Below are 144179 nucleotides of genomic sequence, written 5' to 3' on the forward strand. Positions count from 1 at the left end.
AGATCTTTAAGCATGAAAGTGAATTTACAGATTTTTTTCAAAGGCATTTAATAAGACATCCTTGTACAATTAGCATCCCTTTTTCCCTGTTTTCTTTTGGCATCACTTAACATAGAATCTGTAGGGGTTTTTTTCTGAATTATTTTGAAAAAAAAAATGTAGCAGAATTTTGGCACTTTTCTTAAGAATATGTTGTATATCAACTACAAAACCTAATCATGATCTACTGTGTAGCTGATAATGATACCAGATTTTGTAATTTTTTGGTGAGTACATTATTTTTACACTTCTGCTAAATTGTAATTCATTACTCTGGAAATGGTATTACCTCACCTGTAAATAATTTACAGTTGGTGTTCTCATATAATGATTTTGTAATAGCCGACATTTACAAATTTGCAACAATCATTTCTGTAACTTATATTATTTGATACTAATTTTAAAGCAGTTAAGGGAAAAAATGTAATTGTGTATGCAGTTCTGGATTGACTCTCTAGATGTATTTTTATATTCAAAACCAGAAGATATATTAGTGCACTGCAAAAGAATTCCAAATGCTTCCCTGACTTTCTGCTGTTTAAAAGAAATACTCATCCTAATTGTCATACCTCTTTTGTGTTTTTTAGTATGTTCTGTTGTAGTCTTACCTACAGACCAACTGTCTTAGTCTTGGAATTGTTAGCACCTAAATTATTATTACATTTATAAGAGTAAAATGTTCTGAGGCTTATATGCCAGGTTACCGTGACATGTGAAGTTGTCTGGGGTTTTGTTAGTGACCGCTTCCAACTTGACGGATTCTTGTTTGTACCAAGGAAGCACTGCATCACCATTGCTATAAAAATTTACGTGGAATGGTGCTGTGGTGGTAATGAGCAAATCTCCAGCTGTAAGCGATTAATGTCTTATCTCAAGTGTGTGCTGTTTTGAAGAAGATTTCTGGACAGAGGTGCACTTCTTGGAATCTACCAGGTTTGAGGCTGTACTTGTGTACTTTAGATTTTGGGGTATTTTTTCAATTTTTTTAATTATTTTTTATTATGTTATTTGGAGCTTCACCTTATGTATCTAGAATTAACTTGGTTGTCTACTGAGTGTCTGTTCACTTGTATGGCAGCTATGAGTGCATCCTAATTGACTGTTAGTAATTGGATTCTTTGAAGCTTAAACAGCAAAGTGCAGTTCTTAATACATGGCTAATCCCTGGTCTTTTCATGTGGAGCAGTATGATCCATTGTGAAATAATTCAGTATGTGAAAGAAAGGAAAAGGTTAGTGATCTAAAAATGACAGCATGAGGTTTGTGCTTTATCAGTTGATCTATTGGAAAAGAAAAAACATGATTGCTGCAGGCGAGTGAGAAATGTGGTTGCTTTCTGCATGTTTCTAGGCATGGTAAGCCTGCAAAGGGAAATTTGGATTTTCAAGATACTGATAGCTTGAAAATGCAGTATAAATATTTATCAGTTAGATGACACTGAGCACTGAATTGCATGGTTGATTATCTATCACGGGCCTCTTTCAAAAGGCCTCGTGTTACTGATGCAACCGTGTTGTTGAATTGTATATTTTTATGGAACAACTAATGTTTAAAGTATTGAGACCAAAATCACTAGTTAGACCAATCGTGGATGTGTTTTAATTTAATTGTAAGATACTAGAGATTTGTTTTAGAGCTATATATAAATATATATATTAAGGAGAGGTATGGATACAAGATAGAAATGTGCATTTTAAAACCTGTATCCCTCTTGTTACTGAACAAAGATATGTGCTTTGTTACTCTACAGAAGTATCTACTCTAGTGCAGCTAGAGCTGCTAAATGCAGTAGCATTTTCATTCTGAATTGTAGCGTTTGGATACAGTTTGTCAACTACTACAAAATGTGGGGAGGTATATCTGGGCATATAAATCGTACGTGTAGAATTTAATTAAAAGTTTTCAAATTGCAACAGCAACAAAAAATCCGATAAACAGATAACTCATTAACAGTCATCTTTAGTACTATGAAAATCCTGTAATATTAAGGATGGGATGGATTAAAATATGCCAAGAAACTTGGTCTCTCTTACTACTGAGCAGTGCCTGTACTGTGTTCATATGCAGTCCCTACACTTCCCATCCTTGGGTATGCAAATGGATTAAGAAGTATCATTTCTGCAGATAACTTCTGCATTTATTGCTGCTGTGAGGGATCTTTGGGTTTTATCAACAGAAAAATAAAAGTTAAATTTCATGTGCATTGTGTTTGTGCTTTTTTTTTTTTTCCAACTTTCCATTTTGGGTCCTGTTTTCCGACTGCTGTAATTGTGTGTTTATCATCTCTAGGGCATAACATAAACACCTTGCATGTGTGTGGGCGTCTGAAGAGGAAAACTAAATCTGTTATTAGTTTGTTCTCCTGATTGCTTACAGATCTTCCCTTTTCTACCCCAATATTTTGTGATACATTTCAGAAGAAAATCCAAGAGTGCTACGAAGTATCTATAATACCTTGCACCTCCTGCATTTTTGAGACTTCCTTAGCTGCATAAATGTACATGATGCGTATTATTCTGAGTCAGATATTATCTTTTAATTGTTTGAAGCAAGTATCTCAAGTAATGAGATGTCGAATTTCTGTAATTCCTTGTTTAAAGACCTTGTAAGGTTGCCAGCTCCTTAGAATAATGTGCCCGGAGTTCTGAACTGAGGTAAAGGAAGGAGAAAATGCTTAGTTCTGAATGTAAAAAACACTTTTGTAAATGTAGGTAGGCTGGACTGCAAATTGAAAATATATGAAAAAAATATAGGAATATTTTTATTTGATGCACAGAACTGATAACACATGAACTGGAAATAAAAACACATTCTCAATTTTATTTTAAAACCAGATTATTTCCATGATCTGGCTTATGCAGTGGCTGTCTCTGTTCTGCTAAATATGGTTCAGGGTTATAAACTGAATTTCAAAATAAGACTTGTAACACTGAGCCGAAGACTGACTGAAATTAATGTAATTTCATAACGTAAAAAACCAGTAGTTTATCTACGTCATGTTTTTCATTGCAATTACAGGCTTAAAAACAACTGAAAAAATTGGTAGAACATATTTTGTTTCTGATTTAATCTGTGATCTAGCAGTCAACATCCAAACAAGCTGGAAAAGTATATTGTCCAAGCTAATATCCCACCTTAAACATGCATGGACTGAGCAGAACCAAACTTAAACGAAATAAAACAAGCAGCCTCAGTGTTTTACTGCAAAATTATTTTCCTCTAATCATTTCTTCAGGAGGCTGATGCTGGATGCAAAAGAGTTTTTATCTTAATTTAAACCTCAAAATGCTAATTTGGAAAAGTAAAATTTCCATGTATCTGAGCCTGCTGACATATTGACATAAACTGATGAAATTTGCAACTTCTGTCACCCTCTTGTCCTTGATTATGGGTATTCACTGGTGCTGGTACTTGCTGGTTTTTGACCTTGTACAGAGCCATTTCAGTCCAGTAAGTGAGAAGAAACTGGTGGGTTTTGTGTCAGGTTTTTTGAGTCTATTTCCATTGATGTAAGTGAACTCAAAAAGCAAAGCGCTTGGTCAAAGGAATTGCATTGGTGTGAGGAAAGGGTGAGACCAGGGCGGGTAGTCAAGCTGATGGGAATTTTGGAAGCCCCAGAAACGGAGCAGTCTGGGTTTCTGTGGTCCTTTGCCTCGGAAAATCCTGCTCAGAAGCTGTTTTTTGAGAAAAGCCTGAGTTGCAGAGCTCACTTTGATAGGGAAAGTGTCCTCGGCCTAGAGGGCCTGAAGCCAAGTGTGCCTCGGGATAAAACTGGTCAGTGGTTCTAATTGTTCAAAAAAAAAATCAGGGAAACCTTTAAAAATAAAATTAGCATTGAATTTGAGGTTTTCATGTGCTACTGTTTCTTGTTTCAGAGACCCATCCTAGGTCGAGAGTCACAAAATCACGAAAAGTGGAGCGAACTCTTTGGATCCTCAAATTTTTTGTTGTTTGGTTTGTTTTGTGGAGGTTTTTTTTGGTTGGTTTGTTTGAGTTGTGGTTTTGGGGTTTTTTTTGTGTTTGTTTGGGGTGTTTTTTTAAGTAAACAGGGTATTTTATTAGTAACAAAGGCTTAAAATATTTAAAATAAAGTCTTCTGCTCAGACACCTACTAATCATTTCTTCCCAGCTCCTCAAAGAAAAATGAAGCTGCCTTGTCACACAATGCAAGACTGAGGAGACTGGATCTATTAATTCCAAACTGAACAATCCTCAGAGACCTTTATGACCTTTGTATCTGTTTAATTGGGTAGTTTGATGTATTGATAAATCTTGCTTATGTAGAAAGCATAAGTTAATGTAAAAGCTGGAGTAAGATGGATACGTTCCACTATTGCTGGGCATTTGTGTTCAGCCTGATAAAACCTTACACTGAAACGATGTATCCTGTTGAGAAATGGTTTAAAAAGTTGTTTAAATGTTTAAAAGGTTGATTTCTCCCTTTAAAGTAAATATCTTCCCCCTTCCTCCCATTTTCACCTTTTTTTTAAAAAAAAAAGGTACATTTTCCTGGCTGGTTTATCAATTTTGATAGCAGAGAGGCAAACATGTCTAAGAATCACTCATGTTTTTCTATGGAGTTTCTGGCTTTTTTTCCCATCATGTCATCTGATTTTGGCACTCAGACATACGTTCTTCCATGGTTCGTTCTGATTTTTCCTTGGCTGTCTAGAAAATAGGTCTGTAGAAGTGGGGGAAAAAAACAAAAAAAACCACCACCACCAAAAAAAGTAATCTTCCCGAACAGTGCAAGACTTTTGTGTAATTCCAAAGGTAAGTAAAAGCACCTGTACCCGGTTCTTATCTAATCGCAGCTCAGCTTCTCTGCTCGAGCTGTTCTGTAGCATTGTCTGAACAAAATCTAATCTGTGGTGGAGCCTGGATGGCAAACAGCAGGGAAATCAGTCATCGGGCCTTTCACCTGCTCCAGGTAGCTGGAAGTAAAAGGCAAAATTAGTGATTTATTGTATTCCTGGCATTGCAGTAGCGCCCAGAAGTCCTGGGTTTGAATCGGGATCCTATTGTGTTTTGCAGTGTACAAACACAGAACAAATCGTTTGGCTCCAGAGAGCCTCAACCTGTTGCTAAGAAATCGTAGGTTTTGTGGCTGGTGTTTCAGAGCTAAGCAAGATTAAACAAAGCAAGCAAACCTAGAAAATTAAATAATATTTTTTGCAGTTTGATCTGCAATTTCAACTGGGGCAATTTTTTGTACTCCTCAGAGGAAAAAAACCAACAACAAAAAAAGTGAGAATGCCCCTTGCCATGAGTAGACAGCTTGAGATGCAAATACCTGCTCTGGTATTTGTATTAAAACTTGCTATTTTTTTGGCAGGCTTATGACCGTAATCTTACTGAAGCCAAGAGCCTGCAGTAGCCACGCGATATTTTTTTTTTTCAGTCATCTCCATGATAAATGTGGAGTCCCTAAGAAATTGTACTTGTGTTGCTGTTTTGTGAAAGTATTAAATGTGTGTAACGTGTGCTGCTGGTGTTAGACGTGGGTCACGCTGCAATTTAACTACGTAGAGCCACAGCTTTAGATAAACATGGGGACATATTCAAATGGAAGAGCAAGAGTAATTCTAATTAGGCAGAATGCAGCTGGGTAAGTTAAAAAAAAAAAAGCATCACGATTAGAAAGGATTGCAGTTACTAATGTGAAGTGATGGTTGAGTCTTTGAAGTTTCTGCTACCTATTAAGTGTTGCCAAATACATTTGTCACCTGGTCCTATATATATATATCTATATATATATATATCTATATATATATCTGTCTCCATCCCTCTCTCTCAATATCTAATAGCAGAGAAGATACCATAAAAATATTTCCAAAAAAGACTTGGCTGCCTCCAACCAAGCCAACCCCCGTGGTGGAGGAATGTCTGTGGCTTCTAAAGGATTTATTTGCCTGGATTTTGCGCTGCGGCATACACCCCATCTGCAAATATTGAAGGCGAGGGGTGCTGCCTGGCCAAAGCTGTAACAACCCGTCTCCTGCAAGTGAAAAGCAGGACTGTTCTCTGGGTGAACAATAGTTCTCTGGCATTTGTAGCTTTTTGGCTTGTTTTGCAGGTGCGGTCACTTCGGCATTAGGCTCATGCTACAGAACAAAACTTGAACCTCTGTGTTGCGAGCCAGGTAGAAATTACGGGAAATGACTAAGCAGGCAGCAAAAAATGACAAGGATAAAAGATTGGCGGGGAGGATAAGATAAAATAGGCCCAAAATTACTAGTGTACATTTATGTCCCAAATGTTGCAGGTAGCTCAGTAGCTGATGATCAATCTTAATTCTTAGCAGTTTGCTTCTCTTCTTCCCCTGATAATACAGACTTTGCCAAAGTCTATTGAGTCAGTTGCCTTGTAACTATGAGAGCATTTCAAAAGGACGGTCTAAAGTCAGTCCTACAGAAAATAAGGCACCCACAGATTAGTAATGTTTGTACTACTCCAAAATATTAACAAAAATAAAATTTTTGTTCCACTGCAGCATTTGAGTCAGAAACAAAGAACAATACAAAGTGTTAGAGGAATCGCGTGCTCTAACGAAACCAAACCGCTTCTGTTCATCTGCAAGGCTCCAGGTAGGGGAATAAATCAGTCTTGTGCAGTGACCTTGTCGTCTCGGAGAACACACCAAAATAATGTATCTAGCATGTGCGCAACGTGATTTAAACCAATACACTGCATGCCGGAATGTTATGGGGCTAATTTATCCTAATAGGAAATTCAACTCAAAACCTATGGGGAGTGTATCCACTCGGTCTTCATCAGAGTTATTCTGATATCTGTGACTTAAAAATAAATCATTTGTTAGCCCTGCACTGAAAAATCATTCATTGCCAAATGATCACATTATGATTAATTGTTCCCTTATAAGTTAACATGTATTTCTCCACATGTCTTTTTTTTTCCAGAGCATTTGGCTTATTCTGTGGTGAAGATTGGTAATGTATCAAATTGAGTTTTCTTTGATAAAGAACTTAAACAAGTTCTTACTTCTTTCTCTCTAACACAGAAGCTTTAATAATATTTTGCTAAACGGCTTAGGATTGTGAGCATGTTCTGGGAATAATTTATCATCGAAGTTTACTCCTTTACATTACTTGGGCTCCACTATAATTCTTCAAAATAGGGTTTAAGTAGGATTTAAAGCTACATAATCCTTAAGATGGTCCTCTGCAAAGCCAGATTTCACCCTTAAAGCACTGGTTTGGTTAGGTTTTTTAATTCATAGTGTCATGTCTTGCCTTAAACGTTTTACTGGTCAGCGTGTTAGTGGCTTATAAAAAAGGTTAAAAACAGGCTGTCTGACTTAAAAAATAAAATTCTTGGGTTTATTTCCTGTGGAGGGTCTTGGAGAAAAGGGGTATCAGGGCGGGCTGGGCGAGTGTTCACCCCCGACAGATGCTGCCAGAGAACCCCTGCCTGGCTTCTCAAGTCAAGGGCTCTTCTTACTACTTCTCAGTTGGCCACATATAATGAAATATGCCCAAAATGCATAGAACACGTGGCAGTGGATACATGTGTTGCCTTTTCAGCAATTGAGCCAGGATACGTCTGGCTTTGAGCTATTGGGTTTTGGTTTTGCTGATTGTTTCCCTGTTCGGCTCTCGGTAACGGTGGCTCTGTCCTCACCGAATTACTTCTTTGTAACCCCTTTTGTGCAAAGTATTTGCTCGTCGTATATAAACCGTCTGGTCATGAGCTGATTTCATTTTGGCTATCATTCAATTTGTCTTAATGTTAAAAGTATTGCATGCTAGAATGTCTACAGAAAATCTTGGTTGCGCTGTGTAATAAATATTTTCCATAAGAAATTTAATCTTTAGAACAAGGACCCACCCGCATTTTAGCACAGATCGTTCCCATTTCTTTAAATTGAGTGAGGGTCCATTCCATTAGCTCAGCGTAACTCAGAAACTTGTTGAATTACCGCAAACTGCACACAAATCTAAGTGATGCTCAAATCTCAACCAGCGTATCGGTGAGGAGGCAAGCGGGGGGATGGAGAGAAGTTGCCCCATTGGGATATTCTGCCAAGGGCCTGGAGTTTGGGGAGAAATCATCCAGAAGCAGGAGAAGCCAGGATCCTGCCCAGGTTATCAGGTTGCCCATCACGCCTCGAGGTTGTGGGCAGTGGACTGAGGAGCTGGTACTCAATACTTCTTGCCTTACATCTGCCTTCATACAGTGAGACAAAGATGTGCTGCACTCTCTGTTGACAGCAGGATATCATACTGCCTTTAAAAGAAGATGCACAATATGAATTATAGCCTTTTTTTCATTATTTTATTGCAACTATCTAGATGGAATACAGATTTCCATGAATATTGGGCTAAACCCCAACCTTACATCCTAGTTATTCTGCCCTAAATTGCTTTTTCATTACTGTACAGTTACCTGTTTTCAGCAGATCATTGGGTCAGAGTGTTAAGATAATATTAGTTTGTTATGTTATGATGCTATTACATTATAGTGGGAAATGGTCTCCCTTTTATTTACAAGGGAATACATAGTACTTGGAGACTCTCTGGACTGTCCTTTCTTTTATATTTATTCAATTTACTGGAAGTGTTGGAATTACCTGTCTGGTGTTATTCTCCTGTATTTATGGTGTAACATGCCTTTGCTATTCACAGCCCAGCTCACTGGATTCTGGGGGCAGCTTTTGGGGTAACTGAGCAAGGATAGATGGATTCACCAGGCCAGACTGCAAAATACTTTACACTCTGGACCATCCAGGCAATCCATATACAGAAACAGCGTCAGAGGCACTCTACTTTCAGCTTAAAAAAGCCTTAGCATATAGATTTTTATTACCTAAATAAACCAGCTTTGCAATTAACATTATGGTTTTCCATACAAAGGAAAATAAAACCAATAAGTGCCTGCACAAGAAGAAAGAAAGAAATGTGGGCTGTTGATGGAGAGGAGAACAGTGCAGAGACAGAGGTTGAAAAAAATAAGGAAAGGACAAGTTAATTTGCCAGAATGAGTTATGGATTAACTGGAAGCAGCAAAGAAATATTGTCGGAATGGAAAGGGCAAGTGGATTGCTTGCAGGGTGGGAGTTTGGGAGATGGAGACTTGAAGTAGCCCTTGTAAGGGGAAAACAACCGAAGTGATGCTGGGAAAAGAACGTGGAAGACCTCTTAAAATAGAGAAACGGAAATCAGTAGATTGAAACCAGGAGAGGATTAAGAGGAAAAGCTAAGCTAGTCCAGTGTTTCAAAGGGTGAAAAAACCAAACCAAACCAAACCAAAAAAACCCCAGTGTTTTGTTGTTCTGCTTTTACTAGAAATCTTTCACCCATACTTTTTTTTTTTTTCCCCAGAAGTTCTGCAGGTGCTGCAGGTCCAGTACTGCTGTACAAAGTATGCTCCATGCTACTATTCATCTTCCTAAGGCCGTGCAGGCACCAAGGGCTGCTTCTGCTCCATTATTTTTGCTTAGTGAAGTGAGACTGTTTGCAGAGCAAGTATAAACACTTTGCAATTTTTCTTTGCCAGCTGGGAAAAAAAGGGTTTGGTTTTTCTTATCTGGGTTCATTTGGGTCTGTTTTGCAGAAGTATTTCTAGAAATAATTACTTTTAATTTTTTTTCCTGCTATTCTGGTTTCTACCCCTCCATCGCTGTCCCTGAGCTCAGGCACAGTGACAGTGACATGAATGTGCAGTGTCTTTGGCCCTGACAGTTGTTAGAACAATGAGGTTTTGACTTGATGCATTTCCTCAGCCAAGATCAATGAAGGAGAAGGACAAAAGGTAAGCATTTGTGTCTACATATGTACGGCAAAGCTTTCTCATACGCTGGTAAATGCAGCTTCGGTGAGAACTTTGTACTGCTCGCAAGGTATAGGACAAGCACACAGCAAGTTATTGAAATGACTTTATTTTTGCAGTGATGAATGATGATGTTCATACAAAATCAGTGCATCGGGAACAGGATTCCCAGTCTGGAAGACAATAATATTTTTAGCAACTAGGTAAAACAGTGCTAACATTTTTAGGAGGGAATTAACAATGGAAAAAACAATGGGGATAAATGTGGGAAATAGAGGCTGGAAGTTCTGTATTTCTAGGATCCCCAGTGTGTACTTCAAATTCTTGAGCATGAATTATTTTAAATCTTCAAGTCTCCACTGTTTGCATGCCTGATTTTTAAACTTCACCAAATAATTGCTTTTAGGCTGACAGTTTTCTTCTTTTCTTCTGCCTTGGCCAGCGCAAGGGAGGCAGGATTAGCCCAGACCGCAGCCCCACGTGGAGAGTGTCCTCTGCCGCGTCCGTGTCAGAAAGGGTGGCCCTTGGCGAGGAAAGGCGTAAGGTACGGACCCCTCAACTCCTGGCGCCCCTGAGCAGGCATCAGAGCACCCATGCCAGGCCAGGGTTGCTGTGATTGCTGCCTGGGAGCAAGTCTGGCTCATCCCCGATGCGTTTGACTCGCCGTCTGCGTGCGGCTATTTTGGATTTTTCGGATGTGATTGCAGCAACTCGAGTGCCGCTGTCTTGAGTGAAACCCTTGCCCGGTTGTTCTTGCTTTGTGTTGAGGGTTCATTCACCATCGCAAACTTGCTCATGGCTTTGGGGAAGCCGGCGCAGCTCAGTGTGCGCACGGCGATGTGGTTCATCCCATTTCCCTGCTGCGGTGGAGCAGGTTGTCAGTCACTTACCTGTTTCTGTGCTCCTCCATCATCCACAAAATGAAGGGAACGATACCTATGCGCCTTTGTAGTGGCAGAGGGGCTTAGGAAAGCTCTGATTTCTAGTGGGCTGTTCAGGTTGGGCTGCGCAAGTACCTGCCTGGGTGTGATTCAGCAGGCACAGCCAGGCAGGCAACACCCCAGGCTGGTTCAGAGCATCCAAACAAGACATGTAAAGTAGATGGTGTGAGTGTTTGCCACCCGGGCAGGCTCCGGTGCCTTCGCAGTGCTTGCTTCAGCCGGGTCTGTCAGCTCAGAGCTCGTAATGGGGTCTGGACCAGAGGGAACCCCCAGTGAGAGGTCCCAACTGGTGTTACCCAAGCGCTGCTGTGGCATCTCCAGTAAGATACAGTGATTGCACGGACCACAGTGCAGAAGTGAGCCGAACATGTAGCAGGCGGGTTTCTGGTGGTAGCTGCAGGTTAGAACCATGTAAAAAAAAAAAAAAATTGGTTAAAGTGAATAGCAGCACATACGGTGATGGAGAGTCCTAACTGCAAGGATAGGTGGGTGTTCAGTTTTGTTTATTATTTTCTCAAGACAATAAGGAAAAGAGGACACAGACTGGCTGCTGACACAGGTTTGGATGCAATATACAGATTTTATAAAAGCCAGCTACCATCGGTGGCGTTTTGTGGGCCGGGGAAGCAGTTCTTTAAAAGCAACTCGGTTTTGGTGAGAGTTTGTGATGCAGTCATGCCTGCTTGACGTTATAATATTAACAGGAGAGTGAAATGCTTCAAGTCTATGAGGAAGAGCAACGGCGTGGCACCGGGTCCCTGCTCCGGGAGGACGGACGTGCTGCCTTTGTCACCGTGAGCTAGAGGCTGGAGCAGGGGGGTACGGTCTACCGCGGTGGCGCTGCCGCCGTTCGCAGGGCCAGCCCGGCCCCGCGGCTCCTCGGCTCATTCGGTCACGTTTCTGCAACCGAGAGCACCCGGCGGGCACCGGGACGCGGGTCCCCAGGGGTCGCGGAGCGTCCCCGGGAGCGCGGGGCCCCCCGCCGCGGGGCAGCCCCGCCCCCCGCACCTATTGGCTGCGACCGAGCCCTGCTTTGCATATTTGCCAGCTCTGCGCCAATCGGGGCGCGGGGGTGGCTGCCTCATTAGCATATGCACCTCGGCGCTGGGCGCAAAGCAGCCGCCGCTCGCAGCGAGCGAGGGCCGGGAGGGGTGGGCGGGCGCCGCGGGCAGCCCCGCCGCAGGCAGCCGCAGGGCCGGGGCGCACGGCTCCCCGGGGACCGCCACCCGCCGGCAGCGGCGCGGGAGAGCCGGCCATGGCCGCCCCCGCGCGGTACCTGCTGGGCTGAGATGAGCGGCGGCGACGGGCGCTGCGGGCGTTGGATGGGACGGGCGGGCGGCGGAGGACTGGCTTCCCGGGCGCGCCGCTGAGGCAGCCCCAGGGCCGCGCCGGCCAGAGGCGCCTTTTTATTTTATTTTTTTTTATTTTATTTTTTTAAATATATTTTTCTGCCAGCCGGTGGCGGGGCTCGGTGCGCGGAGAGCGCCGGCGGAGAGCGGCAGGCCGAGCCGAGCCGGAGGAGGCTGGCCGGCGCTCGGCGATGCGGTGCCTCGCTCTGCTCGGCCTCGTCGCCTGGGGCCTGGGGAGCTGGGCCGGGCCCAGCGGCGGAGCGTCCCCCCCGCCCTGCCCGGCCTCCTGCAGCTGCGACGGCGACCGCGGCGTGGACTGCTCCGGGCGGGGGCTGGCGGCCGTGCCCCCGGGACTCAGCGCCTTCACGCACGCCCTGTGAGTCGGGGCGGGGGGCGGGCAGGTAGCCGCGGTGGGGCCGGGGGAGGGCGGGCGCTTTGTCCCTTCTCTATTGAAGAAAAACCTCGGTAATGGCGTGTTTATGTATTGGCGGTGTGGGTGTAACGCGGCCGCCGCGCTCCCCGCCGGCTCGTCCCCCGGGGGTGGCCTGTGGGCAGCGGCGGGGCCCGGCCCCCGCGGGGCAGGTGAGGGCGGCGGGGGCCGGAGGCGCCGCCTGGCCCCGGGCCCGGCCGCCTCTCCCCCGCTCCTCGGAACCTCGCGGGGGGCGGAGGCCGGGCAGACCCCTCCGAAAGCCCCAAGGGATCGGCCTCAGACGTCTAAAAGGCCAGGAGGGGAGGTGGGGGGAACTGCCGGGGTCCTGTGGCCCTTGTGGGAGCGAGACAGGGGATCCCGGTGGGTTTGGGGAGGTCCCGGTGCCGTCCCGAGGCGGGGGAAGCGCCGCCCGCACATGTGTGCGCGATCTCCTGGCACTAAAGCGCCTTTTTCTGCAGTCTGGAGCACCTTTCTCTTCAGTTTTCCTCAGAAACCGGTTCCTAGGCTAGCCGATCTTCTCCCAAAAGTCGAGGCTTTTTCGGTCCGCAGCTTGCTTAAATCCAGTTAAATAAAGATGCCTTCCCTTCTACAAAATCTTTTCGTATGAGATGCACAGCTGAACTTTGAGTAAAACCAGCGTAAACAAGACTCGGGAGCTTTGTCAAGTTTTGCTTGTGGATGGAGGAAAATAACAAACTCTCAAACCAGTTTCTCTGGTGTCCTGTGACACCAGAAACCAGGCACAACCTGGTGGATCTTGTGTTGAGCTTCGGTATATTTTTATAATATAACCTTAACTGAGGAATGAAGCATCTCTTCTGTAGAGACATGACCGAAGAGGGATTTGCAGCTTTCAATATGGTAGTTTTGCTAATCCACAAACCTGTTAAGTTTCACAATAAAACCTGTCAGTCTTGCCCCACTTCTCAGCAAAGATTTCTCAGGCTGGAGCGAGGTCTCGTATGGGCCAGCGGTCAGGTCTGCTCTCATTAGAGCTTCGCTGCCTTTACAACATGCAGCACAGAGCGCGCTACAGCAAATTACGGCGCGTGGTTTCAGATCGGTTCTGAACTGCTGCGTTGTCAAAATACAGTAGTAGTGTATGCCTCTGAAAATGTCACTTTTTTTTTTTTCCCCCGTCTCTTTGTTTGCCTACACTTAATATGCAAAGGGAGTGTGATTCTTAGTTACTGGAGGTTTTGTTTACTGAGCAGGTCTCCAGTTTCTTGTACCTGTTTGGGCTTTTTTTTTTTTTTTTTAAGTTGTTCAGGCTGGGTGGAGAAAGATTACTGGGCCTTTTCCTTGTGTGGTACTTGATGAATGGCAAAAGTTACAGGTCTCAGTTGCTACCTGTGCTTCAATATTTTCTTCCTTTTTGTGCTTATATGGTGTTAGCGGGAGCTGACTTTGTGGTGGTTTTTCTGTGGCAGAAACAGTGGTTTGTGAGCGGTTTGGGTAGGGAGTCATGATCTGCCATTGTGAAGCCTTTGGACTTGCTGGTAAACTGTCTTCTCTCTCCTCCACAGATAAAACAGGGACATTACCTAATTTCATAAAGTACTTGAAGCCTATCTGATAAAAGCCACGCTTAAGTGCGAGGTTTTATGGCTACTACGTTGTCTGGCCGTCTTGCAAAACAGGCTCGGTACATCCCTGCGTGTCTGCAACCTGGCATTCGTTGTCTTATGGGTACAAGTTGTCACAGCCAACACCCTTTAAAGATAAGGTTGCCAAAGAGTTTCAGTTTTTAAGTTCCTCCTTTCTGTGCAGGTAAATTTCCAAAAGCTGACTTAAGGCTCACAGCAAAAGTGCACGCACCTCAGGGTGTTTTGGGATGAGTTTGTGTTGCTGTTGGTTTTGCGTTCTGGAGCAGAAGCTTTTAACTATCTCATTCTGTGGCAGTGAAGGATACTCTTGGTCCCCATTTGGTTTTAGTTCCTGTTTCCTTATTTGCAGAAGGAAAAAAATAGGTGGCTTCGTGGCACTTCAGCATTTGAATGGTCTGTGTTGTAGCCAGGCCACTGGAAGTTTAGGGTATGTAGAAAACAGTTTCGTAAGCAATAGAAAACTAATTTCTGACCTGCTTGGGCTGCGCTATGTATAGTTTTGCCAGAGAAGCTGAGTTGGCTTGTGTGGAGGAAAAAAAAAAGAAAATAAAATCACACCCCCTAGCTGACATGTTTGTGTCATGGCAAAGCATCTTAGCTACATGCAGAGAAGAAAGCTTTTTTTTTATGCTTCGTGTCAGGCAGCATAACGATGCCAGGAAATCCCCTTAGCATTGCTATGGGGCTTTTTTTTATTATAGCCATAGCAGCAGAGACTCTGTAGCGTAGAGGTGGCTGAGAAAGTGTTACAAGCGATGCTCTGCGATACTAAAGCAAAGTAGTGCCTGCATTTTTGCTTTACCTAGGAGAAAGCAACTGAAGAAAAGTTGCTCACGAGTAACTCGAGTTGGCAGTGGATGAGTTTCAAGGCAACTGAGAGACATGGAAGGGGGTGGGTACTTAATTTTTACTACTGTTTTCCTGCAGTCTTAATTTCTTTCCATTGATTTTAATAATTTAACATAATTTCCAAGGTGTATTTTTAAAATACAGCCATGTTTCTTGGGCTGCCATGAATGGCCAGGCAGTGATTTCTGTAGAGTCTCAAGAGTATATCCTTTCAGGTTCCACTTCTCTTATTTATCTTTTTTCAGCTCTTGACTGATCTGCTCATTCCTTGCTTACTGTAGTGATTAGAAAGTTCCTCCAAACACAGCAGATTTATTTTTTTTGTGGAACATGCATTGAATAGCCACTCCACTGCATTCATACTTGGCTAAACATATTATAACATAATGCTGGGGTGCAAGGAGGGAAGGTCTGAGGTGATAGCAAGGGGGTTGTATCGTTACCGAAATACAGTGTGATCACACGAAGGTAGTTGCATCAGACTGAGCAGCTTGGAAAGACCGAGTATCTGCTTGTTACTTTTGAGTCATCAGTGCGCTTTGAGAGATGGAATTTGAATAAAGAAAGGTGGGTATGTCGTCCTAACCACAGTCACCTTGGTGAGGAGATTGTTTTTTGGAGTGCTGGGAAAAGAGAGAGGTGGCAGCACTAGATCCAGACTCTCGGAGGGGCTGGAGGGGATGGGCTGGATGAGAAGGAACGCTGAGCGAGTCAGGAGGGCACAACCAGGGATAATTACTTGATACTTTTACTGTAGGCGGCCATTTGTTCTGTATAATTTAGGTAGGTGTTTATGTAACTCTTAATTACCAGCTGCTTGTTTTTCTGTTTATGAAGGTTGTGATTTTGCTTTGTTGCAAAATAACTGTCGTCTAGCAAGTTGAGGTGCCTGTGCAAGAATGTGAAAATGTTGTTTGTTTGGGCTTTTTAATCAATGCAGTACGCTCCTGATCTTTGCTGTGATATTTCATGTGCTAGAAAACATCCATGTTAGTGGAAGAAAGTTACGATAGGGCATAGACGTACTTGTGGTTCTCAGGAGTATCAGTTTGAGAATTCAAATTCCAGTTTCAGAGGTTTAAATACTTGTCTGAGTCTTGTGCAGGAGACGAAAACCAGATAATTCTAGATAATGACTTTGGAGAAATCTTACGTGGGCCTGGCTGTTTTTTAGGGGCTTGCCTGACAACCATGAGGAATGTAATCCCTTCTCAGTGCCTGCTATTATATTTTGGGCACTTGAAATACGAAAACAGCACAGATAATTTTCCTTCTAGTGCTTCTTGCTTGTATTTTTAGGGAATGACAGGGGTCCCTTGCTTTAATTTTACTTTCTTTGAGTTGTGAAAGGAGGGCTTGCGAGCCCCGGCTGCCCTAGAGAGCAGACGGTTAGGATGAAACCATCATCTTGGTCTTTTGTTTTTTATTACTCATTTAACCTTACACTGTCTGTCTTTTGCTGTGCTGTGTTATGCTCTAGCTTTATAAGATCAAGATGTGGCAGTTGAAAAGGTTCCTTTTTTACTTGTTTCATACCCCAGGTTGCTTCAGCAACTGCAGAGAGTTGATTATTGTATTTTCAGTGTGCAGACTATCTGGAAGTACCTACACTGTCTCACGCTTGAGTTTGAGTTAGATGTCCTGCTCTGTTTATGGCAAAATGATGTGATTCTATTTGGATTCAGCAGAGCTTGCGCATTTTTGTTTGCCTTTTCATCTGGCACTTTTATTTTTTTTTTTTTTTTTGTCGGATGGCGGGGAAACGCAGTAGGTAGATGTGAGATGTCGTCTTCTAATCTGTCCGGTACCAACACGCAGATCTTGAGCATCCCGCCGTGGGCAGATAAGCACAGCAAGGATCTGGCTGAGGGCTTGTGAATGCTGTCTAGCAGAGTTGTTATGGTGAAGAGTAAAGATGTCCAGACATGACCTTGAGTCTGGAAAATGTAGCATAATTGCAGTCCTCCTGAGATAGAAAAGCCTTATCTAATTAGAGGTTTGAAGGTTTTACAGTTACACTGTTGAGTTTTTCACTTGCCTGTGCCATATGCTGGTGATGTGGTGGCAAGTAATAAAAAACGTATTCTCGCTTTTAAAAAGCATGCTTTCCATACTTCTTTTGGAAAGATGCGATCATGTCATTTTAATAGGAATATTCCTATTAGTTGGCAGGGTTGTTGTTATATTTGTATGGGCCTGTGAAATCCCATGGGTGGGGGGAACTCGAGTTTCTGGTGACTGGACCAGAGCCCATTGGCTCCAGTGACGGTCCCTCCAGCAGATTTCACCCAAGAACTGGAGTCTTGGTGATTCATTTTAAACTGGCTGATTTGCCTGTTGGTCTTGTTTACAAAAAAAAAAATAGTAGACACTCTTAGGTAGTGCACAGAAAAGTGAAGTTGTTGTTGTTTCAAAGTTTGTTAAATATTTTTTACCCTTTTAATGTTCTCTATTGGCAGGAAATTTGGTGTTTTCCTCTTTTCCTTTTTTTTTTCCTCCCCCCAAAACCCCAGTGCCCTGCCACAGCACGTAATTTGTCAGGTATTTGGCCTTTATTTTGTACATTGAGCTCATTTGTATCAGCAATATGTCATTTATTGTTTGATGCTGACTGTCAGAGACTCCTAAGTGTGACTTTGGGGAATAAATACTGAGATAAGTCTGCAGCATGGAAAAAAGTTGGACTTTAGTGTAAGCAAGTTTATGCTAGTAAATAATTACCTTTTCAGTTCTTGAGAGGAATTTACTAGTAACTATCTGCTCGAGTTGGAAAATATGGAAGCTGTAATATAAGGACTGAAAAACAAAACAAAACCCAAAGAAACCTCCTCCGCAAGGAACTTTATTTGTTTTGTATTCTACATCTAAGCCAGCAATTTTTGCAGAACACAAGCTCTTATTTACTTGGAGAAAATTACTGGCCTAGATTTTGGAAGGGCTGAGCACCCATCTCTCATTTTAGAGAGCACGGGAGCGACTCCAAATATCAGAGACCCTCCTCTTGTCCATCCCTGTGCTTTTCCTTAAAGCTCGTTCCTTAAGCTGGTTCCTCTTGTGGGGAATGGGCAGGAGCTGATGTTGTGTTTATGTTCAGCAGGATTTGCCAACAAACTCGGGTTTGCCTGCTCCGTGTTTTGCAAACAAGCAAGGGAGTGGATGGGGCTGGTCAGCTGCAGCGCGGCCGCATGGGACTCCATGGCCAGCACTTATTCTATTAAGGGATGAATGTGTTTCAGGCAGCAGCTCCGTGCTGCCAAGTTGTGGTTTTGGGGTTCTTTACGGAAGAAGCAGAAAGTGAAAAATAGCTTGAGGAAGAATTCGAGATCTGTGTGATCCTAGAAATAGGAGAGAAAGGTGGGAGGGGGTATGTAAGAGAGGATAAGAGGAGAAGAAGCTGTTCCTATTTGAAGAAACCTGTAAACTGAGGCAACGGAGTTTTAAATGTTACGAACCTTTGCTAACAGAGGTATCACCAGCATTTCATGGCTTAGAGGTCCCTGGCCATCCTCCCCACCTGGTAAACTCACCATCTGCTGCAGCAGCGACCCAGGATTTTGCTCCAGGGAAATAAATACGCTTCTGTAGCTTTTCATACCCGCCTTGCAGGTACAGCTGCAGCTTTCTGATAAGATGTTCTCAGACTTTGGTCTGAAGAGAGATTTCTGGTCATGTGCTGTTGGTTCTTGCTGCTCTCCCACCGCCAGCTCGCCTTGCATGACCCTTTTGGGAAGGCGGAGGCAGCTGTGACGTTCCCTTTGCTGACAGATGGGCACCCGGTCCCCTGGATGCAAAATTACATGTGGCCATGGCTGTGACAGGACAAGAAAGTCTTGGCGTTACTATATAAATACTGTCCTCCCTATAAACATGTTTAAAAGCCCCCCCCCCCTTTTTTTTTCCTAGAACCAGGCCCAGATTTATTCAGTGTTGTGTTCCAAGTAGGGTTGGTATTTCCAAATCAGAACATTTAAGCATTAGATGTATGGGTGCCTGGAAAGCATAATGAAATCACGCAGAAATGGCATGTGATCTACCTGGCAAAACAGTTGACCTTTTTGCTTTTTTTTTTTTAAGAGTGCTGAGTTACTGCAGCTGTCAGTGAGTTTCACTGAAGTTGAAAGTTTCCAATATTTTCAAATCGTATGTCATTTATTTTAAAATACATAGCTGGAATAGCAGAATGCGTTTTATTTTACTGTTGAATGATTTAACTGTTACAGAATTTTGACAAGGTCACAACTTTCCACTTCCCAGAAACATATTATTGTCACTGAAAGATTAGGGGAAATCTGTATTTCAGTTTTGCCCTGAATTTGAAAGCACATTCTTCATACAGCCGATCAGCTTACATTATTAATGGTATACATCTTTTACAAAACAACAGAGGACTGCAGTGATCTCAAAAATAACAGTTTAAAGTAGGCGTCTGAAAACTGTCGTTGGATTGGAGTATATAACAGCAAACTGATGGCGTTACATGTAATGCCAGTCAGCATGATAACTTGTTTTTAAAAATGTAGATAGCTATTTTTGAGCAGGTGATGTTGAAATATATTCCCTGGTGGACTGGGGTCTGACATTTGTGAGGGATGTCTTTGTTTTTGGAAAGTAAGAATATCACCTCATGAATTTGTATCAGCCTTGTTTTCTTGGTGTTGTTTTTTTTAAATACTTGCTGTTTATCCTTACTGAGTTATAGGAAAGTAGTTTTTTTTCTTAGGTGGCCTGTTTCAGTCATACAGTGTGTTTTGGAGTTAATAAAACTTTGTTGGCTAAGCTTTGGACACTATTTTTTTAAAAAAACCTGTTAAGCATATTATTCAATATGTCTCATTTAATTCGATGTCTTCTCCAAGGAAAGACAGTCTTCATAGCATGGCAGAAATAAAAATGAATTCCTTAGGCTTCCCTTGTATGCTTTTTGCATTTCTGTTTGATGAGTACAATTCAGTAAGGAAATGTGTAAAGTATTGTTCTTATCTTCCACATGCTCATTACATTTTTCACTATTGAATAAAGTCTCTTGTGTTTCTCAAGTGATAGCAGTTTAAAACACTTAAAATGTAGCCAGATGTTTGTTGGTATAACTGAAACATTTAAGGTGTGTTGCTGAAATTTTATGCTTGGTGTTCATCAGTCTAGGTTGTTTTTGCTGTTAATGTTGTTCAAATCTAATATTGATAAATACACGTTATTAAAAATCTTGTTTTATAACTTTATTGCTTGTAGGTAATTCAGATGATGGTTGGTGGTTTTTGACAACTCAACCTGGAGATTTTGACACAGTGAAGATGTAATTTTAGCCTGAACTCTCTTTCCTTTTTTTTCTTTTTTTTTTTTTTTTGTTTTGGTACTTTTTTTAATCTGAAGTTAAGAAAATATTAAAGTCAATTATTCTCCTCATGGGTAGGAAGACTATTATAAAGCTTAAGAACTCAGTTACTATATATGTTTTTAAAGGTGATAAATTCCTATAAGCCTTGCATTTAAATGCAGGAGGAGCCTCCATCCACCGACATAATCTGGAACAAGGGCTAGAAGTCAGGTAGAATGTGCTCTTTGGGGCAGAAAAAAAAGAATTTTTTTCTTTCCTTTCTAAAGAGACCAAGTGCTAGTTCTTTATCTTCAGGAAAAAATGAAGAAAAATCCAAAGTCAGGTGAAGCTGAGAGCACTCTGAGAAGTCAGGCCAGTTTTAAAGTGGTGTACATGCTCCTTTTCTCTCCCCAAACAATCCTGGAGGAATGTGAGGTCTTGCAAAGACTTTTTATCACCCTAAAATTTTTTGAGCAAGTGTGTTTGGATTTTTAAATGGTACACAATTACCAGTGAATCATAAATGGATGTGCAATTTCAGAGGTATGCAGGGGAGGCCTAAACCTGTTTAATTTAGCCTAATAATGCAGTTGTTTATTTTATAACCTTGTCCTGCGAAAATGTGTTTTTGTTTGGGAGTTTTCCCGTTACCTTCTTGACATCTGCATGGTTACAAATGAATAGCCTGACCCGGTGACCCGGTGGGGAGATCGGCGTGGCCGAGCTTTCAATAGGCATGTCGCTGACAAAGGGAACATATGGAATATCTCATTCCCGTCTTTGCAAGCCCCGTACGGGGCTGGAAGGGCAGAGGGATCGGAGGCTTCAGACTTCACGGTAGATCGGTGAGGGAGTCGCGGGGTTTGCTGCAAGCCGTCAAGATGCTCTTGCCGAAGGTGACGGAGTTTGCGTGACGCCGTGTTTTGCTGTGGGACCAGGACCCCAGATGTAGAACAAAGAATCACAGAATGGTTTGGGTTGGAAGGGACCTTCAAAGCTCATCCAGTGCCACCCCTGCCATGAGCAGGGCCATCTGCACCAGCTCAGGTTGCTCAGAGCCCCGTCCAGCCTGGCCTGGGATGTCTCCAGGGATGGGGCATCCACCACCTCTCTGGGCAACCTGGGACAGTGTTTCACTCCCCTCCTTGTAGAAAATTTCCTTCTCATGTTTAGCCTGAATTTCCCTGCTTTTAGTTTAAAACCATTACCCCTTGTCCTATCGAAAGAATTGATAGGAAGCCATTCTGGTGTTGCAATATTATTAATGTGACCTTGCAGCAGAGTTCACCGTGGCCGCGTTTCATTCTTCCCAATAAGTGATACCAAGCTATGGTTTTTCTGAGCTGTGGTCGTTGGTATTTGGTGTTCAGTAGATGCAGGAGATGTGAGTGTAGATGCGAGGGTCCTACTGACACGTACCTTGGGGTCTGTGTCCCTCTATGCTTGTTATGTCCCCTTTCAAAGCACAAAATGGGAGTGACTGTTCCCTGTCATCCACGCAGGACACCACAGGGTGTTTGCTTGGAAAGCGAGACTTTGTTTCTCCTGCACTTGGGGCTTTGGGATTGTGGCAGGAAAGCAGGGATGGTTTGCTGCTCTTGGAGGGAGAAGATGGTGCAAGTCAGGAGAGGACATCTGGGCAAGCTTGCTGCTCTTTGTCTGTTCAAAGCACCTGGTGGTGTCTAGCTTCAATCCGTTCGTTACTAAAATTACATGTAAGGGATGTCCTGGCTGACGTTTATAAAATTCCATTTCATATGTTCTTAAAAATAACTCTTGCTTGGGAAGCTCCCTTGCTGTTTTTCTAAATGCTGATCTGTAACCGTAGCAGATGTAGTTGGAAAAGTGAAGGGACACTGAAACCTGTGGGTTTGATGCGCAGGCCTTTCTCCTTGGGGCAGTGGATCTTTCTATGTGGAAACCTGCCTGGTGTTCTTCACTGGCCAGAACTGGTGGAGCTGGCCTTGGCTCAATTCTTGTATGTAAAAGCTGTGAAGGTTCAGTCGTCTTTTTCTGGTGCCGTGGTTGAAATCCCTAGAAGTGTCTTGGGTTTTTAAGTAGGGGAAACCTTGTCTGGACTGGGAAATGTGCTTGTAGCTCTTTCAGCAGATCTCTGAGCCCTTGAACTGACTGAAGGGAGCCCCACGCTGTTTGGAAGGTTGACATGTTTAGGCCCAGACTTACAGGTTCTTTGAGGTAATTTTGCGAAGCCACCACCAGCAGCAACCTGCAAACTCCTCATTCATCTTTTAGTGGCAATTTCACCCTGCTCTGGTGAGGCACTAAGTGCTCACCCTGCTGTGTTTTTTCTGGGTGTCTCCTTGGGCTCTTGTTGGTCTTAATGGAATTATGGAGGAAAGCTGAGCTGGGGACAGAAAATGTCATGGTCCCGTGTAAGGGGCTCTGCCCTGAGAACATAGCTGCTAATGGTTTGGATCTGGACAGGCTTCTGCCTTTTGGTACTTTTTTTACTGCTTTTGGTTTTAATGCTTGAGTTAAAAAAAAAAAAAAAAAAAAGTATGTGCTAATATTGACTAAACTGTTAATATTTTACAGAACCAGTGTGAGTCTTGCTAGGTGTAGAAAATCCATTTCTTTTCCAAGGGCAAATCTGCTGGCTCTGTGCTAAGTATTTAGTGGAGGCATCAAATCTCTTCAGTGTCCAGGTCAATTAATCATTTATTTAGAATTGACTTGCTCTTGCTTGACATCTCATTTTCAAAAAATTTCAACTAGTTTGTTTACATGTTTTTTTTTTTTTTTTTTTTTTTAATGTGCTTCCTGCAAAGACAGTCTCCAGTTTCCATACCAAAAATATACAGTATCTTGATGTTTAGGAGTTTGAAGCATGGTTTTGATTTGTTTTGAGGATAACAAATGGCACATGTTTATTGTTTCAGCAGAAGCTTCTGCAATTGTGCAGCAAGGCCAGTTTTCCTCCTAAAGATAAACCCTTTTTCAACTCTCCTGAGTACTTGTGCCAGTCAAATAAATTACAGCATGTTCAGAAGATAATGCTATGTTTAAACAATAATATATCAGGAATCCTGCTTAAGAGTAGGACTTCTTGTATTGTCATTGTGTCTTCATTTACATAAGATTTTTTTTTCCCTAATAACTTATTGTGTCAATGCGAGAAATTCTGTAATGTACATCAGATCGCGTGTTTCCACATACCATGGATATTTACCTTGCCAAATATATTCCCCATTTCCTTCAAGCAAATATTAGTCATGGCAAAAATGGCCAGGGAGTCACCTACGTGGAGCTGGATCTGTTGAATGGCTAAACAAGCAACAGGTACTATTCTGAACTTCAGTTGGCTTTTTAAAATAAGAGCTTGTGTCTTTTCTTCCTGCCCTGTTTGTGTGTTACAGCATCACTGAGGAGTTACCCTGTTCCAGAGTACTTCTCTTCAACAGGTGCTAGTTGAACATTGGATTTTGCTGATAGCTCCTGTGTGACCAGTCTCTGCTGGTTTTTCACAGTTTTGAGGTACTGGGGAAACTGAGGATTCTACATGATGTTTATAACATATGTACTTATTAAAAAACAAAACAAAACACTTCTTCGAAAAGGTGATAGGTTAGTAGCCATTGTGCTGTTATGAAGAAAAAGGACTACAAGTATGTAGTGCCTATAACCACTCATCTCATGTACTACATTGTAATTGTTGGTGCCCTTCTTAAATTACTATGTCAAATTGAAAAGCAGCTTCTGGCTTTAAGAGAACAGGTGAATCACGGTGTGAATCAACGGTGAAAATGCAGAGGTATTTTTGTATATGACCGTTTTCAGTGTCATAAAAGTCCTTTGCACCTATGATTTAAAGAAAAAAAAAAAAAACCATTGAGGAGTAGGATCTTGCTTGAGGATTTAAGCCTTGCCGGTGTGTTTGCATTGCAGTGCCAGCCTTGTGTGTGGCAGTGGGGAGGATCCAGACACCGTTCTGTTCAGCTCTGTTGTACATCCCTGGAAATCTGTTGGGATGTAGAGACAGCCAGCTTTGAAAGTTAATCTAAAGGCTTTGCTAAAAGGGTTAAGAGGCAAGGTATGAAGTTTTAATGCTTGGTAAAGGAGGTGGAAGGGTTCTCACAGCAGAACAATGCCAGCAGATGCTGTTTTTGAGGCTGATAGCAGATCTCTTAATGCATATCTACAAGATTACTGGGAAAGCCTTAAGGTCTGTCTGTGTTACGCATTTTGTTCTTTCCTTTCGGAGCTCAAACACACAAGCATGGCCTTGAAAGGGATTGCTTCTTAACTTGTCTTTATGGTGCAGTCTCTTCTTGGTTTAGATCTTCCTGAAATGCATAGGATGTTAGAAATCGCTTTATGTTTTGCTTTATCTTTTAAAAACAGCACATAGTTTATTTTCAGAGAATACAGCAGATCATCCAAGAAGCTTCAGCAAATAACAACCAAAAGTGTGTGTGATTAAAAACCATCTTGTCCGCGTTGCTGGTGTCTTAGAAAAGGCTCTTTCCCCCAGATACACAACTCAGGACGAGGAGATTCTATTACAGCTTTTCTTCACCAGCTTTTCAGGGTTGTGCAAATGACTTTCATTAAGTTTTCACACAATAGCCCAAGGCTTTTGAGGAAGGACTAGGCTAGAAACTCATCTCACTTATTCCCGTATGTTGCGTTCATTTAGACAAGGAAGTTTCCAAAACACCGTGGCAGTTGAAGCACAAGAGGCATCTTGAACAGTGAAAATCTTGGTCATATTTTAAGCATTTTTAGCTGTTAAAAAGATACAATCTGTGGAAAGATTAATGAGTAATAAATGAACTATGTTGGATCCAGGCTTGCAGAATGCAGTTTAACTGCTTTAGGTTTCAGCACACTCATTTAATTACTGGGTTACTGAAGGTTTTCTCCACTGTGGGGGAGATGCACGTGTGTGGATGGGAAACACGTACATTTATTCAATGAATCAAGTTTGGGGATGTACTGCCTTCCTCTTGCCTAAACAATCCCGCTTTAGATTTACCCCCTGCCTTAATTGCCTTTCGAGAAGACTGTAGATAGGTCTTGCTATCACTTACACTTGATTACTTCAGTGTTCACTTCCCCTATGTGATTTAACATGCACAAGCTTAATTATTCTTTTCTGGCCTAGGGAGAGATTTCCTTCCAATAATTACCTTCACTGCCTTTTCCCCTTCTGCACATTAGTTTGTTTGAAGAAATGTAGTTTCTCGGTAAGCAACTCCAAACAAGGCAGTGCCTGGAGCTGTCTTGGAAATGTAATTTATACCTTTTACGTCGCATGTTAAGCTTCGTTTTGCTGAAACCCAGCTACTAGATGTACTGAATTAGCAAGCTCTGAACATTTCTCCCCTTAGTAAAGGCAGTACAAAGCACCAGTTTACGCTGCACTTTGATACTGTAGTGGGGTGATACAGGTAAAAAGGGCATTTCAGTTAGCAAATAACATCCATTAATTGAACTTTTTCTTTTTACCAGCAGCCGTTGTTTAGTCATACACTATTTAAATGTCAAAAGAGAATGACTCCTTATGAGATGAACATGATGCAATGCTGCCAGACTGATTGCTCCTCTGATAGCAAAGAAATTACATATTTAATCTTGGGGAGATTTCTCAGGGTTATATCCTTCTGATTGCTTCTCATGGTGTCCTCCCTAATATATAGTATGGAGGAAAAGAACACACAAATAACAAAGAACAACAGGAATAAAGCACATAAATTCTTTGTTAAAATCTTTTTTGTTTTAACTTGGTGGTAGAATGGAGGTATAACTGCTGATTTCTCGGAATGGGTGGTACAGAATTAGTTTGAAAAGCTTTGTCTTCTGCAACTTATATTAATGTGTAATTATACAAAATACAATCTGATATGTCAAAGGGATGGGGATGCTTCCTCTTGACCATGTTTACTGTAAATAGTCCTTACGTTATTATAACTATTTTGTGGTAAATATAATGAAAAGTAGGAAAAGGTTCCATTTGTCTTGGACCCCTGAATATCTAGTGCTCTTATTAAGATGGAATAGTTATTTAATTCTACTATTAATTACACACTAAGTAAATATATTTGTGAAATTGACTGTATTCATGTATGTGGAAAAAAGAAACTGTTTTGAACATGACAAAGCTATGTATGTTTTCACATTGCACTGCCTTCTTCATTATATCCTGATGTTTGTTTAAAAATAGATGAAAAGAGGTCATGGTCTGAATGTTTTCTCACTTTTTATTTTAAGGTAATCTCTTAAAGCTGTAATCTCTGATCCATTGCAGAATTAGTTGGCCCTCAAGTAAAAGTTGAAATAAATTACTACGCCTGCTTCGTACTTTTCAGATTGGTAGCAAATATAAGATATGTTGGTATTGTGGGATCTGACGCTGTAATTACAGAGCACTCCTTCATTTCTGGTAGCTTAAATACTGATGTTAATAGGTGTATTGTTATTAAAAACAAAAAGAAGGTATTGTTTGCCAGTTTCAGTAAAAACCTTTTCACCCTCTCAACTTTCAGGAGGTTAATTTTTTTTTTTTAATGGTATCTTCACAGTTTTGCTGATGGTAGAGAAATGGATGTGTTGATGGTTGTAAATGATGAAATGGGTAATGGGAAAACAGGATGCGAGTACCACTAAGGTGTCCGTATTAGGGGCAGGTTTTGAGCTGCATGGCAAGTTTTACTGGCCCCAATTTACTGATTCAGTAAACCCCGTAGTCTTTCAAAGCAAAAGAAACTGGACCTCTTTGAAATAAGTGAGAACAAGAAAAACCAGACCTTTTTTATTAATGGAGCTTGGGAGGGGTATTTTTTTGTCCACCTTGCATCCATTGTAGTTGTCTTCACTGCAACATAGGTTTATACATCAAAAAGGAATTTGCATTGACCAGCGGCCTTTAGGTGAGAGCTGGAGTGTATTTCCTTGCCTATAGGATAGCTATGATGAAGTTAAATATATGCCCATGTTTGTTGTCTCCATGCCCTTGTCTCCTTGGCTTCACAAGCCCTATTTTCTTCTTGGAGTTCATCTGTAAAATACACATTGCTGGAAAGATCTGTGTGCTAGAAATACAGGCAGATTACTTGATTGCCTTTCGTGGGTCTCTTGCTTTTCCATCGCACATGCCTTGGATGTGTTTATATAAAAAAATTGATCCTGTGTACATGATTAAACTTGACAAGCCTTAATCTCTGTTGCTAAGAGTGTGGGCTGGAGAGTTAATGTGGTAGGTCTTTGTTTTTCATGTAAATACTTGCAATGTTCTGTTTGCTTTAAGTATGCTGGTTTTTTTCCTTGACAGTTTAGTGATTAAAATCTACTCAATTTTAAATAGGTGTAGTAATGTAAGTACTGAGAACAGAGTTAAACTGAAGAGAGAACTTAACCTTTTCAAGAAAATTACTAGTAATAAGTACTTCTTTGGCTTATTTATAATGGCAAGTGATGGCTATTGGGTTTTCTTGGCTGAGGGTTCCTGTGAAAGACTTCATTTGCTTGTTATATACCTTTTCCTTAAAAATTAGAAAATATGCTGGGGTTTTTTATTGGTCTATATTCTTCGGTCAGCAATGATAAGTATAATTATTTTTATTCATGTTAGGGCAGAATCCCAAAGTCCAGAGCTGTAGTGCTAAATCTGGTTAGTACAACTATCCAGTTTGGGATGTGATTCCTAATCAAGTCATGCTGGTGAGCGCCTCTGATGACCGGACAGTTTTTTGAGGTTTGGTGTTTTTTGTTTTTTGTTTTTTTTTAAGACCCTAGCAGGTTTTAGATTTTTATCAGCACAGTATGAATTTGGGCTGTAGCTGATGCATTGGATGCACTCAGGATGACATTCGGTGCTTGTTTTCAGAATTTAAATGTCTTTTCTTGCTCTTTGCTGCTGGAGAGGAGTCCCTCTTGAACTGGTGTGGTAAATAATCACAGAAATTGTCAATAATAGAACTTGAGAGCAAACTCCTGCTTGGTCGATATTGAAGCTCTATCAAGGTCAGTGATACAACATGTTCTGATAAAGGCTTGTGAACAGGCTTTCCAAAAATGCGTGATTGGATTTAAGCCTTCAAAACCAAGTCATGCAGACATTGTGTGTGGGTTGGCGTTTTTTTTTTTAATTTTAGTACAGTTACATCATATTTTCTTGCAATAGGAGGAAACAAGAACACCATGTAGGACAGGTGATAGTCATGTATTATTTGTTTGGGTCTTAATTCAGTGCTCTAAGCTAAGATTAGAAGAGATTTTGGTGTATAATACCTAAATAGGCAGTCTCATTTTTGAAAAGCAAAATCATTTGAGTGCTGCTGCTAGATTACCATGCCTGAGAGACAAATTACTTCCTTGACTATGTGAATACAAATACAAGCAGCTAACTCTTTGGTATATTTTAAAAAAAATAATAATAAAAAAAGGTCTAAGCTGATTTATACCCAGTTGCATTTTGCCTTGATGCATGAAGTCTTTATAGCAAGTGGTGCTTGTTAAAGAATGCCTGCTGGATACGTAGGTAGCGTGGAGGAGGATTTGAAACCGTTACTTTTTGTGTTCGCTCAGATTGGTGTTTGTAATAAAAACGTCTTTGTTCTGTTCCCTCTTCTTGTTGTGCGGAGCGGCTGTCAGTTGTAAAAAGGCCATTCCGTTTTCCCGCAGGAGAGGGAGCATTTTGGAGATCACCAGATCCTCAACCTGTGGTTCTTTGGCGTGAAAAATACCCTCTGCGAATGATTTTGGTAGTTTTTGGCCACACCTTCTATTGCTGGGCCGGCCTGCGAGGAAGCCGCCTGTGTCCTGTGGTCATGGGACGACGGAGAGAGACGGCGTTGGGTGGTGGCTTCGGTGGGTGGTGGTTGTACCCAATGCTGCCCCTGCTCCCTTCACCGCATGCACTGGGTGCCGCACAAAAATCAGTTCACCTGCTGCTCAGACTGGTTTGCAATGGAAAAGGGCTAGATGAATAGGTTTCCACAAAGTAGCCTGCACCCACAAGGGTGATATTTCACTGGCGTTTTCATAAAACTGTTTCATTGCCTATTCATGGCCGGGGAAGAAGTCCTTCAAGACAAGAGCTGCTGTTTGCTCAAATATTGCAAGTTTCTGTAGCATTTCTGTGAAGCAGAGAGTGCCTACACTGCTGAAAAGCAGAGGTTAGTCCTCAAATGTCCTGTTTGATATACAAACATTAGTATTGCATAAGTTCACTTATAAATAATGAAGTACAGGTTACCGTCAGGTGTGTTAAATGCAAGCGGATATTTAATTGTATGCCAGGCCACTAAACCCAGCAGGGTATATATAATACACCATATATATATATATATATGTACACACACACACCTTAGCCTTTGCAAGCTCCGATTTTCAGACAATGCCGGTGCGTCAAATGATTTCCCTGCGTTCTGCGGTCCTTTCTCAGCTCTGCTGCAGGATGCCCAGGGATGTTTCATTTTTATCCACACACGTTGTTCCACTTGCCTTCGTTTTTTGGGAGCTGCTGGTTTGCGATGGATTTGGGGGAGCTGTTGTGGTTATACAAGAATTATGACTCGCCTGTATTTATTTATTTTTTCTTGAAGTAGCGAGGGACTTAGAGTGGGCACAGTATGCTTGAACTTCTTTTTGTTGAGGATAATATTTAAAAGCTAAAATGTAACAGTATTTCAGTTGTGAATGCATGGAAGTTGTGTGTACTGCTTAATGTGTTTCAGAAATCCCTGTTACTTTTCTTCCTTAAATACAAGAAAACAGGCGTGTAATGCCTCATTGAAAGGAGCCTGTAGGGGTGCTTTGTGAGGGTCTTAATTAAGGGCTTTGAAAGACTAAACAAAAGGAAAAAGAAAATGCTACAGGGTTATTGTTATTCCAGCCCATTGGCTCGGGGAGCTGGCCATCCATTGGTGCCTTCTGTCCATTTGGGAGCTGAATGACACTTTTGTTCGTGGTTAACAGAGGTGAAAGAAGCCAATTATTGCCTGTCTTTTCCACAGAGCAGCTGCAGACGGATTTCACTGCAGGCAAATATGGACTTTTCTGCCACAAGGATGGTTGTGATGACAGTTATTTTTGTGGAATTGTATGAAAGAAAACAGATTTTTTTTTTTTTTTTCCTCCCCTCCCACCTCTAGTGACTTGTGTAGATGTTTATTGAAAACTACTGTGAATATGCTGGCGTGGAATGGGAACGTGTAAAGGGCCGGATTCCCCGCGCTAACAGCGTCATTGCCTTTTTCTCTGGGCATGTGAGAGAGTGAGGTTTTTGGATTTCTTTTTCTCCTCTTATTTTTTTTTTTTCTTTGCAATTGCAGCTAATTTTAACTACAGGGTTTTTCTAATTGGTGTGCAATGGGCATTAACCCTCTGGCTGCCAGCTTGCTGCTTTGTGTGCGGTGGTGCTGGAGGGACAATGTCTGCAGGTTAGCAGGATAGCAGGAGGTCCTACAGCGACACAATCAATGTCTGCATGCCATTAGGGACCTCAGAAAGTGTCTCCGTGCCTGAAACTTGCTGCCCCTTCTCCCACATCTCTGTCGCTTGGTCCAGTGTATCGTAAAACCTTTTCCCACAGCTCTTGCTTTTATAATTCAAAATTTATTCCTTTCCCTCCCCATTGGTTGAGCCTCTAGATGTGTGATAAGACTCGGCTGATGAAGAACCATGTTCATGGGTTTGATTCTGGAGAAGTCTCCTCCAGTTCGAGGCAAATTGTGAGTAAGGAGCCATGTCTCAGAGTTGATCCATCTTAGTTTGTTAGGCTGAAAGACCTCTCGACATGTTAGCTGCTGTGGTTGTGGTAGGTTGCTTGTGGTGGCCTCTTTGCCCAGCCGTCTAAAATCTGCATTTTGGCATAGTTCATAATAATAGTAGTAAAAAAAGGAAAGAAAAAGGTGGTGTTCCTCATCTTAGGTGGCTTTCGCCTGCTGGTGAAAACAGTATGCCTTTTGTCCCCTGACCTTTGGGCATGAGGACATTCGTCCTTCATCTCGCAGTGCATACAGATGAGTTTTTGTGCCTTCAGTTGGTTTGTCTTCATCCAGACTGGCTGTTTTCCCTTACAGATTTTTTTTTACTCGATGGCTCATCACCTGCAGATGTGACTGTTCCTGCCTGTTCCTGCTGTATTGCCAACCCACACTCACCCAAATTAGTCGTGTCCCCCTTGAACTTAGCACGGCACAGGCAACCTCTTCAACCTAGAACTAGTCTGTTCTTTCTTAGAGGAACAGTTGGTGGCCAAATTTGGAAAGCAATGGAGTAATGACTTTCTTTTGTTTCATGTTGTGGTTTTTTATTGTTTTTTTGTTTGGTGGTTTTTTGTTTCGTGGGGGTTTTTTGTTTGTGTGTTGTTTTTTCCTGCTCAAATGCCCATACCACTAGCTAGTTTATTACTGCAAGCTTTAGGAGAAAAAAAACCCCAGCGTTCTACATATGCACACCACGGGTGCTGCTGTCACTGGATCCTGAACTTAATGCATATTATTATATGTTGCTTTAAGATAACAGCACATGCACATTGGAGATGGGGGAAAAAAGCAAAAGCTGCACAACTTTGACCACCAAGGAAAGAGTTGTGCTTTTTCACACCAAGGCAAAGTGTACGTCAAGTTTTGCTTCTTGAAATGAAATATTAGTTCTGTGATAAGTTGGATAAGAACGAGATAATTCCCGACACTTTCATTATACAGGGAAAATAAAATCGGTTTTGAATACTTCCCTGGCGTCCCTTGCTCAATCTGGTGCTACTGAAGTAGAAGCCGAAGCTGTTCTCTAGGAGTGTCCTGATGGAGGTTTTGGGCAGCTTTCATTTCGATTCGTGTCTAAGGTTCATTGGAAGGTGAGGTGGATGCTCAGCCAGCCCCTTCACTTGGCCATAAGGGACTCGATCATACATCTCAGATAAATCAAAAAGAGGAATGTAGCTGAAACCAGTATAACCCAAAAGGAATGGGGAGCTTATATGAAGGTAGCGAGGCTGTTTGATTCTTGTATTTAGCCACATGTCTTTTCCTTTATCATTTGTTGAAGGGACCGTTTCACGAGTGAAACGCGAGGGTTGTGTGTTAGCACATCCGCGTTGCCATGCGGGAGACTTCAGGCAGACTTTAGTCCTTCAAATGTCATAAAGTGGAAATTTCTGTTAAAATACTATGTGATAATTGACGATCTAGAATTTCCAAGACATAAGTTTTACTCATCAAACCTGCTCGTGCTATGTCAGCTACTTTAAGATGCCTTGAAAAGTGCTGCATGAAAGCATGTTTGGTTCTATAAAGGCCATTCCAGGTGCTGCCATGAAATCTATTTTGACACTAGAAAGCTGTACTGTGCACTTTTTTTTAGTTTTCCCACAGTATATAGGTAATTATAGTGCTGTATTGCAGAAAAAGATTTTTTTTTTTCCCCAGAAATAATTTTTAGTTACATCCAAGTTACAGGTTACATTTAAGTGAAAAAATTCTTAAATGCTAAAGCTGTTGTATATAGGTTTGGACTGATTGAAATGTTTACATTTTGTCTTCTGACTTCATCGTATCAGTGTCTGTGTTCATACACCAATTTCATTTTGCTTTTTTTGTGTTTAACCTTCTAAAAATGTCGGGCTTACCCAGACTTTTGAGGATCGGGTTGCTTTCTAAACATTGGGTGGGACAGACAAGGAGACCAAAATAAACCAGAAGAAAATGAATAAAATTCATAGCACTTAGAGTTACTAAAGCTGTCATTTTTATGAAATTGGGTTTGTAGCTGTTCATGTTCTCATTTTGCAACAGAGCAAAAACACAGAGTGAAAATGCAACAGAAGATTTTTGTATGAATATGTATGTGTAATGATAGCACTGCTTTTATATCAGTGTAAACAGATTTAAGTGCCGGGCTCTGTCTGGACAGCTCAGAAACATCAATAGGTTTATCCTCCACCTTCCTCTCAGAGATGCAGAAAAGATTATTCTCCTTTGAACCTGGGATTTGGGAAGGGGAATCAACCTGTCCAAACCCACAAAATGAGTCTGTGCCGGGGCCAGGGACTGAACCTCGGCAGGTCTGTGTCCGGGAGCTTTCGGTGTGAAAAGTTTGTTGTAGTAAATACTGTGTTGCCAGGCGGAGGGAGATGTGGTGTCCTTGGAGTCCAAAGGGTGAGCCTGGCGAGGCCGTTCGAGTTTTATGGAATTGCCCTTGAAGCTGTTAAATAGAACGAAACGTGCCTTGTAGGTGTTTGTGGTTACACAGCAGGGACCTGGGACTGCATAGCGGGGGGGATCCAGATCTCATTGAACTGGTTAGATGACATAGTTTGGTGATGTTCCGTGTGTTTCCGCAGTGGTTGTTCACAGAAGTTTTCGATAAGGAAAAAATGCTTGAGAACTTCCTCAATAGTAATGAACAAACCTTGGCTTGGGTCGTGTGTGACGTGTCTGTGTCGGGTTTAGCAACGTGTGCTTTAAATTAAAACTCGGATATGCGTCTAACCTGGGGCTGACTTACGTCATTAAAGAAAAATCAAAGTTAGAGTCGTTTGAAAATGACATAGTTACCTTGGTGGTTGATGGTTCAACATGACTCCGCGATGGTGAGGACAACTGTTGCAACTGACGATTCTGCTCTATTTTAACTTGGTGTTAAACCAAGTTAAACTTTATTTACTTAAAACATGACAAATGCTTTTCTGTAAAATTCCTTTAGGGAATCTGGTGTTGATTTCCTTGAAGGTGTAGTTACATGTTATGTTTCCTTTTGGTGCAAAGTTCCCACTGTCTCATTCATTGCCTTTCCTCATTTCTGCTACGATTTCAGTTTGCTGCCCCACATTTGTGCTGGTACAGCTCTCTATGAGGCAATGCTCTACGGAGGACTGCTAACCCCGTCTGATTAAAAAAAACCCCACAAACAAACAAAAAGACCAAAATCAGAAATGGGTTTGTTTAAATCCAGGTTATTATAATGACCTGATTCCAGCATACTGCCCATAAACAGTTCCACCATTGAGATGGGAAGTAAAGGGATTAGAAACCAATCTTCTTCATCAGAAAGAAAAAAATATCGTGCAGTTGTACCCTGAGGGGTGTAGTAGGTTGAAGCCTTAAGCATGTAACCTGTTGCTACAGTCTCCTTTTGCCTTCATGTGTGAGGACCTATGGATTAAATACAAACAAATAAAACCCCAAAAAACCTTTCTCCTTACCTTTACTGGTCTTTAGAAATAATCTCAAGTCTTGTTGGAAAGCATGGTTTACATGCACACGTTTGGGCTACGCTGATCCCAGGTTCAAGTCCCTTACCTGTAGAGTTATTCCAGCCAGTTTACTGGGACTATTGTTACATGAGATGAAGACATTGAAGTATTCATCGTGGTTTCCCATACCTGTAAGATGTGCCAGTGAAGCACAAAAGCATCGCTAAAAGCAGGACAGCATTTTGAACGCTTGCACCCAAATGCTCCACTGCCACGTTCACAACTTGCCTTGGCTTTGCCTGTAGGCCCAGCTGTGGTATCTTGAGACAGGAGACAAGCTGGATAAAGTGCAGAAAGACATGCGATCGGCATAAAAGAATTACATTGCTTAGATTTGATCTCCGTCAACAACTGCCGTGCTAGTTGCAGGGCATGGTGGGTCTGCCTGGCAAAGATGCTTTGCAGTGGCCCTTTGAAAAATGTTGGTCCTTACAGATTTTAGCTGCTCTCCTGAAGTCTCCCTGTAGCGTGTGTTACCTCAAGTGGCCGTGAATCTCAGGGGATTACCACCAGATACTTAACATGAATTTTCCGATGTTTTAATCTATAGTTACTTTTGGAGTTGTCTTGGATAACCATGTTACTTTCCATAAATATTTTTCAAAGACTTTCAAGTGGGAGAGTAGCTGTGGTGTAACCACGCCGAGATATTCCCTACAAAGGGTTTGGGTGTTGGTTACAGATCGGGGATGGGGATGATCTGAGTTCCCACTGGGATTTGTCCATGGACTTCTTGCACAGGCTGGTTATTGGCATTTTGTGATGGATACTCCTAGGTCTAGGAGGAGTATCCCGGCACAGGTTTGCCCTCACTTATTGATTAATGTGCCTGTCACACTCACAGCCTGATGATTTTTTTTTTTTTTTTTTTTTTTCTTCCCCTGTACTCAATTCCCTGGTGTTAACTGTATTCCGGAGAGCAAATAATTACAAACCCATGAATAACGCATAATTTTAGTCTCTGCTATAAATAATCTCCAACTATGTAAGGGCAATACTCTTGCACTGAAAGACACTTTGTTTCCTCCTCCGGTTTACAATAAGCCCTTCCGTAATCTGCACAAAACGTGTGACTCTTAAAAATTAACTGAAGAGCGTGTTAACTTGCGCTATATTCCCATTCCAGGGTACGATCTCTTTCATAATAATGCAGTGGAATTTTTTTCTGGGTTAATTCCCCACCATGTGTCAACATAGGCCATTAACCGTATGTGTGATTGCTTAATGGCTGGCCTGCAGTGACTCAAATACCAGTGCAAAATAGGTCTTTGCATACAAGTATTGTTCTCTCTAAGATCTTGATGATGGCTTGATTGGCACATGAATAGGGTACATTAGAGCTAGTTACTGTGCCTGAAAGAAAGCTAAGACATCATGTTGGAAGAAAAAAAACCCACCAGGTTGATGTGATGTGGGAAGGAGGAGGCAGGAGAAATAACTTACAAATGCGGTGGGAAAGAGGGGGATGTTACTTCTCTTGCAGGAACAGACCTGTCCGACATTTTTTTAGCCTTTCTGTGGCTGTCAGTGAAAATGTTGTCGATCCTGCTTCAGCAAAATGCTAAAGGATGACTGGAATCAACAGGATTTGTATGCTTTTTAGTATAGCTACTGAAAAAGGGCTCCACGTACCCCATTTTCCCTTAGGAAAAAGTTCTTCACGGAAAGGGTTGTCAGGCATTGGACAGGCTGCCCAGGGCAGTGGTGGAGTCACTCTTGCCTGGAGGGGTTTAAAAGGTGTTTAGATGAGGTTCTTAGGGACATGGTTTAGTGCCAGAGTTAGGTTATGGTTGGACTTGATGATCCTGAGGGTCTCTTCCAACTGAAATGATTCTATCATTTCTTGTCGCTTCTGAGTATCTCTCACCCCTCCAGTAGCCAGGGGTTGGTGGGCAGTCTGAAGTTTGATTTCTTCCATGAAAGAGCAGGTTAAAGTGCTTCATGTGAGTGGTCACACAAACGTTCCGGTTAGTTTGAGCCACAGAAAAGTGGATGGAAACATTGCATGTAAACTGCTTGTATAGCTGGTAGAGCGTGATTTCTTTCCATCGCTGCCAAATGGAGTGAAACCTACACATCTAGCGAACTAGAAGCTGTCGGAGCATTCTCCTGTCCTGTTTCCCTGCTTAAAAAAACCCCACCACAACAACAACGTAATTCATTTCTTTTGAGAAGGACATGGTGGGCAGTAGCTGGGCATAGCACATGAGAGCAGCACTGGGGGGGACTGCAGGCTCTGCTGGTGACTCTGGGCAGGTTTTTCCCTCCCGTGCTGTTTGTCTTGCCCATTTAAGCCTCAAACTCTTCCAGGTGAGGAGTGTCCCCATCTCTGTGTTTGTACAGCGCTGCTCATGTTGACACGTTGAACTAGGGCCCTTGGCTGCTTGTTGCAATACAAACAGCAGGTGATAAGGCGTTGTGCTCATTAGAGAGATAGCATTGGGTACTTAGGAAATGGCAAGTGTGTTTGCTGGGTGGGAATGCAACCTGTGTCTTGTTTAGCCGGTCGCAGGAGATGTTGACTAAGGCTTTAAGTATTTGGATATTTCATTTCTTACAAGAATGTTTCCTTGAAGAAGTGGAAAAGGAAACATGCACATAAATGAAAAAAATGGCCGATAGGCTTTTTGTGACTGCAGAATGGCCTGTGAATACAGAAGGGATTTCTGTGCTTTTAAGTGCTGGAGGTCCCCGTGGACATGTCAGAGGCAGTAGGACCATATTTGAGATTGTTGGGGAGAGATGGAAAGCAGAAGAATCTACAGTAATGCAAAAATTAGTTCTAAATCTTCCATTTTGTTTTATCATTAACAACTTTGTCTTAAAAGAAGCAATAGGTGAAGATCAGAAGGAGAAAAATGTGAGGCTTGGAGGATGTGGGACAGTCGATGATGCGGAGTCCAGGCTGTTGGTGTCCCCAGAGGTGCCCTCGGATGGGGAGATGGGCACAGGTAGTTGTATGGACCTTAACAGAGGTTGGGGGAATGTAAATTTTAAATACAATACCAGTCTAACATATTGGGACATTAGCGTGCTATCCCCATATAAATGTTAGCTAATAGTATAGGCTGAGGTAGCCATCCTTGCAGTAATAAATGTAAGTAGTATGTAAAAGGTAAGAAATGAATTACTCAGCATATTACTTCATTTTTTTTTTAACTCAAACACAGTTGCAACCTCAAACACTTTCCAAGTGTAGGCTCCTCTGTAAACATATTTCCTTTGCCTGATATTTATTTGCCTCCTGTTTGTGATTTTTAGCTGTTGGGGCTGGCGTGTCTGCATGGGATGTACATCCTTGAATGTCTGCTGCGTTCATTGGATTCACAGTGTGGGCAGTCACTGTTCAAAGCAGCAGTTGTCAAGTGCTTCTGGAAGAGAATTGTTTGCTTCTTGTTATCAGGAAGATATAGTAAAACAAAACACAACAAACCCTGAACTTTTTTTTAATTGAGTGTATTTAATTAGAGTTTCCTTGCTGATCCTCTAGGCTTTCTATGCTTTCATTACATACCGAATATGATTAAGACATGGGGCAGTATTAATGCAAACTTATTTACTCCATCCCTTCAGTGGTTTTATGTTCATCCTGAAGGAACGGACTAAATAGGAAAGTAGGTCTAAAATAGGGTTATAACTCAACTCCTGTTCTCCCCTGGGAGTGCCCGCTGAGCTGGGTGATCTGGTTGAAAATTACTTTGGTTTTCATCATATGAGCATGTTCCTACAAGGAGTTGGGCACTGAATGTGTTGCTTCGAGACTGTAGCACCACAATACAGCTTGGATTGGTCTCACTGTGAGTTCCCCTGAATTATTATTATTATTTTTTTTTTCTCTCCCCCCCTGCCCACCCTCAGCTCCAGCCCCTCTGCCTCTCCGGCTGCCACTGCACCAGTTTCCCTGGTTAATGCAGTTGTGACCTGGACCAAATTCAAAGCACCGACCATCGCCATACAGCCACATGTACTTCTGTCCCTTTTTTTGGATAATCGGCAAAGAATTGTTGGTCTGGTGTGCTAAGAAAAATGTATTTGTTGCTTTGTCTTTTGGGTCTTCACAGATGTTAACATAATAGACACTTTACCCCACATATAAATGGTCCCAGTGGTAATGGGTGGCTAATTGCTGCTGAGTATTTGACTTGCATTTGCAATAACCTGGCTTATTTAATGTAATTTCTAAAAATATTAACAGCTCCAGCTTTTCCTAGTACTACTGAAGCTGGGTCAGGGTTACTACCTGGGGAATTTTACATAAGATTAAGACCTTTTACCTAATAGTTTTATATAAGTAGGTAGGAGGGTTTTATTCAAATATAGATAGCTTTGCCTAAATCACTTTGTAAGTGTTATAATTAAACAACTTGGTGGCAGAGGGCCCAGACCTTGGAAAAGACTGAATGGAGCCTACAGTATTACATGCTATTATCTATCAGCAAACAGGTTAAGCTTGCTCAGAGGGAGTATTTTATAGGATTTTAAAGGTGCCTTGTTGAAACATGATCTTCTTTCCTTCAACAAACACTCTTCTCTCTCCCCTTCTCTCTCTCCCTTCCCTTCTAAACCTCACAAAAGATGGAGCTTAGGTGGAGAGCCAAAAAGAAGTTAATTATGAAGTGACAGGGAGCACAGGGGAATATTTTGATTTTATTTTTCAAGTGGCCAATCTGGACAGGGTTTGATTGGGATCTACTTTTTCTTTTCCACAGCTAGATATTTCACGTCTTGCCAGCTTAACACCTCTCTTTACCAAGCGGAGTATTTCAGGTTGTTCGCTCGCCTTCGGATGGAGCACACGGACGCGATGGGGAAGGTGCATGTGCCCCAAGTTCAGTGCAGATCCAAGTGTTGATGGCCGAAGCTGCAAGGCAGGACAGAAGGAGTAGCACTGGCATCTCCTGTGGGTTTTAGGAGATGTGCCCGCACACCAGAGCTGGGTAGCGAGGGAGATTTGTTTTCCTAATGTGTGCGCATCTTTTGGCTGGGGAGATGCGGTGAAGAATGGTAGGTCTTGTCAAAAAAAGGTTGTTGCAGCTGAATGCCCCTTAGTCCTGAGAGAACAACAGAATTTTCCTTTTCGACGTCTGTTAGTTATCGTGGGTCTTTAGCTTTCATTCTCTGCCCATATCCTGGGCTAATTTATTTGTTGGTTTTGCCAGTCCTCAGGAAATCATGTAGCCCTGTAGCCCTCCTCAGGAAATCATGTTTCCCATTTTGTGGTCCCTCTTTGTTGTTGCAGCTTTTCTTCTCTTGCAAGAATTTCTGTCCCCCTCCTCTGTTTCCATCATCTCTTGTCAGCTCTCCGTTCTAGCCAGAATCCTGCTCTGGCCCTGGGTAAGAAAGACATTTAGGGTAAATCTAACAAGGCTCAGGCTACTTCATGTAGAGGCAGTACTTCGACGCTGTGACATGCTGCGCGTTTTATCTACTTCTCTTTTGCGTGATATCACTGGTAAAAGCTGTGACCAAAGCCACTGTCTAAAGATAAGAGTTTCTTTTTTAAAGCGTGAGAGAATTGGTAAGGTGCCGTTAAAGATATGAAGTCTTTCTGCTCGTCCTGAAAGCTGGGGAAGTTTGTCTTTGGTTAGCGGTGGAATAAAGAATCCTTAGAAAAAACAAACCAACAAAAACCAACAAAACACAACCAAAACTTTCCGTCAGGAGCTGGAATTCTTGCACGGAATGAGTATAAGAAAAAAACTTAAGTGCATTATATTGTCTAGTTCAGATTTCTGAAGTCCCCGCTGCTGGCTGCTTTAAGAGTAGTGTAAATCGCTTTACACGGAGAGGGGACATCATGCTGTGTGTTTTAACTATGTCCAGCAAAGCTGCTTTCTACCAAATTATTTTATCTCATTTGATGCCTATTTTCAACAGAGAGAGGTTTTCATAGCTCTTAGCATCCTTGCTGGTTAGTACACATACAAGTATTTTTAAAGATGTGTTAGGTAGAAGCAGGGGACTTGCTAAACGAAGCTGGCAATGAAGATTAAATTAGTTGTCAGAATAACCTAAAGGGATCTCCTGAGGCAGGCTGAAGACAGAAAATAGCAAATAGCTGCTGGAGTGCTGTGGCTTTATTTTCACTGTTAGCCTGTAGAAATTAGTCTCTGCAGTACCTGGGATGGTAAAGTAGCGCTTTCAGAAGTAGTTTGAACAAACCTAATCTTTTTTTTTTTTTCCTGTGGTACCTTCCTGGAAGAAGCACAAAACTCCTGACCAAGTGTGTGAGCCATATTTATTGTTCAAAACTGCAGGAGGGAGCAGAGTTGTGTTGATATTCTGGTGTTGGCATCTCTCCTACCTGAAATGGCGAAACTAATCCTAACTCTAAGGCTGTGATTCACGTTATCCCCGCGATGCAGCCTCTTCTTGCTCAAGAGGTTACCACCTTGGGCTGCTCATCGGTTTGGTTTCGATGCCAGCTCCTCGCCCAATCGTGCCCTGACCTGCCTCCCTTAAACTTGAAGATTTAGCCTGGCTGCTTCGTTACAGATAAGCCTGATTAATGGCAAACTGCTGAAGGGTGCAGGTCTACCCCTGGCTTCTCCTTTGTTTTCCTGACACATCTACAGAGTGAAAATCACGGCAGCCCCATCCTCATTTTTCTCCTCCTTCAAGCTGTTGTGTCTGTTTTGAGCTTTCCGGGGAAAAGGTCCCAAATATAAGCCTGAGGCTGAGTTTAATTTCAAGACAGAGCTTTAGGTTGCTGGGGCTGACAGATCCTGCTGTGAAGTGATGAAAGAGCAAGAAATTTAAGATAAGCCTTTCGGATACTGAGTCTGAACTTGAGTATACCAGAAAAATTTAGGGCAAATGTGTGGGGTTTTTGGGGCTTTCTTCCATTTGTTGTGTGGTGAGGTGTTTTGGTGTGGTGGTTTTTTGTTTGGTTTTGTTTTTGTTTTTTCTTTTCAGTAACAATCAAAAGGTTTGTAGGTGTTGTGCTGTTCTTAGGGGATTTATGTCTGGATGTAATAACCTGATCCCGAATGGGCCCTTCAGCACAGTCCTGCTGAAATGGGGCACCAGACAGCGGCTGACGTGATCCTGCGTTTGTGTGACAGCATCATTCCTGTGGACACTGCTAGAGGTTGGGAAAACACTCTTAGGTATTTGTTTTGTTTGTTCTTAGAACTTTATTTTATATATTAGGACCTTAAATGAGATCTGGGCTCATAGACCTGAGCTTCTTCTGGTAGAGGGGGAGGAACATGTGGAATAAGGCAGCTTCTCAGTGGAGATTGCTTTGACGTACCCAAGATCTGTAGTAATATTTTATATTTATTATGCAGGCAGCATCCTTGATTCTGCATGCACTGTTTTTATTTATTTTTTTTTTTATTTTTTAAATTCTAGAAGTAGTAAAAATGAATATTTTCTTAAGTGAAAGTACTAGAGATTTGGCAAGGACTGTTTTTGTTTTGGGCAGTGATTTTTTTGGAGGGGGAATATTTGCCATTATTTTGCCATAATATATGGTGCTAGTCCACTTCTGTTGTAATTCTCCTATAAAGCATGCATTATTAAAAGTATTTTCCAAATTGAATATACAGAATTTTTTAGAGAGTAGTTATTAATTCATTTAATTTTAGCGATATGGGTATCTGTTTGCTAGTATTGTTTGTAAATGCTTGTATTGAAGCTTGTAAACTACTTAATATTTTACTACCAGTAAATAGTGCCCATGAACTCATCCTTTTACTGAGGTTATTCTGTGCTCTTGGGAAAAAAAAGAATATATATTTTTTAAAAAGCCCCAAGTTTGTAATTTCGATTTATACAATTTTTTTGTGGTTGTTTTCCCCCTTCTGTATTGGTTGTTCTTTTGCTGATAGTGCACTTCAGGTAAGGTTCATGTGTTTTGACCTTCTCATCCCCTAATTTTTTCTAGCAGTTTTTCGAAGTGTGACCTATCCAAGTCTGATGACTGAGGCATTGACAATCAGTTTGCGATTTCTCCAGCAAAACTGCTTTTACATAATATTTTTAATGAAACAAAAATGGATTTAAAACTTGTATGGGGGTCATTAAGAAACTCTGAGAGTTGCTGTCTGGATGTTCTCCAAAGTCTTTGAATCAGTGCTTATTTACTGAGTAGGAGTTACTATTATGTATAACAAAGGCAAATACAGAAACTTTGTAATAATTCCATCTTTTTAGTGAGCCATCATGAGAAGCAGTCTCATTTTCATCATAATGCTAAAGACAGAATCATGATGTGTCTCTCTGACTGTTTTTGTTATAAATTCAGTTTCACTGAAAATAAATGTCAGTAGAATTTGTGGATATTGATGATGCTTCTCAAATCTTCATTATGTTTCATGCTTACAGCCAAAGAGTCTACTCCCCATATTAAAATTGTAGATATTGACACTTGGAGCTACAAGCAAAAAATAGTCTTTACTAATTTCAGATTACACAGAATTTGCATGGCAGCCATGTCATGTGGCTACATGATTTCCATTGACTTCTTTGAGGATCGCGTGTGACACTTCTGAAAATCAGGCATTTACAGCTCAAGAACCTTCAAGACCACTGCGTTAAGGTGGACGTGATTTCTTATTTGTGTCCTAAAGGGCTATCACATAGTGGTCGTGGTCACAAATCCTTGACAAAATGATGTATAACCATTCATAAAGTGCTTTCTGGTGATATGTACTGCTGACCTATTTTTACTGCCACCATTTAATACGGTATGCACCATTATAGGGTTTTATATCACCTGGGTAGTCTTTCAAGAGAGTTGCGATCTTCTTGCACTGGTTACTAGTTCTTAGGGTTCATGTAGGGTCCCCATCCCCTTCTCACCCTTCCGCCCTCTTCATAAATGCTTCCCAGTTGACATGGAAGGGATGTGTAGTCATCTGGAAGGGAGAGGACAAGCCGGGATGTGCGAAACGCGTGTATTCATGACAATTTGACAAATGTATGTGAGGAGTAGGGAGAACAGAAGTTGCGGTCTCCCGTGAAGCGAACAGCTGACGATTCATGTATCTGATACTTTTATTTTTCTACACAAGAAGAAAAAACGTCCTCCACAGCAACTGCAGCATCTCGGGGTACCCAAGTTGCCGCTGGGATACAAAGCACCTCTTAAAACACATGGGCTGTGGAGTTCAGAAGTAAATCATCTCCGGTTCAGCTCCTTCTGAAGCTTAGTGAAGGAGTCCCATGTGCCACAGGGGATTTTCTTGGTCATCTCTCACCGTTGGGTTGGTCTTGTGTGTGGCGAACCCTATTTTGATCTGTGCTCTTGAGCTGCATTAGTAAAGTCTTAACAGCTGCTGAGGAATAACTCTTGGTTTATGGTGGGGTATGAGAGATGGAGCGTTGGTCTACTGTTTAATAAACATTTAGTTTAAAGAAATGATTGCACCTAGATTCAACGTAAAAGTGCAATGGTCACGTTGGTGGCTGTGAGGAGCAGCAGAGCAGCTGTCAGTCACTTGTTAATCTTGACATAAGTTCACGGACATTAGTTGACACTGTCAGCTGCTGTGGGGGAGAAATATTTTTTTTTCCCCAGTAACTATGGGTTTTTTTTTATAGTGCATTCTGTTGTCAGTATAAATAAGGAAATTTTTTTAGATGAGCAATGTTAGACATTATGGTCTGGCAATGGGAGGAATAATGCGGGCACTCCTCGCAGAAAGTGGTTTAATTACCTGCCGCGATGTTTTTGGTCGGTTATATGGTACTGACGTGGCATTCGGTTTGTCACAGCACGAAAGAAGCACAAATGTCCCAAGATACCGTCTCCTCAAAAGTGTCACCAACCCCTCCACGTGTTCCTTGTTCCCCTTGGGGACCTGACTTTGAACCTCCCAAGGTTGGCACCAGGTCCTGGTGGGACCCATGAAGATATCCTGACCGTGAAACTTTTTAATTTCTCAAGGAGACTGTTTTTGCTGCTGCAAAATGGTTCTTCAGGGATTTGTGCCCTTCCAGCATAGCAGGGAGAGTCCAAATTGACCTTTCCCCACCTCATCAGAAGTGATAATTCCAGTTGAGGAACATGTTTGAAAGAGAAAAAGGTTTGGAAGATGGGAAGCAGAAGGAAGGTGGGAGGGCGTACTCACCAGTCTCACTGAATTGCTCATTAAACTTCATAAAACAAAAAAAAAAAGGCAGTAACTAAGTGGAAAGTAAGAACTTGGCTTATGTCATGAATTGTTAGGCAGTTATTAGTTTAATTATCGAACTGAATTGTTTTCGTGCTACTTTTACTCACACTGAGTAACAACTTGCTTTAGGACCGGATTATCTGTGCTGGTTCTGTAGGTGTGAACTGAGGTGATGGCACCGGGTTTGCCACTTGGGGAAGAAAAGAGCCGAGCAGGTCTGCATACCTGTCGTGTAAGCACTTGCTGCCCGCCTGTCTCTGCTCATGGACGGAGGATGAAATCTGCTTAAAACTATTACCTCGAGGACTTCTATAGGTTTTGTAGTAAAAAAAAAAAGACTGTGGTAGAGCTAAGACATGTTTCTGCTGTTCTTGTCAGTTGTTCCAAAAGCCGTGTTTGCCAGAAACTCTTTAATAAGTCCCAATGCGTGTATTTTTTTTTTTTTTAAAATACATTGTGGGATGAAAATTTGCGTGGTGGGTGGTCACAATCTTTCTTTTTTTTTTCTTTATTTTTTTTCCTGTGCTGTGGTTTTAGAGCGGTCTTAATCATCTGTGTTAAAATTGTATGCATGTGTAAGTTGGTAAAAATTAGTACTTGGGGATAACAGTAATGTAGAGCCTCCTCCATACAGGCATATGCTGTAGTTTCACAGTAACTTTTTTGCTTAGAGATATCAGAAAACTTTTTTGTTGGCTTCCCATTATATGGGTCTCTGCTGTGACTGGATTCTCAAACTGCAGTGCTTTGAAAGTTAAACATGCAAATTTCTAGGAAGAAATTCTGTGTCATGCTAGAATAACTTTTTCTGTTATCATAGCATCTGATTAGGCTTTTTCTCCTCCTTTTCCTAGAGTGTAGAAATCCCTTACTGTTCGTTGGTTAATCTGTATTTCTTCTTCCCCAGGGATATCAGCATGAATAACATCACAAGGCTACCAGAGGATGCATTCAAGAACTTTCCCTACTTGGAAGAGCTGTAAGTGTTTTACAGACGTTAAAGTTTTGCTGCAACATCACATGGCTGCATAAAGTGGGAAGTGGGTGGGGAAAGAAATATTGTCGAGTTGAGCTGTGAACAGAGAAAGCAATTATACTTTAAAAAAAAAAAAAAAAATCTGTACATGTTTGGAAACCGGAACAGTAAATGCTACTTACAAGGGACTTTTTACGATAATTATTTTAATCATGGCTAGAGTGATGACAAACACTAATTACAGTGTTATCCAAAGATAACACGAGAGGTGTGTAATTACCATTGTTTCCGAGGGAGCTACAGTATAACTGTTGCATAAGTTCTATAAAATAGATGTTGTTCAGTTTACTGAGCAGCTTGTTCCCATTGCCCCTGTGGGCTGCAGATGCAGCGCTCACTAACCCATCCTGATCTGTATCAGAAATTCCAGTTCTGTGGTTACAGGGCTTCTTGTTCCGGGTTTCTCTGGCAGAAATTCTCTCTCCAGTTCCCGTCTCGCTCTTGTTCCACTCTTTTTAGGTTTCTTTTTAGGTTTTACTTGGGTGATACTTGGACTTCTGAATCCACAAGTTTCCTTATCTATGAAGGGAGGGTAATGGTTCAACCTTTGCTAGAGTGCATTGTGGATTTCCAGTAATGAGCAATAGATAAGACAGAACTACTGCAATCTCACAGTGTCAAAGTAGCATTTCTCATATCAAACAGCATTTAAAATACCAAGTAAGGTTGTCCTTATTTGTGACTTTGGCTAGACTGGATCTATGAATGCTACGCTGAGATTTTTTTCAATAAATGCACCTTAAGGAAAGAACAGCTCGTTTCCCTAAAGAGACAAACCCCTGTGAAATAGGGAAGCGTTGTTCCAACTTTACGGATGAGGAAACAGCAGCAGAGAATGAAAGCCATTTGTAGAGGGTACAGGATAAATTAACCCCATAGCAAAACTACAGATAAAGCCCAGAACCTTTTGACTCTGGTTATTTGCTATAACCAACACAACCACCGCACCTCACTGGAACAAGGATATTGAGAAATTGATAAGAGACGAATCGCTTGTTTCTGAAGAAAGACTTGCATTCCTGAAAGCTGCTCAGTTTTTTCTCCTTGCATCCCAGCTACACTGGTTGGTCTAATAAGGTGGTTTACCTCTCTGTACAGTTTTGGTCTCTCTTATATCCTGATAATGTAGCAGCTGCTGTTACTAATACACTTAAATAACTGATTTTTCTCTGGTTCTTAAGTAGTCTTGACTTAGGTTAGTACAATTGTGAAGCTCAGTTGAGCTTATTTGTGTCAGATGAATTGTATGCGATATCTTATTTCATGCTTAACAGGTTCTGGTTTATTCCCTCTGATTTTAGCTTTGCTTGAGTTTGCAGTATAACCAAGAATACATCATGAAGGAAAACAGATTTACCAGGATTTTAGATGGTGTGTGTGTGCGATTTGACACAATTTAAGAAAGGCTCTATGGCATAAGTTTTGAATTAAAAAAACCAAACAGAAAAATAGAACATGGGGAAGGTTTCCTTGGCTCAGAATATATATGTGATATATATATAATGTAATACTAGCCAACATTCCCTTTGTGTTTTATAATAGGCACTGCTGTATGTCTGTACACTTTGTTAGACTATATTCGTAGTCCAGGGTTTTTTTCCAAATTCTTTATAATCATATTTCACACCAAAAATTGAACAAAAACCTCAAACAATTCTGTTTCCCCAACTTCAGATGACTGTGGGAGTCTTCATTTTTTCCCTATAAGTAATTAAGCAATAAAACCTAACTGCTGGGTGTGCGTATTGTGTAACTTCCATAAACCCTGGGGTGTGTCAGGAGGTGAAGAGAAAAGGCAGAGCCTTCAGCCATCGTCTGCTGTGATTCTTGCCCAAGAGCCATTTGCTGCGTGTACCTCGTTGTCCCCCTTAAATCCAGCATTTCAGTTTGCAAAAAATAAAAAATAGGCTAGCGTTAAGCTCAGAATTATATGTGCACACCTAGAAGCTTTAAATCATTCCTAGCATGCTTAATTGAGATGTTAAAGCAACTTCTGGAGAGAAAAAAGAAAACATTCATTTTGCAGCAAAAATGATACTTGCCAAATGTTTGGACATATTCAAAGCAATCTTAATTCCTTAGTAAAATAGGAGGAAAAAATAGTTTTTTCATTGTATGTTCAAGTTACATCCTAGAGCTGCAGAGGTGGGAAATGACCAGCATCAGACATGGCACATTTTTGCTTCGTTCTGCCCATTCCTTTTTCTCCGTGGGCCAGGGTACACAAAATTTTTGGTCTTTACATTTGCTGGTTGTGGACAGAAAAAAAAAAAAAATCCCAACTGTTGTACTGCCCACTGTACAATCACAATTTTCCCTCTCCACTCTAAGATGATTTTCAAACTTTCTTCCTGGCTTTTATTTGTAGTTGAACAGATCCAAATTCTGACTGCGGGGCATTAGCAAAGTTACTTTTTCAGCATAAGAACTTTGGTGTGAGTCTTCATGCCGAAGAAGAAGAGGCAGAGTTGAAGCAAAGTGGTGTTGAAATCTATGCCAGAAGTGACTTTTCCATCTAGATATTTTCCCGAGAATTACACGCCTAAAGCAAATAAAAATCCCACAAACTGAATGGGAGTGCAGTAAGTACCCACAGCACCATGGGCTCCAGTAGTTCTTAATCCAGGGGACAGCCCAGACACCTTTCTCTTCGTACCACACTTTAGTCCTGCTCTTTGTCAAATGGAGATGAGCCTCTGACAGAGTGACCTAATTAATATTGCAAAACAGCATCACAGAATTTAATTGAATGTAAATGGGAGGCAATTAGATGTATTATGTAGGTAACCTGAGTTTTACGTAGTGCACATACGGAGAGTATAGGACTAAAAAATGCAGTAGGAGTCAAGTGGGGCTTGTCATTTCCTTAATGCAATGAATTGTTTGATAGTCTGGAGAGACTTCACAGGATTGTTTTTTGAATCCTAAAATGAACACTAATGAAAAAAAGTGAAAGAAGCAGTATACCAGAATTGTAAAAGCTGGCTGCTCGATTAAAAGATGGAGACATCACAGAACGGGGAGAGACCTGGGTGCTTTGATATATGCATCCCATGCTGATTTTAGATGTGCCGGGTTATCGGAGACTCCACCACAATACTGGCAGGTCTGATGCAGATGGGAGAGCGATGGCCACCTGGAGTGACCGCTGGGACCAGGTGGAAGAGAACATCTGAAATGGCACCAAGCGGCCGTGTTTAGGGAACCGACTCACCTCCAAAGTATGACTTTTGCAGATAAAATCTGAGGTTTTGTACCTTTGAGATAGTGTCCTACCTGGATATTCCAGCTTGTCTGTGGGCATCACCGTTGGGTGATGTGCCCCGCTTCACAGCCTCGTCATGCGTCTCACCCCATAGCACACTTACCCTATGTCTGTAGGATTCTTGCGCTATTTATAAATGTTATAAAAATTCTCCATCTCTGTGTAACTGATACCCATCTGGAAGTAATTTGCACATGATTGAAACATTAATGGCCGGAGTCAGGGAGGAGCAGACCACCAAGGGTTTTTGCCACAGCAGTTAATGAAGTGTATTCTCCAGAAAATGTTAGTGTAAATATGCTGCAGCCCTGAACTTGAGATGGAAACTAAAAATCCTTGAAGAACTTGGCCACAGTTTTCTAACCACACCTTGAAGTATTTATAGAAAGCTAGAAGGGGGAAATATAGTTAGATGATGCAGTGTTTTTAGAAAGCAGAAACCGTTTTCCAGGGTGAATTTTCAACGAGAAGAGCCAGGCTGTGTTGTGTTTTGATGCTCTTCTAAATGGTTGCAGTTCCTTTAAAGTTATCGAAAGTTGTCTGGAGGATTTCAACTGTACTATTTCCTTTCACTTTATTTGTGAATGATCTCCTGGATTAATTAAAAGGGCACTCTCGTCAAGCAAGGCAAATCAGAACGATTTTTATTGTTGGCCAGTTTTTCAGTCTGGCTTCAGAAACTCAAACCACTTGAATAAAGCAAAAGTTTCCTCAGCTTAATGACCCTGTTTTGAGGGAGATGCTCTCTGGCTGTTGGGGCTTTGAAGGCCATTATCCAACCCAGTAATACTGCAAGGAAAAAAATCATCCCTCCTGGAGGCACCAAGAGACAGCAGCGCTCGGTTATCTTCCTGTGTGCTGATGTGCTTCTGGTTTTTGTTCATATATGATATGAAGCAGTCTCTCTTCTGTGACACTACCCTCAAATCCTTTTTTTTTTTTTTAATCCAGCAAGGGCAAACTTTATTAAGGTTTTTATTTAATAGCTGGTGGAAATGGTTAGGGAAATACAGTGATTAAAGGAAGTTTTAGGGCAATAGAAGTTTTCTCAATGCTAATTTGCTTTTTGAGAGTTGGATAAACAGCAAACAAGAGACAGTGCATGTGCAACTGTGATTTTTCAGGAAAAGAAATGGTACAACTGAGAATTTGCTTGACTGTTCAATTATATCTATGCTAATTACAGCACTAAGAGATCTACTTAAACATCTCAAGCCCCCCGTTCCCCCCCCACCAGAGTCTCTGATCATGGCTTTTAATTGACAAAGTATATTTTAAGAACATGAGGGTTAATTAAAATGCACGCTGGCAGTGAAAACGAGGTGTTTTTGCCATAAGGTTGTAATCAGGAAGTATCTTGAAGGGAAATGTCTGGAGTTATTTTTCCTCTCGGCTGCAGCTGAAGATGACCACCTGGCTGAGATGGTGCAGCTGCTTTTGTAGTCTCTATTTCGGTGTGTAATTCAGATGGTCCCCTTCCTTCTAATTTCTGCATCAGCGCCGAGTTGTATTATCCTTGGGGAGAGGAGGGGGAGTGTTTGTCTTTTTTATGACTTTGGTTTTATGAATAAGGCATGTCTTGGAGTTCTGCCAAGGCCACCAAGGCTGAGCTGTTAGTTAGGGATGCGGCGTCTTTCCTCACCTGGCTGTGGAGTGTTTGCTGGAAGGAGGTTTTTGTCCTTCAGTGCCAGCTCTTTTAAAATAATGTTTTCAAGGTAGTGTGTGAACGTTGACGAGATGGTGCAATTCCTCTCCCTTTCATAAACATGAATAGTTTCAGGATTTGTAGTGGGGAGCTGGAGACAAAGGGCTTGTTTTGAGTAGAAAAGGTAAGGATGAATCTTCATGAGAAAAGTTGTCCTGATGCTTTGTGTTAGTCAACATGTGGTAACTGGGGCTGTGGTTAAACATCCTCTTGTGAAACAAGCTGGAATGATTGGAGAAGTTACCACCCTGTATCTGTCCATTCAGCCCCACCAGCAGAGCCTGAGGAGCAAACCAAGAGCTCTCTTCAGCTTCTTCGCTATAAAGGCAGCAACTGTAGACGTCCTCTGTTGGTATTTCAAAAATAGCCGGCTGACATTGGATTGGAAGCCGATGAGCGCTCCTCATCCATCTGCCAGCCCCGAATATTTGAACAGCTGGAGGAGGCAATTTCCTCAGTTGCTCCAACTTGAATTCCAAGAGGTAAAGCTCTAATGAAGAAAATGCAAGGTGTAGCTTTCACGTGTGGTAGCAAGCACGGAGCGTGAGCTTCGACTTGACTAACTACATTAGGAACGATTCTCTGCCTTGTGAGCGCCGGAGCTTTAGAAAGCGCGTCGGCGTGTCATGACTTGCACCTTCGAATTCTAGTCAAGACAAACCTTTAGGCAAAGACTCCCAAGTAGAATTAACCACAGTCAGCTAAGATATTTTTAAACATCACCTACTTGGTCTGTGCTAGATGCTAAATGATGTTTAAAAACACGTTGGCCAACCTGTGTTTAATTAATGTTTTCTTATCTATGTGAGCTCTAAATCAGCTTGATTCTGGATGAGTTTCAATCCTGCTGGTATAAGAATAATATTTCTGTAGCTTAGGATGTTCTTGCTGTGCTTAACAGTTGTATATTTTTCCACTTTGTGGAGACAGATGCAAGTAGGTAGAGTAAATTCCATTGTTTTTAGAAGATGAGGAAGTTTCTTTCCAGTTTGTTTCTACATGTTAATTTAAAAAGTTGGCATGGTTGTGTGTAAGGATCCCAAGACTGGTTATTCTGCTGTAAGTACTTTTAGAGGGAAACGAAACTTTATCTGTTGCCTTTGAGTTTCAGTGTTCAGCTTTATTTTCACACACAGAAGCTGGCTTAGCTCAATGGCCTGGGGGCCGAACTTTGCAGTGCTGCACTTCAAGACTCGTCCTACGAGCCTGAATTTATTATGCTGCCCGAGCTGCCAGGTTGGGGCTGTCTGAACGTATAAACCAGATAAGAAACTTCTGGAGGCTGAGCGGGAGCCTCGGCAGCTCTCAGGTTGGGTCTCTTGTACCGTGCCGTCCATCGCCTCGGTTCGGTGCCAGGAGTTGGAGTGTGGGACAGAAGATGTACATGTGCAGGCAGCTGGTTCCAGGCTTAAACCTCAAGAAGAGTCACAGGTAGCTCTGCAAAAACCTTAGACAGAAAACCAGAAAAACCCAATCTGATATGTCGGAGGTAAATGGCATCCCTCTGAGAAAGTAATTAGTTGGTCTGAATGCATTCTGTCATAGTGCCATGCTGTGACACTCTTATGTTACTGTAAGAAGACATGGTGAGGAAATAACTGATTCTTTTAGCTCTTTTCCTTGCCTCCTCTTGGGTGGCTGTATTTTGGTTTATTTTTTGAGTACTGAGGTACTCTTCCCTCATTAGCCCTGGCAGATTTTATTCTGGCACAAAAGTAACTTGTACTCATGTAAAAATATTTTCCTGCCCTTCCTATGTAAAAGCAAAATTTTAGATTATCCTGATAAAATATTTGCTCCCTTTTTTCTCTCTCCCAGCTAGGGAAAAGTTAAGAGTTGACCTAGCTCTGAAACAAAGAATCCTATTGAAAATTACTCTCATTTTTTGAAGGTGTCTATAAAACCTGGGTCTTGTATTTGCCCAGTATGTATCTGACGTGGTTAGAAAACTGGTAACAGAGGTTTAATCACCAAATATACGTAGGCTGGATCCACTTCCACGTTTTGCAGCATCACTTGTTAGGTGTGTGGTCTTTCAAAAGATTCCGTGCCTGAAAAACCAATAAATGCCAGGGAAGAGACAGGCTTTATGGACAGATCGAAGCAACTTTGAGGATTTACTATATCAACAGTCATTTTTTTGCACCTTCATCCACGTATTTCATGATCTTGGAAATGTTCTGAGCATCCAAATAGCACCATCTGCTAAAAGCACAAGTCTGTAGTTGATTCTATTGTTGTATCCTGTGATCAAAACAATTTGGTTATTTTAATCTCCGTGTCTCTGCTTTACAGACTAGGTAAGTGAAACGTATTTATATAATAGCTAGGAAGGAGCATGTTGGAGTGGAAGATGAAGTTGGTATTGAATCCGCAGATCCTTCTCAGAGCGTCGGAGCCCTCAGAACTGGACTGTCAACCACAAACCCCCTCTGCTTTCTCAGCAGTGGACCCAACACTATGGAAATCATTCCCATAGCACAGTGAAGTGCCCCGGTCCCTCAGCATCCACAGTGAAAGGACAAGTTAATGTTAGATGTGGCTTTTTGAGGGGACAGCAAGAAGAAAGAAAATCCCCAAAACCACCATATTCCACCACTGGAGTATTTAAGTTTGGGCATCATGGTGAAGAACGTGGAATATTTGTCTCGGGCAACTCCTTGAGTAAACACGATGGCATCTGTAGTGATTGCTACTTGTGTGGTGAGGAATTAGAGGTGAAGCAGAGGAAGATCATGACGACGATGTGCAAAGGCAATTAGGGAGAAGAAGATGCTTTTTATAAAATGTGTTCTGCTTTCTGTTTTGGAGATAGGAAGAATCAAAGTTACATACTGCAACAGCTTGTTGTTACTGCTCTAGACCAGTCTTCAAGACAGCACAATATTGTTGCTTATTTTTAAGACGTGACCAATACAGAAAAATCTGTGCAAAGTTCTGTTTTGCTGGAGAATACTAACTGGGATGACAGAGACAGCTTGCTTCAGCAGCACATAATGTATAACTATTTTAGTTTATATCTATTTCCTTAGGTTCAGGTGTTATAGGCTGTGGTCTCTTCTTCAAGGAGGTCTTGCCCAAATACAGACACTACTTGCGAATAGGATGATAGTACATGTTTTGCATGGATGGGAGTGCTTGCGTTCAAAATCCATCATAATTTGTTTTCCCATTAACAAGGAAAAAAAGTATTCTTTGATAGTCTATGAAAAGGAATATCGTAGAGCCATATTCCGTGTTGGAGTGGGTGCTGGCGACTCTTGCTGACAACAGTAGAACTTATGGACAGGCATCAGATTTCTTTCGATCAGTTTAGTTTACTTGGACATTTAAACTTTTTAGTCCAGAATGCATTTTGAAAACAAGCCATCACCTTTAAGTTCAGTAGAACTCTGGGAAAGCTGTAAATGCTGGAAAGGCTCAGGATGAGAAGTGCTGCTCAGCTGGATGGAACTGGTGCAGTCTCAGGGCTGGCTGTAGCAACAAGTTTCCTTTTTCAGTCCTGATGTGTCTTGGCTTACTCATGATTATTTATCGACAGTGGCTGAGGTTCTATGATGCTGAAACTGCTGCATCTAAAGTAGAAGGGGGCAAATGCATTTTTCCATTAGTAGCAGCAGAATAAAATATCCGTTTAGTTATGCTAAAACTTCGAACCTTAATGAATAAATTGTAGCATAATACCATGTGTCATCTGTTAAGAAAATGGAATTCCACTCCAAACTGGCTGCTTTTGTGGAATGGGTGGAACCTGAAGCTCTTTTCTTCTGTTTGAGAAAATTTAATCCATGATTCTCAGCATGTGTATCTATGAGGCATTTTCAAAGGTTACTTCTGTTGCAGGAGAAGTAAAATTTAAACCCTGAAAAAGTTGTTGTTAGGGGATGGCAGAACAGTTTGATGTAGGACAGCAAAAAAGTAAAGAAACTGCAGAAATGCACATGGGGAAGCAATGGAGTATGTTCCAGTGGGATGAAAATAAGTAGATAGAAGATGGAGAATTACAAAGAGATGTTCAGTGGGCAGAGAGACAGTGGAAGATGGTCTGCAAGGGACCGTGGAAGGTTCAGCCTTCACTAGATCTTGAATTAGGAGTCTCGGGTCTTACTAGAAAGCAACTAATGTAGAAATAAAAATAATAAATCAGATGGTTTATTATGACATGTCAGGATTGCAGTGTGTGTCAGTATTGGGATTTTCAGTGAGGAATTAAGGTTACAGTTCATCCATGGAAAAAGCAGCCAGTGTGGTGTTGTCACAGATGAGATGGACAGCTAAGGTTGGGAGGATCCCACAATATCACCGAGTGGAAAAAAACAAACCCCAAAAAAGCAAACAACCCGTTAAAAACACTCTCCCCAGGTGTGCATGTGTGTGCACGAGATCTTCAGAAGGACACGAGACCCAGTTCTTTTCTCAAGTAACCTGAGGTTCACCACCCACCATCTGGGATGCAAGACAAGCAGAGAGGTTTCCAAGAAGTTTATGTTGCATCCTGTCAAAATGAGAGCGATGGTTTTAATTATTATGGACAAAAATGTATCCCTGGGACATCCTCCCTGATTTTGGAGTGACACCAGTGATTAACTTGGCTCCATTAACCTGCAGTTGGTTTGCCAGGCTCACAATTGCAGAAGTTTTGATTTCCCAAAAGAGAGAAAACAGTCTTTGCTGCTTTCGGAGGAGTTTCAGTGCATGGAGCTCTGCTTGCTGTGTACTCTGGGAATGAGATACCGTGGCAGATTATTCCCCAGCCAGATGGTATCCTGATTTCTGTAATAACAACAAGGTGTGCTCTGCATCTGGAGATCACTTACTGTGTCACTTAAAATAATGATTAGAGAGTGTTGCTCACTTACCAATATGACAGGATAGCAGAAGGATTTTGTCATCTGTATGCCCTGCTCTGTTAACCTGCTATGCTGAAATTGATTTTGTCTATTTGAATTTGTCTGGAGTTGCAGAAGTGGTGTCCCATTGAAACATTTTTTTAAAATAGAAATAGAGAGTTATAACTTTCAAAACTAAGCAATTACAAGGAGATTGCCAACCTAGAAGAAGATACTAGTGTGGTCACACATTACAGCGGTGATGCTGCAGAAGCCTCCGAGGTGTAACTCGGCTGGGTTAATTCAGGATATTTGCAGATTTGCAGTCCTGGGCAGAGTTTCCAAACAAGGGGAACAGCGATGGAATTAGCAGGAAAAGTCTTGGTTGGTGTGATGCTCATTTGAAAGGCAGCGAATTAAGTTTTTGTGGCCTATAGCATAACGGGGCACTTTACAGTCGTTTATTAAATTAAGTCTTTGTGGGTGAATCTGTTTTACAGTCCTCTGCCTTTTAGAAAAAGAGCTCAAAGTAATGGTATTGCGCCTTGACTCGATAACTACAGATGGACTTTCAGACCAGGTTTCTGAGATTTTCAACTCAAAATGAAGGGAAGGATGGGTACTCGGCTCTCGATTAGTGTAACTGTAGGGCTGTCTTCAGGTGCTGCTTCATCACAGTTTGGAGTTGTCTCACTGTGGGGAAGTTTCCAGGGTTGGTCCCAAGCAAGTTTCCACAAGGACCTTTATGTTGTGCTGGAGTCTGGGTTTTGGTAAAGCTGTTGTTTTCCTTAGCCTATTTGCCATGTGTGTGAGAGAGAAAGAAACAGAGGTGCTTTTAAAATATTTGTTTTAAACATTATATATAAAAATCTGAATGTAACTATTTTTGAGACGTGCTGGAAGGAGATACGTGGAAAACCCAACTGGGTGATTTCAGTGGCGTCTTAATTCACACATTGTACGTGCGCTGTATTATACGCTATTAGTTTTTCATTTCTCTTTAAAATGAGCCTGGTTAGGTAAACAGAAATCTTGCCGTCCAGCTGCAGCAGAGGGAAGCGTGTCAGGAGCGGTGCGTGAGATGCTGGAGAGTTGCAGAGAAAACCTCCTGAACAAGCAGCCGCGCTCCCCGGGGCCAGGACGCGAATGATAAATGTCCGTTTGGCAAACTGATTCTTAGCAAAGCCTTTGCACACTTGGCCAGTTGTATCCTGTTTCCTGGAAGGATGCCAGATGGAGGAGAAACGGAAATGTCATGGATTGCAGGTTGTTGGTTTTATTATTGTTGGTTTTATTATTATTATTATTATTGGTTTTTTTCTGTTGGTTGCAAAAAGGCTGAATAAACAGGAGTTGCCTTGAGGTAGGTGAAGTCTCGCTATTCAAGCGCTATTCGGCTGTATTTCGTTTCCAGTGCTCTGCAGTTGTGTTGGTGAGACTCAGCGAGGCTGGGGAAGGCTGTTCAACTGGATTTAGTTTAGCTTTTTTAAAACAAACCGTAAACCCCGGGCTCTTTGAGTGGAGGGAGAAGTTAGAGCAGATGCCGCGCACCAGCCCGATTATCTCGGCAGAGCCGCCGCTTTTTGGTGCACGTGGTAGGGAATCAACATCGCCTCGTAGTGTTTGAGTGCCAAAATCATGAGGTGCTGGAGCCTCAGTTGAAATTTTACTTGATTTAAGGTTTTCGATTGTGATGTTTCAAACGCTTCTTTAGAACAGGCATGTGTTTTGCAGGTCACTAGCTCTCTGGTGTAGAGACCCAGCATGTTTCATTGGTATTTCTATTTACGGTGAACTTGGGGAAATTGTTAAAAAGAAAGCTGCGAAATATTGCAGATCTCCCTCCACATCCCCCCAGATAAAGTTAATGTAGTTGATTTGGGCAGCTACTGATGACAAAATGAATTGGGGGCGGAGGAGGGTGTTTAGTTGCCATCTAGAATTTTTAATTGATGTTAGAAATTGAGTATTTGAAAAATCATGTGAGAGCTCCAAAATCCCAGGGTTGTTTGTAGACAGGAGATTTCAAGAAGTAAGTATACATTGATTCTCTTTATTTTATTTCTAGTTTCAGAGCTGTTTGGTTATACACATCTTCTCCTTTGGTTTATAAATCAAACCATCTACCTTTGACAAATGGTTTTGATAAACATAACTCGCATGCTCTCTATCAGGCAGCATTTTATTAAGTCATTAATTCTTTTGCAAGCAGATTTATGTAGGCATCAGATGCTTTGGGTAATCTCTTTTATGTAGTTAGAAACAGAGACCAAGATAAAAAAGTAATAATATTGCTATGTTCTGACAGGCTGATATTTTAGGTGACGCTCTTGTTTCCTTCATTTGCCTATTTGAAATAGTATTTTCCCCTTAGTGTGGCTACTTGCTTCACAGTGCCCTGTAACAGCAGAGGTGGGTTTGATAATCTGTGACCTTTGCCCAAACACATTGACTGTTTATTATTAACACTTACTGCGTTGTACACAGTATTTCCAGCAGCTGATTTCATTGTACAACCTTCCCTAGCGTTGCTTTTGCTTCTCTTGGCTATGAAAACAAGTCTGAAAGCAAATACTTTGGCTAAAATGATGGCATCTGTTGGCAGCTCTCGATTACCAGGTGTTCTGCATTATTGTCTTTTACCCTTAATAAAATACCTCGTGTCACAACTATTAGCAGCTCAGCAAAGGTTGGACCACACAGGGTCTGCTGGGCAGGATAGAGGTGAAAAGGTTGAAGGAAAAAAGGAGCAGGAGAAGGGGGTGGAATGAGCTGTTTGAAAGCAGCTGTTTTGGCTGCTCTTTCTGCTTTCCTGCTTTGTGTTTTTCAGCATCTCCTGTATTTATTACTTTTAATATCATGGTGGTTTTAACAATTTGTGTTAGTGTCTGACAGTCCGAGCTTGAAACTGAAACCACATCTTGCGAGGGAGCGAATACAGCCGAGGATCCCGCTCCTTTTCTCCATCCCAAACCAGTTTTATTTCCTGAAAAATAGCTGACCGAAAAGATGAAAGGTGACGTTTCTATAATGTCAGCAGGCATCCTGTTAGTTGTCAGCACCGTGAACATACACCTGCTTGTGAATATCGTCTTCACATTTGGGATTCTTCACACGAGCATCTAGCTATTTTTTACAGAACTGCATAGTTTCTTTAGAAACTGCTGCATAGATTAAAACCACATGGGTACCAGAGCATGTGTTTCAGCAGAACGATGCTGAAAGCCGGAGGGTCATGTCGATAGTTAGTAAATGCACTTGTACCGTAAGATTCTTTATCACTCTGGGGTGTGTTTTGGTTTTGGTGGGTTTTGGTGGTGTGGTGGTGGTTTGTTTGGGTTTTGGTGGTTTGCTTGGGTTTTGTTTTGTTTTTTCTTTTTGTTTGGGTTTTTGTTTTTGGTGGTGGTTGTTGTTTTGGGGGTTTTTTTGTTGGTGTTTTTTTTTTTTTTTCCCCAGCTTGTTTGCAAAAATATATCCATGAGGCTGCGTAATGCATTCTTGTAGTTAAAAGTGTGCAATGACTGAAATAACTGTTGCAAACTTGGAGGATAATGAATATGGCATAATTGAATGCAAAATGCATAATTGCTTGCAAGTTTTCATATATCGATGATTTTTCCTTGTTAGGTGGTTGTAGAAGTACTGTATTTTGTGACTGAAATTATTATTGCAATTTTTTTCCAGGCGACTGGCTGGCAATGACCTCTCTTTTATCCATCCGAAGGCCTTGTCTGGGTTGAAAGAACTCAAAGTTCTGTAAGTAATTGGTTTTTAGAGCTTCATAGCTCGCTGTTTGCTTGCTTAGTGCACAGCCAGCCTGTCTACTGGGAGGCTGGAGGAAATTTTTTTTTTGAGTCCCCTCTCAATTATAGTGCTCCTACTTTTTTTTTTTTAGTCAAGGCTTGCTCTAAGTGGTGATGATGAGCAGTGGTGAACTTGACTAAACCGTAATTACGGCATTTAATTAGAATGCTTACTCGTTTCTGATGTATATATTGTAGCAGAAGAATCCTAAGAAGGAAAAAAATCCTAAAAAGGACGTGTAAATATTTGTTATCCTCCACCCTCTGAGTTTACTGCATCGGGTACCCTGACACGCCAGGTACTTAAATGTAAAACACTCTTTGACCTTGGAGTCATCCCCTATGGGTAACAGAAATAATTTCCATAGGTCGACGCTGCTTTAGGTGAAAATGACTTATTATTAGGAAAAAAGTTTTAATTAAAAAAAGGTTAGAGTTGTATGCCCTGTTTCCCATATCTTTTTTCCCTTTCCGAGATAAGAATTATTAATTTCCACTATTTTCCCATAGTTAAGGACAAAAAGAGCTTGCTGCTGTTTGAGATTTAAAAAAATCTGTATCCAGAAATTGTGGCATTTATGCTGACTTAAATATTTCCAGTGACTAGTAGGGTAATAGATAGTCAATTAAACAGTTAATTAAACAGATAATTTAAAAAAAATAATTGAAAAGGACCCTGAGGTTGTAAAGAAACAGTCATAAACAGGGTATGGATTAGGAAACTGCCCACCTGCAATACTGCTTAATGATGCTTTTTAAATTGAAGACAGTGTCAAGGCTCTTGAAGGTAACTCTGCCGGGACACCCAACACTGGAGATGCCTGAAATTCCAGCAGTTCTTGAAAAATTTGGGACTTGGATATTAATTAACAGTTAACTTATTTGTCTAATTGCATTTTAACCCGCTACGCACCAAAATCTAACAATATTTTATAATGTGTGGAATCTCAGTTATTTGCATTGTCATTATAAAATAACTCATCGTGCAATGATATGTCGTCCCATAAGAGAAGTTCTTTAAAAAAACCTCAGTATAACTTAATTCAGCTTGGCTCTGGTTTCATTCTGTGTCTTTAAAGTTGTGCTTTGTTGTGAACACACTTTATAAATCAGATTGTTAATGCGTTCTTTGTTGATGGGTCTTTGAGAAAAATGAGAGGTTCATGTGTTTTGGAGCATGCATAGTGTGATTTCACAAGAAAATAATAAAATGTCATTCATTGTAGCAAATTTGTGTTACTATGAAGTTGTTCATCCTCTTCAGTGGGTTCCCAGGGGAATTTCAGTGTATTAGGTCAGAGGCTTGTTCTCTGCAAATTAATGAAGTTAATTAATGAGTCGTAAATAAAACCGAAACAGACCATTTTCTTGTTTCACCTTTGCCTTTGGGTATCTGGACTTAATAATTCTGAAAGCTTTTATGTACACCAGAAATCTGTGAAACCATAGTGGGACCATGGGCTCTTCTATCACCTCTACTGTTGATAAAGATTATTGTCAAATTCTACTTTACTAACACAGTGGATTTTACAGGACCCTACAGAACAATCAGCTGAAGACTGTACCTAATGAGGCCATCAGAGGATTAAGCGGTTTACAGTCCTTGTAAGTTTTCTTACTTTGCTTTTTTTCATGTGTTGTTCTCCAAGTTCCACTTTCAGTCACTTTGTACCTGTTTGTTTCATTCTGTAGAGTTTTGAAGTATAGTCGTGTATGTGTAGTAATGTACCTGGACTTCCTGATATTGCAGTTTCAACTGGAGCAAAGTTTCCCATGTAAAGTTCATAAGAAATTTTAATTGTCATTTTTGGGGTGACCCAAATCCAAACTCTTTCAAAACCCAAACCCAGCGACCGGATTGCTGTATAAATGCAATGGTGGGGGAGTTAAACGTTTATCGTCCTTCTTGCGTGTCCTAAGGTGTTTAAGCAATTTTAAAATGTTGTGCAAAAATGAATCATGCCCAAGTCTTTTGTATCCAGAGGAGGGAAATTGGTTTCTGGGAAAGGAGTATTGCTTGAGACATGCATTGTATTGGTTTTACTGGAAGGTGTTGAAATCACATAGACAGTTATGAACACCTCAGCCATTATTGCGAGTTGCTCATAAGATATTTCGTATGTGCTTATACTATCTCATGGCTTATTATGTTTTATAAAGCATCTTAATCAGACCTTAATAGTTAGTTACAGCTCTCTAGGTGGTAGATGCTTATCACGGTGGTGAGGAGGTGGAGGGGGGAAGGGCTGCAAATTTTTTCCTCCTTTCTGCTTATCTACAGAGAGAATGGGCAGATTATCTCTTCCCTCTGTGCCAAAATTCAGATTTCTGGCCTAAGATCCTGTTTCTCTCAGTGTTGCATCAGATTATGGAATAGGTTTGTTGGGGGAGGAAAAAAAACAGTTTTGCAAAATATCTTTGCAAAGTCTTGCGCAACTCTTGCCAAGGTGCTTTCTGCGTTCCCCGGGCTTGGATCCCGGTCACTACCTGCTCGGATATTCCCGCCTTTAACACGTGAAAAAAGCACAGTAAGGAGCATGGGGCAGAACAAGGTTGGCTGCGTGATGTGAATAACCCTTCAGTAATTGCGTTTATGGGGGTTTTTTAACCCTCCAAACCCAACAAAAAATAAAACAAACAAAAAACCCCAACCAAACAAAAAACCAAACCATAAACCAGCTCCTTCCTGGATTTCAGCATTCCTATGATGACAAAAAAGAAACTACTTCAGTAAATACTCTTGTTGTCTACAGATCATCCATTTCAGTTTCAATGAATGTGCTTTGTTCTCTACTTATATACAGTAATGTTTAGTCTCTAATTAAAGTTTAAAATATAAAATCTCCAGTTGCTGGTTTGAGAATTTTATGTGCAGAAGGGAAGGGACAAAATTAAGGAGAAAAAAATGAATGTATGAATTAAGCCACCGTGTCTCTCTTTTTAAAAATTTATATATTTTAATATGATTGGAAAGAGAGCGGTTAGAGCCATTTAAAAAAAAAAAAAGGACATTTTAGTTGTTGGAAAAAATCATGGAATGATTATGTAATATTGTATAATGTAACCAGTATAATTGCTTGACATAACATCACTGTAATTAAAATGTAATAGTAACAATTTAAAGTGTGGTGAGGCTTCTCTTTCTGGGAGCTTCCATGTTCATAAGCAAATGATAAACTATCAATTTTAGGAAGGTAAAAAGGATTAAATTGAGCTAATAAGCAGAAAGCTACTTGTTACATCTTTTTCTGAGGAAAACCTGATTGATATTTTTTTCAAAATAACTGCTCGAAACCCAGTCTGGAAGCTGTCGGTGTCAGAACCTCAGAAAGATTTTATTTGATTTTATTTTATTTTTCTTCCATTGGTGTGAATTGTGTTTAGGTTTGTCCCTCTGAATTCCTGAGGAGGATCTGTCTGCACTGCAAGATCACCATAATTTGTTAAAATCAGCAGCAATTGGGAAATAAATTGTATTTTCAAGATAAGTGTACTGGGAAACATAAAGCATTTTTCCTGTGCAATTTCTTTACTTCACCAGAATGCATTTCTGTCATTTTAATGAATTTCAGGAAAACTTTGTTTTATTGCATCACTCATAAAATTACAGTGTAAGTATGCATATCACCTACTAATGTAGGGAGCACCTTCTGGTGAAGGAACGTAGAACTGGTCCTCTGAGCTTTGTGCTTGAACATGGAGATATAAGTGCCAGTATGCTGCCTTATTTATTTAAAAACAACAACAAAACCCAACCCAAAACTAAATAAATAAATAAGGAAAAAGTGGTTTTCCCCCTCAAAGGAATTTGTGTAAAAAAAAAAAAAAAAATAAAAAATATATATATATATATATATATATATTTAGAGCTCCTGAGCTGCTGTGACTTTCTTCTAAAACAAATAACTCTTTGCAGAATATGTTAGAAAAACCTGCTTCTAACTTCTTGATATATAATCTCCATGCAAACCCTGCAAGTTTAAACATCTCTTAACCGACTCTTTTGGCAGTTTCCCAGTTTGCTCTGAGTAGGCTTTAGGGGGAATTTTTTCTTGGTGAAGACACAAATTACTTGCTCATAAAACTGTAGAGTATATTGATAATCATTTGGGTTGCAGGTCCTGTAGAACTACGCTGTTTCTCTTTATGTGCTCCAATTTCTGGCTGCGTAGGATGGCGGTTGCCACACTATGTATTAATGTATGTATTAACCAGCCCAGTAAACCTACCTGTGTGGAAATAAAGATGGTTACAGGAGCTTCATGATCTCTAATGTTTATATTACAGCTGGCGAGGAGCCAGCCTGGTTCAGAATACTAAACAACAGCTCTTTATTTTCTGTTTACATTGGATATTTTCCCAGCTTTGGCCTCCACCAGGGACTTAGAACAGAGTCTTTATTTATGGAAGTGAAATTTAGCAAAATGAAAAGAGTTTCAGTGAGGGGAGACTTGCTGTCAAGCACCCCAGAGAAGTTTTATCTGGCAGGATGTGTTCTCGGTGCGAGATGTCGTGATATCTAACGAAGAGGCACACTTTGTACCTTAGATCTGGAAATGGTGTCGGAGAGGTTTATTGGTGATCCAAGGGCCATAGGGAGAGCCGGAGGCAGGAAGGTGTTTTGGCGTCCGTGGAGCCCAAAAGTACCTTTTTTTTAGGTGCTTTAATGCAAGAAGCATATTTGACAGCGATGACTATTTGTTTTGGTAGCACCACTTGTTCTGAGCTTTGTGGGGGTTTGTAAAATGGTTCTGTAAACTACAGCAACTTCTAGGATTGCTCTAATTCACCCTAGACACCCAGCTACATAGGAATTTTAAGTCATAGCATAGAATATTCTACTACAGTCCTCACTGTGTGACAAATACTTGAACTACGTTACTCAAAAAAAGACTTTCAGATGCTTTGAAACGGAGAACTGTGTTCCATTTAAACTCAAAATACCCGATCGCTGCTAATTTTAGTGGGTGTTTGCCATCAAATCCATGAGTCGTTTTTGAAAGCTTGTCAATAAATGCTAATGTATTAGAGACTATTTATTGTAATTGTAGTTCAGGAGTCACCAAGGTTTTGTCCCTGCACGTGTGCCCATATGCAGGGAATATTAGAGCAGCAATACAGGGTGTTTCAAAAAGATGGACCCAATTGGAAATCACTGTATCTCTTTTTCGTGTGGGGATATGTCAAAGACTGTGTTTTTGTGCCACAATTAGCGACTAATCTGGATGAGCTCAAAACCAGAATCACCACAGCGGTGACCTCAGTGGAAGAAGAGACTTCGAGAGGTGTTTGGGACAAATTCAGCTATTGTCTCTGTTGTCCATGCAGCAGATAGAGAGAACATTTATAAAAAACATTTACAGAAAGGTTACTAAAACTTGATAACTCATTAAAGCTTTTGTAAAGTAACATCTTGCGGTAGTGAAATATACTGCTTTGAAATTGGGTCCGTCTTTTTGAAACACCCTGAGGTTCAAAGCGCTGCAGCTACGTTGCTATGTCGGAATCCCAGATCTGTGGGTATCGGGACCGTGCCAGCCTGGTATTCGACGGTAATAGCTCCTGCTTTTCTCTTTCCGTGGGTGTTCACCTGAGCTGCAGGGTCAGTGTCTCCGGGTGTGTGGTCAGTGGTGATTTTCTGTGGTACCCAGGACTGGTTCTGGCTCCCGAGTCAGGTTTACTCCCAGCATCCGCGCGGGATCATAACCAGTTTTGCAGTTGCCGTCCTATCTCAGTGGCTAGAGCAGGCTTGAGGCAGAAACATGTTGAACTGGAATGTGATTATTAATATGTTTTCTGGGAGAGAGAATTGGTTTGGCCCAGGCAGGAAAGACTGGGGTGCTGGTGTGGGACTGGGAGAAATGAGAGCAGCATCTTGCTTTGCAGTATAAGGATGTGTGGTAAAAGGGTGGTGACAGGGCACGGAGGCACATTGCAGTCAGGACTCATTTAAAATACGTGCTGTAGCACGTATCTGCTACAGCCTTGCATTTCTAGCTTTCTCTTCTTTTAGGAAGGATGCCTTATACAGATCAAGTTACGCCTGTATTTATTAAGAAAAAAAAATCCACACAAACCAAGCAAAAAACCCCAAATAACACCACCAACAAAACAAAATCTAGAAACATTCTGCTGGTACCACAATGAAACCACACAGCTTTAAGTGGTAATTCATGTTGGTGGCAATTTTAGTAACGTAAACCATTGAAGCACATTGAAATATGTCGAAATGTGGAGAGGACAATGCAAATGTTGTCTTGTATCAAAAAATACGCAGTTCTACTCGTAACTCTGCTAGTTTCTCTTGAAGTGCGTTTGATGGCTTCTGTTGACAATTTTGTGCTTCTGCATTATGTGTATTTGAAGGCCAGGGCTATCCGCAAGGATAATCCTGCCTGTGAGACTGGAAGATCTTAATTAAGAGCAACGACCAGATGAAGTTAAGAAGCATTCTATGGTCTTACATGCAGTATGTGCCTTTCAGAGCGGTACGTGGTTTATCAGCTAACTAACTTTGAATGGATCCCATCTTCTCTAGAGGTGGTTAGTTCCCTGCTTCGCTGTTATTAAAGTGTTAAAGGGGACCAGCCCTCAAGTGAGCCTGTGTTAAGCTATAGCATGAAACTATTGGCGCCAGAATGGGAAAGGAAAAAATTCACACACATTTTCTTTTTAATCTGCAAAAACAATACAAACTTAAATATGCTGAATATGCCTTTTCTTCCTTGCATTTTTTGTTTTTAAAGAATGTATAAGAGCTCTCCTGAGCATGTTTGATTATGCTGAAAAATCTTCAAATATGCAGCAGTTTAAATATGCTGCTTTGTGAACTTTACTTGCTAAATGACAGGAATCTCATTTTTCTGTGCCATGTTCACCTTCAGAAGCTGTTCTGGTTTTCTTGAAAATGAGGTATGGCTGTTTCTTGTGAGCTTCAGGAATCTCTGGGATTTTTGTAGCTTTTTTCTTCTTTAACTGTCTGGGCTTGCTTAAGGAATTGCTGATGTTTAAATAAAAATGAGGAAATTGTTTAGAAACAGAGTGGTCAGAAAGTTCACTGGGATGGTGGAAGTTACACAGCATGTAGGTAAAGATGGATGAATCCTGTATGGGTAATTTGCAGCAAACTTTGTATGATCTCTGGCTGCTATCATCTTAAACGTTTAAATGGAAGAACTAGATGTGCCGGCACATGGATACAGGTGGTTGAAATAGCTTTGGCATGTATCAGTAGTTTCTGAGAGCTTCTGTAATGTTGTCTCTGAATAAAGCAAATCCTTGTATTGGTGTTTTCGACACATAAGGTACAGAGCTTGATTTAGTGAGCAAACGCACTGAGTATTTTAAAGTACCTCTGTTAACACGGTGGGTTTATTGCCCTGCATTGTAGCAGAATTTCCGAGGTACCAGGGTTATCAGTACTCAACTTCAAAACCTAAAAATCTACTCCATTGTTATTTGAGTGATTTCTTTGTGGTTTTTGAAGGAGCACTTTAAAGAGCGAAGTTCTTTAATGATTGCCATTGAGCGGAAGTGGTTTAACACAAGAGTCAGGAGTGATTTTATTAACATCAGTGTTAAACTCTTGCTATTAGTATAAGGCTGTTAAAATTTCCCAGTCACTGGAGCCTGGAAGGCTGAGCGTGGTCACAGATGAGATCTGTCAAGGCTGCCAGCCAGGATGGGACAGTAGCTGCAAACCAATCTGTGACAGTCTCCTATTCCCAGGCAAACAGCGTGAACAAAATGCATGGCAGTACATTCATAATTAATATTATTACTAAGGTGATGTTTACGAGATGTATCTCGCATCCACAATACGCAGGTGGGCTTTGCAGTGAGGAGCACGACCGGCTTCTCGTGGAGGGTCTACAGCCACGGCCACCGGTGCTCTGGTGGTTTGTCCCAGGACAGCCAGGGTTGACCATGATGTGGTCAACTGAGCTTTGTGCTTGGCTTTCCCCGTCACATTGCTGCTCCCTCTGGAGCGGCTGGGATCACGCTAAGCTGCAGGTTTTCGCTCCTGCTCTGGTGGGGAGGCACCATCGCTGCCTGACACCTGGTGTCGTTTGGAGGGTGGGAAAGAAATGAGGCAGCACAGGAGGGACTGGGGAGCAGGAGGAGACGTGCAAGTGTGGTCCTGGCAGCCTCCCCGATGCCACCCACCAGGGATGCGGGCTGGAAGGTGCTGGCTCTGAGCAGCACTGCTGGCCAGTCCAAAACGCCACGGTATCTTGGTGTGCAATAAGAGGAGTGTGACCAGGAGGTCGAGGGAAGTTGTCCTTCCCCTCTACTCTGCCCTGGTGAGGCTGCATCTGCGTCCAGTTCTGGGCTCCCCAGTTTAAGGACAAGGAATTACTGGAGGGAGTCCAGCAGAGGGCTACAAAAATGATGAGGGGTCTGGAGCACCTTTCTTATGAAGAGAGACGAGAGAGCTGGGTCTGTTCAGCCTGGAGAAGAGAAGCTGAGAGGGGATCTCATCAATGTTCATAAAAATCTCAAGGGTGGGCGTCAAGAGGATGGGACCAGACTCCTTTCAGTGGTTCCCAATGATAGGATGAGGGGCAACGGGCACAGACTGAAGCCCAGGAGGTTCCATCTGAATAGGAGGAGAAACTTCTTTACTCTGAGGGTGCCAGAGCCCTGGAACAGGCTGCCCAGAGAGGTTGTGGAATCTCCTTCTCTGAAGACATTCAGACCCCCCTGGACACCTTCCTCTGTGATCTGCTCTGGTGAACCTGCTTTAGCAGGTGGGTTGGACTGGATGATCTCCAGAGGTCCCTTCCAAATCCAACCACTCTGTGATTCTGCGAGTATCTTTTCCTTTTTAGCTTTTTTAACCCTGTAGGTAGATGCTGTGCCCAGGAACGGTGCTGCTGTGCCCACTTCATTGGCAAACACCTGCTTTTGTGCAAGTGTCTGGCACGGCAGGTTCTGCTGAGGTTTGGTGTGGTGCAGGGATGCTTCTGAGACCAGGAGGAGGGGGCTTGGCTGGCTTCTGGGAGATCCTGGGGAAAGAATGAGGAGATTGGGTGATTTTATTTTATTTATTTATTTATTTTTAATCTCGCAGTGCTCCAGGAATGAAAAACATTATCAAAGTTTTTTCCTGACTTTCCTCCCCACACACTGTAATGTATTGAAAAAGCAGGATGCCGTGTGGTGCCAACTCCCACGTATCTGCTCTCCATACACTCGCGTAATCCTGGCAGGCTGAGCCTGAGATTTGTAGTGAAAAGCTTTATGAAAATATGCTGGAGTCAGAATGGTAATTTGGTGTGTGTTTGTATTACTATATAAATATTTAAAAACCCATATACGTGTGTCTGTTAGACTTTGGAACTTTAATTCATTGGATTCGAGGTAGGAGTTCATATTAGTTTTACAGTTTCCTTACAGCTGACTTAATTGCTTGAAGACCTTTAAGTTGCTATGTTCTTCACTTGTTTTAACAATATGTGAAGTATTAATACAGAGGCTGCTGAATATACAGGTTTCTACCATCCTCCTGCTCTTTCTTCTTGTGCAGTTGGAGTTTGTGTGAGGAGGGAACCTAACAGGTAGTAGAGGTGAAGATGACAGCTCTGCAAGTGAACTCTGAATTTATAGACTAAACGTAAAGGTCTCTCACAAGCCAATGCCTATAGGGAAACTGGAATTGGAGTAGCTTCTGAAAGATTAAGGAATTTAAGTACATGCTGCAAGCTCCAATTTATAGAACATAGTCTTATCTTTAACACTTTAATGGAAAAGGACAGTCTTTGTAAAGGTTCAGTCCAAGAGTATTACTTGTGCTTTGGTAGTTATTGGAGCAAGTGAATACTCCCTGTGCCATCTTCAAGAAAAGTTGTGGTCTTCCAGTTGTTTCACAAAGTGCTCCATTATGTGCATTTCATGTTAAATAGAAGTATTTCAGCTGTGTCTTGTGCGTTGAACATGATGTGGATAAGCTTTTACTGTTTGGAAGAGGGGAAAAAAAGTAACTGCGGCATATCAAGCTTACACTAAGAGGCATGAATGAGCACAAAAAATGTGGATGAGACAGAAATGGCCAAAGTAATTAAAAATAAGTCTTGAGATATGACAACTAATAGCAAAAATTTAGCACCAATAAGTATTTTTTTGTGTGTAATCGTAGTAATACCTGCTTTGGATCATTTGATGCTGCGCTTGTTCCTATAATATTTGTAAATCACAGGCTTTCCCTTTAAAACTGTAAATGCAGCTCAATGGAAACTCTGGGCAAACTGTCTATTTTCAACTATTTTGTTCATGTATCTGTTGGACTCTGGGAAAACCTGGGGCTGGCGCAGTGATCTTCAGAGATCAGGAAGACGCTGCGTAAATGGAGAGTGGGAGACACAAATAATCACAGTGTGATGTATTGTCTTTCTCCTTGGCTTTGGCTGTATGATTTAATATCACTAATTACTTTCAGCTCTATTCAGACATTGCAAACATTTGGCATCATCTTAAAAATGCGAAGAAGTGACAGAGAGCCAGGAAAGTGCTCTCTTTCACCTTTTAAACCTCCCGCTCAGTGACCACGGTGGGTGCTGGTCATCTTATCCCCCTCGGTTTTACTGCCGCGAGCAGGAGAAGGATGAACACGACAGACTTGGGTGGCTGTGGAGAGCAATCAGTTAAAAATCATAGGATGGTTTGGGTTGGAAGGGACCTTCAAAGCTCATCCAGTGCCACCCCTGCCATGAGCAGGGACATCTTCACCAGCTCAGGTTGCTCAGAGCCCCGTCCAGCCTGGCCTGGGATGTTCCCAGGGATGGGGCATCCACCACCTCTGTGAGCAACTTGTGCCAGTGTTTTACCACCCCCATTGTAAAAAAATGTCTCCATATCCAGCCTGAATCTCCCCTCCTTTAGTTTAAAACCATCACCCCTTGTCCTGTCACAACGGGCCCTACTAAAAAGTCTGTCCCCGTCTTACAGGCCCCTTTTAAGCACTGAAAGACCGCAATAAGGTTTCCTCAGAGCCTTCTCTTCTCCAGGGTGAATAACCTCAACTCTCAGCCTGTCCTCACAGCAGAGCTGTTTCATCCTTCTGATCATCTTGGTGGCCTCCTCTGGCCCCTCTCCATGTCTGTCCTGTTCTGAGGGCTCCAGAGCTGATGCAGAGTTACTTGGGTACTTGACGTGTCTGCTTTGGGGGATGGAGGTCTTGGCAGAGCAAGGTAGGGATGAAGGGTCCATCATCTTCTCCGTGAACTTCTTTCTTCTGCTGGGACTGTGGGAGAAGAGGGAGCAGGGTGTGGGGATTTGCTGTTGAGTTTTGTTTTCCGAAGTCTCCTTGAGTAAATGGAATTTAGCAAGGAGCTCAGTGCAAGGACAAACAGAGGCATAAAGAAGTAGTCGTAAGGACTGAGGCCTGCCTCATGAAGGATGCTGCTTCTCTTTACAAAAAAAAAATTAGTTGAAGACTCGAATATGTTTATTCTACTGGAAAATAATTCTTTTGATCTTCAGGGAGGTGTGTGAATTTAGGAAAGAGAAGAAAGATGGGTAATTTTTTTTTTTTTCCTGAAGCAGAGCTGTAGGCTTTTTTCCTCCCCTCCCCTTATTTTTTATTTCTTTATTATCATCAGACATCTAATTTCCCTGAAATGTTCCAGTCTCCGTGCAGCCTGAAAACATTCAGACAAAATAGCGTACACACCTGTCAGACCATGGGGCAAATGATAAGGGGATGCCATTTATGAGCCATAGGAATTAGCTCTTTGATGTGTAGCTTTAGAGCTAATGGCACCTCCCTCATCTTAGGAAAGAGCCTTTGACTGCAGACAGTTCTTTAAGTTCCCACTTGTGTTGGTGTATTTGTTGCTTAATTTGATGTATTTCTTGACTGTTTATTACATGGAAATTCAGCTGCTGACTGTTTTTCCTAATAATTTGAAATATTTAAACCGTGTACATCACAACAAGACTCTCACAGAAATAGGTTGAGTGCATTTATTCTTGATCAAGCTTGTCTTCTCCCTTTGAATTCAGCGTGTCCTTTAAGTGTTGGGGTCCAGAAGCACTTTAATTTTTAAGCTGTCTTGACTGTGCCTGGAGACAAATCTAGCCAGTCTAGAGGGGGACGCGATGAATGGCTGGAGGCAATGACTTCTTAAACTAACCCAGCGAGACTTTCAAGAGCATGTCCGATCACGGATTTAGAAACGCGGCGAATGCTTAATATATCTCCCAAGCTGTGCTGATCGGTATTGCAGCGAGCGCGGGTGCCGCTGGAGGAGCGTGTACGTGTTTTGTCTCCCCAGACAGCAGCACACGGACCGCGGCTGGGACACCTGGCCTTGCAAAGCGGTTACGCAAGGTGTTTTCTTCCATGTTTGCAGCCAAGTCACCACGGTTCAGCCGCGTCTTGACCTGGAGAAGACAAGCCCTGGGGCAGAGGACAGTCAAACATTGCCTGGTGCTCTCAGCCCTGCGCTGCTTTGGGTCTCTTACAGACCATTTTTTTCATAGAATCACCGAATGTCCTTAGCTGCAAGGGACCCACAAGGATCATCAAGTCCAGCTCCTGTCCATGCATATGACAACCCCAAAATTCACACCATGTGCCTGAGGGTGTTGTCCAATTGCTTCATCTCATGGGCAATCACTGCTGACCTTTTCTCCCATCGCCTTATGCAAAATAGCACTTTATTAATGTTTTGCATCTTCCTGGGCTCTCCGTTGCCGCTGCCCATTCCTGGGGCTTCCATCTGTGTAATTCCAAGCTTAAGCTTTTATTTAATATGGGTGGTTTTCCACTTTCATCCCCAACACATCTGGTTACGTGGTATTGCGTAAACAAACTTGAACGGGTCCCGGTCTGTGCTGTTTGCGTGCCCTGTTTGTTAGTGATGTTATCCAAGTGCTGCTAATGTAAGAAAATTTTTAAAAAAACCAAATGGGTTCAGAGCATGTTGCATGAGGAAGAAGCACAGGTCATTTTGCACGGAGTTTCTGTCGCCGCTGCCAAAGCCATCAGACAAGGAGCGCGGTATCAGGTCTGTCAGTTGTCACGGATCAGGATTTTGGGTGAGACTCTGACGGGAACACCTGCACCTCCTGTCGCGAGGGTTCCACATCTGGAGCCGGAGCTGGGGACGTGCATTTGAGCCTCCTGGGTTTCCAGGTGTGAAGTGCTTTTTCTTTTTTTGGATGCTTTGAAACCTGAAGAAGCAGTGAAACCCCATAGCCTAGGTGAGCTGATAACTGTAGCAGAACTAACTGTTGCACGCGGTTTGCCATTCTTTGCGAAAGATACCGAAATTGCTTTCCACACGTGTTGCTACTGCTGATGTTTGTGACCAGAGTTCATTTGGGGAGAAAGTGTGATGGCAAATCCAATAACGTAGAATAGTCAACAGTGCTAACGTGCTGTTCCTTATTTATTTTGTGGAGCATGTTAGAAAGAATTAGATGCAAGAGCGAAGAATATTTCTCCTGTTTTAGTTGATGACGCGGTGTTTTATTTGCCAGGATAATTCATAACTCTGACTTTGCTCGAGAACTGCTTTTCGTAATCCGGTTCTGTAAAGTCCTCACTTAAGAGTATTGCAGTACCACAAAACAAAGCACATAACAGTATATGATGCTATCAACAATGTAGCTATAGGGATAATGAGTTCAAATGAATAAATGCCTCTGCAATCTTTGGTACAACATCAAGCTACCATTTTAAAGACTTACTTGAGTATTAGCAGCTGGGGTGTTTGCACAGGAGAGGTGTCTGTATAGTTACCAATTCACTTTAAGCTGGTTATAAGCATATAAGTTTGTTAAAATGTTTTATTAAAAACATCTGAGAATAAGTTTTTCATGAAGCTTTATTTTATGGGCTAGTCATTTGCCTTGAAAAGGTGTTAATACATCATCCAGTAAACCTTCAAGCTTTCCAGTATTATTTTAGTAAAGCGTATTTAAGCTTTACTAGAGTAGTAGGACTTTGTTACTTTTACTTATCTCTAGTTTGTGAGTTGACTACATGAATTCTTGCTGTTCTAATGCAGGCGTTTAGATGCTAACCACATTACCGCCATACCAGAGGACAGTTTTGAGGGTCTGGTGCAGCTGCGTCACCTTTGGTTGGATGACAACAGTTTGACAGAAGTTCCCGTCTACCCGCTCAGCAACCTCCCCTCTCTGCAGGCGCTGACGCTGGCTCTCAACAAAATAACGCACATTCCTGACTATGCGTTTACAAACCTTTCAAGTCTTGTTGTTCTGTGAGTATTTGTAACCGTATTTCATGGGTAACTTCGATTCTCTCCTTGGATACAGTTCTGATTATTCTAGGATGGCACCAAAGATATGGTATTTTGTTGTGTTTTAGCTCAGTAGTCTAGTAACAGCTTGTACCACTAACATGAGATGATATAGCGTGTGCTTAGACAACCCACTGAAGGTTCACAGAAGACTTTCTCCTGAACAGAAAGTCAGATGGACTATAGGCAATGACATTGCCACGTATTTTGCCGACATCTCATTTTAGTAGTGAATATAGTGAATATTGCAAAACAATGGTTGTCACAGAAAGCTTTGAGATATTGAAAGAAGAAAGTATTATCTGCCACAGACCTGTTTCTGTGTAGTCTTAAATAACTCCAAGGATGAACAGAAAAATGTACTTGGATTTAGATGTTTAAATCACATTTTTATCACAGTTCTGGATGGTGAGTAAAGGTTTAAAATAGTTTGTCTTGACTGTGGTCAATCTATTATGTTCCCATATGAGGATGAAATATTTCTGCCTAGAAATGAACAACATACTTCTGCATTATCCACCCCACGCAATGTTTTTTCTAAACTATTCAACTGTCTTGATACCATAGAAGTATCTGCTGATTTGTTAACTTATATTAAATAATTCACTTGTTTTCATACTTGTTTCATTTTTGTTTTTTAGACATCTTCATAATAATAAAATAAAAACTATAGGAAAACACTGTTTTGATGGATTAGACAACCTTGAAACCTTGTAAGTATGCTGCTGAAAGTTAATTACTTGCTCAGTGTTTGTCTCATTCCCAGCTTAATCAAGTTTACCCAACACATAGCACCGACACTTAGGTCCAGCTCAGGTTTCAGAACTAAGGGCTAGTAACAGTGAGGTGCTCCAGCAAAACTAATTAACTGTGTTAAAAAGCAGGTAAATATTAGCCCAGGTGAAATGTCAGGCTGGCTGATGTGGCTCTGACGCTCCAAGCCCTGTTGTAGCTGGTGTCTCCTTGCGTAGCACTCCACTGAGTCAGCTGGATGTATCACAAGTGTTTGAGTGGCCCTGTGGGTGATAAGGGACAAATATTTGTTTCTCAGATTTGCCGTAGGATTAAGTGTGTTTAAAATACGCTGCCCAAACTGTTGTGTTGGGATAGGAGGGTTCTCAAAGGGACTCCAGTGCCCCTCTGTTACTGGATGGGCGTTGGCGCAGCTCCTGAGCGATTTTCTGCAGCTCACTCAGTGAATGTCCAATAAACGATATCTCCCTCAGCAGTGCTTTTTGGGGTGCTTCTGAGAATGCTAAGTAAATAAAACACATTAAGGAGAGCAAGGGCAGGGCAGCGACAATCTCTGTTGACATGAGGAGTTCGGATGAGTGCAGGAATGCTGCTTGCTCCAGCTGTCTTGTCATTCTCGTAGAACCTCAATTAAGAGACAATTAGGCGCTATGTAAATATACACAGCTGATGTAAGACTCTCAAAATGTTTTTCCTTCTCATAAGGAATCCCTTCTGCAGTAAAAAGGCTGTACCCGGTCCTGATGTCACTGCCAGAACGGTGACAGGTTAACTGAGATTCCAACAGATCCCTCTCCCCGACACAAACTGATTCAATGTGATGAGATTCCCTCTGCTTCTGTTCATAACTGCTTTTGCCACAAAGTCTGCCATTGCTTAATGGCTTATTTGCTGTTTCTTTTATAAAACCTGAAAGAAAAGTTTTCTTAGTAAGCCGGTAAAGAGTCACTTTTACCTACTTTTATTTTTAAACTTTGAAGTCTTAGTTAATTTCCATGTAAATTCTGTTAAAGACAAATTGTGAATTGTTGAAAAATACTGAACTTTGCTGTAAGGAAATGTCATTTGACTTGGTATGAATGATCCTGTGGATAACATTATAATAAATATCTTACCTAAGTTATTAGCTGGTTATGAAGCATGTACAACATCAGAAGACTAAATCCAAGTTAAAAATCAATTTATTCTATGGTCTAGTTAAAGATGTTCTGAGGACGTTTTACTTTCATTGAATCATGTTAAAAGCTATTTTAACGATTCATAATCACCATTAAGAATTTCATAATTTTGCTGTTTTATTTCTTCTAGGGATTTAAATTATAACAACATGGTAGAGTTCCCTGAAGCCATAAAAGCACTCCCAAATCTAAAGGAGCTGTGAGTATCACTTACTCTCCCTTTTTACCAGTTTTCTTTCTCCTTTCCATAAACAAAAAGAGAAAAGAAGTTCTCAGATTTAAGAATGCTTTTCTCATTATGCAGCAACCTAGATCAGATTAAATTATGCCAAGTGATACTATAATTAAAGGAAAATATAATCATCGGCTAGAGAGGGAGCCAATTGAAAATGATTTTGGAGTTATATAAGCAAGCAATTTATTCAGGAGACCCATTAGCATAGATCTTAATCATGAGCTGGTTTTGGCCTCTAGTAGCAGAATTAAGTATTCACTGATCATATGTTTTCCTCGTCCTCTCCTTAAGAAGGGAGGAAGAAGAGAGAAAGCACAGGATCATGTTCTGAACAAAACAGTTTCTAATGAAATATTTTCAGTTTAGTTGATGTGCAGTAGGCAGAAATTATGCCTTCCAGGTTATTCCTACAGTTTGATTTACTCCTATTTGACTACAATCCTATTTTTGGCAGGATTGGGAATTGAGTAGGTGTGAAGAAAATGACTATTGGTTGAATCTACTGGCGGTATGTTTTTAAATGCTGATTTTTTTTCTTTGCTAATATCTTTAGGGGATTTCACAGTAACTACATTTCCATAATTCCTGATGGTGCATTTGCAGGAAACCCCCTTCTAAGAACGATGTAAGTAATTTTCATGCGTCTATTTTTAGTATTTAGCAGACAGTGACTGTAAGAACAGCGACTGAAACGTGTTTTTTATTTCCCAGACACTTGTATGATAATCCTTTGTCTTTTGTGGGGAACTCAGCATTTCAGAATCTGTCAGATCTGCATTCCCTGTAAGTATCCTCTCAACTACATAGTACAATAAATGGATATGAAATGTTGTGGCTAAGAACTCAACTGAATTTCCTGACTGCCTCTTACCTTATGATTTTTTTGCAGTAAGCTGTAATAACCATTGTTATTGTTGGGAATATCCAGTTTCTCAAGAAGCTCTAGTAAATATGCTCTACAACCTTTATTTTTTTTTAAGATCTTCATTATCTTGCATAAGTCACATACCCTCAGGCCAAATGCTCAGGCTCTTACTTAAACAAACTGCAATATGTCCTGGGTGATTTTTGAACAAGGACATACATTGTGAGAACGTTTTGCAGGTTCGTGCACGCTTGTTCTCGAAACATATCAGTTCTGAGGGTGACGAGGAAGTAAAATGGAGTGGGACTTAACTTTGAACTGCAAACTACCTAAGAGTTTATGCCCTTTTCATACGTGTATTGATAAAACTCCTTCCAGCTTGATGAACTCCAGTTGTTTGCTAATGGAGGAGTAATTTTTTAAGCAAATTACTAGTCTGCGCAGCAGTGAAAATATTATCTTAGTGTGTAAAATTTAAATAAAAGCAGTAAGGATGTTAGAATGTCTCCTTAGTGAAAATACCCACCTGATAGAAGGATTGAATGTCACAATTCATTTGCATAATGGTTTACAGCTAATTTTTGTGGGGATTTTTTTAGGGTCATTCGGGGTGCCAGCATGGTGCAGTGGTTTCCTAATTTGACAGGAACTGTTAATCTGGAGAGTTTGTAAGTATCTTCTACAGAAATAATTTCCAATAATTTATTTGGTTTACCTCTTGTGAAGTGATTGAAATATGATTAGTGGATCTGGACAGTAACTGGATGTATGTTCTCTTCCTGTCAATAAATGTAACGACAGAGCTTTCCTTACTGTGATACGTGGGTGCCTCTTAATTTTTTTTAAAAGGGTAAGATGGCAACAGCCTATGACAAGGCCGTTGATACTAACCCTCCTCTCACGGAACTGAAAAACAGAGAGGTTGGCCTCTTCCAAAAAAACCCAACCAACCAAAAATTTGGTGGGTGAATTTCGCACCCTGATAGCTGAGACACCATCCTTGTTCTGCTCTTACATGTGCTTGTTATGCCGTCTGTCATCAACGGTGCAAACATTTACGTATTTTTTTTCCACAGAACTCTAACAGGGACCAAGATTAACAGTATTCCTGTTAATTTATGCCAAGAGCAAAAGGTGCTACGGACTTTGTAAGTACACACATTGTGCTCTGATTTTCATCTGCGTCGAAATATTTTAGAAGAAACTTTAAAGCAAACGTATTGCTCAGAATTGTTTATCCTAGTAGTTCTGTTGAAGCTGGAAATCTGATTCTGGTTTCTGGATTCTTCAAATCAAGATTCATGGCAGAGTTCACGTAACAGCTTGTATTCCTGAAACAGGGTCCCCTTTATGGGGATGCGCTGTAGTTCTTTCCTATTTTATAAAATCTATGTAAGGCGATGCTGCAGAACAGTCCTTGCATCTTCAAATTTCCCTCTGCTGCTATTCATTTTCAACATAACAGTAGGCATCACGTTCAAAGGTTAAGGAAGAGTTTAGTTATAGTGCTTTGACTTTCTGTGCCTGGGAACACAGGAGGGAGCGTCAGGAACCAAGTGAAAGGGAGGTGAGGGTTAGGAAGAGGGTAGCAATACAAAGACAGAAAAAGCTGTAAGGATGTGTTTAAAATAAATGTAAAAAACTGGAAAATGAAACCATCATGGGGGAGAGGCAAAGCCTTGTTCACAGAAGATACACGTGGGAAAATTTGGAACAAAAGCAAGTGCTGAAAAAAGAAGGAGAATATGTTCTGTTTTATAAAAGAAAAGCTGGGAAAAAGAATGACAAGGTAGGAGTTATTTTTAAATGGCAGCTTATCTTTTGAATAGAAATTGGAAGGTTGCTTGCATGTTTCTAGTTTCCTTTTTTTATGCGTAGTTCCACAGGAAAATCTGAACTTTCCTAGGTCTGCTTAGGGAGGTACCAACAAGCGGAATAATAATAATGTACTCCAAATTCCTGCGTTGCATTCCGTCTATCCCGTTTATTCTAAAAAAGCAAATTACCAATCAGCCTTTTTAGATTACAACTCCCAGAATTCAGGGAATACACGCTGCATGGTTTTGGGGTATTTGTGTATCCAGCTGCAGAGCTGAAAGCAGTGCCTATACAATCAAAAGTGTTGGTTGGGAGGGATCTCATGAGCTGTTGAAGTCACTACAAGCGTACGGCCTGTTTCTCTATTACTTTTCAATTACAAAACAGTGATTTCAGTTGTTAATGTTTGCCAAAGAGAGGGCTGGCTTGTTTGTTTGTTTGTTTTCCCCACGCCTGCTTGCTTTACGTCACTGGCTGAATATTTCAGAAGAGTTTAAAAAAAATTGCTCACCAAATTCAGAGAAAAAATGGGGGAGAGATACGGAAATGTAGTTTTTGAAAGGGTTACATGAATAAAGTGAATAAAAGGCAGTGAATCAGCATTTTGCAGAGTTACATAGCCTTGTTTCTGCTATCTGCTGACTGTCTCAAGGTTGACATTACAGTTATGTCTTTCTATGTTTTTGGTTGTGTGTAATATCTATAATTGAAGTGGAGCTAGTTAGGGTGACAGTGGAGAGATCACACTTGTGACTGTGTTTGTGATTTTCTCTAAGATGCCCTTAGCTTTTCTGCAGAATGTTACTAACAGGAAGATTTTTCTGCCAGTCCATTTAATGGTTACAAGTGATGAGATGTTTCAGGGAGAAAAGAGTTGAACTGAGCACCTTTCTCCCATTTTCTGTTTTGAAGGGATCTGTCTTACAACAATATAAAGGACCTCCCAAGTTTTAAGGGCTGCAACTCCTTGGAAGAAATGTAAGTAGAAATACATGTCGTTTATGTTCATTACTGCCTGAATATGCTGAGTCCAAGCCCCCAGAAACTTTTTTGATTCGTGTTTGATCATAAGTACAATTCTAAGATAAGGACAGAGAGAAATAACATGACCATCTTATGTGAGGAGTGTGCAGGACAGAGAATTCAACCACTTGTGTTTTCCTCAATTAGCCAAAGATTAATTGTTCCTGTGGCACAAAAAAAAAAAAAAAGACACTGTAATCCTGCATGTCATAGTAGTATTGCTATACACATAAATGGAATGAGCATTTTTGTGTTTTCCTTCCTGCCTCTTATCTCTTCCATCCTTCTTCAGTTCCCTCCAACCATCAACCTATGCTTATCTAAAATGTTTTTTTTTCTCTAGTACCTGTAAGACACATTCAAAACCCATATTTACTTTTCCTTACTTCATTGCTTTAAAGCTGCTTAAGCTTGATTTCCAGACCGTACACAATTTTTCTGCCTGCTTCTGCTGCACTCAAACTTCTTTCCCCTTAACCAGAGTGTGGCTCATAGATTTCTCACAGGCCTTTCCTATTGTACTCTTGACATCTTTGGGCTCATTGTACACATGGTTCATTGTAAAGGAAGATAGTGAACTGGAAGTATAATTTGCCCATTAGTTCTTGAAGCATTTCTCAGATCTTCCCTTTCATAAATCCATATTTTGAGAACTGAAAGTGCACCCAGGGTTAGAAGATGCTTAAAGATTCCACACAGAATTAAGTAGATTTGTTTTAAATCAGTGTGACTCTTCGATGTACACAAAGTGTTACTTTTAGCTTGGAAAGAATTCAGTCTGCACTTAACAGTCTCTTGTAAATTAAATAAGTTGTAATTGGGATTGGGCAGAGATGCCACAAAAGAGCTTCATGGTTGTATTAACATGGCTAATTCAAAGTGCAGAGCAGATACTTAAACAGTTTGCCTAAAAACTTTTTCTTTTTTTTTTTTTTACGAGAAAAAGCTAATCATTGACAAGGCTAAATCCACAGGCACCACGTGATCCCTTGGTTCGAAGTCAGCCCAGTTTGCCGATAAAGTTCTTTTTCTACTTCTTCACTTTGCAGTTCCTTACAGCACAATCAAATCCATGAAATCGCAGAGAATACCTTTCAAGGATTGTCCTCCCTTCGTATCCTGTAAGTGCACATAGTTGCATACCGAGTTAAACAAGATAGTGCTTTTGATTCCCAGGTGAACTGGTGTCAGGGTTTGGTGTTACAAATCTGATGGATGTCAAAAGACCAGGTGTGCTGGATCCTAAGGTGAAGCAAACTGTGTACAGGTGATACTGGTAGCAACCAGTTTCAGTCCTGTTCTTTCTCATCTCCGTTTTGTTTTTCTAACCTATAAAGATATTTTTAATATATATATGGAGATTAAAAAAGAATGATTTTTTTTTTTTGGTAGTCCACTGTTGTGCATTACATTATTACTATATTATTCCATTATATAGTATTTATTGGAGAGATCCTATCTGTTTTCCTCAGGGGGAGCAGATCCGTAAACAAAATTATCCCTTCCCGTTACATCCCTCGCAATATGAAGATTATATAAGAACATTGAAATTATCAGGAAAAAAATCCACAAATTGGCAGGTGTTTTTAAAAGGAATGTCATAAGTCAGGGTGGTCCAGCTGGAGCTGGAATTTGAAATCCAACAAAGCAGGTGCCCTTCTGCTCATTCTTTTGTTGTCTTCCCCGACCGCTGCCAGTGTGTCCTGCCACAGGTGTGGTTGTCACCAAAGGGATCATGCTGGCACCACCAGCCTGGGAACAGTGGTGGCAGAGCCTGTTCCTGCCTGGGAGGCAGGAATGGGACATGGGTTCTCCTTCAGGGATGAGGCGACGCAGGATACAGCTGCCTTGCCAAGGGATTCGGCTGCTGCTGCCCCGGCTGGCTCGGGGGGAGTGGGAGGGTTGTTGGGCTTTTCTGCCAAAGGTGTTGTGTATTTATCACCATAGCTTTTTTCTCAGTTCAGCAGCTGTTAGAAAGTTTTGATGAAATCGCTAAAATAATCTCATTTGGCACTCATTGCAGCGACCTCAGTAGGAATCGGATCCATCAGATCCACAAGGAAGCTTTCAGCACTGTTGCGGCTCTCGTCAACCTGTAAGTAGGGTATTCTGTGCAGCAACTTCCTCTCTGTGTCATTAAACTGCCGAGATACTAAACGGTTTTAGCTTAAATCAAGAAACCTCTCACTAGCTGAATATACACAGGGAAGGCTGCTTGAACGTGCCCGCTGCGCTGCCAGGCATTTGCCAGACACAGCTGGTGTGAGGCTTTCAGAAGCCTCCCTGCCCCACCGAAGCGTGTGCTGCGGGATCTTCAAACTTCCTTTGCTCTAACACTCTCTTCATATTCACATTTCAGAGACCTGAGTTTCAATGATCTCACTTCAGTTCCAGCTGAAGGATTGAGTGGACTGAACCAGCTTAAACTTGCAGGCAATTCCGAGCTGAAAGAAGCTTTGGCAGCAAAGAACTTTGCAAAGCTCCGGTACGTTGGTAAATAACACTATGGAGTTCCTCACTTACTCTGACAGTAACAAGCAAGGTGACAGTAAATGAAGCCAGCTTAGATAATACTTATGACAAATAATCAGACCCTTGCTGAGTCCTGTAGGGCTTTAATATCGGCATTTATGAAAGGGCATCTGACTGTTCCGGTAGAGAAGCCATTTGTAGGCAACTTTCTTGGAACCTTTTATATTTTTTCCTCCACCACTTTTTCAGGCAGATATCCTCTGACTTTGGAGTAGTGGCTTGGGTGGATTCCATTTGTTATTGAACTGGGCACATCTGTCTTTCAGAATGTGGAAGGCAGGAGCAGACGTGCAGGTGTGTGATTCCATAATCACCACGCTTTATACATATGCTGTTTATTCCTGGGGCAAATAATAAGAGTAACAGTAATAATTCAAATGGAAACCTGGTACTGATTTCAGTGGGAGGTGGATCAGACAGTGATTAACTGCTTTGCATTTTCAAAGATCTTTTTGCACATTAATATTTCAGTCCTCAAGAAGCAGTTAAAAATGGTTTCCCATACTGTCTGACAGAGAAATGGAGATGAAGATACTGTTAATTGTCTAAGGCCGGCAAAGGAATCCATGTCACTTTTAGAATCGGACCTCAGCAGATTGGTTTTTTGGTTTTGATCTGTTTGAGAACTAATGCATTGTGGGATCCTTTAGAGTGATGTTCCTTCTAAATATTTACCAGAACAGAATTCAGAAACAATAATGCAGATAGTTGATATTGTAGCTTGAGTCAGAAAAATTAGCATCTGGTCTGCTATTATCCCGTTGTTTACATGGACTTTTTAATACTCTGTAACCTGAGTCAGAAAAATTAGCTTCTGGTCTGCTATTATCCTGTTGTTTACATGGACTTTTTAATACTCTGTATGCAGTTGTGCTACTTCTCTACTAGGTTTAGTCATACATACTATTTCTGTCAAACACAGCAAAGGCAATAGCAAGAAAAAAAAAACCATCTTATTTTGGGACCACAAAATGAAAAGTGAGAAGGAAAGTGTGTTTTTTAACATTGTCGTTTGGGATTTAACTTTGTTACAAAGCAGTTACTCTTTAATTAACTTGCCTCATTAGTTTTCAGTTGAAGTTGTACAGCAACAGCACAAAGACTGATCAGAATTTATTTTGTATATGGAGTGAGTAGTAAAGAGAGCTAAACACCACACAGTTTTCTTTGTACTCCTTGCAGACAGGGCTCGGATGCATCACCTGTCCTTCATCTCAGTGCAAAAGTTCATCAGAAATGGTTACAACTGATACAATTTGAAATAGTTTTTTATTAGCAACCGTGAAAAAAAGAAGCTTCAGTTTTAGTACTGAAGTGTTCCACTTAAGTATTTTTAATAGACGGTAATCTTAACTGGGTTTACAATGGGTAACCCTCTTTGTTGCTCTGCCTGTGTTTCAGGTCGCTCTCCGTACCGTACGCGTACCAGTGCTGTGCATTTTGGGGGTGTGATTCTTATTTAAACTCTAATGCTGAAGATTCCAGTCACCAAGATCAAGGTGCCTTGATGGATCGTGAGAAGGGTAAGAGTTTCATTGTACTAAACTGGCAGTATCATTTTGGGCCAGACTAGAACACATAACAGTGTATGTTGTCTTTGAGTAAGGAAATTATGAAAATGTAAATCATTATAGGAATACAAAAGCTGTCTCTGAAGGTGCCTAGCAGCTACTTGCAGATAGGCTGTGCCATGTTCTTTCTAAATGTGTGAAATGGATTTATCTGACAGTGTAAGATCTGCCTGTTTAAAAAAACCCAAAAATTAAATTCTAAACTGCCAGTATTGTTTGTCGTTTTCTGCTAGAGCAAAAATGTGTTATGGGTCTCGGTAATTTGACCTTCCTGTTTAGAAAGGGCTTGTCTTTCCACTGTCTACTCCAAGGCTCACAGATCTTTCCCCAGTGATGAAGGATGTTGCTCCTTTGTTGTAAAGCTCTGTGAGTAGCTGGGACAAGCAGTAGTTACTCAACTGCTGCAGCGATTTCTGCACTGAATGCTCGGCCCGACATGGCAAACCAGAGCAGCTCCACTTGTTAAAGGCTTGAACACTGGTGAAGTGTTAAGGCCTTTGATCTTTCAAAGGACGACTTCCATCCCAGCAGCTTCACTGCATTTCACGTATTTTTCCCTACAACTAACCTGGTTTTCATTTTTACTTGGTTACAGCTGATACAGATGTTCTGAGAAATGAGGAGAATGAGGAACTGGGACAGATTATTATTCACTGCACACCAGCAACAGGTAAATCTCATAATGTGCTTTAGCCACATTGTGAACTTCAGGCATGGTGTTATGCAAATAGCTGTCTGCAGAATTACATGTTTCATTCCTTGTAGTCATTCTGTACACCGAAGATTAAATTCTACAATGCTTGGGTGAAACTTCCATTTGATGTCAAATGTTGGTTTGGATGAGCAATCACAAAGATTTGGCTCAGCTTTAGACACTCAGTACTGTGTCGGAGAACTATGCTAGGAAAAAAAAAAAAAGGTAGTTTGTTTCTATAAGCAGAGCATACAAGACTGTAATGCTTTTATTTGGAGCTTGTTGTGTTTGATGCACAGCCCCCTAATTCTGCATCACTCTTGCAAAAGAGATGTCTGTGGGGCAGACTATGAACGCTCACCCGTTTTAGTGAGAACTCAGCCTGTGCTTTAAAAGCTTAACTCCAACTGCTTGGAGTCCTTGTTTTTAACGAACCCTGATGCCTTTTCAGGAGAAAGGATGAGGAACGCTCACCCAATCTGTTCTCAGCCACATTCACTTGACAGCAGAGGCTGTTACAAGTAGCTGGAGCAGGCAGTAGCATCTGAAACTGCTACAGATCTTTGTGTAACGAGCAGTCTTCTTGGCATACTAGAACTACTCCAATTCAGGCCTGAACAATCCAGGAGTGTTGAAATTCTTTGATGTTGCAAACGAATGTTTTCATTCTAGGCAGCTTCATTGCTGACCTTTTGCTTATCTTCCTCGAGCTGCAAATTTCCACAGATGGTTCCACTCGGCTCCTAAAGCGCTTGCCGTGGTGCCTCCTACTTCCTTGCCTTTGCCACGGGCTCCCCAGAAGGTTCTTTCCGTACATCTTGTACCTTCCTGTTTGCGTAAATGGGAATGTGTAGATGGGGGTACAGTATGCTTCCAGCGAAGTTACTTCTGGGTGAGCACTGAGTTTCCAAGTCTTGGTTCATTCTCTTCTCCTAAACTGTTTTTTTACACCCATTATGAAAATCTATTTGCTTTTCATCTTTTGGGCTAGCTCTAGTCTTACTATACAGAATGTCACAAGGATTTCTTGATCACAGCAAAAAAAAAAATTGTGGTCAGAAAGCCAAATATGCTATTAATGTAACTGTGAGTGATCTGAGAATTAATTTGACCAATGCTGCCTATTTGCCTTTGATCTCCTGTTCACAAAATGAAGATTCAGATGGTGTGTTAGATGGGTTACATCCTTAAAGCCTTTAGAGCTCGCTCTCTTTGCTCATGCCAGAGATGCTTTAGCTCTAAAAGGAACGAAGAGCTTGTTTTACAAGTTCACAATTAGCCTGGTTTTTCACCAGTTCCTCCCATCCTAACAGTTTGTTTTCTGTGCCATGCTGTCATCTGGTCATAAGTAGGACACTCCACCCACTGTGGAAGTTCTGAATCATTGCTCACCTTGTAGCTCCACTTTGTGCTTTGCCTAATGGCAGGAATGGATTGCTGAACAGTGGCACTCGAGTTGCACAGCACTGAAATCCGTGAAACTCATCCTTCCGAGTAGGGATTTCCCCCATGGGCTGGGAATATTAGCAAGAGAGGAGGATAACTTAACTCTCAGGATAGTTAGACCTCAGGAAGAGGCAGGAATGTGTGGTGAGTTTTGTTGTTTGTCTACAGATAACCTCACTGTGCAGCTACTAGGAAACAGACTTCAAATTGATTTTTTGGAAGCACAGCATTGACTTTTTAAAAATTTTCTATGTAGGAAGTTGTTTTTATTTTTAAGCAGATTTAGCATAGCAGGTATTGCTGCGTCTCGTGAATATACTGTTAAAAAAATTATTCAGGCAAGGATGTCTTACTCAGGAATACCTGCGAAAAGAAAGGGATTTTAGTGCCAATTTTACTGAAACTTGCTCATTTAAACAAACAAAAAAGGTGGGGTTTTTTGACTTGTCAGTTCAGTAATTTCTGGAAGTTGCTTTAGGCCCTGGGAGACTTTTGCGCTGACATTAAATCATTCTCCGCAGTTGCTCCAGCCCGTGTTAGAGATGGGTTGTAGTTATCCCTCAGCTGCCTAAGGGCCGGCAGGAGCTGCGCGGAGCCAGGAGTTGGGGGCTGAACCGGCTCGGGAGCTCCAGCCTGAGGTGGTGGCACCCTGAGAATCATAGAATCATTTCAGTTGGAAGAGACCCTCAGGATCATCAAGTCCAACCATAACCTAACTCTAGCACTAAACCATGTCCCTAAGAACCTCATCTAAACGCCTTTTAAACCCCTCCAGGGATGGTGACTCCACCACTGCCCTGGGCAGCCTGTTCCAATGCCTGACAACCCTTTCCGTGAAGAATTTTTCTGTAATATCCAATCTAAACCTCCCCTGGTGCAACTTGAGGCCATTTCCTCTTGTCCTTGCTGCTTGAGAGAAGAGACCAGCACCCTTGATGCTACAGCTGAGGTTGGAGCACCTTTGGTGTGTTTTTGCTCTGCCTTCAGCTCCCAGAGTGCCCGATTGCAGGGTGAGATCCCCAGCGATTGTGCTTCGGACAATTAGCGGTGCCTAATGGGGCTGTGGCAGAGGTTAAACTCTTCTAATTGTTAGTTAAAATCAGTGGGATTTCCCTATGGCATAAGTAGCAATTAGAAGGATTAGAAGGGTAAGCAGAAGTAGTGACCTTTTTTTTCCTTGTCTTGTCTCATATTATTTTGCTTGTCGAATGTTTTTCATTATTTAAGCTTTTTAAAGTGGCAAAAGAAAAAGAAAATCATTTTCACCGTATGACTTTCTCAACTCACAGTGCCTTTCAGTAGTGAGGGTGGGGGAGAAGGGCTCGTGATGAATTCCTGTCCTTATTAAAGCTGATAAATTGAATTTGTCAGCTGTTTTACAGATGTTTCCTTGTGGCCAAAAGTTACTCCAGAAGGCATGTTTGTGAATCATTTTTTGAGAGAACACGTTACTTCTAAAAAATCCTTTGCCCTTTTACATCGGTTGTAAACATTTGTTTTTATTTTGTTACCAACTTTTAAATGAAGTATGAAATCCTAATAAAATAAGAAGTATTTAGGTGGCACTAATAAAAGCTATTTTGAGTAGCTGAAACGTAATTAAGTTTGTTTAGCTAGCTTGTTTATACAAAGTATTCTCAAGTGACCATTCATTGCAGTAATTATTATTTCAGGCATAGTTAATTAGTAAATAGCTTCAGCAGAATAGTTTACTTTCAGCTGACCTATTTAGCAGTTCAGCTGTGTACTCTATTTGTGAATTAATGAGGAGTGTTCTTGTAATACCTTTTGAAAATCTTGCTTATTAAGGCCCATTTTTTTCTCCTAAATTGGTTCTCTTTTTTTTCCCCCCTCTTCTAGGTGCTTTTAAGCCTTGTGAATATTTATTGGGCAGCTGGATGATTCGACTTACTGTCTGGTTTATTTTTTTGGTTGCTTTGTTCTTCAACCTGCTTGTGATGTTAACAATATTTGCATCCTGTACGCCATTGTCATCTTCCAAACTGTTTATAGGCCTGATTTCTGTCTCTAACTTATTCATGGGAGTCTATACTGGTATTTTAACTTTCTTGGATGCTGTCTCTTGGGGAAGATTTGCTGAATTTGGCATATGGTGGGAGACTGGCAGTGGTTGCAGAGTTGCTGGGTTTCTTGCAGTCTTTTCGTCAGAAAGTGCCATTTTTTTCCTGATGTTGGCAGCTGTTGAACGGAGCTTCTCTGCCAAGGAGATCATTAAAAAGGGGAAAAGCAATCGCCAAAAACAATTTCAAATTGCAGCAGTTTTTGCTTTCCTGTGTGCTGTGGTAGCAGGATGCTTACCACTTTTTTATAAAGCGGAGTACTCGGCGTCACCCCTTTGCTTGCCCTTCCCCACTGGAGAGACGCCTTCGTTAGGCTTCACAGTAACATTAGTGCTCCTGAATTCGTTAGCATTTTTGCTAATGGCTATTATCTACACTAAACTGTACTGCAACTTGGAAAAAGAGGACCTCTCCGAAAACTCGCAGTCCAGCATGATTAAGCACGTTGCTTGGCTGATCTTCACGAACTGCATCTTCTTCTGCCCCGTTGCGTTTTTCTCATTTGCACCGTTGATCACTGCGATTTCTATCAGCCCTGAGATCATGAAGTCCGTTACTTTGATATTTTTCCCGTTGCCTGCTTGCCTGAACCCGGTTCTGTACGTATTCTTCAACCCCAAGTTCAAGGAAGACTGGAAGCTGCTCCGGCGCCACATGTCGAGGAAGAACGGCGCGGTGGCCATCGCCGTCAACGCCCAAGGGGGCTGCGCCACGCAGGATTTTTACTACGACTGCGGCGTCTACACCCACTTGCAGGGTAACATCGCCGTGTGCGAATGCTGCGAATCGCTCCTTTTATCCAAGCCCGTGCCCTGTAAACATTTAATAAAATCGCACAGCTGCCCGGCGCTGGCGGTGGTGCCTTGCCAAAGGCCGGATGGCTACTGGTCGGACTGCGGCACCCAGTCGGCCCATTCCGACTATGCCGACGAGGACGACTCCTTTGTGTCGGACAGCTCGGACCAGGTGCAGGCCTGCGGCCGCGCCTGCTTCTACCAAAGCCGGGGGTTCCCTCTGGTGCGTTACGCCTACAACATCCCGAGAATTAAAGACTGAAAAGGCTTTTTTTTTTTTTTTTTTTTTTTTCCGTCAGCCGTTCGAGGAGAAGAGGTGTAACGCTTCGTAGGCCATTGCCTGTGTTGACCTTTCGAGCAGGAGAGCACTTTTGTAATCATCGTTTAGTGTCGTTTGTAAAGAAGGGAAGCGGGCAGTAACTTCTTGAGCCATACGTTTGAAAATAATTAAATAAATCGATTGCCCTGACTGTATGGAATTGGTAAACCAAATTTGTTACCCAATGTTTTTACTCTTTCCACGCAATAGTGGGGGTTTTTTATACAGTTTTTTACATGCTAATGGTGTGTTTCCACATTGTACTCCAGTTGTACTTTGCTTCTGCTGTTGGCGAGGTAAGTTCTGTTGATGAATTTTTTTGTCTTTTTTTTTCTGCCAAAGCAAAATATAAAGGACAGCTGTTTAATATTAAAGAAATTATTTTTAAATGTGACTTTTCTATAATTAAGCAAAAAACTCTCTTGCTAGCTTTGTATAATGTATTCAGCATTGAATCTCAGGATGAATTTTACTGCAGGGCCAAAAAAGGGATTAATTCTCCCATACGTAACTGTGACAGCAATATAGGAATACCATGTTTGTTTTGTATTTCAAGCCAACGTTCACTTTTTAAAAAAGATTTTGTTACAACAAAGCACTTGTAATCCACGATATCTGTAGACTATGAAACAAGAATATTAACAGCTGTCGGGAATGATGGGGCTGGACACATTTTTTGGGTGACGATGCATTAGTTACTCCAGGTGAACCACAGCGACTTTCTTCAGTATTGTGCAGTTGGGTCACACTGCTGGAAGGAACATCGATGCATTGGGGGGTGTGAGCGGCGCTGTCAGTGTAAACAGCTCATGTCTTTGCAGCCTGTTGAATGTTACATGAATTAAATCTCTGAGTAGACTGAGGTTTTAGCAAATGGGGAGAAAACGGAAAACAATTTCGCAATAAAGAAAAGCATTTTTTCCAGTTATTTTACTGAGAGTGAAGTACACTGTGCAAAGTGACTGATTTTCATGTAAATCAGTGCAATATTTTTCAACCATTCAGATCCTGAGACTCAAAAGGATTTCAGTACAATCAGTGATCCATTTATCTATAGGTAGTTTGAAATCTGATCGATACAAAGTTACCAATGCATGATTTAGTAATTATGTATGTTTCTTGAACAATACACTAAATCAAGAGCAAATCCACTGCCATCCCGGTTACTCTGGAGACGTTGTTAAGATTTAAAGCTAGATTACTGTTTTGAGAATTAAACTGTATATACTGTTCATACAATGAATTTTTATCTTTGTATTGTAAATTATTTGATAGAACACATGATTGGAAATGTGGCTTCAGTTCATTTTGCTAATTAAAGCTACCTCCTAAACAATAGTGGCTGCCAGTAGCAGAATGTTTAAAATGTGGTTTATATACTTTTTGCATTGTAAATAGACATGGTTGTATATTGTCACTGTAATAAAATCAGAATCCTTGTATATCAAAATCATGTAGTTTGTACAAAATATGGGAGGATTATTTACTGTATGCTGTTAATTTTGTAAGCCAAAATATTCACATGTAAAAACAAAAGAGAAGAAAAACAACCTAGAGTTAATTCTTATATTTACACTCATGAATATTACATCTCCAATTAGCCTGGAATGTTACACTGAAAGCAAATAAAGGGTACATGAATATTGATTGTTATTTATCTCTGTTTTTCAAAAGTTAAGGCTGAAGATGGTGCATGTGTAAAATTATTGAGCGTAAATAACGTGTCATCTGCTCTTGGCTACATGGGGTGAGAGTTTCGGGAAAGAATTGCGAAAAAAATAAGAAAGTTGCCAATTTACAAGTGGATTTATGATCTTGGACTGCTGCTGACTCTTGGCATACAAACGGTTAAAACCTTCAGAGAAGTGTTTGCCCTCTTACAAAGCAATCTCTTTATTAAAGATATTATTCTGTATTGTGTTGGAGTTGAAATGTTTTTAGTATGGCTTGGAAAAATCATGCAGATGATGGTGGTGGTTCTGATTCTATTTCTGTGTTGAGAGTTGTGTTGTGGGGGTTTTTTTAAGCCATCGTTTTATAAGAGTTGCAGTCTGTCCCACATGGCTGCTGTTGGCCAACCAGTCACAGGTAACGAGAATACTTCTAATGAGAATACTTCTCAAAAGGAACAGTGTATGTCAACTGCCATTTCATAACTGGTAGAGAAGAAAATCCAAACATCAAGCTTCCAGAAAGCCTGCTCTATTTTCAAACCACGTTACTGAGTATGGATTGATTTCTTCTTCTGTTTTACAAATGAGTCTTCATTGAAATGCTATTAAAATGGTCAGATGCGATCCGTTTGGAGTTCTAGAATTTCATTGTGCACCAGTATGTTTTTTGGAGTTACAGTTACGCTAACAGTTCATTTTTAATGCAGTCAGCCCAGTGTCTTCCAACATGCGCAGGTTTTCTCTGCTGGTAGTGGTGAATGAATACAGGCAGGAGCTACTACAATCAACCCATCAAGAGGCAGCGCTGCAAAACTTGCCTGTCAACATCACCACATGCGCAACACCTACCGAGAATCCAGAGAAATCCAGACACCAGGTACCTGATGCCTCCTTTGTCGTGTCTTTGTCGCGCGAGCTGATCTCAGTAGCAGGGGGTGATGTCCGGTCATAGAATCATTTTGGCTGGAAGAGACTATTGGGATGATTGAGTCCAACCATAACCTAACTCTGGCACTAAACCCTGTCCCTAAGAACCTCATCTAAATGCCTTTTAAACCCCTCCAGGGATGGTGACTCCACCACTTCCCTGGGCAGCCTGTTCCAATGCCTGATGCCCCTTTCCGTGAAGAATTTTTTCCTAATATCCAATCTAAACCTTCCCTGGCACAACCTTTTGCCATTTCCTCTTGTCCTGTCACTTGCTGCTTGGGAGAAGAGACCAACACCCTTCATGCTACAACCTCCTTTCAGGTAGCTGTAGAGAGTGAGAAGAACGATGACATGCTCACAGCCGCCATAGGAAACCCATCCACTGAGAACTCGCTCCCTCTCCTCCCCATTCCAAAAGCGATGTCAAATGTGGGGACAACTCACCCTAAAGCTACGCAGTGTTAGTGACGGGTGGTGGGGTTTCAGTCACCTCTGTACAAGTGGCTTTTGGAGCTGTCACCCACAGCTGCCTCCTCAGCGAGCCAAAGTCTCCTGCATCCAGTTTGGAGACTCAAAACAACTGAAACCTCCCAAGTTACACCCTTCTGGGGTGTTTGCAGAAAATAAATCCTGTGGTTTTTTTTTTTTTTTTCTTTTTTTTTTTCCCTAGAGCCCAAAGCTAGACGAAAATTCTTACAGTGGCAATGTCTCATACATTGTGCCTAAACCCCTCTAAACGTAGCTCCAAGGCTGGATTTAGTAGACGAAAAGAATTTGCTGTCAACTTTACATAAAGGAAAACTTATGGCAAGGACAACATTTTGTTGCTTTATTCATCTTCTGATGCTCTGAGGAAGCAGCTTTTCTGCAGGGGAACAGAGTCACAAATAAAATTGCTAAAGTATTCCCTACATTTCCCCCCATTAAGAGTAATTTTGTACAGACAGCTGTTAGCCTGCTCTGGCACTGTGCTGGTGAGATCTCTTAGCTTGAACAGTTTTATTTTCTTACAAAAATAATGCATCTAGTTAACAGCTTTTTGGTCTAGATCCCTTTTACAGTTCTTCCCAGCAGAATTTTCCTGAGTTTAATCATCAATTTACTCAGAAATTTCAAAGTTATACAAAGACACTCTTCTCCAATTATTATTTTTACCTCGATTACTATTTTTAAGCTTTCGGTTTTAATTTACAGGGTAATATTTTTAATTAAAAGTACAATGCAGAGTTTGTTTCATACGCACTCTCAATTTAATAATTTTTAATTACATAGATGTTTTTGATCTTTTGCTACTAGCATAACAAATTTATTTTTAGTGAGGTTTGTTTTTTAGTATTACCTTTCACATATTGTACAGTAGAATCTGACCTATTTACTCTTAGCACTAAAGTTCAGTTGAAGATGATTCAGTAAATAAGGAAATTAAACCTGAAGTGGGATAATATGTTTCATCACAAATTACTGTTTTCTTTACTGTTGTGTACTGTAAGAACTTGGAGGGCAAATGGACACATTTCATATGTAGAATTCATGGTACTACACTACTATAAAATATAATAATTTAGGTTTTACCTAAGAAATGCTAGTTAATGGTCACTGGAATTTACAATAGGGAAATTGTTTAGATTTGAGGGCAACAAAATATGAAGTGTCTGGCTGGTTTCCAGTAACAAAAGCAAAATCTGCAAGTGTCTTGAGAATTTCAGCCCAAAAATGAGCAAGTAAATCTGTTACTGTTGCTTTGGAAGACATCAAGGCTTTGTGCAGAAGCGTAAAGCAGATAAAGGAGCAAAGGCTGCTCAGAAGCAGGAGGGCTGTGATCTCCAACTAACATAAACCAACTGATTGAGAATCCTGCTATTGCTTAAAAAAGATGGGATTTTAATATAAACGTGTTTCATAGAGTTCTTGCACATTTCCCTAAATGAGAAATTCTCATCTCAGGGCCACGCTCCTTGAAAGCAGAAGGTTCCGCATCCGCAACCTGCAGAATGGGAGCAGCAGCGGGTGCCGGGTGGTGCAGAGGTGAGAACGCACTGCTAAGGAAAACTGAAGCAATCCAAGAGCTCTCCGGTTTCACGGCCTCTCGTCGAGCAGAACTACAAATGCAGGCACAAAAATAGCCAGCGGACAAGTACAGGCAGCTCCTTCATGGAGCCGAGGAGCCACTTCACTCCCGTGCCTGCCGCAGCGTTTATCCCCACATTGGAAAATCTGAAGACTGGGGAAGACTTCTTAAATTTGACTATATTTGGCTGAAATTTACATTTTTTTTCCAGGTTGCAAGTAAAATTAAGATTTACATTTTTTTCTTCAAGGCACGTTGTCTAAACCTTAGTTTGTACCTAAAATTAGTAAGGTTTTTCAGTAGGATTATTTATATGTTTATTTCTGTGTTAATGCAAGTGTGGAACTAGATGTTGCATCTGAAAGCAATCTCATCTGATTTTTATAATTAAATCTGCCTAGTATTGATCACCTCACTGTGAGGTTTCCTTCTGATGGCTCTTAAGTTTTTGGAGACTCGGCTGATCAGATTAAAATTGAATTTCTAAAATTAAACTGTTTCATAAAGAAGAATTGGCAAATTCAAATAGTTCATACAGTTGTCAAATCAGGATAGTTAGTGATTCAGGGTAGTTGATGTATACCTTGGATTTAATTCATTTCTATGTTGTTTGATTACTCGGGAGCAATTTGTCAGGAGCGCTTGGGTGTTCAGACTTGCTGATTGGCAAGACTCAACAGACGGAGGGTTTAGAACTGTTTACTGTGAATTTAACACCCTGTTGCTAGACAGCTGAAAATACTCTGTAGCCTACGATGGTGTTGGTTCATTTAGCACTGAAAGACTGAATGTAGTTTTTCCCATTTCTTTGGGGAGAAATTACAGTGATTTTTTACAATGGTGACAACCATAGGGGTGTGTGTACATGTATTTATTCACAACACTTCATTATTTGCAGCAACTTTTCTGCTTCACTGTGTCAATTTGATTTTGCCCATAGGCTTCAGCAGCGTTGACACTTAATTCCTGCCATGGCAGGTGCTTTTTAGAGACAGTTTTTCCTATTACGGCACTAAGTTCACAGAATTAAGGTTTTGCTGTGAAGCGTGTCCTTGTAATGTGTCATTTGTCTGCTTGTCAGTCCTCCCGTGGCCACAGGAGTTGTGTACCTGAACCTGCAGGATTGTTTTTTCAGTCATATTTTGCAAAATGACATTGTTTGAGCTCTTTCTTTGCCTGTATAAACCAGGGCACAGTGACTGGAGCTGGCTTGACAAGTTGGACAGAACAGTAAGAAGGGGCATAACAACAATATTACTTTATACTTCTGTTCGAAGTTGGATGCTTCTGCCATTCCAGTAACAATGCTTTAACTCCCCAAAAAGTGACCTGGCTTTTGCTGCCCTCTGTGTGGACAGTCGTGATGCATAAACTCTGGTCCCTTGTCACAATACTAAGGTTTGCTAATAAAAGCTGTTTGCCCAATCTGCTTTTCAGGAAGCAAGGCTGAAACCAGGAGTGGGATGGCAATGGTCACTTTCCCCTTGTAAAGGTAAATGTTATTCTTGTTTTCCAGTCCTCAAGGAATTATCTTATTCTGTATAATAATATAGGGAGGGAAGAGAGAGCCTCAAATATCGGTGTCTTTGGCAAGACTGCAGCTGGCTGCTGCTTTGCCTTGAGACGCCCGTCTCAGAATTTCTGGCCATCCTGGACACAGACGTTCGGGTAAAACCACAGACAGTTTGTGTTTAACAAAGCTGAGGCATTGCCTTGTGCACCTGGTATCCTAAGAATCCAATCTGATTTGAAATTTTCTTTTTGTTGTGACTTTACTTGGCATGAAATTTAAGTTCTAATGGTATTATTACGTTGTTTCTAATACCTGAATAATCAGCTTAAATTAATTTAACAGGTGTAATTTGTTGCCTGTTAGTGACTGTAGCTAGTAATACTTGAATCTTTATTTGATGACGATCAGCTCAACAATCTGCTGCAAAAGGCTAGAGTTATTTTAACATCGCAAATACCAATTTGCTGCAGAGCGATGTAGGCAAACACCAAACAGCCTGTCTCAGAATTTCCCGGTGTGATCACTGAGTTAATGATGGCATTGAAATGTCTCCTGCCTCGTGGCACTCGTTTCAGGTGGTATCTAGGCACACGTAATGCTTGTGTAGGTTTCATGGCTTTTTTATATCGAGCCACTGAAATTCAGTTTTTATGGCAAGTTAAATGCCACAGATGACTTTCCCATTTTAGACAGCATTTTAAATACTGTTGCTAATTTTTAGATTTGCCTACGCAACCGTGTTTCTTCTTAAACTCAGTTACCTGCAGATTCTTAATAAGAACAATTACATCAATAGAGCAACCAAATTCACAATCACCTTCAAAGTTTTGTATCTCACGTTAGCATCAGGAACGCTTCTGCTCAGTCAGCCACAGCAAAATAACTCGAAGTTATAGAAATCTACCCACTGCTTGTCAGCAATTATCGCCTTGGTAGATGAGATTCAATGGCAATTAAAAGCTTTGGTGATCCTGCTTAAAGATTTGGCTAAGAGGTGGTCAGGGCGGCCCAACATCAGCAGCAAAGAGGGACTGCGATCCCAGGATTTGGAACCCTGAGGGAATATTGACAAAGTATCTGGTGGCGAATGGGAAAAGACAGCAGTGTATTTAAAAACAAGCAAACAAACAAATCTGTTTTATTTAGAGCAAATAGTTAGAGACTCTGGAGAATTAACTGATAGGAGGGAAGGGAAAGGACGCTCTTGGGGACATGCTTCATGCCAGTTGTGTTACGGTTGGACTGAATGATCCTAAGAGTCTCTGCCAGCCAGACTGATTCTATGATCATACTAGCAGACGTGTATGGACTTTAAATCAGCAACAAGATTCCGATTGTAGGGACTGAAGTGGGATGGTGCAGTTCAGTATAAGATTACGAACTTTGGGCTGTTAGAAGGTGTCCAAGCTGCCATCTTCTGACACGTTGGAACCTCGCGCAGATGAGGTTGCTGGGTCCTGTTTATTGAACCGGTAAGAGTGCAAAAATGTTATTCAGTGCGAAAGAACAACTGTAAAGAGCTCATATAAGTCAGCACACGAGTGTCAGTGACGGCCGTGGGGGGCGGTTGCAGGGCCTGCAGCTCTCCCCGGGCCGCGGTTCCTCCCTCGTCCTGGCACAGCGTGTGCTGGGAGGACCTCACCGGGCCACACGAAACCAGCGGCCGCCGGTTCCGACCGCCCATTTTCCCGGGGTTTCCCCCCGGGCGCTCCCTCAGCGCTCCCGCCGTGGCGGCCGCAGGGAGGCGGCCGTCCGGCGGGAGGGGCGGGCCGCGGCGCGTGCTGCGGGCGAGCGCGGCGATTGGCGGAGCGGCGATTGGCGGGCGAGGCGATTGGCTGGCGCGGCGTTCCGGTTGCCATGGCGGCAGCGGGGGCGGGGAGAAGCCGCGGGGGCCGCCGGGAGAGCGGGCCGCTCCGCGCCGCGCGCTGCCGTGTGGTGGCGGGCGGGCTGAGGATGCCGGTAACCGCCGTTGTCTGCCGGTAACCGCCGTTGTCTGCCGGTAACCGCCGGGATGAGCAGCGGCGCCCGGCCCCGCGGCAGGAGGAGGAGGGCCGCCCGCCCCAGCCCGCCGTCCTCCGCCAGCTCCGAGGGCGAGGAACCCCTCAGTCCCTCCGGCTGCTCCCCCGCGTCCCGCCCCAGCTCCCCGAGCGGCCAGGAGGAGGAGGAGGAGCGGGCGGCGGGCTCCCGGAGCCGGCGAGGCCATAGGTAACCCCGGCGGCTGGGCCCGGCCTGAGGGGCCGCACTCCGGCCTGGCCTCCCTGCGCCTGAGGCTTAACGATTATTTCCTCTAAATATAGTTTTATCTATATACATAACTGCTTTAGGCGCCTCGTTCCCTTTTCGGCTATTCTGGGAGGTCACAGGTTACGGCAATATTTTCTGTGAGCAGTTGAGTATTTTCATGGGTTTGTAGAATATCGATAAGCTGTTGACCTGAACCTCAGGGTCTTTGCCAGTTAAAAAGCTTCAGCCATTCCTGTCATCTCTTCAAATATTCTTAGAGACTAAAGGGCTATTCTGCTACATCCAAAGTCAGTTTTGTGTGTATGCATCGCACAGTTCTTCCTATGGCTTAATTTCATTCCCTATTAATTATATGCAAACTTAATATGTCTTCTTTCCCTTAGGATCTCCTCTGCTCGACAGGAGAATAAATACTTTTTATTCTTCCCTTTAAAATAGAAGAGGGAAGAGCGGGGAGTGCGTTTCTCATTCTGGAATATGACCTTTGCAATGGAAAGTTTGCAGATCTGTGCAGTAACTGGTGGAGGATGTAACCAGCAAGACACTTACATCCAACAGCAAGTGCTGGTGGGTAGGGGAAGGACAGGTGAGCCCCGTGGGAGTGCAGGGTTCCAGTGTGGTTCTCAGACTCCCGTGGAGAACAGTACACCCCTCCCAAGATGGACTGGAGGAGTATGGGCCACACTGAACTTTCCTTGCATGCATTTCTTGAAAAAGTTGCTAGAAGTCCAGGAAAAGTGTTTAAATGTAATCAGAAAGAGAAGCTTTAGAGCAGGAGTGTCGAACTCATTTTCACTGGGGGCCATGTCAGCCACGCGGTTGCCTTCAAAGGGCTGAATGTGATTTTAGGACTTCTACATTTATACAGTCCTAAAATTACACTTGGCTCTTTGAAGGCGACCACAAGGCTGATGTGGCCCCCCGTGAAAATGAGTTTGACATCCCTGCTTTAGAGTGAGAAGGGTATTAGCCTGTTTATGGTCCCTCCTGTTCCAGGTTTTCTGTTGCCTCTCCTTTTACTCCTTCCTAATATGCAATTCTCTTCACCACCTTGAAGTTCTATAGCACTCATTTCAAGCTATTATGTGTCTTCGCAGCTTGACACTATACTTGAAACAGCTGTCAGTTTTGGGGTCTGTTGCTGCAGTATTCCCTGCAGTGGGAAGATGTAACTGAAGGCAACCTCTGTTAGGGCCTGAGCTGGAACAATCTTATTAAACTCTGCGGGCACAGTATAACTTCACTCATGCATACACTGCATCCGAATAATACTGCTGCTGTTTTGTAATAAGTGTCTACCAAATGTTCATACAGCAGCTTCCGCATATAACTGCCAAGATCTCAAAGTTATAATAACAAAAAACACTTCTTGTACAGCCACTAGCCCTCCCACATATGCACACACTCTCAAAGAGTCTTTTTGTTGTTGTTGTTCTCTTAAAACTGCACAAAAATTAGCTGGAGGCAGACTTTTAATGTGGGAAATACAGTATTTGCAAAAGAGAAGAGCTGAAAACAAGGCCTTGTGAAATGATGTTAGGCATTTTCATACTTTCATTACAGATCAGTGTTACGTTTGATGGTGTGACTTAAGTGACTGTATGGTGAATGATAATCTCAGTGTTTTCTATTAATCAGACTTCTAATGCCAGATGTATCTAATTTGATTTAAGACGCTTAAATACAAACGTGCGCTTGAGAATGTGGTGCTTTGAGAAGTCTGTTATTTTAGTTCTTCTGAGGAAGGTCGTAGTTATGAGCGTGCTAGCGTTTTAGAAAATTGTCCCATGAAATTCAAGGTCTGTGTGGCTCAAAATACACGATCGCTGTGCCAGGGAGAGTGCGGCTGGGGCTGGGACGCCACTGGGAAGGGCTGGGTTCCAGTCCATGCTCCGGTGCAGTCTGAGAGCTTTAGACACAGTACTGCAGAAGAGGATAAGTGTTCAACAATTCTTCATATTCAGCTTGTGTTTTCCTCTGCTTAAACTTCATTTTCTGTTATTTCTTACTTGTATACATTAAGTGTTTAGTTTATTACTGTGGATTATTTTTTGAGACAGCTTGAACTTTGTAATTACAGATACAAGAAAACACATAGTGTTTTTCTGAATTCATTCCTTCTCCTTACTACTTTTTCTCAGGTTGGTCTAACACGTCAGCGCTATTCTAGTACAAAGTGCCATAATGCAAATCGCGCATAGCAAAAGAATGTGTCGAGGAAGTTTCCCTGCCCAAAATGTCAAGTCTGGACAAAGTTGTGTTGGTTTCCTGAATTTGAATGCATAATACTTTTATCCTTATCTTTAATAAAGTTTCAGAGAGTTATTTTCTAACAGGATGTGTTATTAGGCATTCTTAAGTTGCATCCCTCATTACATGTACCTGTTTAAAAACCGTCTCTGTTAAATTTTGGTCTGTGTTAATGCTGTAAATGGCCTGGGGTGCAGCAGAAGGTGTTGGACACCGCTGGGCCTGGGCGTTGCTTGGCCTGTGTTGCTCCTGTCCGTGCGTTGTCTGTGTGTCAGGGTGTCCTGTCTGTCCCGTTGTGCTACATCTCTGTGCCAGCACAGCATAAAGAGGGTTGGGAGCTGATTCTGTGTGGGGAAAACAACCCCTTTCCAGGGTAGTTTCAGCGTGAATCAGATCCCCTGGACATGTCACAGCATGAACAGTATGTTAGCGCACACCCATGCAGGGAACAAAAATGGAGAAGAGTAGGACAAAACTCCTTAGCGTTGACGTTGTCCCCAAATGCTTTGCATCGCAGAAGTATATTCTAAAGATTAATGGGATGTAAAACGTTTTGCAACGCTGTTCCCTGTGAACATGTAATACTTCTATATTGATAGAAACAGATATCTCATGCTTAAAAGATATATTTCAGGAGTATTAGTATAATATGCTTGTTTGGATGCCTCTTCTGTAGCTTGAATTCAGCAAACAGAATTACTCACTGTAGTGAAGTGTGTAGGTAGGCAGGTATTTCTAGAGCCCGTATGTCCATATAAGATACTGATGTGAAGTCTGGTTTCACTGCTTTGTTTATAAAAAATTCTGTATAAGGTAGAAGAAATCTTATGAAGAAATCTTATAAAGCAATCTATTGGCATATTTTCAATTCTCGTTGACTTAGAGCCTAGTATACTGTCTTACTTATGAGGTAGTACGTGTATAGAATATTATAAAAGATATTTCTGGCCTGGGGATAGGATTGTTGAATTATTAATGAGTAAAGAAGTTATGAGTTATGCAAGGTATCCTATTAAGCCTAATAGAACCTTGTATAATAACAACTATTGTACACAAGCCATATTTCTTAATTATGTTTCCTGTGAAAGCTTTTTAGGGTGGAAAACTTTACCTATTAGAGTGAATGGATTCTTAATGCTGAGGTTGCTTGATATCTTGAATCCAATTCCATAGGACTCGAAGAAACAATATTCTTGATTATCCTTTGCTCAAGCTAAAGGCCACTTGATACATGGGGCCTCTCAGTGACCAAGGGCAGGATGTGAATGTAAAATCTCCGATTCTCCTCGCTTTCCGTATGTGAGAAGGAAGGTGACACTTTGGTGTTTCTAGTGTTAGTTTTTGTTTAGTTCATAAAAGGTAATGCTTGAATCTGTTCTATAGTTTCACTGACAAGCTAGAGTTTCATTAGTAAAACATAAGGGGGGTGGTCAGAGGTACTCTATAAATGTTATTTATCCATTCTGGAGATTACTAAGCAAGTAGAAAAATAATGTAATTGTTGTCACAATATACCGTGAAATGTCATTTTTCAAGGCCGTAGCGGTGCTTAACTTTTCAGTCAAATATATTATAGGAAATATTATTTTACATTTCTCATTTTTAATTCAGGAAGTCTGAAGACTCTGAAATAGCAGAGGGGGAAAAAGAGTCACCTTTGAAAGATAACCTTTCACCATGGGAAGAATGGTTCATTGGCAAAGAAAAGGAGCTACGTGCCCGCTTACAAGCTAGAGCTGCAGAGGTGAATACATTCAATTAACATTATGTTAAGTCTAATAGAAGACAGCAAGCACGAAAACACAGGATTGTTTTGTTTTGGTTGCGGAAATGCAAGTAGTTTTGTCCACTTTTTTTGGTGTCTTTGGCCTCCATAGTGTTTGTGTTTGACAATGTTGACATGATTCGTACTGCATGCATTCTATATAGCTAAATGTTATGCTTTGCTGAAGTGGTGCTGTATAATATTGTGCTTTTCAATCTCTCAGGTAATGGTTCGAGTTTAAAGGATTAGAACATTTATATAATTGATACCTTGATTTTGATCATGGGTACATACGCCTGCATGTAGGTAGTAAAACACAACAGGGCGTGTGCTGGGTGTAAGTATGACAGGCTACTTGGTTAGATATGAGGCAAAGTGTCATTACCCATTTAGTGTGTAATTATACAACTATTTGATGTCCTTTCCCAGGAGAGATTTCCCTAGTCCAGCATTTTTTTTCTCTCCTTCCATCTTTTTCTCCTTCGCAAATGAACAGTTCCTGAATACTGAGGCAGAATTAAGTGAGAGTGCTATATCTTTCCTTGATTAATATGTTTGTAGTTGCAGTTGATTAAACGATACTGTTGTTTAAAATCAAATTGGAAGTATTTGGTAGTGGTTAGAACAATCACATCAAAGTTAGATCACTTCTCACTTTAGTTACTGATTTACTGTTTGACCTTGAGCAACATTCTAAGCTTTCTGTGCTTCACCACATCTGTAACGTGAATATAACATACAGCTGTTTTATGTGGGCTGCCTCATGCTGTTTATAAAACACCCACCTCTGGAAGGTTCTGGAACAGTGTTTTAGAGGTCAGCTTTACACCAAAATCTTTTGCTAAACTTGAGGAATATGCTCTGATCTGTTCATCTGTTCTGATCTGAATCTGTTCTAATCTGTTCACCACAAAATTCGTGGCTTTCCCTTTAGATTCCAGTTCGGTAATTGTCTATCCCTATTTTGATTTTTAAGTACAAAAAATGAGCCAAAGTAATTTCTGGTGTCATGCAGAAAATGAGATTTGTGTGCGGACTTCTCGTGTGGTCTTGATGAAGAACCAAAGCAATTTATTCTGTGTATCGCACAATAGCATTTATACAGTACTAAATGTGATCTAGAAGGTGTCTCTCTTAAATATATGTTAAGAGCAGTCGTGGGACAAGCATTACTTAAAGCCCCGTAGAAATTGGTGGAATAGGTAAGCATTTATTTTTAATTTGTAGGATTTTGAAAACATTAGATGTCAACTCATATAGCTTATATCAGGAGAAAAAATACAACCAACCTTTTTGTAATATGCCAGAAGAGAACAAAACATGATTGTGATATAAAAATGTATTATTACATTTACATATAAAAAGTATCTAAGAAGCAGCTGTGAAGCCCCAAATCTTTTACTGACAGCAGCACCAAGTCTGCCCTGAACATTGGAAATGCGGATGAACATTTGGAGCGATTGTGGTTGGGTCTTTGGAGGTTCTGACGGTGCTGTCACCTTGTACAGAAGCCAGCATCCCTGCAACCCAAATGTCTCAGAAGTCAAGGAGGTGTTAGTTGCTCTAACTTTGCCTCAATACAGGAACAACTGTATTTTCAGACTATACCTGTATTGTGAGTGTTTTCTTTGAGCTCGCTGTAGGCTCTTCTTTTTTCTTGATGTCTTAATAAATTCAAACTCAGCATCAGAAGAAAAGGGGGTTCTCTCTGAGACTGCAGCATAGGGACCATAAAATCAGTTTCATAGAAATAATTCCATCTATCTATGTTTGAAGGTATGAATTTTCATTGAAAAATAGCACTTTTTGCCAATGCTACTGTTAGAGAAGCTAGACATCTCAAATTTTCATCTTAGTCGTGTTTTTTCTTTATCAATTAATTTCTTTGGGGAGATATAAGTGATTGCATATATACTGTATGTGCTATAAAGATACTTCAGAATTTCTTCTCTTCAGGATAAAACTCCTGTTTCAACATTTGCTAAAATCTGTAATAATTTTGTCTTTAATAAGCTTTGGGTTAAGCCCTGAAGTTCCTGTAGTTCTGGTACTAAAAATCACAAGTAATATTTCACTTAGCTTTTGATGCCTTCCTTAATGCAGAGCAGTACACTGTGTAAATTTCAAGTATTGTAGAAAAGTTCTGCTGCAAATTAAGATTCCACTGACTGAAGGGGCATTTAAATAAGCTGAGGAATGATTTCTTACATTGAATTGTTTCCGAAGCCCAATTAATATAATTATTTTCAGTTCATATTCTAAAAATCATAAATTTCCATTGATTGTGTTTCATCATATTTGTGTTGTCACTCATCTTTTCCAAACTCTTAATGAAGGAAAAATGTCAAAATGGAATGCATACATTGCATTAACTGCAGCACTCTTTCCAGTGTTGAGTGTATTGGTGCAGATGATCCCCACAGATTTAAGATGTACACTTTTTCTTTAATTAGGAAATGAATACACAGCTTGAGAAGATGAAGCAAAACCAAGAATGTGAAAGGAGGAAAAGGATAGCTGAAGAGAAGCACAAGGAATGGGTACAAAAAAAAAGGGAAGAGGTAAACATTGCTTTAGCTGCAAATATTCTAGCATATACCATGCTTAAGTAAACCTATGTAAAATTTACATAGACTATTTGGACAACCATATTTTTAGTTTGCTGAATGAATGGCTGTTTTAATTGAAAATTATAAAACCACTCCAACATAGTGAAACATTTTTCCAAGACCGTTTGTTTGGGGGTTTTTTTGTTGTTTTTGGTTTTTTTTATAAGGTATAAAGAGATTTGTTTGCTGAGTAGCCAGATAACTGACAATTATCTTATATTAGCTTTCTGCTAATTATAGCTGGGGCTCTGGTCTGCAGTATACCCTGCTCTTTCTGACTTCTTAGGGTCAATGCCCAAGCATTTTGGGTAAAATGTACATCTTAACTGACTGCAATGTCTTGTACAGCAAGTAGAGCCCCAAGAAGGATTTAGTTAAGTACCACTGTGGACAGGCAAATAGTATGGTAGAGTTTAGAGGGATAATTGAGGTGTGAGGCCAGATTCAGGAAATTCTCAGTACACCACAGTTAGCAGTAGTGAATTCCTTCATCCAAAAGGTCATTTCTGAGAGGGATCAAAATTTTTTTAAGTTCTCTTGAGAGGGATGCTTGAGTCCAGGGTCAGGAGACAGAATCCTGACCTCAGTGGGCAGTGTATAGCTCTGTGTCACACAAAGCAACCACGTGTACTGGGTGGCAAAATGGGAATGTTTGTGAGGCTTGGGCTTGTTGAGCCCCTGGTAGTTTGTGGGCACGTGCGTTCGTTGTCTTATAGTCTATAGCAATACCAGTTGCTTACTGTTCTGTACTTCTGGTTCTGAATAAAATCAGATGAAAATTGATTAAAAATGGCACCAACTGGGCTAGATATCCAGACCTCATATGTTTGTCTTCATCACTGCAGAACCTTCCTTCAGATTCAGTCCAGAACCACCAGAGTAACCTGTGCTTGGATCTAACCTAATTGCTCTTAGTCTTAATGGTAACTGGATGACTGGCATGAAGCCGCCCCAAAAGCAATGCTGCTTTAAGCGTTTATTATGCTGTAGGAAGCTTCTTTCCTTATTGAAGTACACAGCAAAAAGTACATTTATTATTCAACACAAACAGTGCTATTTTTCTCTTCTAAAATGCAAATTAAATTATAGATGTCTTTGACTGTTCATTGGCTTGAAAGAGTTTGGACTGCCAGTTAAAATTGTTCACAGTTTAAAGTTGTTCTCTCTCCTGCCACCTCCCATTTCTCTGTCTTCCAGCTTCTGCAAACTTCTACCTATTTCTGTCCTCCAAAGACCTTTGTCTTTGTGGATTTACTGATTAACAACTTCTTTTCTATTGTCAGTGGGAACAGGAGGTCTTTTTTGTGGTAATCACATCAGCCTAGAGGACAGGGGAAAAAAACATATTTGTGTCTGGACTTTATCATATTATGTTTTGGAAGGATAAGGTCATCTTTAGGCCACGTCCCAAGCTTTTACCAAAAGTAATCTGATTTTCATTTAAATCAGATGATTCACTGGCTCATCTTTTCTGTAAACCGCACTCAAATCAAGAACAAACTGGACTTAAAAGCTTAGCTGTCTTTAGGATATTAACTGCATAGGTCTTACCATTTCAAGTTTCCACAAGATTATCTGCAGATCTGTACACAGACTGGAGGATAAATATGTCAGTTTGGTGACTAAGAAGTTGTTTAAAATTGCATGAAGATTTCACGTGAAGTTTAAGGTTAGGTCCATGAGCACTGACAGTTGCTATGATTTTCTTGGGGAGCGTGTATACATCTCATATTTGGGAAAGCTCACCTCATTTTCTCCTAGAAGCATCAAAAGATGAAGCAAAACTTGCAGTATTCTTCACAGAAATGCACACTAAGCACTCACCTTTTTCATATCCAGTTCCTGATTCTGAGCCCCTGTGTGTGGACTGTAGAAAATGCTTTACTTGACAGGAGATGGTACTTTGGGGATTGGATCTCAGATCTCCCAGAGTCTTTGTCCTTTCCCACTGCTGAATACTGGACTGGCAAAGGAAATAAGGCATGGGTGAGCATACATGGAACTTTTTCCTTCTTCTTGAGCATCCAGCACCAGGAGACACTGCTGGAAGAATCTTCATACTGTGAATGTGAGTGACATTTTTGTCAGAATTAGGACGTTTATGTGCGCATGGGAGAATTCTGCTGGTTTTCTGTATGCCAAGCCAGTTTTCTTGTGCTTCGTTGCATGGCGATGCCAGTTGTGATGTTCTTACTGTGAAGTATAGTCCTTTAGGGTCAGGTTAGGAAGCAAAGCTTGAACACCCTTTTTGTTCACTGGGAGTTTCATTTTTTATTTTTTAAAATATATTTAAATCTATATGCTGTGAAGTTTTTTTATGCTTCAAATCATTTTACATAAACTATTTTTGAAAATGAAGGAATCATAGCCATTTAATATTCTTCTATGTAAATAGCTTTTGTGATTTTAAAGGTTGCAAATGAGCTAGAAGTAATATTTTGAAATATGAGCTATCAAAGAACATTCTTAGCTGTGAAATATGTTCATGCAAATATGGCAAAATTTTGCAGCTCACTAGGAATTAAGAACTTAATAAATTCAACTCTACAAGTGCCTTTACAATTTTCAGTAAGATACCAGATCTCTCCTGGACAAAAATAGTCTTACTCTCTCTCCTGAGGCTGATTCATTTGTGGGCAAACAGTAAATTGGGTTTGGCTTGTAATAGAGTTGTTCTTTTTTAACAAGTGACAGGAATATAAGTCAAAATATTTTAGCTCTAAAATATCTCCAAAGGTTCTTTTGATTCCAGAGGAAAATCTGCTTGAACCCAACATGATTTTGTATGTAACCAAAACTTTTAGTTCTGGGTTAATGTTAGATTTATTGATTAAAATGAGGTGGGCATGATTAGAAATACTGAGCGAGCAGATCTGGTGTTCAGTGTCATATTTTCATTATTAAAGTAGCCTTGATTTGAGTGGTATGCAGAACTGAACAGAGATCAGCAAAGCCATTAGAATCCGTCTTAATCTTTCTGGAATGTTACAATATTTGCTTGATTGCTAATTGCTGTATTTAGACTTCAGGCTGGTAGGGAGCTCTGTGGAAGCAGCTCATAGCTGAACTGTGAAGCTTAAAAAGAAAGGAATTGACATCCTTGGTTCCCATCTCATCATAGAACTAAATCACGAATAGGTATTGAAAACTTAATTACTGTCTCATTTCTTGAGGTTAGAATTAACGCTTGTGAAAGCTTATTTTCTCTGTGTCTCTTTGTTCTGGAACTTTATGTGGTTTTTAGTTCTTTGTTTGTTTTTTTTCGGGGGAGGCAGAGCAAGAAAGGACCCATGCTTAGTGGAATGAAGTTTGTTATTGAAAATAAAACCAACAGGTAGAGAATGGCTAGAATTTATCATTAAAAAAGAGACCTTTGAAGTCTATCATTTCATGTTTATATATTGACTCCTTGTAGATACTGAACAGATCAGTTAACTTCAGTCATTGTTCTCCACCAACTAACACCACCCTCACCTCACCCCCCACAACTGTATCTTGGAATTATTTGGATTGCAGGACCTACTCGTGTGATACATTTTGAAAATCTCCTCTCCATAGTAGCATCTTTGTGTCTTGTCAGGTATGTTCTTGCTTAATAAATGAGAGTTTTGTGACTCTTCGCCTTAGCAGGCTGTAGATGATAGGTATTTTCAGACTTGGGTAAGTTACAGTTTAAGAAGGAAGATAAGAAGTAACTGCTTAACATCTTCAAAATATTTGGGAATTGCATTTCTGGTTCCTTCCAAGGGCTTTTCTCTCTCATCTAAATTCCGATGGATTAATATGTGACAACAAAACTCTGGCTGGATATAAAAATATGCAAAAAAAAAAGCAATAGGTGAGGTCAGAGCTGATCAGAGTTGATCACTCATTCCTACTTTCTTTTGTAGTGTTTCCTTTGAAGACCACCACTATTCAGAATTTGTCCAATATCGTTCAATTCTGAGTTCTGTCACAGTGTGACCAGGCACTGGTTCTACTGCCTGATAACTTATTGTGTTCTACTTAGTGGAAGTTTCTGGAGATGCTAGTGAAAAGCTTCTGTTCTGGAAAATACGTAAGCTGCTGTCTGAAGCCTGTTTGTTTGTTTTTTCCCTCATTTGCCCTTGGCTTAATCAATTCAAGACACATGTAGCATTCTTCCAGGACTTTACCCTTATAACCTCATCTCCCAAGAATGAGGCAGAGTTTAGTTTATAAACCCTTTGTCTTTCCAGACTCCCGTTCTTCCTTTATTCAGTGTCCTGGTATTTTTCTAAAGAACTGAGGATGATTTTGACTATGGACCTTTATGTAGTTTCGTATGAAATGTTGTTATCTTCGTGTAAACAGGGACCCAGCCCCTGCCTTTGTAGTTTCTAAGCATAATTTGCATTTAAGGCTTGCACTGTGTTTACAAGACTATCTGAAGAACCCCAGGTGTATATGACTTATTTCCTAATGTTTTGCCATAGAATAGGAAGCTTGTTGTTGACAGTAGCAAGTATTTTTCTTTTCCTATTTTACATGAACTTTTGATCCGGAGATGTGGAGTCTCTTTCATTCCTATCAACAACTATGGGGTTGAACACTTAAGTAAGGTACATGTAATGGCTGAATTACTGATTAATTGCCTTCAAATAGAAGTACCACAGGCTTTGAGAAATGCATTGTGCCTGCATAAACTGTGAAGTGTCTGTAAATTGCTGTGACTGTTTAATCTTTAGAACTTTGTTGTAACACTCAGAACCTCTTATGAATTAATGCTGATTAAATATGAGGATTAAAGGCTGGGCCTGATGACAACAGCTTTTTGATTAAATATTTTAAAAATTAACACAAGCACAGTGCACTCCGCCCTCTATGCTCTATTTAATATGGTATCTTCCAGTCATATTTAATCCACCTGTATTGACTCTGCAAAGCTGCTTCATTCTTAGAATTCTGTAGCTCAAGTTTTTAACATCCTTGTCTTAGTCTTGCATATAATACTTTACGCTATATTAATATAATATCTAGCAAAGTTCTAAGAACACAAGCAGCGAAGTTACACATTTTACATTGGAGAAACTAATTATCCTAATGCCCATCTTAATTGGACTGTAGCATTTCTAATACTTTCTGCGTTGCTGAATAGAGAATAAGGTATCGCTCTTCATTTTTTCTTTAAACTAAATATGGGCAAAGCAAGCATTAATCGTGAACTTCGTTCAGCTTTTTTTTTGGTTCATTTTTTCTTTCAGTAAGTCCCCATTACTTACTGAAAAATATAATTTTAATGGAAAACAGGTGCAGGATGGGAAAATTCTGTTTTGATGCTTTTTCATTGAAAATTTTGTCCTTATAATTTACTTTGCTATCGACTGACAGCCTTTATAAGAAGATTCCAACTCTTACTCCAAAGATTTTTTTTTTTAACGTGTATTTTATTTCACCGTTGTTAATATAGAACACAAATTGTTCAGCAGTTTGAGCATGACTTTCAAGCTAAAAAGTCACACTCACTCATGTTCTCTTTCTTTCATCCAAGAAATTGTTAATTATTTTGTGAGCAGTGGTACGGCTTCAAGAGAAGGGGTGGAAAATCCTGTTGTCCCAGCCCACAGCCTGGCGGACGGAATCTTCTCCTCACTGTGGGACATGTTAGTTTGAATCCTCCCAGGCAGAAGGGGAATGAAATCCGGATCTTCCCTCTCCTACGTTAATGTTCTAACAGCTGAACTATTGTTCTGAGTCAAAGCACTGGTTGATGCTGCATTCTATGTAGAACCTGATGTGCTCTGGTTTTTGCTGACAGTTTAGACTTGAAAGAGATACTGAGATGTTCACCTTTCTCAAGACCGAACCCTTTCAAGAAACGTATTTGTTAGGGAAGCTTAAATATCTAGAATACTTTCCAATCTTGAAAACCAGCTTGCATTTAAGAATTTAAATATTCTGTTTACATGCCCAAGTCTGCTTTTACATATCTAAACTTTTTTGTGACTCTGGGCTTAATTTCATAAGATTGTTTGTTTGTTTTGAGGCTTTTGTTTTGTTTGTTTGTTTGGGGTTGGTTTTGTTTGTTTTTTCCTTTCAGTCTGTTGTGAGTTTTTCAGCATCTAGACCTGGAATACTTTACAGAACAGGCTTTTTTTTTTTTTTTTTTCCCTCTTTAGTACAGTGTTGATGTGTCTTTACTCAAAACTTGTCTGTGAGGTTGTGCATGGGCACTGCCATGTTTATAATTCTAGGTTGTACCAGAATCTTAATTGCATCTAGACTTACTTTTAGATTTCTGTAAGTAGAATGAACTGATTTCTCATGGTTAGTGTTAGAATGAGTTTTAGATAGACTTGTGGAGGAGGAATTCAGGGTGACAGGTGGTTAAAATATGAGTGTTTGTGTATTTCAGCAGCATTCATGGCGTGTACATTCTTCTGAAGATGATGAGACTTCAGGGACAAAGTGCATTAAGACTTTGTCATGTATATTGAGTACCCATGTCAAAGGAACAGTTTGGGAGAAAGATCCATGTATGTAACCACCTTAAAATTCTTCAGTTACTAGGCTGCAGTGGGCTTTGCTTGGACTTGTGTCAACTTGAGCAGTAAGTCATTGCAAACCTGCTTGCTGTTAGACAACTGCAGCTCCGTGTTGGTTCACTGACCTCCTTCCAGCCTCTTCTTTTCACATGCCGATTCTGGAGAGTTTGAAGAGATATTTCTGTGGGCTCGGCTTGGTGACTGAGCTAGGGCTAAATTGCAAAGATAATAACAATTGGCTGAACAACCCAGATTTCTGAGGCTGCTAAATGTGATTGACGTTCAGGATTATTATGAGGATAAATGAGGAAATTTGGGTATATGTTCTGATGTTGGCAGTGTGGACTTTTCCTACATTTTGCCATCAGTCAGCATAAAATGATGCTAGAATATGGTAGCTAAGATGTCAGAGCAAACAGCTATGAAATAGAACCGTAACTTATCTATGGAAAGAAAAATGTCACATGCTGCGGACCAGAAAATGGGGAAGGATTGCTGTGAGAACGATCTTAAAAATATAAACCACAACATGAATTTTTGGGAATATTTCTATTCAGTGACACTCTACATAGAAAATGCAGAACAGAAAGCAGCTCTGCATTTTACCCTTTCCAGGCTCTCATTTAATCGTTGATATGAAAATACAGAAATACCTACTTTATGAATTTGCTTCTAGTTGGATATAGTGTCTCTTTTTCAATGGCAATTGGGCTTTTTTCTGCCTGGAAAATTATTTAATGTTTCTGTCTTCTGTCGGGAAGAAAGCAGGATGCTTCTTCAAATTTTCAATTCATTAGACGATTCTCCCCATACACGTAGGTCTGATTTTTCTTGAAAAGTCGGTAGTTCTGCTGGTGAAACCTTCGGTTGGTATTGACTCAGTGCGACACATGGTGCTGACTGAGTCACCATTGCCACTTTGTGGGGCGGCTGGATTTGGTTGGGGTGGGAATTTCCAAATACTGACCTGGCCCGGGCTTCGTCGGGTTCCGAGGTTTGACAGGATCAGGATCACAGCCCAGAGCGATGAACCCGCAGGACAGATTTGTATCCCTTCTCCTTAATAATGTGTTTCGGTGGGGTGGTGGGAGAACAAGCCTTTCTTCCAATGAGTAACTGGATGTTTTACAATCAATACCTTAATTTATGTAGTACCCGTAATCATATTTTAAAGCGTATGGAAATTTACTTGTAGTTCAGTGAATAGATCATGTCTGTTTTGAACATGAGATCAAAGAGAATTTTTAAAACCCAATCTGACTGCACCAAGCATAAACAAATTAGAAATTTCCCTCCCCTCATATACACATGGAAGGAGGACTGAAGAACGTGTACATTAAATACACATTCCTAGCATTTTTGATAGACTTGTATAAGGGAAAGTAATGAGGATGGGGGGAAGCTGGGAAGAGCAGGGTGACAGGCGTTTGACATGAAACAGGTTATTAAAGCAGCTGGGAATGCGGTGCACACGAATTTTGTGAACGAAAAGCTGGTCTGTGCAGGAAAAAAGGGAGAATTTCTGATCTGTCTGCAGAATGATTTCCAGGCAGCTGCAAAGTCTGCAGTTCTGTGGGGAGTCTCCCTCTCTTAAGGATGTCTCACTGGAAGTAAAACTTCACAATAGTTGTGGCTTTCATGGTAGTGTGTGTGGTATATGGTGGTTTACACAGGACCTAATTTAACTTTGGATCAGCCTAGATGGTAGCTAAACTCATCTGAAGTATTATGATTAAGGATATATAATTTAAGAAGCTTCCCTGCCTTTTAATTACAGTCTTCAGAAAGGTTTTTAGTCTCAGAAATATTGAGAAGTGTTTGAAGTGTTTTAAAAAAATGTCTGAATAAATAAAAAAGTAGTAAACATAATAGCATAAGGAGTCCTGAAAGTAAATTATTTACCATGTTTTGTGACAAGTTTATCTGTTTAAAACTACTTTATCTGGAATCTAGTGACTAATAGGCTCTGTCTTCAAAGAGCTTAAAATATGATTTTACAAATTACAGTTTGTAATTATGTAAGAAAATTAACTGTATTCCTCGAAAGAATTGCCCATTGAAATATACTGAGAAGTTTCTATTCTGTTTCATGTAGGAAAGAAGAGAAAGGGAACGAAAGTTGAGCAAAGAAATGGCAGAAAAAGCCACAAGGGAACTAGAAAAAATGCAGCTACAAGAAAAAGCCAAAGTAAAGTATAAGGAATGGTTAAAGAAGAAGAGAGCTGAAGAGGCAGAAAAGAAGAAGAAAGAGAAGGTATTAATCAACTAATAATTTATTTGGATAGAGTTACCTAATCTGTAACTTCTATTAAATATACTGGTTGATTAAATTGATTAGAATTTATCAGATGGCAGTGTTGTACATGAAAAGAACTTGCAAAAGTTGTAGTGTTAGTGCATTGAAGACTTTGAAGTATGGTCAGCAAAGCAAGGTGCATATTAATGCATTTTTGTTAATAGTCTTTGCAAACCCACTGCAATTGTGGTACGGTAAGGGAAATACAAGCCACCCCGGTGTACCTTTATTACTCAGTCTGTTGCATGGTGACCCAGACACAAAATAGGTGGCATTATGCGGATTTTTCTCCCAGGATCACTATTATTATTATTATACTTGCACATCTTTTTAATTAAAAACGTTTTTCTTCATATCTGTCCGTAGCAATCTGATGTTAGGAGTTCTAATTTAATGTTATTTTAATTAATCACCTATCTGTTTTTATATTGAGCTTCACGAGACCTCTTAGTGTAAGCTTCCTAAAGTACAGGCTTTGAGGTCCTCTAGTTCGCTAGAACAAATGCTCTATCAAGGCTACGCTTGCAGGAATCATCCAGAATTCCTCTGAAGTATCACAGATTGGTAATGACTATGCCTGAAAACTATGAAATGTATGACCAGATGTCTTATCTGCGAAGTTGATTGGTTGTCTTTTAATTAACATTACAGTATAATTTTTCAGTAGAATATGTAATATCATAGGAGTGCTACACTACTGTTGTAGCTAAGTGTGGGGGAGGATTGTGATGAGAGAAATTTCTCTATATTCCCTCTAATTACAGCAGTTGCTCTTAAAGTGCAGAACCCATTTGTAAGTATTTCACAAGTATATATAATAATTTATTCAGATAAACTTTGAACTACCGTTAGCTGTATCAGATCAATTTTCAGGCCTTAGTGACCTTAATTTTGCAGTTTTTCAAAATTTCCCATATAATTGAAACACGCTTAAATATTCTGTACTGGTGGTGTTTATTTCCTGCTTAACAAACTGATTCTGTGTCTCTGCTGAGCCGCTACAATGCACAGCACAAGGAGCCTGAAACCCAAGAAAATTCAAGTCATCAGACAGACTTAAAACATGTGCATTCTTATAGTTACATCTTCATTACGTAGGTTCTTATCAATTGAATTGAGTTTAAATCCAACTGCCATGCCTAAACATTTGTATTGGAAGTATATTCAGCAGTCCTGGAATCTGCAAAAGATTTATTTACAATTTTGTGTATATTGTACAGTGCTTTGTCTATAAGAATCTTAGTTTTGTTTGGGTTTTTTAAAAAATTTTTAGGAGAAAGAAAAAGAAAGGGAAGCTGAACTACAGGAAAAGAGAGAGAGATCAGAGAAGATCTTTAAGGAATGGCTACATAATGCCAGAAGTAAACCACGTCCTGTTTTAAATGGTTATGGCTTCCCACATGGGAAGTCTGCAGGTTTGTATTCCTACTGCACGTATGTATTGAGTTAGGGTTGTGGTTCCTTCCCTCTAATCAATGTAAAATAATTAAATTTTGTTTAAATATACACATACATATATATACACACATACACTTTTGTCTGTATTGTTTTCATAGAATTAAAGTAATTATTATTTGAATTAGCAACGGAAAATACTTTAGGACCTGAAGTCCAGGCTCTGAAGGTTTAAGAAAATGTATAAAGCAGGTGAGCAACCTTTGCTCTTTTGCTTACATCCATTTGTAGATGGCGATACATTTTACCTTTGTGGGGTTTTTTTTGGACTTTCATTACTTCCCAACAGCCGCAATCACTTGTTTAGGTGATTTTTGAAAAGCATTTCTATACTGAGTTGCGTTCATGCAATAGAATATATTACAGACTTTGTTTTACCCAACCATATGATGTATGCACTGAAATTTCACTACAGACAAATGACTGACAGGGCAACATGTTCCTTCTGTTGCATTTTAGGTTTTCTGATATTGCCTTATGGACCCTAGATTATTAATGAGTATGTGAATAATTACTGTATTTGTCTCCTCAAAAAAATGGAGAATAACAGTTAAACAAAGATGGAAAAATGTGTGAGCTTTGCATATTTGGTGACAGGAAGTTATAAATGCTTTGAAATAATGCAGAGGAACCAATTTGTAGACATTTACAGCTTTTAGATATACAAAGGACTGAGCATTCTGAATGTTTCGCAGCATTTGACGTTCCTATTTTTTTAAATAGAGATGAAGAATATGCCATTTATTGGTATATAAAAAAAGGTGGAAGATTCATTACTTTGATTCATTTCAATTATGTGACGTGCCTGTGCTGTCATCCTCTGGAGATGCTGTTGTTTCTGTTAGTCCAGATGATTATTATTCCTGCTTGCATTGTAAAGCTTATAGTGTAAGTATTCCTTTTTAGTTATTGTGTATTTTTTAAACGTTTCAGGGTGCGCTAATGGAAACTTGTATCCAGCTCCAGCATATTGTAACCCCATTCCTTGGAAACCTGTACATATGTCTCCTCCAAAAGAAGACAATGTTCCTACTGTGAAGAAGAGTAAAAGACCTGTGTCTTGTCAGTCACGTGCATCTTCGCCTATGGTAATTCATAAACCCAAGAGCAGCCGTTGTGTTGGATCCTTGTGCAGAAAGCAGTTATAGTATGGAAAACAAAACTGTTCTTATGATCTTGAGTGAACTGGGCCATAAATATGAAGTTATATGTAGTTATATGTCCAAAACAGGCTGCTTTTTTTTTTTAAATTTTTGTGAATGTTTTGTATTTATAGCTAACTGACCTATCAGCTTTTTTATATGTTTTTTATATGTTGCTTTTTAGTAAAAAAACAATAAAAAGAAAAATAAAGAAGTCCTATTTAGCCAATTGTAATGGGACTGTACCTCAATACTAATAAAATGTACAGGTTTGTTTATTCCTTTCCTCTTCTGTTGTCGAAGGAGCTCTTTTATCTCTGTGATTATTCTTTGGGGCCGCAGTATTACTGGGTTATTTTAAAGATGCTAATTATTACAGACTTTAAAACAATTCTTGGCTTAATGCGGGACCAATTCAAGGCCTGTGTGCAGTTGCAGGGCTAGGACAGCCAGCTGAGACCTAGTGAGTAAAGATTAAAGGGAGGCCAAGGTGGGCAGTGTTGTGGTGGATATCTGCTATGGATCACATCATCGGGAAGAAGCGTGTGACATTCTTCAGACAGCTGGAAGAAGCCTTCTGCTTGCAGACCCTCGTCTCACAGGGAGACTTGAACCACCTGGAAATCTGTTGGAAGGACAACACAGCAGGACACGAGCAGTCCAGGGACTTTCTGGAGAGCATTGGGAACTTCCTGAACTTCCTGACACAGCTGGGAGAGGAGCTGACAAGGAGAGGCCCTTTGCTGGACCTGATATGTGCAAACAAGGGAGAACTGGTGAGGGATGTGAAGGTTGGGGGCAGCTTTGCCTGCAGTGACTGTGGGATGGTGGCGTTCAGGATCCTCAGAGGAGGAAACAGTAGAATCATAAGCCTGAACTTCAGAAGAGCAGTTTTTGTCCTGTTCAGGAGCTTGCTTGGAAAAATCCCATGAAATATGGTCCTGGAATGGAGGGGGGTCAGGGGGTGCTGGTGATTTTCAAGGTTTGCTTTCTCCAAGCTCAAGGATGGTCCATCCCAGCAAGTAGAAAGTCAAGCAGGAGCGGCAGAAAGCTTACATAGATGACCAAATGTAAAAAGGGAGCATATGAGAGAGGGGGAAGCAGGAACAGGTGAGCCTGGTGGAATATATTATAGAAACAGTGTGCAGGGGTGGGATTAGGAAAGCCAAAGCCTGTCTTGAGTTGAAGATAGCATGGAATGTGAAGTGCAACAAGAAGCACTTCTGTAGGTATATCATGAACAAAATGGAAACCAGGACAAATGTGGGCCCACTGCCACATGAGACAGGGGCTTGGTGACAATGGACACAGAGAAGGCCAAGGCACTCGATGCCTTCTATTTTTTTTTTCCCCTGGCAATCTGCTGATTGACCTTGGCAATAACAGTCCTAGAGTCCAGTGGAAAAGTCAGGAGCAAGGAAAACAACCTTGGTGGAAGAGGATCAGCTCAGGGAATATCTAAACACACTGGACACACATGAGTCTGTGGGATCTGATAGGGAGCACCTGTGAATGCCCTGGCTGGGAGGGCAGGAAGGGAGGGACCCTTGACCAACAGACAGGGTGCTCAGCCAACAAGGTGCCCAGAGCCAGGGAAGCTTCTAGCCCATGCTCCTAACGACCACAGCTGCATCCAATCTGACTTTAAAATGGGGCCCCGCTGAAGCTCCACTTGGAATGGTCTTCTCAGAGCAGAGAGGCCGTGAACAGAGCCTTCCTCTGAGATCAGGGACGCCATCAGAGGAGACTTCCCGAGATTGAGAGCCCTCACCTGCTCCTTGGTGAGTGTTTTTCTTCTGGATATATCCCTAAGTGAGCCCTTGCCCACCCTGGGCAAGCGAATATTTCTTTTTAAGTACCCTGGAGTGAGAGTGGCCTCTTCTTTTGAGTTGTATGGTAATAATATCCCCAACTGGTATATTGAACCTGTAGTTTATCAAATGTTGCCGGAGTGCCAACTGACTTTGGATTACCCCCTACTTGCATTGGTTTCTGTTGTTTGGTTTCAGTCTGTTGTTTGGTTTTGGTACTAAATTAAAGTTAGTTTAAGCTTATTATTTGCTTGGAGTGGTTTTGGGGTTTCTCTGTGACAAGGGCACTCTCACTTCTCATGGCAACCACAGGAGGTTGCTGAGGACTAGAAGCAAGCAAATGTTCATCCTGGCTTCAAGAAGAGCAAGAAGGTGGATCTGGAGATCTACAGGCCAGTCACCAAGAGAGGTGATGGATGCGGCAGAGGTGGCCGGCAGCCTCCTGGGCTGCATGAGGAGTGCAACCAGTTTATACAATATGCCTGTGGCTGTTCTTTCTAGATAATGCTAACAAGATTGCAACATCTAACAGCAGTTCACGTTAACAGACTATTTGGTTTGTGTTTGTCGGTAATTTATGATATGGATTAGTGTGAAGTCTCACATATTTAGGTTTTCACAAAGTACCTCATGTTCACCTATTGTTAAAGCAGTGCAAAGGACATGATGCAATTGAGTTTAATTATTCGTTTTACTCTGTGAAGTCATGAACATAAAGCTGTTCTTCATCGGAACGAAAAGGAAGAAAAATGCTGTGAAAAGCAATGTATGCATCTTTAAGCCAATTCTATCATTTTATTATAGTAGTGGCTGAAAATAGCTACAGTTGGGATTGCTGTCTACTACAGGTGTAAATACAAGTGGAAGCCCATTTTAATACTTGAAGGTGCACCATGTAAGCTGCCAAAACAGACAAAAGCTAATATGAGTATATTTATCAGTTTATGACATATGCTGGGTGCACAGGCTGATCTAATACATTTCACTTGTACCGTCACTAAGATATCTGGGCTCCATGGTGTCCGTAATAGGTCTGTTCTTGTTACTTCTCCAACTGTGTGCAAATCAAGTGCCAAACATATATGAATATGCAATATACAACATGTGTTATTGTATTAACTAATGAATGTCTGCTAAGAGTACCAGGCTTTCTGCAATCTAATATTTTTCATAGGGCATACAGAGTAAAAATTGTTACTTTTTGATGCTGTATTTATTGAACAGTTTATTTTCGTATTTATTCTAATACATAAATTAAAAAAAGACTCTCAGCACAGCTCTCATGAAAGAGAATAAAAACTCCTAGCAAGGCCACTGCGATGACTTACTAGAATGTTCTCTTAGTGTTGTTGGTAGGTTATTTCTATATTCTAAAGTATGTAAAGCTTTTGGTTCACTGCAGTTTGGTTTTATTTAAAGGCAGAAGATAATTTCAGTGGTTCACGTGCTATTTTCTTCTGTGTATTTATTCAATATTAATTTGACTATACACGCTCAGGAGAAGTCTGAAATCCATAAAATATGTGGGTTGTCAAACTCTCTGTTAAGTAGGAGAACATGGGCTTCACGGAAGTCTGCAAATTATCTTCAGGACGTAGAACTCTGTGCCCAGTTTTTTCTGCAAGGACCTCTGTGATGGATTGGTATGAAACTGGTGGATGAATGGATTAGTTGTTAATCTCTCCAGCTGACCTTGCCCTGTGGAGATGTCTTATGAGAGTCAGACGTTTGACGGTTGTGTAAGCTACCAGAAGCTCATTAGCGTTTAGATGAAGGGACAGCATTTTACTGTAACGTAAATGATTTATTTTGGATTAGCTGACAAAGGTTTCTTGGGATCCTGATTTAGTTGAAGACCCATACACTATTGTGTATTTTCCCTAATAGCTTTCCTGAAATAGCATGTGGCCACCAGTAAGATGTGTTGACATAATCACCTGAGTGTATATCTATGACTTTGTATTTGTTTTAGCGTTTATTTGCTTGTAGTGACATAAAATGGCCTGTCATATGAAGACAGGCATTGATAACATTTATATTGACAGACTACAAAAGAATCTATGGCTCTATTCTGCTGTAACAGTAACAGGCTTGTAACAGGCTTGAACAGTGACAAACGGTAATTTAAGAGGGTTCCTATGCTAAGTCAAATGGAGGTTTCCTTCAGGATTGCATGTCTGCACCCAGGGTGAAGGGCTAAATAAATCTTAGGTGTGTATTTGCTTCAAGAATGGGAATATATCAGTAAATGCTGAAGTCTAGTAATTTTCTTTCCAATTTCTTAGCCTGAATAATCCAGCTGAGTTCTTACTGGAATTCCGGTCTAGAGATTTTAGAAAATATTAATAAATATCTAAAGGCATTATTCTTTGTTTCTCCCAAGCAAAGATAGTGCTGTTTTTACTTCACCAAATTTTCTGTGGAAAGGCTTATCCTGTCTTCAGAATCAGAACAACTTTTCAAGACGGCCAGCTTCATGTGGACTTTCAACCCCTAAAATAGCAACTTTAAGATGAGGCCCTTGCTGTAGCTTATCTGTAGCATTGTAAATGCAGTTCTGGCCCAGCTAAATTACAAGTAAGGTTAAGGCAAGATAGCTCATGAGTGTACATATTGGCTCCGATTCAATCAACATAATGGTTTTGCCGAGCAAAGAAGAGAAATATTGTTTGGATTTTTTCCAAGAGGATATCAACCACACGACACAGTGCTCTGGCCTCGTAGCATCATTTAAGATTTTATGCTACAGAAAGCTGTAATTTCATGCTGGTGCGGCAAATAATTTACACCATTCTTTCTCAGACGTTAGGAAGATAAAATCTTAACACTTTGTGGTAGCCTAAACAGCATTCTGTGCTCTCTTAATAAGTTCTCTCCTGAATTTCCCTGCTTGTGAAATTTCACAGTAGATCAAGTTGCAGATTCTTGAATTGCTCACTAGAAACAATCCAAGATGTTGGATCTTGGTGTCTACGCTGCTAAAACAATGAGACTAACCTTAGCTTATTTTCATGCCCTTGTTTTTGCGGAATGTTTGGTTCGTAAGAATTCACAGACCACTTCAACATCCTGGCTGCTGCGTCCTTCTAGGATTCACCACCTTTCCTTCTCTCCATCTGGCAGGCATAGAGTGCCACATTCAGCCTCGCTGTGAAGAATTAAATCACCCATGGGCTTTTACTGGTTTTGAAAATTACTGTGTAGGTGCTCTGTAACGTAGCAGGGCTCTCCGGTAACTGACAGTGGATCTTCACACGGGTGTTTCAGGGTTTAAATTCTACAAGCAGTAAAGCGGATCCAAAGAAGTCACAGAAGAGCATATGATGAGCAAGAGGCTGCTATTATTGCAGGCAGCCTCGCGTTCTTAGGAAGCAGCACTGTTAGTGTAACGTAATGCAGCTTCACTGGTGGAATTTTTGTTCCTGGTTCTGGTGTGGAGCCAAGGCCTCACCTGAGCCCAATAATTGCATCAGGTCCTAATAATGTCCTTGCCAGTGTAATGTTTAATCATGAAAATAATTTATTAATTTGTCATTTTGAAAATCAGATTGAAGAGCAGTCAGCAGTCCCGATGTAATTTTCAGTGGGACGTTTTTGTGAGTAAATGTGGAAGGTTTCACCCTTCATTGCGGTGTCAGAAGGCGAGTGTTCCAGCCCGCTGTGCCCTGGGCAACATCGTGAGCTGTGTTTAAGCTCGGTAATGAAAAGGAAATCTGAGCACCCAGATCTAGTAAAGTGTATAAGCACTTGATTAACTTTGAATGTGTTAGAGAGATCATTGATAAAGCAGGGCTAAAATGGTCATGCTTTCCTGGATTTGAGGCCTAGGACCCAAAGCCTGTTCAGTTAGCAAAGCCTCCATTTCATATATTATGTCCATGTTTTCACATGTGTAACTCATTTTATAATGACCTATTAGGCAATTCTCTAAAACTGTGGTTAATTAAGAGTGAATTTTTGCAAAATGCGAAGACTTTTTTTTGTTAATATCTGAACCTAAATGTTTGCTTGGTCTTAGTGACTCAAGCAGAGGTTGCAAATATTTAATTCACAGGCAAGTTTGAATTTACAGAAAATAGTCACAGTGGATGATTTGAAAAGTGGGATACTTGAAGCTCTTAATGCCAAAAATCTATTGAACTGTGCTGTGGCCAGGTGCAAAGGTGGATTCAATTATAGTAATGATATTGCTGCAAAGTAGTCAGAATTTGATGTTTTTACTGAAGCCACAACTGAAATGGTTTCAGTATTATTAGCGCTAAACAATGATAAGTGGTTAACTCAGCTAGAAAAATAGCATAATAGGTGCTTTTGTGTATAGATTCTGTGGAAGCTATTACTTTCACAGCTAATTTGTTAAAACAATGCAAGGTTGTGCATTTTGGGATTAAGGCAACAAGTTGTTAATAAGTAACCCAGCAATGCCAAAATGTTAATGGATGCTGGAATGTTTTCTCCATAGCTTGACTCTGACTCCCTTTTGTACTTGTGTCTCCTTATACTGCTGCTGAGGCAGAATGTTCTCTATACGTGGTTGTAAAAATCCCAAACTGCAGCACTCCCTTAAGAGGTGACAAGGACAACTTAAGCGTGACATCCTTTCTGTAGGTTTGTGGAGCCATCAAATTCAGAGCTTGAATGAGCTGGTAGGGAAGGTATTAATGTTGGACTTGACTGTGAGACTTGAACTTACATACATAAACTGTGTGTTACACGTGCAGATTGGAAGAAGAGCATTTTGATTGAGTGGGGTTGTCTTTTTTTTTTTTTAATAGATGTTTATGCTTTGTTTGGCACTATTGAACTCTGCACTTAGTGTTACAATTAGTATGGCACGATATCATTATTCTAAAATGAAAAGCCCCCTACAATTTTATTAAACCGTGCCACCATATATGGTGGTACAGATATGAAATACATAATGTATAGGTCTTTTTTTAAAGAGATGATCAGGGTAAAAAGCAAGCTCTTCACTTTCCTTTTTACACTGACGCATGTTCATCCATCTTTAAATAACAGTTACTGAAAGCTATGTAGAATATTCATCCGTACCCAGGAGGAAAGTGAGGTGACTGTGGAATGCCCGAGTTCAAAGAGCCCTTCAAAGATACCGATATAAATCCACATTCAGCCTTTGCTAACAAAATTGCGATCAAGCTATAGAGGATGGGTCCCAGGAATTCCTGCGTTGTTCGTGCTGAGTGCTCTAGTTTGATGGGCGAACACCAAGGTCTTATATTTCTGCTGTTCAGAAGCGATTTCGCTCTCTGCCAGGATGTCTATCACAGTGTGTTGAGTTCGGCACTGACAAACGTACAAAAGGACATGTGAAGTTTGCAAAAACAATCTCCATACCAGATGGAACTGCCGGGGATGCAGGAAAAAAAAGACAAAAGGCAGATGGCAACTGAGGCTGCAGCTGTGAATGGGCAGAATGTGGGACCTATGTTGTGTTATTTATTTCACGTGACATAGAACTGTACACAGTGTGGAACTGGAACAAGTGAATTATTGTGCTCAACCAGCAGGGGTTTTTTTTATGCCACCCTATGCACAGTTTCTCAGAGGTGTATCAAAATTATCCCAAGCCCAGTGTGAATGACAACAGCTTTTGAAGTATCCCCATCAGTAGAATCTACACAGTGGGATATTCATTAAGCTGCTGCATTGACAGAGGGTTGAACAGAAAAGCTTTTGGCTGGCACTTGCTTGTAATGTTCCAGGTTATTGCAGTTGACATAACCTGTATGGAACTTCCTTGTTTCCTTGCATGTACTTCAACCTGAAATGGCTTTCCAGAGCTTAGTACTGTTTCATATCCAAATTCCTGTATTCCTCGGGAAGGAAAATGGGAGGGCAAGTCTGTTTAACTGTAGCAAGATTCTTGGTGTAGGGGAAGTGGGTAATACGATGCCAATGAATTTAACACAGAAATTATTCTCATGCTGTTTTAATCTGTTAGTAATACAAAAAGTTACAGAAACTGTAACTTGAAGAAACTCTATGATCCAGGTGCTGCTGGTGGGTTTTTTTGCTTTTTCATTTAAAATTTTTTTTTCTTCTTGTCATTTAGGCTTAAGCTGTTACTGAACTATTTGTAAAGTCCACGCTTAAGTGCTGACCGTGGAACTATTTTCACTTCCGTATTGGTTAAGCTGAACAGCTTTGAAAATTGGTAAGATTTTATGTAATCTCCTGAATGTAGTGGATGTGCTGGTCATGTTTCATGACATTCCAACACAAACAAATCTTTGAAATAAAACTCCCTACTTTTTGTTATTTCAGGTGGTCTGGGTGTGTTGCTCACGCATAAAATTGTTAGGTTTCTTCTAAGACTGCTTCAGAGGTATAATATTTCAGGATTAAAATGCTAAAATAGGAGCAAGGCAACTAAGCTTCAATATTATGACTTTTAAAACTATTGAAAAGTGGCATTGCAACTTCCAACTTACCCTTAAAGCTTTGATATTTTTTAAAGCATAATCTTGTTGTAAAGCTGTTCAAATGTTTGGTATAGTCTCTTAAAATACTAATCTACTTCATGCCTAGTTCAGTGTTTTGAATGATGATTTGTCATTAATTTACTGTCCTTGACACTAAATTTACAGAATCTGACCTCCCTCAGACATTGCTGTTGAAACTATTTTGGTTTTTATAGAATAACTTCCAAGTAATAATGATTCCAGAGCCACTGGCCTAGAAAATAAGATATGTGAGTTTCATTCTCTGATCCATGAACTGTTACTTATATATGCAAAGTAAAATAATTCCAGCAGAAGGGACTAAATAAACATCTCCAAGTAATATATTCTCATTTGGCCACTAGGTCAGTGACGTGGAGACCCATGGCAGAAATGAAGGGAAATGACTGGTAAGTGTTGACTATTGGGAAATAATTTGTGAAAAATCTATTTTGGTTGTATTTTATTTATAGTCACAAATAAAAATGGTTTTAAGTCGAAAGTTTAATGTTGAGTGAACAATATCTTATGCTTTTGATCTTGATAAGGACAGTTTCAGCTTGGGTTTGGTTCTAGTTTGATATTTTGGGGGAAAAGGATTGAGGTGGGAAAATGTAGTTCTGATGCTAAAAGCCTAATTATTTTTACAGCTGTGTCTCTTAGCATTTAAACTGTAGTTAAGGTTTTGCTGCACACAGCTGGTTGGTAGGATACGAATACGTGGATGGTGACTCATATTTGTGCACTGCAACTTGCATTTCCCTGTGTGGTCAACAGAGAGGCTTGCTAGGAAGAGAAACAGGATTAATTAGCATTTTGACTCCATTTGTAATACAAGTCTTGCAATACTGTGCTGCTGCTTCCTTTTAATTTTGCACATATTCGGTTGTAAATGATGTTGAAGTCCTATACAAAGAGAGTTTGCAATCTAGACTTTCTAGACCAAATCCCCAGCAAACAAGACACACCTCACAAGTTAATGATACGATCTACAAAGTGTATCCAGGGGTTCGTTTGTTTTCTTCTTCCTTCTAGTAGTATGAAGCATTTTTGTTCTGTTTTATCTTGAGACTTTTTCAAGAGCAGAAACATGTATGAAATTATAATTTTATTTGCATAAAGATTTCAAACGCACTTCTCTTGGAGTCTTAATATCTATAATGTGTGTTTTCTATATATATGCAGAACATTTGGCTAAGTTTTACTGTTGCTTCAGTTTTTTAACACAGAAGGGAGGTAAAATGAATAATCATAAGCTTTTGAACCATGACCTCAAAAAGCAGTTCTTGTCTAGCTGTGTATAGTTTGTAGGATACTCTTTAATTAACATTGAGACAATATATGGTGGGTAAAGAATGCTGTCTTGTGATGAAAAAGTTACACCTCTAGCTCTGACTCTTTGTTAGATCCAGGACAAAGTAAGAAACTTCTCTCTGCCAAGGTTAGAGCATGTCTGAAAGCTAAAACCCGTCATAAATTAGCACTTTTGTTTGCCAGGTGAAAACACTTACGAAACAGGAGGCTCAGTGACACTGAGTGATAAAGGAGACTTTTCACTGTCTGGCTCCCTTGTAAAAGCCCGTACAGCGTTACTTTAACTGTGTTGGTGTTCCATGGCTCTGAGAGGCACTGTCTGAAACAGATGCAATTAAATATTATCTAGAAACCAGATCACTACAAGTTTTCCACGACTTTGTTTTAATTTTGTTTCTATCTTTGCTGCCACGCGTTGTTCTCATGTATGAGTTAAAAGGCCTGCTCTGCTAGGCAGCTAAATGCACTTCGCCAATACGAACTTCTTAAAAAGCTAGAAGATATAATAAAAGCTTAGTGGTAGAACATAAACCAAGCTCAAAGAATGTCTAGAGCTATCATGGTAAGCCAGAAGATCTTGCCCTTTGAAAAAAAAAAAAAAAGGCCAAAAAAAGGCAAACAAAAGCTTTGGCAATAAAGAAAATTATAACCAATTGAAATTTCCAATACTACATAAATAAGTACTATGTACAGAGCAATTATTAGTTAGTAAAACTTTTCCTCTCTCTTAGCAGTTGTAAAACATGGCAACCTTTCTACCCTTTAAGTCCACCCCAAACCCCTTTGCTAGCTTTTGAGGGGAAGAAAAAACAAAACCCACAAGGCAAAAAAGAAACAACTGCTCAACCAATCCCATATGAAACCTTGACTCACCGCAGCCTGAGACACAGTCTAGAGTCCAGCTTTTTGGAAAGACAAGTTCTTCCTGTTGCTGGAGAAGGGAGGGGAGGGATGAAAGTCTGTGTCACGGATTTCAAACACAACTTGATTTGCAACATTAAGAATTGGTCGCTGTGCTGTGTACTTTCAAGAGTGGTTTTAAATGCTGTTTTTTTTTTTTCCTTAGGTGATCAACTTTTGATATGCCTCAAAGAGAAACCGCTTATTGGTTTAAATCAGATATACATTTCTTAAAATTTATCTCAAATAATCAGAGACGAGGGAAAAGCCAAAGTCACTTGGATTGAGTTTCATCTCGCCTAACTTTAGACCCCACCTTGTAAACTACTCCCACTATGTCCTTTTATATCCAGGAATAGATATTGTTGTGCTCAGGGGGCAGCAGTGCTGTTTGAGAAAGGCAAATTAAACTCTAGAAGTATTTCTTTCCATTGTATATGACTACTATCTTGGAGGCTACCTACCATGCACATCTCTGCTGCTTGGTCAGGTTTATCCTACCTGTGCCATTTCTGTTCACAGCTTTTGTAGCATTGTCTGTGTCTTGAGATAAAATGTGTCTTTTACTATTGTCACGGTCACAACTTTATTCTGAGCCTTGTATTTGGTATTTTTTCATTAAAATCCTGGATTGAACTATAATCTCACTTTCATTAAAAAAAAAAAAAACAACCACTTCAAAATGCTATGAAAACAGAGAAAGCTTAGTGTTGGGATTTGTAAGCTAATGCCCCAATAATTTACTCAGAATCAACTCATGCTTTTTGGTGAGCAACACCGCTGGTCAATCCAAACAAAATTTCCGTTTATTTGGGTTCCAGTTCCCACTAGACATCAGGTGAAGACAGCGCACTCATTTTGCAGCGCAGACCTTCATATTTAAGTTGCACGTGTCTATCAGATTTTAGCTATTACCGTGTTTCATAACTAACTTCATTTACACTGTCAGGTGGAGAAAACCAAGAAGCAGGTCTTAGAAGTACGGAGACATAATTTGTCTATGTGGTTGTGAAGCAGCTGTTGTATCCTCAGTCCTTATGGAGTTTCCAGCATCACTTTGAGCAGGACCCAGATGTCTCACAAGTGAATGAACAGTATGGGCTGTGCTTCTGGTGCCTAGCAGCATTATATGTTGCAGGAAAAGCAATTAACAAAGAAAAGCAAAAAAATAATACTGCTATTGGCTCTGTAAAATCTAACACACTGCAAATTGTCTGGAAGATGATATTTGGTGAAGAAACCTGTAGGAGGCTTCTGAAGCTTGTGTGGCTATGAGAATGACGAGGTAGTTAGATGTTGATGTGCGTAAGTTTTCAGCGTACAGTTTAGTAATGATATGGCAATATTGAAAAATGTGATATGTGAAAAAACAGAAGGGTTTGTTACAAAACCTAATTAACCTATTTAAAAAAAAATTTGGCAGCAGTAAAATATCCAGTATGTAACCCTTAATTTTGGGTTCACTGTCACTAGGACTGCTGCTCACCAATCCTTCTATCCATTTCCTAATGCTTTCCAGCAGCTGCGCAAACACCTTTAAAAATCCAGACATGCTGCAACGAGTGAAACGATTGGAAATTTCTGAGAAACCCTGGTTTAAGAGCCTCTGGCTGGATCGTGATACAAGAGATTTGACAAGACCAATTTGATGCGTAACCATAACTAATGATGGAATCCTAACCAATGTGAAGAAGCTCTCATAGGTAACTGAAGTCAGTCTGAACTCAAGAGTTATGGGATTCTGTTTTCTTTCAATTCAAAATTTTCTCACAGCGTCACGAAAAGTGAAGTTCACATACTGAAACATGTGAAAACACCAGGTCAAACGTAAGCAATTAAACCTCAGCAATTAAAACCTAAGCAGTTTAGTAGGTCAAGGATGTCTGACCTAGCAAAAGGCCACGGTGGGTAATACAATGTCTGTCTCCATCTCAGCAGTGCTGCGTGAAATGGAGGAGTAAAGACTGAGTAAATTCCGTCTAAGCCTTTCCTGCCCTACTAACATAGTCTCCGATGTAACAGGGATTGTGATAGTGTGGTTGGAAAATACTTGGTTGGGTTTTTTTTCTCAAGTTCTTGAAGGGAAAACATAAAAAACCCCTGTCCTACTGCTCTGTTTTCAAAGAATATTTTTTCTTAATGGAAGATGCACAGGGAAACAAATATAGATGCAATATATAGCCAATGTATGCTATTTATCATGTATAAAGGCGAATATAAATTTGCTTAGATTAAAAGAAAAAAAAGGAATGATAGTATAATGGTCAATATAAATTTGCTTAGATTAAAAGAAAAAAAAGAAGGAATTGATAAATACCATGGTGTAAGTAAGAGAATCTGACCTAATTTCCAATTTCAGGGAACCTGAATGTTTCTCATAATTAACAACCCTTGCGATTTATAGTGAACCTGTTACAATACTTTGTTGTTGGGTTTTTTTGTTTGTTTTTTTTTTTTTTTCAACCTCCATTTTTGGTTATGGTTGTTCGGTAATTTCTATTTAACTTTGAAAGAGTGCATTTCTGTTTCACAAACATGATTCATGTGTTGATGTTATATCTTCCCTGCATATTCTTCTGTACACGTTTCCTGGCAGAATGTCGGGGGTTCTGCTCTCCTATCGAATTTGCTTGCTCTTTATTTTATGAGCCCCAAGAAGCAGTTCTGGTGTATTTGAAGCCAATGATGGTTGATTGCTTGAACTGTGTTTGCCAGGCCCAGAGGGAAAATAATTAGCTTGATCTTTTTATTGGTTCAGGAATTAAGTCATTCCAGGTTTTTGGCATACTTTATGTCAATGCAGTTGTGGAAAGCTTGTGTTTCCTTTACAATGGAAGAGGGGTTCAGGCATCCTGTGCCATGTCCTTTATCACAGTTTCTGAATTTTAATTTAAATACATGTGGTTTACAGTGATAACTACGCCAGGTATCTGATTAGTGGGTAGGACTTAATGCCAGACCTGCACTATCGACAAAACCAGTAAATGTTATTTCTCTGCATTCACCTGATAAAAAACTAAAGCATTGCGATGCTAAAAGCCCCCGAGATAAGAAAAATTACTGAATAAAACTTTGAACAACTCCCAGAGGCACAGATTAAATGATCTGCCTCAGTCATTTTAGGGGAAGGGGGAAATGACAGATGCAGAAGCACCAGCCTTTCCCAGTGGAACTTGAATTTTTCCTTCCATTGCTGAGAGTGGAATGCGGTACGTGAATATTGTCAGCTGCCAGAGATCCCACACAGGTGGGTTTTGATGGAGCATCTTTCCACTCATTTATTTTCATGGAAACTTCATCAACTATAAATGTACAGTTAAAAACCCTTGTGGTAATGATAGTCCTCCTGTTTTTTTTATTTTTTAAGATGTGAATCCTCACCTTGCACTGACCTCTCTTGGAAGGATGCTCACTGTCTCTAAGAATGAAAACTGTGCTGTGGAGCTGGGTATGGAACCTCTGGCACACGCATTCAGGTAACGGAGGACAGCAGAATGTTGGCTGATGGGTTGGCCGATGCTCTGCAGCATCCTCTGTAGTGTAGCTCTATGTTGTGTCTTCCTGGAACAGCTCAATGATTGCAAAGCTCAGAAAACCCAGATTAATGGAAACTTCTGAAAAATGTTCTTTGGTTGCTTGTCTGCTTGACAGAACAAGCAAGAGGAAGCAACAAACATGCTGCCCTTTATTGTGCTCCTCAAACTCTTGGGATGCTCTCAGCCCTCAGCATTTCTTGTGGTTTGCTTTGTGCGTTTCTCACCCTGTTTTCCAGCTGGTGTGATGAACTAGGTACAAAAATCCATAAAAGCTCATGCTATTGCTAAAAAGATTAATTGTCTGAGTGAAAGGAAGGTTTTTCATCTTTGACATCTATGCTGTCAGCACATCTTTGTATTTGATATCTGTAGGAAGAATTAACGTGCGTGACTTCTGAGGTCCAAGTACCTCAGCGAAAGAGAGATTAATGTAAGAGACTGCAGGAGTCTGTTCTGATGTTTTGCGTTTTAGGGGAATCAGATGCTCCGCAACAGGCTCTTTCATTGCAGATCTGCGTTGCAGGTTCCCACCTGGACCTGTCCTCGACAAGCTAATTAAGATGCTACAGGGAAAAAAAAACCTCGTTCCTGGTGATTTGGACCTGAACAAGCCAGATAATTCTACCAATTCACATAAAACCAGGCATGCTAGTAGAGCAAGAGAAAGCAGCTGCGAAAGGAGAGGACTGAGATACTGTCGTATGTATGAGCCAATATTATTCCAGGACAGTCTCTGTAATCACAAAGCTGTCTTCAAATGTAGTTAACAAAGCCAAATGTCGACACAATATCATGCATTTCTGCTCCGAGGAGTGCTGTATCTACTAGGAAAAAGCATAACTGTGCCAAATTTCAATGAGTGTTTCTTGACCAGGATGAACCTGTGTTGTCTTTCCTTCCCTGACCTGTCCAGTTTAGTGACATCCCATCCTGGACATGTATAAAGTTGGCTTGTTTTGTTTGTTAATAGGGTACATTGTAGGACTCTGATCTGCATTACTGTTAATTTTTAGTTCATAGGATATGGATATAATTAAAATGATTATGAAGACTGGCACTATTACTTGTTGCCCGCTCACACTTAGAAAATATCAGATGAATAGAGGAAAAACTTTCCAAATCATCCTCTTTCTATGACTGAAGACAGATTTTTAAGATGGGAAACTAAGATTATTTTTAGCATAAGGGCACAATATACAGAACAACTAAAGCATTTTGCTGAAATCAGAAATTACGGATTTTAAAACTTTGTGCAGATAACAATTCAAAGTTCTGGAGTAAGACCCCTTTGCTCTAGCTACTTTGAAGTAAGCTATAAATTAAACTTGAGTGTTAACATTTAAGGTTAAGCAGAGCTTTTGTGTGTTGTTATGTTTTGTTCTTCATCAGGACTCAAAAGAGAGAGCAAATGATATGGTGCATTTTCGAAGATGAGGATGTTAGTATCAGTTCAGTTTCCTCTTCTTGTTTATACAAGTGTTTGAGAATAGCTCGGTGGTTTGATGGGATGGGAGAGGGGGCAGATGAGATGTTTTTGGAAAGATCAGGATCATCCTTCATGTCACAGGACTGGGCAGGTGACAGAGCTGAAGGATTTCTGTCCTGATCATATTAAAAAATTGGACTTTCCATTATAACTACTGACTTTAAAAGAAAGACATGGTAGCAACTGGTTTTTTGTTGTGGTGTGTTTGTTGGGTTTTTTTTGTGGTGTGGTGGTGGTGGTGGTGGTGTTGTGGTGGGGTGTGTGTTTGTTTTTTGTGGTGGTGGTCGTTGTTGTTTGGTTTTGTTTGTTTGTTTTTTTTCTCCCCGGAAAGTCACATTTCTGCAAAATAACATTTTGCAAAGTCATACTGAAAGCACTATGAATGCTGTCAGCAGAAGATACCGTGCATTGGTATATATAGTATATATACACAATATATATCGATACAGTATATTGATACTAACTGTCATCATCTAGGGTCAGCCTGCTGTCAGCCCTACACCTTGTGTGAACCACTGTTAGATGCATATTCTTCTTCGCTCTTGAGGTTATAACCAACAGAGAAGAAAGAAATCAATGTTCTGGATGGATGATACCAAAACAAAACATAGTAATGTGTGTCCCCGTTAACGGTTAGAAGCACCCAGTTCACTGACTTCTGTGGATTTTAAATAAGGTCCTATAAAGGAGGTGTGTCTCTATGGTGACCTTGTTTTCTGAGGCCCATAGGAAGTGGTGGTTTATATTTTTAACCCCTTCTCTACAGTTGTGTTTGAATGGTCTGTGCTTGCGCTCAGTGATTCTGGTCAGTGAAAGTTTGGATTCTGCCCAGTGCTGTTTCTGGCAGGAGTTCACCTGAAGGCAGTAGCACAGCGAAGCAGGACCCTGTGCCAAGATCAGCTGTTGTAGCAGTTCATCCTCTGGCCACTCTACCCTCTCTGTGTACAACAAGTGCTTCCACTTTTATTCTTGAATTCTTGATGCATTAAGGGACATTTTACTGTTCTCCTTTCCTCTGTGGTCAGGCTGCCACGTCTCACCTTTTTTATTGCCAAAACTGTTTATTTCAGACAACCACCTGTTAAGCAGAGCACAACAAATTGCACAGTTTCGGTATCTTTTACCTATCGATTTGCCCACCTCTGCCAGGATCTTTGGTAACTTCTGCTGCAAGAGTCCTGTAAGCATGGCAGGCACGTATGTACTCAAGACCTAGAAGGAGGGAAATAAAAACTATCATACATAGTTCTTTTAACGCTTTTTTCTTTATTCAGATGAAACTTTTAAATGAAGATATGCTTAAAAAACCAATATCGTCTGTGTTGCTGCCAGCAGCAGCAGGACTTTCAGCTAGAATGGGATCGGGATTTCATTGTATGTGTGTAGCTGTAGGTAGTACGAGTGGCATTAGTCAGTAACAAAGTTTGGTCTTCTGCCTGTGTACCTACCTGGAAGGACATTATAAGTTTTTACTGCAGGGAAGAAAGCATGGCTGTGGGTTGAGAAGTCTCTAAAATGACCTTGTTCAAAGTAGGACAATCAGCTTCCCTGAAAACAGGGCAGGAATAATAAGAAAAGTTTTCCTTGCTTTCAAGTGTTACCCTCATTCAACCAGTACCAGACCCAGCAACTTTCTCAAAGTTTTTCCTTTTTATTCACAATACCAAGACTTCAGCACCTGCCTAGTTGTCATCTTCTTTGATGCATCTGTCCTTTCCCCTCATGCTTTTCCCTTTCCTGGTATCACAGTTGCACATGCTGCTGAAAATCCTTCCTGGGAAACACCTTGAGCAAACCTGAATTTGCTTTCTTTGGGATGTAGGTGATGTGTGTCTGCGGTTTGGTTTTATCTCTGGCCATCTCGAACATTTAAGTTGAACAGAGGGTGGCTCTTACCCTTGAAGTTTGTACAGAGATTTAACTCAGCTCATAAAAATAATGGCTATTGAACATCCTGAGTGACTGTACACGGAACCGGGACAGCCATGGTTGTTATCCCCACACTGCCATGGCTGTGGTGCCTGAAGTTTATTGACTTATCACGGCTTCTTTGTTTATCTTCACAAATATTACTGTTCTCATCAGTAAATAAGGCAGCATTATGGTCTGGATATTGACTGAGAGAGCTGGGTCTGTTCAGCCTGGAGAAGAGAAGGCTGAGGGGGGATCTTGTCGATTCTTGTAAACATCTCCAGGATGGATGTCAAGAGGATGGACCAGACTCTTTTCAGTGGTTCCCAATGATAGGATGAGGGGCAATGGGCACAGACTGAAGCCCAGGAGGTTCCATCTGAATATGAGGAGAAACTTCTTTACTTTGAGGGTGCCAGAGCCTGGAACAGGCTGCCCAGAGAGGTTGTGGAGTCTCCTGCTCTGGAGACATTCAAACCCAGCTGGACACGATCCTGTGTGATCTGCTCTGGTGACCCCGCTTTAGCAGGTGGGTTGGACTGGATGGTCTCCAGAGGTCCCTTCCAACCCCAACCATTCTGTGATTCTGTGATGTATGAAGGGCTCTGGTCACCTTTGTCAGCAGTAACATAACCTGCATTTTAGATTACTGGCATTACACACACTCAGTGTCTACAGAGATGATCTGAGTGTATTTGATGGATTTTATCACTTGAGTTAAGGGCTGGGTGCAGATCTGAACAGGCCAATAACATCTCTATAAGAAACGTGTTGTTGAAGTTTTGTTGCCTGTATAATTTAAATGAAAGCTTTGAACTTCTAGTTTCAGGCCAACCAGAATAGCTCCTCATTTCAAAGATGTTTAGAACAAAAAATCCGCTAAAGCACCTTTTTTTTGAGGTGGAAACACGATAGGGGAAAGGGAATGTCTGCAGCCATTGAAACTGCCTGCTGAACTGATTTTGACCATATAAGCTAATAAAGTTCAACTGTGACCTTGTTTAAGCTTATTCCAAAAGTGAAGTCATCTCTGGCATCTCAAGCAAGTCCTTGAAGCTTTAAAATCGTGGCTCTGTAAACTGGGCTCCTCTGCATTACAAATAAACTATTAGTATGCACCATTTCAGACGTGAATATGGGCTGTTTTGCTTCAATCCACATGCACAGTTCAGAAGGTCAGGCATTACCGCAGTATCTCTCCTGTTATTTTAGGGCTCTCATGTGTTATGCTTGGCCCTGATCGCAAGGCGTTTGGTTTCAGTTATTTTTTCCATGGGTTTGGCTTTTAAGAATAGACACATTTCAAGAAAAATCCAACAAGTTGTAAAGTTCACAAAGGCTGAGGGCTGTGATCGCTTTTAGATTTGAGCAGTTGAAAGGAGATAAGCATCTTGTTCTAAGGACTGTGGCTGTTTAATCTAAATATAGTGGATCTCAGTTACGGGTAATGGAGAGAGCAAAACTTGGTGTGGGTTATGGGGCAGAGGCAAAAAGAAAATAGAGGCAGTTAGTGTTGTAGCAGCCCTTAGCATCTTTATTGCTTAGACCAACTGTTGCTAAATTACTTGAAATTTAGAGGGAAACAGAGCCAAAAAATGGAGAAACAGCACTATTGGTTGAAGAAAAATCCAGTAATTAGTTTGATAAATAATGCAAGGAGTGGAAGAGGGATTCCCTACTGGTCAAAATGCTGATCCTTTGATCCCCAGCTGTGGCTCATCATTTAAACTGGTGTTTTTCTCGTTTCTGTGGTTTTTACTGTAAGAAGTTTTTCCTAACCTCTGTGTAAAGACCTGTATGGCAAATGTAGGCACCCTTTGTTTAAAGAGTGCCTGGAGGTTAGAGTAACATTTCCAGGGACAGCATTTTAAAATGTATGTGGCTGTTTAAATGATCAAATACTAGTTGTATGAAAAGGAGTGTGTGTCTCCTCTGTTGTCTCAGTACCGAAAATTTGCCTCAGGGCTTATAGACTGGCCGTCTAAACGATGCGGTAAGATTTTCAAAACCAGAAACTGCTTAATACTTTGGAAAATTTGTTTGCCTCACCCATTCCTGAAAGTGCTTTTGGAAATGGAATGAAATGCATGAATGCCAGCATGAAAGAAGTGCAGTTTGTGTAGCAGTGGACTGGTACAGACTCTAGCTGCTGATGTGGAAATATTAGAAGGCAAGGGAGACCTGAAGGAATGTGTGGTTGGGTCTTTCAGCCATGAAGAATGGTGTTATATACATATACATCCAGAGAACATGATGAAAGACTGAAAGGCTTCAAGGGAAGTTGCAGAATAAGGAGGATTTATGTCTCCCACTATCTCCTATACCTGCTACAGTACTTGTTGCTCATGCCACAGGAAAGGTGTGCCCTTAACTTACTTGGACTCCTTTGGTGTAACTAATTTTGTTTAAATGCATGTGACAATATCAAGAGCCCAGATTTGGGTTTGTTGCAAATTTTGGCTCTTTTGTCCTTGTTACTCTAATCCAAATTGAAACTTGATTCAAGAATATGCTACTTTGGTAATGCAGATTTGTCATACTTGCAGGAGTTTGGAGGTGTGAAGATTGAGGTTTCCAATACTGGTAACAAGCTTTTAAAGGCATCTGGCATCCTCTGTATTTTTGTGATGTGTTTGTCTTAAAATTGCTAGAGTAGCCATGCAGTTAAACATAATATAACTTCTGCTCCAGAGAAGAGCACAACGGAGGTAAAGTAATACATCTACTGTAATACCTCTGGCTTCTGTCATTGCAGGATCAGACTGAAATGAGGGATTAAAAAGAATATTCTTACTTTATTTTTACATTAAAACGAACTTTGATGTGTTCCTTACCAATTCTCGGTTCTAACTGTTGCTCACTGCACTTGTGTCACCGTCGGAGGGAATTACTGAGTGAAAATCAGAAGCTGGACAGTTTGGTGGAGTAACAGGACCTCATCTGCTATGGCACTGGAGGAGAACCGCCATAAAACCAGATGTACCACTGTTTAATGAACGGTAGCTGCACTATTTGAGTAGTGCTGGTTAGATCTACAGTGGCATGAGGATTAAAACTGGGAACACAACTATTGCCTTGTTGTCTAAGGAAAGGAAAAACCAAGATTCCAAAAAGAAATGTCTGTATTTTTTTTTTTTTTTTAATTTCTGCATAGCGTTGCCTAGTTCAACAAGGACTCAGTTGACTGATTTAACGGAGGCCCCATTAAAATGGATTTTACTCTGGGTCACCTAGAGTTTAAGAAGTTCAGGAAGGGAGCAGAAGCGATATTTTCCTGTGTGCGTTCGGTGTGGCTCTGCAGGGGCTCTGCAGCGAGCGAGCTCGTGTGTGCGAAGGGCCAGATCTCTTGGACAGACCTGCTTAACCTGGGAGGGGAGAGGGGAACCTTGTCGTTAGTGGCAGGAAACCTATCATTTATTATCAGTCCAAACTAAAAAGTATGTACAAGTCTCCAGAGAGAACAGGGGTGGAAAAGTAGCATCGCGTTCAAGTGTCTATCGTCTGCTTCTTTCCTGCTTAGCAGTATGAAAGTACTAAGACCTTTTCTTTTGTTTCCTCCAGTGTATTTTGCTAACCTGCAGAGCTTCCAAATGATTTTTTTTTTCCCCTCTCTTCTCATGATTCTTCTTCACCTTAAGAAAACTCCACCAAAAACTGAACACAAAAAGGTGAAAGGAGAAAAGTAATACCATCCTATCTTCTCACAGCTGCCTTCAATTTCTGGAAGAATATATGTACCTGTGTAACTAGTTTCCTTAAACTGAAGGGAACTTTTAGTTGTTTAGTGTATATTTGCAGTGGATGAGGAGTCTGTGGCTATGGTTCTCCAGGATGAAATATAAAGCATAAAAACAACTTGAATTCATAGAAGTCATTGAGTTTTAGACTTTGTTCTTAATTTGAGAATTTGTCCCTTTTGTAATATGGTTGAGGCATGAGGGTTTTTTTGCTGGAGGTTTTACTTAAGCCTCGGGAAGGCAGTGAGCTTGTCCAGACTGAAATAAGCATTGGTCACCAGTACACAGCACCAGCTCTCACAGTGCGATTCAGATGGTTTTGGAAAATCTGGTATTTGGCTGACCAGCCGATATTCTCAGCTCTGATTTCCTTCAAGGTGGTGGTTGTAAATATTGGTATAGAGACAGAATGTTTGAAATACGTGAATATTGGGGATTTTATAGTTCAATTTTGCTGTAGGTATTGAATCTCTATCTAAAGATTCAGCATTTTAATTATTTAAGACTGTAGCTATTTCAAGATTTAGTGTGAGGTGTTCCATAGACAGAATCATGTTTTGATTTGCATTCAGAAAATATGAGAATTTTCCCTTTTCTGTGTAGAGGAGAGAAAATATAAGGGCCAAATATAATTGGCCAGATCATGAATTAAGTCTAAACTTGTGATGTCTTGGGATTCTCAGGTTCACAAGGGACCAGCAGGCACCAGGGTGTTTCAGGGCCATCTTTAGATGTCTCTGAAATATGCTGAAAAAGTACAAATTCAATGTTAGAATTTGGAATGGCTCATTTAATTTCTATAAATTGTGTTGTGCGGCTGCTTGGGCTGGGTAGCTTTAAGGGTTCATCTAACGTGGGAATCGGTGCTCAGAGTGAAAACCTTTTGCGACTTGAGATTTGTTTAGGTCTGGTGTGGCAAGGGAGGTAGAAATGCCACCGCAGAGCAGGGTCCCTGCCATGCCAGGCCTGAGCAGAGTCCCCTGGGCTAGAAACAGAGTCATGGGAATGGCACCGGCGTTTTATTCCTTTGTCTTGTACGAACCACCGACTGCTGCTGGTCAGAAGCTTTCTGACAAAATGAGTCAATTCACTGAACTGGAATTGTTGCCAAGAAAGATTCAGCTAGGCTGAGTCTCCTGCTTAGAGTTTTTTTGGGGTTAAAAAAAAGCAAGCCCCTTTGACATTCTCATTCTGATATTTTCTCTTTTTTTTTTTTTTTTTTTTTTTTATTCCAGTGTTGAAATGCTGCTTTTCACTCAGATAAAGGAGGTCGAAATCTGAACGCGCGGAAAGCAAAGCTGCTCTCTCCAGCCAGTCTGTCCTTCTGCATACGCTGAGTCTGTGGACATTTCTCCCTCCAAATTTTCAACTCCTTTTGTGGTAAGGAAAAATGTTTGAGTTCTTAAACGCTGACAGGTTAGGAAAACTGTTTCCCTTGCTGCTCCCCCTGTAACTGTGCAGCCCTTGTTCGGGCTGGGACGGCGGCCAGGACCCGGGCGATTCGGTGGGGCTGGGGCTGGCAGTGGAGCAGACCAAGGAGCTGCTCTGAGATGCCTTTGTGTCGCTGTCATCAATGTCCCATTGTCTGCCAGGATAATTGCCCAGTTAATTCTAACTGGTGGGATAATTATATAAAGCTCATGTCCAGTGCAAACAGGAAACAATATACTTGTCTTATCTTCGCCAGGCATTAAGTTCCCTCCACTCCTATCAGCCTTCCAGGATTGGCCCTTAATTGTTCGCTGCCAGGCAATACAGGGTGACAAATTAACATCAGGGACATGGGATCAGATCCTAATCTCCCTTATTATTCAGGTGAAATCCCTGGTTTTAGGGCTTAATTTTACTGGATCTAAAGATTACCCCTAGTTAGATTGTGTCCTATGTCTGTAGCCACCCAGCTGCTTTTTCTAACTTTGAAACAAATAGTTCCAGAAGTTCATGCTTTAACAAGCCTTTTCTCAGCTCTAATAGTAGTTCCGCTAATGTGAAAAGGTAAAGTGTAATTTTTTTTTGTACCCACAATAAAGAGGACAATTACTGAGTAGTAATACGGCTCGCTGTGTAAAAATTGGACTATTAATATAGCAAATTCTTGCACACGTGGTTTAATAATGATTTTAAACCCATCACTCAACTGATTATGATTATGAGAAGCAGTGCTAAAAGATAAGTATCTCGTAGTAACTGAAAAATCATGTTTAGTTTTTCTCCTATTTTAACCGTTGAGATTTAGGAACAAGTTTTGCTTTGCATTCTCATGCTGAATATTGGTGCCTTACAGCATGAGTGGGACTGGCTGTACTGGTGAGCATACCAACACGTGGCTCTTAACAGTAACTGTGTGCAAACTGGTAAAATATTGGTGAAAATATTGGACTGGGAAGATGATAAAGTCTCACATTTGATTTCAAAGTCATGAGTACATGTTGTACTGTCAGATATTGGCCTAAATCTTAGGAGCTAAGGAGATATTGTGTAAGGTGTATGCTGCCTGTGTAACCTTTCTGCTACCAGTTGCTTTGCTCCATAAAACCTCTCCTATTTCCCAGGGTTGCCCACCTCCAGGAATGCTGGAATAGTAGAGGTTAATCAGGCTCTGAATAATTACATTTCACCACTGGGCCCTCTAACCTTGAGCAGCAGAGCCCTGCACACCCTGGTGTAGGTACCTGTAGTGTGCACAAGGTTATTGATGCTTTCTTTCCTCCAGTTCGCCCAGTACAGGTTTAGTGCTGGCTGGAGTTGAGCCAATGGTGGAAGTGGCAGGAACATTCCCTACGGTAGCCCAAGGGGACTTTTAAAATTCGCCTGCATTTCCCACTTGTGTTAATGAAAAAGGCATGTCAAAAACAGCTGAAGAAGAGGCATTCTAAAGGCATAGGTAAAACCTCCTAAATGACCTCGTGTATTAGGAAAGAGTTTTCTGGTTGTACAGAGATGTGTCCTTCTGTCCTCAAATACCCTTTCCCTTCCAGATAACATCTGGTGGGTCCACAGAGAGAACTCCACTATTTTTACATTTAGTAGCTTTGATTTTTGTTAACTATGTTATCCTCTGTTCCATCTGAATTTCTAGCTGGCAGCTCTATATGGTGCTTCACAGAGTGGAGCTTGTTTGTTCCTGTAAACCTTTCTGCCACCTTTTAACCATCAAAATTTTTATTTCTTGAGTCACCTTACAAAATTCCAAAAATGCATCCAGGAGAAACAGTGGATCCACATTCCTCTCCCAAATGTTTGTCATGTAAAGCGAAATCCTCAAAAATAGCTTTTGAAATCCATAGTACTGGACAGGCAAACAGATCAGTTCAACACCTTTTGTCACTTGGCTCGTTCCCAATCCCTGTTGAGAAAACAAGAGTGTGGACTGATACTTGTTTGGTACGTTTCTGGAGTAAGATGGATTTTGGAAGAAAAGAAGGATTTTTTAACCAGCAGCACAACTCCAGTGAAACGCCACCTCTCAGGTAGGTTTCTGATGGACTCTGGGCTCGTTCTTTTTATCTGGCTGGCTTTTCCATGACCAGGTCACTGAATGATGACCTTCCCCAAGCTGCAGAAGTTGCATCTCCAGGTACATCCAGGAGACAAAAGTTTAGACGCCCATGGCCTGGGCTGGCCCAGTGATCCCAGCTGAAGCATTAAAGGAACTGGAGGTCCAGAAAATTCTTACAGTGCTGAGTGACTCTGAAATGCCATTTTTTTTTTCAAGTATCTGGGCTCCTAGGCCAGCAGGTAACAAAGCTGGATGTGCAGTAACAATTTTGTTTCAGCAAACAGGTGCTATTTCACCATATGTATGTACTTCATGGAATTTCTGGAAAATTTCAGAAAAAGTGTTGTAAATTGAAAGTCTTGAATTTCAGAGACATGCAGCAATAACTAAATGGAGAAAAATAGTGCAAGGCACACTTAAATTTCTGAAGTAGAATTTGCTATGCTACTTTACAGTTAATACTAGGATTTGTCCTATTAGTCAGCCAACATACTTTTTCTCATTCAAATCTGTGAATAATGAAATTAAATGTTCCATTACCATAACTTCTGAGAAGGATACACCATAAATTAAGGCTATCAGTTTCACAGTATCTGCTGCTATCAGTTTCCTTGCTTTTCCCTTTCTGCTCTTCGTCTTCTCTGGTACTGTCCTTGTTCTGTGAACTGACAACCTGCTCTGTACAAGCTCAACATCGGTCGAAATATATTAGCTCTGACAATGCTATATCTGCAAAATTTCCCCAAAATGAATGTTCTGGGAAAGAACAAATCATTTCTGAAGACCTTATTTAGGGCTCCTTGATGAAAACAAAGATATTAGCAGTGAAGAGTGAACCAGTAGAGATGTTGAGCAACGTCCTGAGGTATGTCCAGCTCCTGCTGCCAGGGGGGTCAGGGCTGAATTTGCATCCCCTGGCTCTGTGTTCACACCTACCCAGTGCAATGATACAGCAGAAAAATGAACTTTGTGTCTCATGGATGCCTTTCAAACTTGGTTTGGAAAGATGCCTCCTGGGCGCTGGTGAGACAACTGCTCTGTCCCAGTCCTCAGGTGTGGCTGGAATTCTTGACTGCCGATTGCTGGTGGAGTTGCTTTCTCCATGCCACTGTTTAAGGCTTGTTTTCCATGGTGATGTTCTCAGGTTCAAGCCCTCGGCTAGAAGTCAGACAACAAATGTTGGACAGGAAGGAAGGACCTGTTGCTCTTGTGCTGTAAGTGCATGCAGAAGATGTAGGTTCAAATTCTGGCTTTGCAGATTTCCTATGTGACCCTGCACAAACATCCCGGCGCATCAGTTGCCATAGCAAAACAGAGATACCGTTTCCTTCCTTCCACTGCCTGTCTCACATATGATCTTTTGAGGACAAACATTTTTACTTACGATTTTACAGAACAACACTTGATGCAGTACGGTCCTGACTTTTGGCTGGAGCCATTAGCTATGTACATATTACCAATAATAAATAAAAATAGAGCAGCTTTGTTCTGCAACGATGACAGCCCTGGACTGCTGTCCAGGCAAGCCTGATCAGAAGCATATGCACTGATAAAAAGTATTTTCTATCTTATTACCAATTCCCTGGTTCATCCAGGCTTCCAGTTACTCTTGTGTAAAGAAATATCCAGTGCCAAAAGCCAACGAGTGAAGCTGCAGCTCCCTCATTTTTCTTCTTGAATGGGACATATGGAGAAGTATCAGCTGCTCCTCATCTTCTGGCGTCATGTTGCTGCCTATGTCCCCCCCAGATAGCGTGGTCACCAAGGGGTGGAAGTGGGACCAGGAGCCAGACCAGTGTCAGTTCCTTCAGCGTGTGCTAACAGAGGTGACAGGAGGTTCTCCTGGCCTGTGTCTCTGGTGGAGGGTGCACAGAAGGAGCCCCGTGTTTGGCTTCATCTGCGAGGCCGGGTTAGGAACAGGATCATCTCTTGTGATGCTGCCCTGATGAACGCTGCTTTGGGAGTCAGCCTTTCCCATGAGGTAGATGTCAGAGCCTGTCGTGTTTCAAACTGCTACAGAAAAACAGCCTGAAAAAATATTATCGCATATTTATCCGGAAAAGAGTTTTTAAAAACAGGGTGTTGCGGGCAAATCTTTCCAGCCACCAGTTTCTGAGGGTGGAAAATGGCAGCAGACCCATTAGTCCACATCAGTAGTTCTGGCCTGGAAATGGATGAAAATGCTCTGCACTCCGAGGAAACTATGCAGGAAGAGCTCACCTTGAGAAACATCTCAGCAATGTCCATATGGGAGTCGGGCAAGGGCGCTCCTCTTAAGCCTCTCACTTCTCTGGAAGATTGCAGGGGTCTCTGGGACTTTTGCGGTGAATAATGCAAATCTTTGAGAGATTTATAGTAGCTGGGGAGCAGAAAGGGAGTAGTTATGTTGGTGCGGTGATGCCTTAGCAAATACGCTTTGTTGTAAACAAGCCTTAGGACAGCTACCGCTGGTATCGGAGTGGTGTCTCCTAATGGCATGGTGGGATGCTAACAGAACAGTAATTCACAGGGAGGAGTGCCCTCTGCAAAATTACAGCGTCTCGCTTTTAAGCTCCTGGTATGTTTCTGGAGGTTTTCGTCAGCCAAAGATTGGCACAACGTTGTTTGTTCTAACTGAGGAGACCACAGCTTGAAGTGATTGTAGGCCATTAGAGTTACAGCTAAGGGGAATATTTTAGGCACATTTGGGGACCTCAAGAAATATCTTGACTGAGGAGGCAGCACTTTGATCAGGTTCCAAGAAGAGCGCATAAAAACCCGCTTTTTGATCAAAATTATTTTCAGTTTTGCAGTAAGGTGAGAGAGGGAGGGAAAAATGCTTGCTGAAGTAATCTCTGTCACTCTGCTTCCTTTCCCACTTGCCCATTTTCCTGTGTTTTCCAATGGAAAAAAGACCTTTTGCCCCTGCCACTTGCCTGTGAACTCATCACATCAGTGACATTCCCTCTCAACGTTCATCCATTCTCCTCCATTTTCAGTCCTTGTCTTCCTTTTTCTTTCTGGTTGCTCTGTTTATTGTCCCTTCCCTCCTCACCCTCTATATCCAACATCACGTTGTTTGTTTTTGACACCTCGTCCCCAAATGCAGGGGGATTATTTCCACTTTGATAATTATGAATTTAGCTACGAATGGGTACACTTTCATAAAGAGTAGTATTCTGAAGTGTTTGGTGCGCTGTCACTGTTCCTGTTAATTAGGGTTTCTGTAAAGGTTGTTGAAGGTCAGTTCATTTGTGACTTACATACAAAAGGTTTTCAATTGGTCAAGCTCATACGACTCTAAAAATAATTTTGTTAAAGCTTTTTGTAGGATCTGTGTAGACTCCACGCCAAACATATACTTGCCACAGTCAGATCTTTTAGAGCTCTGGTTGTCAAAAGTACCAAAGAGCAAGTGCTCAAGGCCACATTTCTGAATATCTGTTTATTAATAGTTGTCTAACCATCCCTGAAGTGGGAGTTTGCTCTCAGTTCTTGTTGCAGTGAAGTTGAGTTTGGTTACTTGTAATAGTTTTTCCAAGTTCTGTTTAGAACTTCTGGCTCGGTATTTCTTGCAGAATCCAAGCTTCACTATACATTCATGTGGAGGCCAGAAACTGTAGGAAAAGCAGATAAGAATATAGTCGCATGAGATCAAAGCAGGAAGGCAGTATATGCAACTTGGTTCTTAGCTGATCTTGACAATCAGCCAACCCTGCAGGTTGGCTGGGCTATTTCTTCATCTTCCACAAGCAAAAACTAATTTTATTTTTAAATGTTAGATAAATACTTGCAGGGTAGTATTTGTATTTGTCTGTCTTGACAAATACTAATCAGGTTCCTGAGGAAGGGCTCTTACTTCCAGACAATCAGCAAGGATGGCTTTCCTTATTCCCAAAGAGAGACGCTTAACAATAAATTAACATTTACAAAATGGGAGTCACTCTGAAGTGAGAAGAAGAAGATACTTTTTGGCTTTGAACATGTTTTGCTAGAAGATGAAATATATGGCTTTTTTAGAAGGAAAGTTGTCAGTTAATGCTGGATCAGTGGTAATTTTATTAGCTTTAGAACTATCCAGTATTATTTGGAAGAATCTGCTTCATTTTCTATCTGCACATCTGTGTAGCAGCTGCAGGCACATACTTCCCAGGGGCTCAGTCTAATTTGTAGAATTACAGGGGTTGTGCCTGGCTATAGAAAAGGTCTATTAGTGTTGC

At 40.9% G+C, this 144179-nt stretch overlaps 3 protein-coding genes across 4 annotated transcripts in view; all 3 read left to right on the forward strand.

Annotated features, from left to right (window-relative positions):
* LIN7C (lin-7 homolog C, crumbs cell polarity complex component) overlaps nucleotides 1-2211 on the forward strand; it is a 13469-nt gene extending 11258 nt beyond the window's left edge. The window contains exon 5 of the mRNA XM_065635715.1: nucleotides 1-2211. This exon is cut by the window's left edge and continues 1302 nt beyond it. The gene's annotated coding sequence lies outside the window, so the exon portion shown is untranslated.
* A 9690-nt stretch (nucleotides 2212-11901) lies between these two features.
* Nucleotides 11902-90686, forward strand: LGR4 (leucine rich repeat containing G protein-coupled receptor 4). 2 transcript variants are annotated; one of them, XM_065636275.1, is made up of 18 exons: nucleotides 11902-12494; nucleotides 45568-45639; nucleotides 59180-59251; nucleotides 60832-60903; nucleotides 73314-73529; nucleotides 74210-74281; nucleotides 75630-75698; nucleotides 76288-76359; nucleotides 76446-76517; nucleotides 77199-77267; nucleotides 77676-77747; nucleotides 79330-79395; nucleotides 80490-80561; nucleotides 81464-81535; nucleotides 81800-81925; nucleotides 83374-83495; nucleotides 84139-84213; nucleotides 87544-90686. In XM_065636275.1, exons 1-18 carry the CDS (start codon nucleotides 12310-12312, stop codon nucleotides 88818-88820), a joined length of 2853 nt encoding a protein of 950 aa, XP_065492347.1. In that variant the 5' UTR covers nucleotides 11902-12309; the 3' UTR covers nucleotides 88821-90686. The 2 variants fall into 2 exon arrangements, with proteins under 2 accessions (XP_065492347.1, XP_065492348.1); XM_065636276.1 differs by having other exon boundaries at nucleotides 87883-90686.
* A 6283-nt stretch (nucleotides 90687-96969) lies between these two features.
* Nucleotides 96970-115471, forward strand: CCDC34 (coiled-coil domain containing 34). Its single transcript, XM_065636601.1, has 6 exons — nucleotides 96970-97266; nucleotides 101167-101299; nucleotides 103774-103881; nucleotides 112528-112686; nucleotides 114002-114143; nucleotides 115117-115471. The coding sequence occupies exons 1-6, from the start codon at nucleotides 97073-97075 to the stop codon at nucleotides 115329-115331; spliced, it is 951 nt and encodes a 316-aa protein (XP_065492673.1). The 5' UTR covers nucleotides 96970-97072; the 3' UTR covers nucleotides 115332-115471.
* The last annotated feature ends 28708 nt before the right edge of the window (nucleotides 115472-144179 follow it).

The sequence above is a fragment of the Caloenas nicobarica genome, chromosome 5 (assembly GCF_036013445.1).
Source record: "Caloenas nicobarica isolate bCalNic1 chromosome 5, bCalNic1.hap1, whole genome shotgun sequence".
NCBI classification, from domain to species: Eukaryota; Metazoa; Chordata; class Aves; order Columbiformes; family Columbidae; genus Caloenas; species Caloenas nicobarica.

Excerpts from the sequence above, each read along its gene's own strand:
- LGR4 (XM_065636275.1), top strand. The coding sequence starts at position 12,310 with ATGCGGTGCCTCGCTCTGCTCGGCCTCGTCGCCTGGGGCCTGGGGAGC. Across the intron at positions 45,640-59,179 it reads TTTCCCTACTTGGAAGAGCT|GCGACTGGCTGGCAATGACC; the intron begins GTAAGTGTTTTA and ends ATTTTTTTCCAG. Across the intron at positions 76,360-76,445 it reads AACCCCCTTCTAAGAACGAT|ACACTTGTATGATAATCCTT; the intron begins GTAAGTAATTTT and ends TTTATTTCCCAG.
- CCDC34 (XM_065636601.1), top strand. The coding sequence starts at position 97,073 with ATGAGCAGCGGCGCCCGGCCCCGCGGCAGGAGGAGGAGGGCCGCCCGC. Across the intron at positions 97,267-101,166 it reads CGGAGCCGGCGAGGCCATAG|GAAGTCTGAAGACTCTGAAA; the intron begins GTAACCCCGGCG and ends TTTTTAATTCAG. Across the intron at positions 112,687-114,001 it reads AAAAGAAGAAGAAAGAGAAG|GAGAAAGAAAAAGAAAGGGA; the intron begins GTATTAATCAAC and ends AAAAATTTTTAG.